At 32.7% G+C, this 140,092-nt stretch overlaps 18 protein-coding genes and 1 long non-coding RNA gene across 33 annotated transcripts; 10 read left to right on the forward strand and 9 right to left on the reverse strand.

Annotated features, from left to right (window-relative positions):
• The first annotated feature begins 3,055 nt into the window (after window positions 1–3,055).
• LOC114184855 (topless-related protein 1) lies at window positions 3,056–11,455 on the forward strand. 2 transcript variants are annotated; one of them, XM_028072202.2, is made up of 26 exons: window positions 3,056–3,314; window positions 3,760–3,896; window positions 4,028–4,207; window positions 4,295–4,408; window positions 4,477–4,635; window positions 5,101–5,278; window positions 5,374–5,497; window positions 5,610–5,719; window positions 5,826–5,991; window positions 6,104–6,213; window positions 6,291–6,360; window positions 6,460–6,533; window positions 6,633–6,728; window positions 6,804–6,899; window positions 7,048–7,175; window positions 7,298–7,532; window positions 7,616–7,777; window positions 7,851–7,949; window positions 8,096–8,242; window positions 8,852–8,962; window positions 9,058–9,237; window positions 9,319–9,447; window positions 9,532–9,627; window positions 9,808–9,996; window positions 10,078–10,244; window positions 10,867–11,455. In XM_028072202.2, exons 2-26 carry the CDS (start codon window positions 3,817–3,819, stop codon window positions 11,069–11,071), a joined length of 3,405 nt encoding a protein of 1,134 aa, XP_027928003.2. In that variant the 5' UTR covers window positions 3,056–3,314; window positions 3,760–3,816; the 3' UTR covers window positions 11,072–11,455. The 2 variants fall into 2 exon arrangements, with proteins under 2 accessions (XP_027928003.2, XP_027928004.2); XM_028072203.2 differs by having other exon boundaries at window positions 5,676–5,719.
• A 266-nt stretch (window positions 11,456–11,721) lies between these two features.
• LOC146886576 (uncharacterized) lies at window positions 11,722–14,236 on the reverse strand. Its single transcript, XR_014995233.1, has 2 exons — window positions 13,658–14,236; window positions 11,722–13,299 (listed from the first exon to the last, which is right to left on the reverse strand). It is a non-coding gene; the product is annotated as an uncharacterized LOC146886576 (long non-coding RNA).
• Window positions 14,237–14,553: 317 nt separating this feature from the next.
• NRB4 (mediator of RNA polymerase II transcription subunit 15a-like protein) lies at window positions 14,554–26,290 on the reverse strand. 2 transcript variants are annotated; one of them, XM_028074038.2, is made up of 12 exons: window positions 26,142–26,290; window positions 25,502–25,625; window positions 23,469–23,580; window positions 23,256–23,370; window positions 20,780–22,048; window positions 18,833–18,903; window positions 18,347–18,421; window positions 16,778–18,130; window positions 16,304–16,648; window positions 15,564–15,764; window positions 15,375–15,463; window positions 14,554–15,107 (listed from the first exon to the last, which is right to left on the reverse strand). In XM_028074038.2, the coding sequence occupies exons 2-12, from the start codon at window positions 25,609–25,611 to the stop codon at window positions 14,903–14,905; spliced, it is 3,945 nt and encodes a 1,314-aa protein (XP_027929839.2). In that variant the 5' UTR covers window positions 25,612–25,625; window positions 26,142–26,290; the 3' UTR covers window positions 14,554–14,902. The 2 variants fall into 2 exon arrangements, with proteins under 2 accessions (XP_027929839.2, XP_027929840.2); XM_028074039.2 differs by having other exon boundaries at window positions 25,502–25,581; window positions 26,142–26,263.
• A 9,684-nt stretch (window positions 26,291–35,974) lies between these two features.
• ATVPS33 (Sec1/munc18-like (SM) proteins superfamily) lies at window positions 35,975–50,327 on the forward strand. 3 transcript variants are annotated; one of them, XM_085673709.1, is made up of 23 exons: window positions 35,975–36,190; window positions 36,294–36,333; window positions 36,524–36,604; window positions 37,001–37,195; window positions 37,302–37,412; window positions 37,547–37,612; window positions 37,805–37,912; window positions 38,041–38,085; window positions 38,453–38,509; window positions 38,822–38,916; window positions 39,826–39,877; window positions 40,058–40,114; window positions 40,481–40,543; window positions 40,631–40,737; window positions 41,639–41,761; window positions 41,947–42,028; window positions 42,121–42,191; window positions 42,723–42,803; window positions 48,379–48,436; window positions 48,565–48,629; window positions 49,014–49,107; window positions 49,219–49,286; window positions 49,915–50,327. In XM_085673709.1, exons 1-22 carry the CDS (start codon window positions 36,138–36,140, stop codon window positions 49,237–49,239), a joined length of 1,725 nt encoding a protein of 574 aa, XP_085529835.1. In that variant the 5' UTR covers window positions 35,975–36,137; the 3' UTR covers window positions 49,240–49,286; window positions 49,915–50,327. The 3 variants fall into 3 exon arrangements, 2 of the variants coding, with proteins under 2 accessions (XP_085529835.1, XP_027928896.1); XR_003604791.2 differs by lacking the exon at window positions 49,219–49,286 and having other exon boundaries at window positions 42,718–42,803; XM_028073095.2 differs by lacking the exon at window positions 49,219–49,286.
• Window positions 50,328–54,148: 3,821 nt separating this feature from the next.
• Window positions 54,149–58,161, forward strand: LOC114183421 (uncharacterized). 3 transcript variants are annotated; one of them, XR_014995205.1, is made up of 5 exons: window positions 54,149–54,551; window positions 54,715–54,783; window positions 56,349–56,761; window positions 57,488–57,598; window positions 57,722–58,161. XR_014995205.1 is itself a non-coding variant. In XM_028070438.2 (3 exons), exons 1-3 carry the CDS (start codon window positions 54,334–54,336, stop codon window positions 56,845–56,847), a joined length of 786 nt encoding a protein of 261 aa, XP_027926239.2. In that variant the 5' UTR covers window positions 54,149–54,333; the 3' UTR covers window positions 56,848–57,177. The 3 variants fall into 3 exon arrangements, 1 of the variants encoding a protein (XP_027926239.2); XR_014995204.1 differs by having other exon boundaries at window positions 57,488–57,588; XM_028070438.2 differs by lacking the exons at window positions 57,488–57,598; window positions 57,722–58,161 and having other exon boundaries at window positions 56,349–57,177.
• A 241-nt stretch (window positions 58,162–58,402) lies between these two features.
• Window positions 58,403–63,861, forward strand: LOC114183420 (pentatricopeptide repeat-containing protein At3g53360, mitochondrial-like). Of its 7 annotated transcripts, none has more exons than XM_028070436.2 (6): window positions 58,403–58,714; window positions 59,575–60,276; window positions 60,442–63,092; window positions 63,219–63,340; window positions 63,427–63,555; window positions 63,721–63,861. In XM_028070436.2, coding segments are annotated over exons 3-4 (2,289 nt in total). In that variant the 5' UTR covers window positions 58,403–58,714; window positions 59,575–60,276; window positions 60,442–60,804; the 3' UTR covers window positions 63,220–63,340; window positions 63,427–63,555; window positions 63,721–63,861. The 7 variants fall into 7 exon arrangements, with proteins under 7 accessions (XP_027926237.1, XP_027926238.1, XP_085529749.1 ...); XM_028070437.2 differs by having other exon boundaries at window positions 60,442–63,074; XM_085673623.1 differs by having other exon boundaries at window positions 60,442–63,074; window positions 63,257–63,340.
• Window positions 63,862–66,384: 2,523 nt separating this feature from the next.
• On the reverse strand, window positions 66,385–68,962 carry LOC114183935 (uncharacterized). 2 transcript variants are annotated; one of them, XM_028071133.2, is made up of 6 exons: window positions 68,806–68,962; window positions 68,331–68,431; window positions 67,487–67,589; window positions 67,205–67,389; window positions 66,826–66,937; window positions 66,385–66,724 (listed from the first exon to the last, which is right to left on the reverse strand). In XM_028071133.2, the coding sequence occupies exons 2-6, from the start codon at window positions 68,429–68,431 to the stop codon at window positions 66,656–66,658; spliced, it is 570 nt and encodes a 189-aa protein (XP_027926934.1). In that variant the 5' UTR covers window positions 68,806–68,962; the 3' UTR covers window positions 66,385–66,655. The 2 variants fall into 2 exon arrangements, with proteins under 2 accessions (XP_027926934.1, XP_027926935.1); XM_028071134.2 differs by having other exon boundaries at window positions 68,331–68,464; window positions 68,806–68,924.
• A 4,007-nt stretch (window positions 68,963–72,969) lies between these two features.
• On the forward strand, window positions 72,970–74,157 carry LOC114185863 (zinc finger protein 1-like). Its single transcript, XM_085673573.1, has one exon. The coding sequence runs from the start codon at window positions 73,207–73,209 to the stop codon at window positions 73,951–73,953; it is 747 nt and encodes a 248-aa protein (XP_085529699.1). The 5' UTR covers window positions 72,970–73,206; the 3' UTR covers window positions 73,954–74,157.
• An 8,583-nt stretch (window positions 74,158–82,740) lies between these two features.
• Window positions 82,741–83,785, forward strand: LOC114185688 (ethylene-responsive transcription factor ERF003-like). Its single transcript, XM_028073560.2, has 2 exons — window positions 82,741–82,923; window positions 83,044–83,785. Exons 1-2 carry the CDS (start codon window positions 82,841–82,843, stop codon window positions 83,531–83,533), a joined length of 573 nt encoding a protein of 190 aa, XP_027929361.1. The 5' UTR covers window positions 82,741–82,840; the 3' UTR covers window positions 83,534–83,785.
• Window positions 83,786–87,366: 3,581 nt separating this feature from the next.
• On the forward strand, window positions 87,367–91,305 carry LOC114184133 (ATPase 9, plasma membrane-type). Its single transcript, XM_028071386.2, has 9 exons — window positions 87,367–87,465; window positions 87,564–87,683; window positions 87,789–88,340; window positions 88,448–88,894; window positions 88,989–89,111; window positions 89,207–90,136; window positions 90,227–90,400; window positions 90,487–90,669; window positions 90,778–91,305. The coding sequence occupies exons 1-9, from the start codon at window positions 87,424–87,426 to the stop codon at window positions 91,054–91,056; spliced, it is 2,850 nt and encodes a 949-aa protein (XP_027927187.1). The 5' UTR covers window positions 87,367–87,423; the 3' UTR covers window positions 91,057–91,305.
• A 1,631-nt stretch (window positions 91,306–92,936) lies between these two features.
• RTL1 (RNAse THREE-like protein 1) lies at window positions 92,937–95,438 on the forward strand. 2 transcript variants are annotated; one of them, XR_003604291.2, is made up of 5 exons: window positions 92,940–93,218; window positions 93,328–93,547; window positions 93,784–93,895; window positions 94,242–94,522; window positions 94,765–95,438. XR_003604291.2 is itself a non-coding variant. In XM_028069962.2 (4 exons), the coding sequence occupies exons 1-4, from the start codon at window positions 93,117–93,119 to the stop codon at window positions 94,378–94,380; spliced, it is 573 nt and encodes a 190-aa protein (XP_027925763.1). In that variant the 5' UTR covers window positions 92,937–93,116; the 3' UTR covers window positions 94,381–95,438. The 2 variants fall into 2 exon arrangements, 1 of the variants encoding a protein (XP_027925763.1); XM_028069962.2 differs by having other exon boundaries at window positions 92,937–93,218; window positions 94,242–95,438.
• LOC146886577 (uncharacterized) lies at window positions 94,430–95,242 on the reverse strand. Its single transcript, XM_085673119.1, has one exon. It carries the CDS (start codon window positions 95,240–95,242, stop codon window positions 94,430–94,432), a length of 813 nt encoding a protein of 270 aa, XP_085529245.1.
• Window positions 95,439–96,466: 1,028 nt separating the features above from the next.
• LOC114184174 (putative receptor-like protein kinase At1g80640) lies at window positions 96,467–100,410 on the reverse strand. Its single transcript, XM_028071441.2, has 10 exons — window positions 99,971–100,410; window positions 99,133–99,303; window positions 98,771–99,012; window positions 98,542–98,674; window positions 98,381–98,444; window positions 98,198–98,294; window positions 98,011–98,110; window positions 97,032–97,150; window positions 96,852–96,941; window positions 96,467–96,766 (listed from the first exon to the last, which is right to left on the reverse strand). Exons 1-10 carry the CDS (start codon window positions 100,086–100,088, stop codon window positions 96,614–96,616), a joined length of 1,287 nt encoding a protein of 428 aa, XP_027927242.1. The 5' UTR covers window positions 100,089–100,410; the 3' UTR covers window positions 96,467–96,613.
• Window positions 100,411–104,760: 4,350 nt separating this feature from the next.
• On the forward strand, window positions 104,761–109,627 carry LOC114186311 (uncharacterized). Its single transcript, XM_028074367.2, has 5 exons — window positions 104,761–105,352; window positions 107,468–107,518; window positions 108,618–108,680; window positions 108,802–108,870; window positions 108,998–109,627. Exons 1-5 carry the CDS (start codon window positions 105,032–105,034, stop codon window positions 109,238–109,240), a joined length of 747 nt encoding a protein of 248 aa, XP_027930168.1. The 5' UTR covers window positions 104,761–105,031; the 3' UTR covers window positions 109,241–109,627.
• Window positions 109,628–111,913: 2,286 nt separating this feature from the next.
• LOC114185588 (RNI-like superfamily protein) lies at window positions 111,914–114,066 on the reverse strand. The gene is made up of 2 exons (XM_028073411.2): window positions 113,898–114,066; window positions 111,914–113,530 (listed from the first exon to the last, which is right to left on the reverse strand). Exon 2 carries the CDS (start codon window positions 113,525–113,527, stop codon window positions 112,124–112,126), a length of 1,404 nt encoding a protein of 467 aa, XP_027929212.1. The 5' UTR covers window positions 113,528–113,530; window positions 113,898–114,066; the 3' UTR covers window positions 111,914–112,123.
• A 3,307-nt stretch (window positions 114,067–117,373) lies between these two features.
• Window positions 117,374–119,549, reverse strand: LOC114183793 (transcription factor bHLH19-like). Its single transcript, XM_028070933.2, has 4 exons — window positions 119,393–119,549; window positions 118,892–119,317; window positions 117,783–118,133; window positions 117,374–117,697 (listed from the first exon to the last, which is right to left on the reverse strand). Exons 1-4 carry the CDS (start codon window positions 119,519–119,521, stop codon window positions 117,602–117,604), a joined length of 1,002 nt encoding a protein of 333 aa, XP_027926734.1. The 5' UTR covers window positions 119,522–119,549; the 3' UTR covers window positions 117,374–117,601.
• An 8,698-nt stretch (window positions 119,550–128,247) lies between these two features.
• On the forward strand, window positions 128,248–130,138 carry LOC114186076 (transcription factor bHLH18-like). Its single transcript, XM_028074090.2, has 4 exons — window positions 128,248–128,423; window positions 128,616–129,047; window positions 129,469–129,828; window positions 129,914–130,138. The coding sequence occupies exons 1-4, from the start codon at window positions 128,382–128,384 to the stop codon at window positions 129,998–130,000; spliced, it is 921 nt and encodes a 306-aa protein (XP_027929891.1). The 5' UTR covers window positions 128,248–128,381; the 3' UTR covers window positions 130,001–130,138.
• Window positions 130,139–130,202: 64 nt separating this feature from the next.
• BRIZ2 (zinc finger (C3HC4-type RING finger) family protein) lies at window positions 130,203–133,474 on the reverse strand. Its single transcript, XM_028074089.2, has 12 exons — window positions 133,210–133,474; window positions 133,021–133,136; window positions 132,833–132,941; window positions 132,614–132,728; window positions 132,366–132,463; window positions 132,105–132,211; window positions 131,746–131,992; window positions 131,593–131,646; window positions 131,353–131,496; window positions 131,053–131,117; window positions 130,679–130,733; window positions 130,203–130,576 (listed from the first exon to the last, which is right to left on the reverse strand). Exons 1-12 carry the CDS (start codon window positions 133,387–133,389, stop codon window positions 130,421–130,423), a joined length of 1,446 nt encoding a protein of 481 aa, XP_027929890.1. The 5' UTR covers window positions 133,390–133,474; the 3' UTR covers window positions 130,203–130,420.
• Window positions 133,475–134,621: 1,147 nt separating this feature from the next.
• On the reverse strand, window positions 134,622–138,559 carry LOC114183154 (3-isopropylmalate dehydrogenase 2, chloroplastic-like). The gene is made up of 11 exons (XM_028070064.2): window positions 138,252–138,559; window positions 138,045–138,174; window positions 137,852–137,963; window positions 137,498–137,573; window positions 137,281–137,369; window positions 136,507–136,593; window positions 135,772–135,888; window positions 135,533–135,640; window positions 135,336–135,389; window positions 135,102–135,254; window positions 134,622–134,943 (listed from the first exon to the last, which is right to left on the reverse strand). The coding sequence occupies exons 1-11, from the start codon at window positions 138,463–138,465 to the stop codon at window positions 134,863–134,865; spliced, it is 1,221 nt and encodes a 406-aa protein (XP_027925865.1). The 5' UTR covers window positions 138,466–138,559; the 3' UTR covers window positions 134,622–134,862.
• Between the last annotated feature and the right edge of the window lie 1,533 nt (window positions 138,560–140,092).

Raw genomic sequence — 140,092 nt, forward strand, 5'->3', positions numbered from 1 at the left:
AACTTAAATCGTACTAATAATCATTAAATGTCAAAAAATCAATTAGTGTATTATAATTAAGAAAAATAGTTAAATTTTATTGGCAGTTCTGTATTAAATGCGTTCGGTATTTTAAAAAATAATTATTAATATGAGTCAAATGTATTTTTTTCCTTTTAAAAATAGTATTATTGTTAAGTATTTGTCTGAGCGAGTCTAATAATTTTACATTACTACATCAAAATTATAGATGATTTAAATATATTTTTAAAAAATAAAATGTCTTTTAAAATTAAAATGGCAATGGAATTCTAAATCTTAAAATGATTAATACTTTAAATATGATAATTAATTCTAATGATTTTATGTCAATATAAATATCAATAACCTTGAGATAAAAATAAAAAATTCAAATACGAATTCTCATAATTATTTAAAAATGTGTGTTCTCTTCATTTTTATATTTATAGTTTGATCATGTTATTTGATATTTTCTATTTATAGCTAGTACTTAGTTTTAATTTTTATTAAAAAAACAGAAAGGTAACTATAAAATGAAGAGTAATGGTATAATTACTTATCTAGTTCCTATTTTTTTTTGTTTGATTTAATTTGGTTCCCTGTTATTAGTTGGTTCAATTTAGCTTCTTGATTATTTAAAAATGTTCAATATAGTATTTTATGTTAAATTAGAATTAACACCTTGTTTGTATAGGACACACGTAAGTCCTAAAATTTTTATTTTTATTTGTATTTATTTTTTTAATTTTTTTTTCCTAAAAATTATAAACTGTCACGTGTCAGGTTATTGTCGTGCCACATGACCATTTACAATCTTAACATGTTACGGTGGTAATTTGTGTTCAATTTAGTCTTCTATCTAAATTTATGGTTAAATTTAGTATTCCTATTTTTTTAAATGATTCGATAACGTCTTTGTCAATTTGAGATCAAATTATTAAATAAACTTAATTACAAATTATATATACATGTTACAATAACTTTTTTTAATATATACATCAAATCACTCCACATACATACTTAAATTATTTTATTTTTTAGGTTAAAATACTCCCTTGGTCCATGTTTTTGTTGAAAAATCTCAAATAGGTCCTAAGATTTTTTTTAGTCTCAATTAGGTCCATATTTTTAAAAATGTGTAACAATTAGGCCCATTCCGTTAGTATGGTGTTAACGGTGTTAAGGATATGCCACGTGTCAGCTTCTCATTTTTTTTGAATTTTTTATTTTCATTTTTATTTTTTTTAAATTTTTAATTTTTTTTGAAAACTATTCATGCCACGTGTCACATTAATATTGTGTCACGTGTCAAGTCAATAAGGTGACACGTGTCAAGTCATTGTTTGAATCTCAATTTGGTCTATATATTTGTTATTTTAATTATATTTCAGTCCATTTTTTTTTAATTTTTAATTTCATCCTCTCCAAATTGAGATCAAATTTAACTTTTATATAAATTTTATAATGATATTTTTATTAAACATTTTAATAATATTAAGTTTATTTTATATTTTGTTTTAAAATAGAGTTAACGGTGTTAAAAAGGTGCCACGTGTCAACTTCACATTTTTTTGATTTTGATTTTGATTTTTAATTTATTTTTAATTTTATTTTTAATTTTTTTTAATTTTTTTTTTTGAAAATCATTCATGCTCAGTATTGTGTCACATGTCAAGTTAGTAAGGTGACACGTGTCAAATCATTGTCTGAATCTCAATTTGGTCCATATATTTGTTATTTTTATTACATTTCAGTCCATTTTTTACACATTTTAAAAAATATGGACCTAATTGAGACTAAAAGAAATCTTAGGACCTATTTGAGATTTTTCAACAAAAACATGGACAAATGGAGTATTTTAACATATTTTTTACATTTTTTATCTTTGTAATTTTTCACACTTGTAAAAAATAAAATAATTTGAATATTTAGGTGTATAAATTCAAAACAAATAATTTTAAAATGTATATATAAGTTATAATTAAACTTATTTACTAATTTAGCATCAAATTGGATAGAATAAAATTTGATAATTTTAAAAAAGCATGAATACTAAATCGAACAAAAAATCAAAATAGAAGACTAAATTGAAAACAAATATTATCACTGTAATATATCACGATAAAAAACTGTCGTGACACGACACAAACGTGACATGTGATAATTTATAAATATTTAGAAAAAAATTAAAAGTTAAAAAAATAAAAAGTTTGACCGCTTAACACGTATTTTGTACATACACAGTATTATCTCCGGTGAAAATAAACAAATTGAACTCTTCTTAACAATTAAAAGACTAGATTGAACTATCTAATAATAAAAAAATAAATTGAACCAAAATAAAAAATTTAAAACATTAAATCAATAATTATACCACGAGTAATTAACCTATCTTATGGTTGGTTCGGTGAAAGAGGTGAACGTACACATCTGACAGGGACAATAACCTACACACGCTCTCACCACACATTTAATTCACTTCACTTACTTTATTAACTCTCATATTGCGAATCTTTACTCCATCTCATAATATCGTATCATCTCATAATATCGTATCGCAATCATGAACTGTATCGCCGTATCACGTGATACAATAAGTGCCATCCCTCCATGGCAGAAACCGTAATATTCTCCAAACACTGAGCCCAAACACTTCTGAGACTCGTCCGAGAAACTTTGTCGTTACTTGGGGGATCTGAACCCAGTAAAACTGGCTTTCTTGAATTTATTCCCTCCTTCGCCCAAGCATTTTTGCTCTGTTCTCACCCCCACGATCTCTCAAATGACCTTCTCTGTCCAGTGGAAATTTGATGAACGGTTCATATTCGACATAAAACTCTAGGTGTAGATGTGGGAAACTATTACCCCTCTCCAACTTTTACTACAAGCCGAAACGACAGCTGTCAGCTCCAGATTCTAGCCGATTATTTAGACAAAACTAAGCCGGCTTAGTGGGGCCCACATCCAACTGAACTTGAAATATAAGTCAGTGTCGCTCTCTTATAGCTTATCGAGAATTATGATAACTTGTTACAATAAGCACGATGACTTATCATCTCCCTTCCCTGTCGCGTCCTATATAAAATAACCTATTTCAGCAAGTTCATGTGTCCTATATATATATAGAGAGAGATTGGTAATTAGAGATAGAGAGTGAGTGAGAGTATATTTGGACATTTCTTGCAAGAGAGAGAAAGTGGAGAAGAAGAGAAGAGAGAGAAAGTTCTGGTCTTTTGGGTTTCTCTCTTGGTGTGGTGTGGTGGTGCGTTATATATTCGGAGACCTTGCCTCCCATGTGACTCGGAGTTTTGAAGGTGAGAGCTTCTCGAAACCCTTTCTCTCTCTTTCAAGTTTCGGAATCTGCTGTTTTAAAGTCTGTAGCTTTTATGTGTATTTTAATTTCGACTTTTCCTTCTTTTTCTTTCCTTTTATAAAACACTTTATGATGTTTTCTCTTGCATCTTGGATTCCCTTATGGGATTAAAGCCGCTTTCGTTCTCTAGCTTTGATCTTATGGAATACACTCAATTTCTTGTGCCCTTTTGTTTTTTCCCCTAAAACCTTCTTTCTCCGCTCTGTTTTGGTTGATTTTTTGGACATAGAAGCTCTTCTTTCCTAAATGTTTTCTTGGGGCTAGTCAAATGAAACACTACCGGTCTTGATTTTCTTGTCTGCATTTTTTGTTTGGTTTTCTCGTGACTGGTCGGCGTGCAATTTCTCTAACCGCCCATTTTTTTTAAATAATTTTTTTGTCCGCAGATCTAGTTTATAGTTGCTCACTTTGGTACTTATCTGATCGAAGGCGAGGCAGTTACGATGTCATCTCTCAGTCGGGAGTTGGTGTTCTTAATCCTGCAGTTTCTGGATGAGGAAAAGTTCAAAGAAACTGTTCACAAGTGGGGCTTGTTCCATTTAAATTCTGTGGCGTTATTATTATTATTATTATTTTGGTCATCTCTACTTGTGTTGATTAGTTTTTATCACAATAATTATCTGACCAATTATTATTATTATTTTTAAATATTAGACTGGAGCAGGAGTCTGGATTTTTCTTTAACATGAAATATTTTGAAGATGAAGTGCACAATGGTAATTGGGATGAGGTTGAGAGGTATCTCTCTGGTTTCACCAAAGTAGACGACAATAGGTATTCTATGAAGATATTTTTTGAGATAAGGAAGCAGAAGTACCTGGAGGCACTAGATAAGTAAGTTCTCAACCAGTTTACAGATGCATTCTGTTGAGACTCAATATTAAGTATTGAACTTCAGCTGTTTTAATTTATATTTTGTAGGCATGATCGGTCCAAGGCTGTGGAAATATTAGTGAAGGATTTGAAAGTCTTTGCCACATTTAATGAAGAACTTTTTAAGGAAATCACACAGCTTTTGACATTGGAGAATTTTAGGTATGGATATAATTGGTAGATTGGTTTAAAACATATGTAAAAGACAGAAAGTGATTTCCTTGTTATAGGGAGAACGAGCAATTGTCCAAGTATGGTGATACGAAGTCTGCAAGGGCAATCATGTTGGTTGAGCTCAAAAAGTTGATTGAGGCTAATCCCTTGTTTCGAGATAAATTGCAATTTCCCAACCTTAAAAACTCAAGGTTACGGACTCTCATCAATCAGAGGTAATTAATTTGAAGGTCTAAAATCATTTCAATAAACATACAACTGTACTCTATGCTCTGCATGTAATAACTTATTGGTATATACTGTATATCTGATATTGCTTTTGGTATGTCTGCATAAAAGTTACAATTGAAGGAGGTGTCATCTGCCGTTTTCCATATTTACATCTCTATTTTGTTTAGCGTACACATGTTCATGCTATGCTTATCCAATATTCTGACCGTTGAAACCTATTGCACTTTTTACGTGGAAGCATTGTAATTTTGTTCACAGAATGTTTTTATTATATCCTCTAATACTTGACTGTTTAGTTCCTTCTTTAAAGCTTCTGGCATGTAGATGGGTTACTGCATATGCTTTTGCAATGTAAATACTATTTAAAGTTGACAAGATAATCTTTTATGATGGGATAACTGAGATTTTTTCTTTTCTTTTTATTTTCCTGTTTCAAAATTAAATTTCAGCTTGAATTGGCAGCATCAACTTTGTAAGAATCCCCGGCCAAATCCAGATATAAAAACACTTTTCGTGGATCACTCGTGTGGACAACCTAATGGTGCACGGGCTCCATCCCCTGCTAGCAATCCACTACTGGGATCATTACCGAAGGCTGGAGGATTTCCTCCTCTTGGTGCACATGGGGTGGGCTACTGAACTGATTTGGTTTCATAGGAGTTGTATGATATGTTATTTTGTTTTGGTTCTTTTTATGATGCTGGACTCTGTCACATGTATAGCCTTTTCAACCTACTCCAACACCGGTGCCAACACCCCTGGCTGGTTGGATGTCAAATCCAACAACTGTAGCACATCCTGCAGTCTCTGGTGGAGCTATAGGTCTTGGTGCACCATCAATCCCGGGTATTATATTCTTTTGCTTTCTTTTGTTCTCTAACTCTTGATGACTAGTTGTACTTAGGATGCTATGCTTGGTTTGTAATCTTTGACCTCTGATGTTTCATTGCCTTTTAAGCTGCTTTGAAGCACCCTAGGACCCCTCCAACTAATCCTTCTGTTGATTATCCGTCTGGTGATTCAGATCATGTTTCTAAGAGAACAAGACCAATGGGAATATCAGATGAGGTAATCTGGTTTCATTTATTGAAACATCCTATAGAATCTTGGAACTCAGGAATGCAAGTTATTAACTTTCACATTTCTGCTATGAATCTGTGTTTATTTTGTGCAGGTCAATCTGCCAGTCAATGTTCTGTCAGCTACATTTCCTGGTCATAGTCATGCTCAGGCTTTTAATGCACCTGACGACTTGCCGAAGACTGTCATGCGAACTCTGAATCAAGGCTCATCTCCTATGAGCATGGATTTTCATCCAGTTCAACAGACACTGCTTCTTGGTCTGTTACACTTTTAAGGCCTTTTATTAGTGTTTACGTGATTATAGTTACACGTATTAACTATTCATGCTTGAAATTGACTGAATTTTGTTTTCTTGATGCAATGTGTTAGTTGGCACGAATGTGGGGGACATTGCTTTGTGGGAAGTGGGCTCCAGGGAGCGGTTGCTGATGAGGAATTTTAAAGTGTGGGATCTTAGTGCTTGTTCAATGCCCTTTCAGGTTGCCCTTTCTCGCCTTATTTATTGAATTGTTGAGTTTGCAATGATTGAAAACATAACTAATCATAAACAATCCAGGCTGCTCTTGTCAAAGATCCGGGTGTTTCTGTCAACCGTGTGATTTGGAGTCCTGATGGGGCTTTATTTGGTAAAAGCTTTTCAAGTCTTCAAGTTTTGTGTAAATGTGAATAATGTATACTGTCAGACTAAAGGATTCTCTCATTTATCGATTTTTTCTGTTGAGCAGGAGTTGCTTACTCAAGGCACATTGTTCAGATATACTCTTACCACGGTGGGGATGAAGTTCGACAGCATTTGGAGGTATATGCACATGCAAACACTTGTATAATGAAGAGTTCTTTTTGCTTAATTTAGGTTTTATTGACCCTTTTGTGTAATTGTTTACTTGAACTTTACCAGATTGATGCTCATGTTGGTGGAGTTAATGATTTAGCATTTTCCCACCCTAATAAGCAGCTATGTGTCATTACCTGTGGTGACGATAAGACCATTAAGGTAGGTCTATCAAATCTTGAGCTTAGTTTTCTGATGTGAATATAACATGTGTCTAATTAAGTTATTCAATATAAGGTTTGGGATGCTGCTTCGGGTACAAAACAATATACTTTTGAAGGTCATGAGGCTCCAGTTTATTCTGTCTGTCCACATTATAAAGAAAACATTCAGGTACAGGTTGACTTTGATACCCAATGGGATAATGCTGGTTGAGTTTGTTGCCATATGATTCCTTTAGCTGTATAGGTAGAGTGCCCCATAGAAAATCCTTTGACAATGGTACTAATTTGTTTTCTTGTTGAAACTTTATCTGCTATAGTTCATCTTTTCCACGGCATTAGATGGAAAGATAAAAGCATGGTTGTATGATAATTTGGGATCTCGTGTTGATTATGAAGCTCCTGGTCGTTGGTGTACAACCATGGCCTACAGTGCTGATGGTACAAGGTTTGTATACTAACCATGGCTACTTGCACTCTAAATCTGAATCCTATTTTATTGTTGGATTATACTATCTGTTTTGATCTAATTTTGCTAAAACATTTCCTTGGCTTAAATGTATTTTATAGACTTTTTTCATGTGGGACGAGTAAGGAGGGGGAATCCTCTATCGTTGAGTGGAATGAAAGTGAAGGAGCTGTGAAAAGGACTTATCAAGGATTTCGGAAACGATCTTTGGGTGTTGTACAATTTGATACAACCAAAAATCGATATTTGGCTGCAGGTGATGATTTCTCCATTAAATTCTGGGACATGGACAATATTCAGCTTTTGACAACTGTTGATGCTGATGGTGGTCTCCCTGTAAGTTCATTATTTTATTACAATTTGGATAGCCATTATCTAGAGATAATAGTTGCTAATTGTTAGGGTTATCTTAATTCTAGGCAAGTCCGCGTATCCGTTTTAATAAGGATGGAGCTCTTTTAGCTGTTTCTGCAAATGAGAATGGAATCAAAATCTTAGCCAATGGAGATGGTATTCGTGTGTTACGTACATTAGAGAATTCTTTATACGATACATCTAGAACGTCAGAAGCCATGACAAAGGTAGAATTATATAGATGTTATACTTTCCTTTCTCTTGTTAATTAAACCTAGTCTGACATGATATTTGTGGCAGCCTGCAATAAATCCAATTTCAGCTGCTGCAGCAGCTGCTGCAGCAACCAGTGCTGCACTTGCAGAGAGGGCCTCATCTGTTGTAGCTATTACTGCAATGGTCTGGTTATCTTGTCTTTGTATCAGTAGGATCTTATTTACTTCAATGCCGCTGATTAAGGATCTCACTGCAATTGTTGCAATGCATATTTATTTTCATTACTATTGGTTTTTTTATCATTAACACTGTAAATTTCAACTTATCAGAATGGGGATGCTCGAAACTTGGGTGATGTTAAACCTAGAATTAGTGAAGAATCCAATGATAAATCAAAGATATGGAAGCTCACTGAAATCAGTGAACCATCTCAATGTAGATCCTTGAAGCTACCTGAGAATGTTAGAGTGAACAAGGTATGTATTTACTTGCTGTATTTGTCCTTAAAAGATCTTCATGTGGTAGATCATATCAAATATCCTTATTAATTTTCATAGCATTTTAATTACATTGGAATTTGTCTTTTTCAATGAACATGGTTTTAATGATTCCTGCATTCCCCTCCCTTTCTTGCATCCCCAATCAAAATGAAAGAACAACTGGGCAATTGTGACTATTGAACACCACCTCTGAATAATGAAATTTTATTGAATTCTAGCAGCACACTATTTACAAAATAAACACAGATCCAGAGGCAGCACTTCTTTACACTACAGCACACAAACCAGACTGAAACAGGGCTAACTCCCCCATTTCACAATAAATATTCTATGCCGCATTTACTAAATTCTCTCCTCTCAGTAACAGTCCTATGCTGGTCTTCTGGTCCTTTCTGTAGTCAAACTTTATTTCTGCTATTGGACCTCCTCCAACCCATCAAAGTCATGGGTTCTATCATGTGTCCTTCATTTCATTTAACTTATGAATACTATGTTAAGACCACCTTCAAATTTCCTGCTTGTAAGCTGATACTCCCTCCAAAACTGACGTTGTTTCTGATTTAATCTTCATCTTTGTTCTTTCAGATATCTAGGTTGATATATACTAATTCAGGTAATGCTATTCTAGCATTAGCTTCAAATGCCATTCATCTGCTCTGGAAATGGCAGCGAAGTGATCGTAATTCAACCGGCAAGGTGTGGGAATCTGCAAATTACTCTTCAGACATCACTCTTCTCTAGTCATACAATTCGGCATAGAAATTTTATTCTGATAATATTTATTTTTGCAGGCCACTGCCAATGTGCAGCCACAGTTGTGGCAACCTTCCAGTGGCATTCTGATGACTAATGACATTACTGATAGCAATACTGAGGATGCCGTTCCCTGCTTTGCTCTGTCAAAAAATGATTCTTATGTAATGTCAGCATCAGGAGGGAAGATTTCTCTGTTCAATATGATGACTTTTAAGGTGAGCTATTATCCATAGTCATTATTCAAGACTTTATTTGGTTTACAACTAACCAATTTCAATGTTCTTGGCCAAGTACAGACAATGACAACATTCATGCCCCCACCACCTGCAGCTACATTTCTTGCTTTCCATCCTCAGGATAATAATATTATTGCTATAGGCATGGATGATTCTTCCATTCAAATATATAATGTCCGTGTGGATGAGGTATCATTGCTGCCCATAAACATTTCCCGCTTAGTCTTTTGTCTGAGTAATAAGGTGTTACTGTGTTTTCTTTTTTCTTTGCAGGTTAAAAGTAAACTCAAAGGTCATACTAAAAGAATAACTGGTCTTGCTTTTTCTCATGTACTGAATGTGCTAGTTTCATCTGGGGCAGATGCTCAGGTAATAGTTGTCCCCTGTAGGTCTTTCTCTGAATTCTATGTTTTCTATGATTAAATTGTGTTGGAATCCCATATCGACTACAGATAAGGCAATTTCATAATATATAATTGGATAGGGTGCAAACCTCACCTTATAAAGCTGGTTTTGTGTTGAATTAAAAGTCTTATGTCTGTTGTGCAGCTTTGTGTGTGGAATACTGATGGATGGGAAAAGCAGAAATCTAGATTCTTGCAACTTCCTGCTGGGAGGACTCCACCAGCTCAGGCAGATACCCGTGTACAGTTTCATCAGGATCAGATCCGCTTCTTGGTTGTACATGAAACTCAGCTTGCCATTTATGAAGCAACAAAACTAGAATGTTTAAAGCAGGTTAGTTCATTAAATTCAGTTTTCAGTTAACTATAAATAATCAATTTTATTCTAGTCTAATGTCTGAAACGTGAACTGTAGTGGTTCCCACGAGAATCAGCAGCCCCAGTATCACATGCAACTTTCTCATGTGATAGCCAGCTCATATATGCCAGCTTCTTAGATGCAACAGTCTGTGTATTTAGTGCTTCAAACCTTAGATTACGTTGTCGAATCAATCCTTCTGCTTATCTTTCAGCCAGTGTCAGGTAATGCTTTGTTTGATAGACTTCTATAATACTTAGTATGATACTTGTCACAACTTATTAATGGCTTTCATTTTCCTCAATCTTAACTTTTGTGGTAAATTTTGTTTTGAAACTGTGAATTTGGGATATTTTTCGTTTTCTTTTGAAGCAACTGGGTTTGAAGTCATGGAAAATTCCAAGCAGTTCAATTTTTATTCTTGTTTCGTCTAGTTAATCTGTTTTTAAAGTCAAAACCTCATTGAAGTTGTGAACATTTTACATTTTCTTGCTATCAACATCCTTTGGAAATACAAGTTCTTCAAACTTCCAGACCAAACGAACTTTCATTTGAACTATACACTGGAATTACAGACCCATATGCAAATATCATTTCATGCTTATTATATAAATGATCTCAAAGGAAAATACATGAATGTTTTACCTTCTTTATTGTTTACTCTATAAAGATGGGAAAAGGAAGTCACTCTAAAGTGAATCTGATCTAATTAACATTACATATGATTCATTGATTCTTTATGAAGATTATTCTGTATTTGAAATTTGCTTGTTTTATATTATCTGACAATCGTTTCTGCAGTACTAGTTGAATACTAAGTGCATTGTTGGTTTCTATGCTGTGCAGTTCTAATGTACAACCACTTGTTATTGCTGCACATCCTCAAGAACCAAATCAGTTTGCTGTAGGATTATCAGATGGTGGAGTTCATGTGTTTGAGCCTCTTGAGTCTGAAGGCAAATGGGGTGTGCCTCCACCCAATGAGAACGGATCAACGAGCAATATAGCAGCTACTTCAGTTGGAGCTTCTTCGGATGAAGCTCAGAGATGATCCATGTCAGCCAAAGACAAGTTTCTTTTACATACTTGGCTTGCTGGCCATTTCAAGAACTAGGTATGTACTTATGTTAATGCAGGACACTCTCTGAATTAGGTCTATCCATTGTTGAACACATGCCAGAACAATGGACCAACCTTGAACCAAAACCTAAACCTTGTAATTGCCAAAATATGTGAAAATTTTCTTTAAGTCTAATGATGCTGCAGAGCAGAAGTTCTTGAGTTTAAACTTTTTCTGGTTATTTATTTAGATTGGTTTATTATCCTAACTTCTCTGTTGTAATCCCATGCACTCTTCATGTAACTTACTAGGATATCTTGTCTTCGGCTGCTCAAATTTTACTCATATAAATATATAAATTTTTTAAACGGTTTAGTTTGTGGTTCATGACATAGTGATGAATCTTTTTTTTCTCCACTTGACTCGGGATCATCGTAAAGTTTCCCCTCTCTGTGGTGGCTTTGGAAGTTGAGCAAATGGCAAACAATCAAAATAGAATTTCTTTTATTAATGAGTATTATTTGGATTTTTCTTTAAAGGTTTAGGGTTTAGGTAATTATTTTAGTCGTGAAATAATTATTATTCAAAGTTCAATCTATTACAATTACAGATGTAAAATAAGAAAATCAATTTCATCTCAATTTTCAAAATCTTTAAAGAATGAAAATTCTATATCCTAAATCTAACTTTAACATCATACAAAACTTCCACGTTTAATAATACTTTCAAATTCAATATTCAAATCGATAGATTACAAATAAGAACATCAACAGGGGACAATAATGAAAGTTGGATGATAATTAATAAAACCGAAATGGCAAATTGGGTACTTTAAAAAATTTGGGGGTGCATAAAGAAAATGTGGTGTTGTGAGAAGAAAATTTTCTGAGTTATGATTTTTAGTCTTTTAATGCAGAATCCAAGTGTGGAGCATTTCTTTCTGCACCCCCTTATTTCTTACTGAAGTCCCTAAGTCATAAAATCCTGCATATGTCCTTCTTAAATGTAATTGTAATAAAAAAAAATTAAATTCTTCTTTTGCTTTTGGTTTGCTTCCGGCGTTGTCATCTTCTCCACTACATCTCGTCCCAACAGTTGATCTTGTTGGTCTTAGTTTGTTTTCGTGTTCCCTTCTTTCCATGCAGCAGCTCCTAATCAACCAATCTCCCTTTCATCTTAACAACAAAGAGGTATGCATGTTTTAATAGGTTTAGTAGCTTCTCTGGTAGGGTTATGTAGGGTTCTGTTAGGGGTGCCATGCAGTGGTGCTACCTGAGGTTTTTAAATTTTTCCGGATTAGGCATCCTAGTATTAATTACCGGATGAACGTGAATCGGATTATAAAAGTTAGAAGTGTGAAGTTGGTAGAATAATGAATTAGACAATGTAGTATGCATAATCGGATTCAGAAGATCATAACAAATTACCTAATTCGATATATAAAAATGTGTATCAAATTACATAAATTGGTATATTTTCGGATCTGATTACACATACTGGATTACATAATTTAGTATATATTTCTACAAATCGAATTAAGTAATTTGGTATGATCTTTCGGATATGGCGTTGTATACCAGATTACCCAATCCGTTATTGTTTGATGTTTTCTACATAATTATGTAATATGCTTAAGAACAATGCAATTTTTTTTTATCTAATTTGTCTGTTCTTTTTTAAAGTGTTTAACATGTTCGACATGAATAGTTTTTTAATAAAGTATCAAAAGAAGTTGACCGAAATTTGTACACGGAAGAATTTGAAATGTTAATTAGTGAAGATGATGTTTGAGGAGGAGATTATAGTGAACATTTTATGACATTGATATATTTGCTACGCGTGATGATCTATTTGAGTAGGTGCGAGGAATTGTTTTTGGTCCCGATCCTACACATTTATTATTGTTATACATTATATAAATCGTCAATTCATCATCAAATTAAGAACAACCTAAATTTTTTGTTTACTTACCTCACCCTCCTAGAGTTTAAAAACCATGTGGTCAACATATTTTACCAATAGAGAGGTGTTTAATGGCCTCAAGAAAGCCTTCTTCATGCTTGTTACCATTACCAACCATTTGAGTTGTAGCAACAGGGTTAATATCTAGAGGTTCACCACTATTCCTCCTATAAACAAATGTCGTGGGTCTTTATCTTGTACCATTTGTGTGGGTTCCAACACAGGTAGAGCCAACACCTCTTATCCTTGCCATTTCACTGTATGGAAATAGTCATATCAAAAACATCACATGAAAAACCATTGTAACAACAACACACAAAAATTATTATAACATAAAGAAAACTAACTTTCCCCTAAACCTAAAACAATGGACAACTAAAACATCGAACCCTAAACTATAAAATCAACAAACAGAGAAAAGAAATATGTGCAAACTGAACTTATCCAATATTTACTATCAGACCCAAGAACCCATACCGGATTGGTTAATCCGGTAGTGAATACCAAATTAGCTAATCCGGTTTGCATTGCCTTTTCTTCTCTCATTCTCGCCATTGACAACCACTTCCACCTAAAAACTATAAAACCATAACCTCAGACCATTGTTCGATGTACCTATTCTTCTTTACCGAACGAAACAACGAATAAGGAGTGGATGGAGAAGTGGCGCGTTGTCCTTCTCTTTTGCACTCGATTTTCCAGTGTCCTCCTACGTCCGCCTCCTCCTTTGATATGATCTTTTTCAGCACTCCACACCAGCAAGAAATAGATAGACCGAAAGGCTGCAAAAATAGATGCAAGGTGATGGGTAAAGGACGTGCAAGGCATCACTAGAAGATGGGATGCAAGGTGTCAATGGGGTGTGCGGCGACTGCAGAAAGGGAAAGCTGAGGAGAGAATATAAGATTGAAAAATTTTAGGATTTTTAGTGGGTTGAGGGCAAAATTGGAATTTCAAAAATTAGGGGGTGCAGGAAGAAAAAGGGGGGTACAGAAAGAAATGCTCCGAATTGTGAGGTCTTCTTGTTTTGAAACATTTAGATTTGGGAATTCTGGTTTGGGTTTGAGGGATCACTTCTTTCAGCTATTGGATGACCCTCGTAAATTGAGGATATGTTTTTTTGTGCTATTTCTCAATTTTCAGATTAGTCTTGTAGAAGAAGTGTGGTTAAGAAAAAGAGAAATAATAGGTGAAAGAATATATATTAAGGCACAAAAATGTAGAAAATAAGTTAGTTATTAAGAAATGATAAATTAATATAATTAATGTAATAATAAAACTTAATGTCACTGAAAAAGTTAAAAAATGCTCTACATGTTATTTAATAAATAGAACTAAAATTCTTAAAGTACATTCATGATGTCACGTGCTAACGTTCTCAAAAAAGAAAAAGAAAACATGTTTGAGTTAACAAATATAGATACGAAGTTTGGTAACTTAACCTATTTATTTGGTAACTTAACAAATATAGATACAGTTTGTTTAAAATACACAAAAAAATGTACATGTAATTTGACAGATCCATATAGTTACTCATTAAAATTACCATATTTTCAAACATAACTCACAAATTAGCATGCAACTCGGGAAGAGTTATTTTCAGCAACTATACTAGTAAGAACTAAGCCAAGGTGAAGGCTTTTTGGTTCAATACACACAAATTCACTACATTGAGATGTAAATAAACAAGGAAATGGATGCACTTGATACACAACAACTATGCACTAAATAATTTCACTACAACAACACGAGTTCGATATAATTGCTGTTACCTCAACCCAAAAACTTATCCAACGATAAGAACAAGTTTTGAAAATAGTTTGAGATAAAGAAGATGTTTGCACGGAATGGCAAGGATCATCATGTGGTCAAACAATTCTCCCAAGTCCCATACTTGGAACTGAAACTCCCCCCACCGCTCTGCTGTGCATGCTCAGAAATAACAGTGCGAGCACAAACATCCCAAGTCCTTGCTATCTCCCCAAGGGACATAGGTTGTGATAGACTTCGTAAGGATATGCTAAACCTTGACTTTGCTTTCACAGAAAGATCTTCATTCTCCTTACTGAAAGAAATATTAAAAACAATTTCTATTAAACACAAGAATTCTCAGTACATATAACAGAAGCTACTCAGTCTGATACAATAAATCAAACCCGTGCTTCATGAATGAGAAAAAAGTCATAATCAACGAAAGATGTTTTGTATATGAACAATACATTTCTTCTTTTTGTTGATAAATGCAAATATAGAACATATTGTCGTGGGAAGTAAAGAATTTGTTTAAAGGAAAATAAGACTCATAAGAGATGCAAAATGCTCATTCTCTCACCCAGATTCAACGGGAAACTTGTCGAGGAGTATGGGGGAACAATTAGGATAATTCGTGGGAACAAGCAAGCGCAAGGGTTGAATTGGTGACTGCAAGGCAGTAAAACACAAATAAGGACAAAGTTGAAATTTTTCTAACAAAGACAAGAATTACTTAATATGCACGTGGTTTAAATGTTTTAAAGCCCACCATTTGTACTGAAGCGTACTGGGATTTTAAGCTCGGACTGAGAGCCACAGCATTGTAAGAACACTTGACAATGGTTCCTTCTGTCCCTTCAGCAGCAGCTGCTGCTGCTGTTGGATCAACTTCTTCATTGCTTATGTCTACTACTGTGTCAATAAGTCGCTGATTAACCTCCCTAATTTCTTCCAAAAGGGAATGATTAGCCTGCAATAAAAGTCAATAAATTACTTATCAACAATCAAAGGCTGCATGTTTAAAGTAAATCCATAAATTATATAGTGATTTCCTAATTTCACAACGTTAACTTCAGAATAATTTTAAAACATAATAACCTAAAAATCATCTAATTCTCTAATGAAGCAAATGTAAAAATCTAAACCAGATCAGCAAAATTTAAGTCATTATACGATGAATCCAGAACTGTCCAACTCAACAATAGCCCAAAATATAAAACCAGAGTAAAAGACATCAATTTTAAATGTTAGTATGTATACTATAGTCAACTTATGGTCAACTTGTATTATTAGTCAAACTTGTACAGCTGTAGGTTTCTTTCATTGTTACAACTGTCGGTTTATAACAGCTTCTTAGACATCTGTGTCTATATATACCTCTTGTACATAAGATTCAAGTAAAAGAGCAGTTAATAAAAATATCCTGTTCAGTTTAAGTTTGTTCCCGCTGTTTTATCTGTTCATGTTTTTCAACATTAAATAAAACGAAACAACTAAAAATAATGGTACCTCAACCCTCGGCATCTTGAATCTAGATGTTGCCGTTGAATCCAAATCAGAGACCTCAGAAGCAGTTAACTGCTTGATACTGTCATTCATGCTACCAGCAGAAGATACAACATTCAAGGGTGTTGCATAAGTGTAGCGCTTCATCCTCCTAGTTCCATTGGCACCATCTTGTGCGATAAAATTTCTTGCCTGAAGGCGACAATTAGTCATAGCAACCAAATCTTCACCCACAGCAGCTCTGGATCCATTACCTGGTGCTGATCCTGCTATCCTATCGTTCATGCTTACAACTGAACCAATGTCACTAACAGCAGAACATAATGTTTTTGATGACATTGATTTCACCTGGAATCAAATGATTGGACAGAAATTTTTAAGTTGAAAAATTATGGAAACTTTAATGTATTGTCAAATTCGTAAATAATTAAAGACCACAGTCACAGATCAGGCCAGCTTAAGATTAACTAGACTAACCGCTTTAATTAGACGCTCAATAGGCTGTTCAGTAACAGTCGACTTTCCAGATGTAGATACAAAAGCATTACCAAGAGCACCATCAGGACCAGTGAACTCTGCAAGTAAAGGAGAGGCTGATATTCCAGGTGTTCCAATGGCAAGGGATTGAGCAGGTGCTGTTGCACCTCCTGATTGCTGATATCCAATATTTGCAGCATTTGATATCAATGCAACACCAGAAATGGGCTTTTCAGCATCCCCTGGCATAGGAGATGGAGCCAAGGGAGGTGAGGGAGTGGGTACTACAAAAGGTGAGTTAGCTGATTGCAGAGGAGTAGCAACCTTTGTGAGAGATGGAAGGTGGTTTTGTTGGTCAACCTGAGGAGATGAGTGTTGTGGAATCTGAGGAGATGTGGCCTGCAGGAGTTGAGGAGAAGAAACAGGAAAAGGACTCCCTTTCATCTGTTGGTGGGGATAAGCTGAGCGTTGACTAGATGTAAGATGTGGCTGAAAGACCCCTGGCTTAACTCCAATTCCTTGCCTCATCTTAATGTCATTTGCATCATTCATTTGGTGGAGTTGTTGTATTTGATGAGTCGGCAATTGTGCAGGCAGTTGTTGCTTTGCTGTCTGGTGTAATTGCTGTTGTTGTTGTTGGTGTTGCATGATCTGTTGTTGCTTCCTCTGCATCAACTGTCGCTGATATTGTTGCTTAATTTGTTGATTATGTAACATCTGTTGCTCCTGTTGTTTTAGTTGCTGGTGTTGAAGCATACTGGAACCTTGCTGAAGGGGGTTAAGATTTGACTGGATTACATTAACCCCGGATTGTGAGGATAAGGAGTTAACATTAGTTTGTTGAGGAGCACTAACAGGGTTTTGTTGGAGTGAGCTCACAGGAACCTGTTGTAGGGAGTTTACAGCATTTCCTGGTCCTGAATCTAAATTGGTATTTGGTTGCATTGAATTCATCTTACTCTGCTGTGCTGTAGATACACCAGACAGAGAGTTATGCTGCATGTTTGGCATGTTATTCTGCTGCATTGTTGTTACAGAGCCTTGCATATTTGATGTTTGCAACTGAGAATTAATTTGATTTTCATGAGACTGCACTTGTGTAACTTGGGGTTGTGACTGTGACATGGAATGCATATGTGGTGGGGGAAGCTGTCCAGGTATGTTTTTCTTAGGCCTATTTGTATTTATAAAATTAATAATCTGCTTCTCATATGAACCCAGTTTCTCCTTGATACTAGGTGAGACATTACTCTTGGAAACCTGAAGGAATGTTATAATTCGTTCCAGCATCATTTTAAACACCTTCAGCTTATCAAGCTGCTCTGCCTTTGGTTGTTGTGGAAGAGAATCATGCTGATAAACAAAGAAAAGATACAAGGTTAAACAGTAACACTAATTTGAGTAAAAATAAAAACAATAAAGGACTTCTCCTTTTAGAGTTTGCCAGAATAAAATAATAATAATAATATAATAATAATAATAATAATAGTAATAACAATAATAATAATAATAATGAAAAAGGCTTCCTTGTCCATAGCTGATATTAAAAGTTTGCCTGACTAAACATACCTGTTGAAGTTTAGAAGCAATCTTTTGGTACATTTCATTCAACTCTGGCAAGTAACTTTCTTTCATTGATTTAATCTGCCGTTTAAAATCAACAGAAGCAAATCATCAATTATAAACCTTGAATCTCCGGTGCAAGAAGATTTGTAACACTATTGCCTTAAGGAAGGGTAAAAAATACTAAGATTGATTGTGATTTCATTCAAGAAAATATTATATTTGGAGAAATTTGAGTTTGTTAATTCTAGTGATCAACTAGCATGTGGTTTTACTAAATCATTACACGGACCTATAATTGATTATATTTGTAACAAGCATTATACATATGATTTATATGTACCACCTTGAGGGAGAGTGTTAGATATTATCCATTCAGTTTATTATATTTTCCTATTTATAAATGCACCAATACACATTAGAGATTCATCCTATGCTTCTTTCTCTTTTATTTCAACGGTCTTAAGAAATGATTAGAAAATAGGATATTACCTTTTGATAAACTTCTTCTTGCCAATCACCCCCACTTGGCTGGCCAGTCTGTGCTGTTGAATCCAGAGAAGCTTCAAAAGATATTTCACACACATGTGAGCTAGGGCTGAAAAAATGCAGAAACTTGTTGTTTTCGAAAATTAATGAGGTAATTGCAAAATATGTTAGTGAACATTATTCTATCATAAATAGATGATAGATTATATGTGATATCCTATGTTGTTGCTTTTCAGAAAGTTTGTTGCTTATGAACGAGTTATTCATAACACAAACATCACAACGGAATTTCTGAGTCATGCCACAAGCATTAGACAAGGCAAATAAGTCATGGAGGAAAGACAAACAAACCAGAAATGGTAAATTTGAAGCAATAGATGCTTCTTTTACAGAAATAAGATGATAATCATAATTTAGGGCAGAGAACGCACAAAAATACATTGAATTCTTGTATTTCTTTTACAATTTTCATTTTCTTTGCAATCTTTTGACAAAAAATGCAAGAGTTATCCAAGGCAGTCCAAATAGAACTCCTACATGTAGATTCCGTAAATGATTCTACTTCTACATGCTTGTAAGATGGAGTATCCTGATTCAGAAGAAAACTCGTCCTACTGAGATCATGCAGGGACTGTATTCCAGCATGTCAAATTATTAGGATCAAGCAATCACACTAATCCTGCCCTTGGTTTTGCATCTTACCTGCTGATAAAATCAAACCCAAACCCAGAGAATACCCAAAATGTAAATGACATATTGCAGAGCTCTCATACCTGCAAAACACAATGTCTACGAACAATATCTGCTAAAAATATCATATTCATCAAAACTGAAGTTGAGTTATCAACGTGTAACTAGAGACTGGGTGTAATTTATGTACTGGTGGCACAGAGCATATAAGGTCTAGCCGTCTAGGGCAAGGACAGAACAGTGCTACCACCTTAAAACTAAATCACAGGCAGGCGTGTTCTCATAGCTATCAATTTTGAATAGTGGCAAATAACAAACACTTCTGAAAAGGATATAGCAGGAACTGGATGAGTGCTATTTTTAATATTATAATACAAACTAAATAATTTATAATACAATACTAAAAGATGTTAAATATATTCGTGACAAATAATAAGTCACATTTACACACCCAATTACTATCAATCTAGGAGCAATAAGAACACAGTAATGAAGTAAAAAGAAAGAAAAATGATGGTGAAATTAACAGAAAAAAAGAAAAACAAAACATAGCAACTTAAGTAAAGCTAAATGTGGACTGGAAAGATGAAAGAACAAACGCAAGGGGGGAAACTCTTGAAAAGTGAAGAAACAAATGTCACACAACAGAGGTAACCCTCCGTACAATGGTCAAGGAAGGAGGTTTTCAAGTCCTATTATGTGTTGAAAGCAAAATAAAAGAAATATAGACTAGCTTACTGTCATCAGTTAAGTCTGCACTTTGCTAGAGTATGTTTTAGATTACTATATCTGTTCTATCATATTTTAATGTACAGTCCTTTCTCTGCTTTTGCAATATTACATTTTGTGGGGCAACTCTCACAGTTCACTGAAAAATAAATCTTTTTAGTGTTTTAAAGTTGCGATTTGCATCATTTAACTAGTGACCTTGGCTCTATTAGAGGGCTTAGGCCATTCTTTTGCAGGGCAGACAAGGCTTAGACCTTGCAGAATTACATCTGTATTGTATTTAGAATAAGAGTTTATTCCAATGTCAGTAGAGATTTCAAAGTTATCTAACCTATTTATGTTATATGGATGTTTGAAATAATATTTAATATAAGATGGGTATCTATTATTCCATGATGTGATTGCACAATTTGTCTACCTCCTAAATGACCCAAGGTAGTAGGTAACCTCACGAGTTTGACCACCAAGAAACCATCAATTGACAGAAGGTAAAGCACACAAAGAAAAATGCATAGTTGCAATTTCACATACTTGATGAAGTTTCTGGAAGGGGTCTTTGTGATTGATATAACTGCTTCTGCTGATCAAGAACAGTTGATTGTTGAAGTAAGGGACCTGAGGCCTGAAGCCTTTGTTGCATATCCCGTTGCAAGGAATTTGGTTGCTGTTGCAAACCCAACTGTTGTTGCAATTGCGCAGGCTGAGATTGAATCTGTGGCATTAATTGCTGTTGTGGAGCCTGAGACTGTGACTGCTGCGCTTGAGATGGTAACAAATTTGATGCATTTTGCTGAGATTGTGGTTGAATTTGAACCTGTGATTGTTGTAGCACGTGTGCAGAGTGCTGGCTTGTTTGCATACCTGAGTTGCCAGATTGAGGTCCTAAGACCTGCTGTGGCTGTAATCCAGGGACATTATTACCCAACTGTTGATGCATATTTGATAGGCTGTTTTGCTGATTTATTAATTGCTGCTGTTGCAGGTTGGAGAGATTGTTCTGTTGTGCAAGTAACCTCTGTGGTTGCTGCAAATCACTAACATTATTTTGTGTCCCAAGTATTTGGGAATGCTGCATGTTTGAGGCATTTCCCTGTGCACCCATAAGTTGTTGCTGTTGCTGTTGTTGTTGCTGTTGTGGAGGTAATATTGACTGTTGAGTCATTGGTGTTTGTTGCTGATGAATGATTGAAGTTTGTTGTGGTTGCTGTTGCCTGATAACTTGGGAGTGTTGTTGAAGCACAGACTGTGTTGATTGTTGAACATTATTAGATTGTTGATTGTGCTGAATGCTGGGTAGAGATGTCTGCATCATGGGAGCCTGCTGCATAACAGATGATGTTTGAATGACAGGTTGCTGAGAAGATTGCAGCTGATTTGGTTGTAAAAGATTCTGCTGCTGCTGCTGCTGTTGCTGCTGCTGCTGCTGCTGCTGGTGGTGGAACTTCTGCCTCATAAGCTGATGTTGAATTTGTTGCTGATACAGATATTGCTGTGGATTTTGTGATTGTTGCTGTTGTTGGGAAACAACCTGCTGCCTCCCTTGAATTTGTCTCTGGGAACCAGCAAACATATTTTGCATGTTGGAATTCTGGCTAATGGTGTTCCCCACTGAATTCTGTCCAGGTATATTCTGCATGTTAGGATTATTCTGGCCAACATTTTGGATTGGAGTCTGGGTTAAACCCGATGATTGAGATGCAATATTATTTTGCATAAGCTGTTGGCGTGCCTGGGATTGATTGGACATAGGAATAGAATGTTGCTGCCCAGGATTGTGAACTTGAGATGGAATTACAAGCCCTATTAAATAAACAGTGATTGGTTAAGACAGAGAAACCCACTAAAAATTTAAGATATAGCATCAGGATCCAAATGAAATGTTAACAACACGCAATTGGAATTTTGCAACCTAACAAGGAGATGAAGTTACCAAACAGCTATCAAGCAACCAAGAAAGGTCCAAATAAAAGAAAGCAACTGTACGAACAAGCAAAACTACCTGTAATAATGGATACAAGCTGGCCTTCAGAGGGAATAAAGAGTTAACAATGTGGTTCAAGCTTTTTGAACTTCCAAAAATTAAGCATTTCATCACATTTTTCCTTTTTTTGTAATTTGTATTTTCCATTCACAATTAGATTGATTTTTGTTAGGGGTCCAACAACAAAATGGATGGAATAAAGCCGATATTATTATTCTAAAATGTATCAGAAATACAGTAGGGTTAACAATCCTACTGCCACAGAGCAAGCTCCTTCAAGGAAACAACATTCCCACTCCTAACCGGATTTTTTTCTCTCCCCACTACCTCCTCTTATTTTACTTCCTTATATTCTCCCTATCCCTCACATTCCTTAATTGATTTGGTTACGTCTTTCAACACCACAACACTACTCCTTTCATTGTGAGTGTCTAGGCCCACAATCCTTGCCCTATCAATTTTGGTCGGAACGGTTACTTAGCCAAAACCTAGATTTGTAATATCAATGTGCTCTTTTTTGTCGAAGGCTTAAACTCAAGATTAACAAAAGATTCCTAATGTAGGATACAACACTCGCATCCTTTATCTTTTGGCAATCAATCACTTAGCTCAAATCCACATACAATCCAAACCAAAAAAAGAAAATACATATATTTGGTGTTCAATTTCAAACCAAACAATTAAAAACAAATTTTCTTTAGATACGAAAATCAACATGGAAAAAAGCAGGAATGGCAAAGGAAATCAAAATTGCAAGTCAATAACGGATTAGACACTGACATTGCAACGTTTTTACAAATAGATTTTAAAAAGTTGATATCAATGGAAAAGTTTGAAAGGAAGTGATTCAAAAACAACTACCAGGATCATATGTAACACCAGCAGACAAAAATCAAATGTTAATGATACTTCACACCAATAGGACACAAGACAGTCCCAACAACTTAAGCTGAACTTGAAACAACTCCAAGTCAAATCGCGTTAGAATGTGAATATAGCCACTATGCCAAAGCATAAAAAGCTAACCTGGATCAGGAGGTTTATTACTTGGACCACCTTGATTTGGAGCATTGGCCATGCTGCCCTGGGATTTAGTCTCCATTGTAAGCATCTTCAATGATATTTTCCGTAGATAATCAGACTGAAATAAGGGAATATCCCAGTAAACCATCAATCTTTCATATTGAATGTAATTTTAAACATAATCACAAATTGATAAATCTATAATCAAATACGTACCTGGCTTGTTGCAGCAGTAAAAATCTTCTCTTCAAACCTTTGAGCAATCTTCTGAAGTTCATGCAGTCCCTCTTGACCAGAAACAGGAAGATGTCTTTTTAACGTGTCCATTCTATAGAAGATGAAGAAAAGTGATTTAATTAACTAAATAATACAATTATAGAAAACTTATGGTCAATAGACAATCTTAAAATGTTATAAGCTCGTTAAAATGTAAAAAAAAATACCCTTATTGAAATCATACACATATTCAAAACAAAAAACAAACATAGTAGAATGGATATCAGAAATGGAGTGCAAGCAGCAAATTTAAATGTAAATTTTCGAATTTCCCTCTCTTATTTCTGTAATATTCTCGGCCAAGGCTAGCATGAGTGGTTAAGTATAGCAATGCCTTTCCTTCAAAAATAACTTCTGAAATATATGAAAAATTGAGAGTTTGAAGCACTTGTGAGAATAGTTCTCATTTATGAATTTTATCTTGATTTCTAGTAGTCCAAGTGATTACTCTTCCTTGTTGCTTATCACGAAGATGAAGATGGAACTTCAAATTCAAGTAACATACCAGTTTCTTCCACCATCTAAGTATTCTCCTCCTCCACCTTTTCTCCATTAATTTGTGTTCATGTCCTTATGCTCTATAATTTTTAGTTCAACTCTATTCTAATCCATTTCTATCCATAGTTATCTTCTTGTTAATGATTTTATTTGGCTAGCTTGAATTCAAAATTGTTCTAGTATATAATTCTAGATCCTACACTTGTTCCTATTCTTATATTGATCTTGTGATTAGAGTCATTGATTCAAGCCTCTCAAGAAATGATTTCAAGTTTTAACGCAAGGATAAGATTCAACTTCAGTTGTTGTCTTGTTTCGTATCCATTTAAGTTTCCTTTGCATATATGAAAAGTCTATCAAAAACATAAGAGAAAAAAATTCTACTAATAGTACTATAGTTTTCCGCTAAATATCCCTCAGCCACACATTCTCTATGAAGAGAAAATATGTATAAGCTATTTAAGAGCAAAATACACAATCCTAAATCTAGTATGCAAAGAAAAACATGTTCCTCTACGAAAATAATGGCAGTAACCTCCAACCAAACACACTAAATGACAGCAATGATAGTGCATGAAAAATAATAACAGCAAATAGAAAAATAAACTCAGCTCTCCTCCTTTGAGACATCTAAATATGCACCCACAATAGCAAAACTTCATTCTAACACATTGTGCGATAACACCAAATAATTGAAAAAACTTTGAAGTTGTATTTTTCGGTGATATAGTGGTCAACACCAAAGTTATTAAACTCTAGTTACAACCTAGAATCAAGAGGGAGTGGAAAGCTAGAAACTCGAATCATAAGATCTTAATTTCAACCTAATAATAATCATAAATAATACATATGCATAAAAAGAACATAGATAACGAAGAAAAAGAAACTCACATCATTAAAAAAACTTAAATTGAAAATTCATAATCATAAATGTATAGACAACTAGAGAGAAAAATAAAATTTGTAACATGATAGAAATAATTCATAAAAATTAACAATTTCAACCTGGTAAATCATATTTCCAGAGTGATCCTACCCTCAATTAGTTCAGCTTGCGCAGGACCTTTGACATGTAAAATGATACGATCATACAAGGCACAAATGATTTTAACAAAATTGTCCCACTAACACATCAATGAGCATGTGCAATGCTGACAAGCTAAACCTCATCCCAACACTTTAATTCTGACATTAAAAACAGTAAAAGAAATATCTTATTAAATATTGGTTTGGAGGAAAAATGAACCCATTTAATTATTTTGTTAACCTAACCGCCAGACATTTGAGCACATGTTTCACAAATTTTTGCATCAGAGGATTACAATTACACAATATGACGCTGCTGTCGATGCTCTTTCACATATATTCATTTATCACTTGGAAAGAAGACCACAGTCCTCACGGAAATGTTGGCAATCTATGGAATTATGAGCAAAAGTAAAAAACAATGAGACAATATCAAGACTGAATCTTACATTTTGTTGACAATTCTTTGGCGTGACTCTTGCTGCAGTCCACCTCTCCAATCACTAGTATCCATATTGGCTTCAGTACCCTGATTAGGTCTCCAATTATTGTTATCCATCTAATTTTGATAAACTGAAAAACGAAAAACGAAAAACGAAAAACGGACTATTCTTGTCAAACCGAATTCCCGAATGAAAGAAGGTGCAAAAGATGAATATAAATGTATGAAATATTACAAAGATAATCCAAGATAACCCATATAAATAAATTCAACAGTCCATCAATAAATTGTACAGTCAAGAAAACCGTTATACAACAAAGAAAAATGTTATAAAAACCTAGGTTTTCAAGATGAACGCAAAAACATTAATTTTCTAATTGTCTGGTAATTAATTGTAAAAGCGAATAACAAAATCCAGTTTTACATAAAGTATTTCCTCAATTTTGTCCATATCTAGACTTATGCCCCATCTTAATTAATTGTCATGTTCTCATATCTCAAAGATCGATTCAAACGAAACGCCCCTCTTTTCTACTTGCTCTTTGGATTAAAGATTTCTCCATGATTGTGGAGCCAATAATCATCTTTCAACGACGAGAGAGAAAGAAAGAACAAAAAGAAAAATAATCCATTATTAGAAAACGGACCTGATGGTGGTGGCGATTTTCATGCGATTCGGCGATGTGTGGGCAGTGTTACAGATGGCGTGTCTGACTCGTGAGCTTCTACTGTATTGTAGGTGACTTGGGCGAAGAAACAATTTCGAAGTATTTATTATTGTTTACAAAGCCTTCTAACTTCTCTGTATTTATTACAGGTAAAATATAATACGGACAATAAATTCGTATTTAAACAGTTAAGACTAAGAAAAAATTAAGATTATACATTGCTCTTTTAAGTGGTTGATTAATTATTATTAATGTATATGACTATATTATATTAAGTATTATTGAGTATGTCTATTTATATTGTATGAGCTTTTAGTTTTTCATATTTATTTTAATTTGTGAATGCTGGCTGGGTAGTAATTAAAAAATTACATTATTTTATTATATTCTTTTGAAATGAGATATTATATTTCTATTAATATAAAGCTTAACTATTTTGCACGTGTATTATGATATTCTTGTATTTTATTACACCAAAATACATAAATTCGTTAAAATTTGTAAATATTGCATTTTACAACTGGAAGTCAAGGAAATTTCATTTTTTTTCAATGATATTTAAAATAGTCAAAAAAATTGTCTCATGTGTATTTTTATTAAATCATTAGAAAAATCATTAAAATTGTGTTTGTTTTCAATGATTTTATTGTTGATAATGATTGTGAGTGATGGATTTTCGGGTGATATCGGTGTGGTGTATATACGAGGATGAGAAAAATGATGGATTAGCAAGATGGTGATTTTTCCGAGTCTCGTTCTAGTTGAGATTATTTGAGAGTTATACATGAGTTTTTACAATAATATCCTTGTTCAAATCACGTGATTTTCATGTATATACAATTTTGGAAGGTATTGTGAATTTTAATATTGGTCAAAGAAGGTGATTCTGAAATGCATGGTTCAAGTTTGATGATGTGAAAATCGATTCTGGTGTAGTTGAACCGATTAGAAGACAAAACAAATAACAGAAGAATAATTCCGTCATGTTTGGGAATCAAATATTATGTTGTTGGAACCAATTATGGTGTATGAAATGGTTTTTAAACTCATATTTGTGTTGCCATACTTAGTTATGAAGCATCTATACTTCAATTTGAATTATGTATCTATGTTTAACATATATTTGTACTTGGTATTTTATAATATTTTATTGACATTTACTAATGAATAATCTAATATATAAAGTAACAATACTTTCACGATGAAAATAATTTATAATTTGTTATGTTGATAATTTTAATATTTATAATTTTAATTTAGATACACACGTAACATTAATATATTTATCATATTTTTAAAAATAATTACATATTTTTTAATATACATATATAATGTATTGTATCATATTATTTTTAAAATAAATATATATTAGATGTCGTATCCTATACTCTTATCAAATCCACTATAATAGTTTCACAAAAAACACATTTCTAATCGAAATTTCAAGAGATTCGTGGAGACAATATTTAGTTCTTCCATGCACACGTGTTTTAAAACCATAACATAATCATATTTACTCAAGAGTGAGAATTTCATGTACTTCTTTTTCTATTAAGATTATTATAAATTTAACATAAAAAAATAGAACAAAAATAAATATCAAAAGTAACAAAAAAATAAATAATATTAATAATAAATATCGATAACAATAAATAATAATAATAAATAAATAAATAAAGATAAAAGAATAATCTTACATTTTAAAATAACTTTGTTTATTTTACCATATTCCTCGGATCTTTTATAAACTTCGTCCGTTTTTTTTTTTCAAATTCTAAAATTTAGGATATTAAATATCAATTTTTTCTATTTTAGAATTATAATAATTACAAATTTGTATGAATTGTATTTTAAATTATACATCCTTAAATACAAAATAAATAATATATTTGGAATTACATAATTTAAAATAACAATCTATATTTCAGAGTACAAATTTTGATTACATATTGTTTATTATGAACTGTATAATAATATACATTTATATTCTAAAATATATAATTCAAGATATAAATTTATAAATTATTTTTTAAATTATATATTTTCAGCCTTAAGGAACATGCAGAGTGGAATTATCTATAACTATATATAAAGGGATTCTCTCTTTTGTATCCACATCTCATAATTCCAACTTTATTCTTTACAATTTAATTATTTATTAAATTTTTAAAAATTAACGGTTACTTTTTACAAGTTTTTATAAAACTATTTATTTATCTCTTTCTTCTTTTTTCTCCTACTATTCATCAACAATTATTTTTCTCATATTTTCTCCATACATTTCACTTTAATTTTTATAAATATACTTTAATTTTTTTCATTAACTTAATAACATTATAATATCATCAATTATTAATATAATTCAAAAAATGCGTACACACATACGCGATAGCGTCTGTTTTACGCTAGTGGGATGTAAAAAGAAATGCTTGCCGATTACAAATTTTGACTTTTCCAGACTAAGGGTTATCCAACAAATTTTATTTTCTTATGATTTTTTTAAAATTATCTTTTAAATTTATATTTAATAATGCAAATATTTTATTAACTTTTAATAAATTAATTGGTGTTTTTAATTAAACAGATTAAAATAATTATGAAATATTTTTAATTTTTCATGTTAAATTATTTTGACTGGATCGTATAATCGTTTGAAAAAACAATCAAAGAAATAATCTTTTAAAATATTTTTTATTTTGATTTTTAATTAAAAAAAAAAAGAAGTTATCTAACTCATCAAGTTAACTATAAAAAATAAAGTTCGATGGACTAAAAATACTGAATTATCAATTCATCTTATCAAATCATGAGGAGTTGGTGAGACTTTATCATTGTTTCAATAATAAATAATGATGTTCAAAACTATGAATTAATCTCTGAATTAAAAACCTACTTTAGGTTTCAATAATAATTAATGATGTTCAAAACTATGAATTAATCTCTCAATTAAAAATATACTTTAAGTTTCAATAATAATAATTAAAAATGATGTTCAAAACTATGAATTATCTCTCAACTAAAAATATTACTAATGAAATAACTATTATAAATTAATAAAGGTCACAGTAGGATTGGTAAAACAAGTTACACACATGGCAATAAGGGTAAATATATATGTTTTTTACATGATAAAGTTTCAGGGATTAACTTGACTGATATTAATTCGAAAATTTCAAACATATATTTCAGTATCTTAAATCATTTTTAAACCTCTCCTTCACATATTTTTGTTTTAACCAACCATGGTAAACATATTTTGGTCATTCAGTAAAAAAACAATCATGTACTCAACAACTAAATAATTTTTGTAAAACTATTTTTTTTCTACCCAAACCTATTTACCAAAATAAACCAATACAACAACATAAAATTATTCAAAAACATTTAGTCGTGACCAAAGTGTTTAACCTCTTTAGGAATGATGAAAATGATATTCACACTTTAAAGACACATGAATGTGAGAACAACATTCACAATGATAATGATTTTCAATAAAAAAAAAAAACACAAAGCCAATATCTTCCATCAAAACAACATTTTCTCAATTTTTATAATTAATAAAATGCACGTTACTCGAAATTGAATTTTGACACGGCTAGTAAATTTTTGGAAAGAGAATTTATACTAATGAAAAGAGAATTTATACTAATGACACATGAGTTTAATCTACTTAAAGAATTAACATTACCTGTAATCTAAAACATGAATATAATGATTTTGTAGGTCTTGTGTCTTATGCCTTACGCTGTATTAAAATTTTTCATCGTAAATTTTAAGAAGCTTATACTTAAATTTGGATCTCCAACAATTTCTCCTCAATTCTTAAGATGAGTCAATTCATAATGACACATTTCCCTTGAGCATACATTTTTCAAACAATGAGTATCTCATATTTATTTCGTTGTTTGTTGTTCATCATATCCAAACACACTTATTTAATTTTATATTAGAAATACTTTTGACACATAGACTCGTTTAAACCAATCACCAAGATAAATTTATGGCTTTAGTAGTATCAATAGATCTTTCAACCTATAAAAGTAAAAAGGATAATGATACAATGCCCCGTTTTTTTGACCCCCAAAGTTACCCGCCTACGTGGCAGTTAATATTTTAATATTTTTAAAGCAGACGGAAAATGGAGGCAGCGGTTTGGGAAAGTTAGCGTGAAGTGCACGCGCTTTGATTGGACAAACTTTTTAAAAAAACACATTGGGCATTCTATTTTCCCTCGTTTCTTCCCCTCAACTTTCTTCTTCCCGTCAACTTTCTTCTTCTCCTCAACTTTCTTCTTCGAGCAGAGACGCAGAAAGACATTTCAATCGCAAGGCTTTGTCTTCCCAAAAAAGCTATCGTTCCATAAAAGTTGGTGTTGTGGGTCACAGTGGAAGCATATAGCGGAGGTGTGGAGAGTGGTTTGGGTTGTTGGAGGCGGCGGCTTCCGCGAAAAGTGGTGGGTACCGTTCGATTCATTGGTTGGGCGCTCTCTTGTTGGCGTATTTGTTGGTTGATTAAGGTCATTGACGAAACGAAGATTTCTCCGGTAGGTTATCGTGGAAAACCCCTTTTCGAAGATTTAATGTGTTTTTTTTTTACTTAGCATGCTGTGCCATTTTGCCATTAGAATTGATAACTGCAGTGAAACCCCAAAATGTGCGTATAGGGTTCTTTTGGTTTATCTACTCGTCCATTGTTAATATTGATGGTTTTGTCAGGGTTGGGATGATCCATATGTCCCTCGCACACATGAAGGTGTTCTGAAGTGGAAATACCCTATAATGCACTCTGTTCATTTCGTCTGTGAGGTTGTCCAAGTATTTGTTCTGAAGTTCAAAATTTAAATTAGTTGATTTGGTGTTATATTCTTTTGTAATATGACAATTTGTTGATGATGCCTTTGTTGGATTGTTGATTCCCGTCATATGAAGTAATTAGCCATATGAAGTAATTTCTCCAATTGGACATGTGAAGTTTATTTTTGATTCCCGTCATAACAGGTTGTTGTATTTGTGAAGTAATTTATGATTCCTTGATTTGTGAAGTGTATTTTTTGTTGAATTTGTTTTGTTGTGATTCCTTATTGTATTATTATTAAATTTTTATAGGTTGTTGATGAATCATGGCTGGAAAGAGTATGAAAGATAAAGTTTTAGAACAGGAACAAGTAAGTGTTTTGGGTATGTTATTAAATTGTGAATCGGACAAGAATCCATCTTTTGAAGTGCAGTGTGTGGACACTCCAATTCAACCTAATGGGTAACTTCTAACATTTTGTGTGTTCAATGAGTGTAATTTAGCACTGCTTAATGATGTCTGAATATTGTGTTGTATTTCATTTCGCAGTCATGACTGTGGGGTCCTAGTATTGAAATTCATAGAGATGTGGGATGGTGTTAGTCAATTTAATGGCAAAGCCCTGCCTGACTACACTACTGTAAGTTGACCGTTATAATATGTTTTATTATTTATTGTTTTTCTTTGAAGATTACAGTTGGTAACATTGTGTTGATGTTTTTAGGAGGAGCTGCAATTAATTAGGCAGAAATTCGTTTGTGATTGAGTTTTAAATGAAGATAATGTCCTTCGTGATGAAGTTATTCAGCACTACGATCTGCTGTTGAAGAAATAGCTACTGTGAATGTAGAAATTATAATTCCATCACAAGATTTTTGAGATAATTTTACATAGGGATAGTTAGATTGAGGTAGACAAAGTCAATTATGTTGCCACAATTGTATATATTGTTTAATCATTTGTTGGAGTTAATATGTAGTTTGTACATTGACAGATACATTCATGATGACATGGTAATATAAACATCAATATACTTTAATTTGGGAAGGCAATTGTGCTATTTTCGACTGTATTAGTAAACTTCCAGTACAGCCTGTACAAAAACACAAATTATGTAATGATAGACTAGAAAAACAGTTGCAGTAGTTCCTGTACAAAAACTACAACGTAAAAAGGCACTTATGGAGTCAGAAAAGGACACTTAAATCTCCAACCAGAAAACTTTATTTTTAATTCAATCTTCAATTTGAAATACTTAAAGAAGTTTTATGGTGATGGTTGATGGTGATGGAGATATTTATATGGCCTTTGGATTGTGTCCAAAACACAAATTATGTAATGATAGATTAGAAAAACAGTTGCAGTACTTCCTGTACAAAAACTACAACGTAAAAAGGCACTTATGGAGTCAGGAAATGACACTTAAATCTTTAACAAGAAAACTTTATTTTTAATTCAATGTTAAATTTCAAATACTTAAAGAAGTTTTATGGTGATGGTTGATGGTGATGGAGATATTTATATGGCCTTTGGATTGTGTCCAAAACACAAATTATGTAATGATAGACTAGAAAAACAGTTGCAGTAGTTCCTGTACAAAAACTACAACGTAAAAAGGTACTTATGGAGTCAGAAAAGGACACTTAAATCTCCAACCAGAAAACTTTATTTTTAATTCAATCTTCAATTTGAAATACTTAAAGAAGTTTTATGGTGATGGTTGATGGTGATGGAGATATTTATATGGCTTTTGGATTGTGTCCAAAACACAAATTATGTAATGATAGACTAGAAAAACAGTTGCAGTACTTCCTGTACATAAACTACAACGTAAAAAGGCACTTATGAAGTCAGGAAATGACACTTAAATCTCTAACAAGAAAACTTTATTTTTAATTCAATGTTAAATTTCAAATACTTAAAGAAGTTTTATGGTGATGGTTGATGGTGATGGAGATATTTGTATGGCCTTTGGATTGTGTCTAAAACACAAATTATGTAATGATAGACTAGAAAAACAGTTGCAGTACTTCCTGTACAGAAACTACAACGTAAAAAGGCACTTATGGAGTCAGAAAAGGACACTTAAATCTCCAACTAGAAAACTTTATTTTTAATTCAATGTTAAATTTCAAATACTTAAAGAAGTTTTATGGTGATGGTTGATGGTGATGGAGATATTTGTATGGCCTTTGGATTGTGTCCAAAACACAAATTATGTAATGATAGACTAGAAAAATAGTTGCAGTACTTCCTGTACAAAAACTACAACGTAAAAAGACACTTATGGAGTCAAGAAAGGACACCTAAATCTTCAACTAGTAAACTTTATTTTTAATTCAATGTTAAATTTCAAATACTTAAAGAAGTTTTATGGTGATGGTTGATGGTGATGGAGATATTTATATGGCCTTTGGATTGTGTCCAAAACACAAATTATGTAATGATAGACTAGAAAAACAGTTGCAGTACTTCCTGTACAGAAACTAGAACGTAAAAAGGCACTTATGAAGTCAGAAAAGGACACTTAAATCTCCAACCAGAAAACTTTATTTTTAATTCAATGTTAAATTTCAAATACTTAAAGAAGTTTTATGGTGATGGTTGATGGTGATGGAGATATTTGTATGGCCTTTGGATTGTGTCCAAAACACAAATTATGTAATGATAGACTAGAAAAACAGTTGCAGTACTTCCTGTACAAAAACTACAACGTAAAAAGGCACTTATGGAGTCAAGAAAGGACACCTAAATCTCCAACCAGAAAACTTTATTTTTAATTCAATGTTAAATTTCAAATACTTATTGAAGTTGTTTGTTGATGATTGATGGTGATGGAATTATTTTGACGGCCTTTGGATTATGTCCAAATCATATTTCACGATATTATACAGTTTTAAACCAGTTGCAGTGCTTGGTGTACAAAAACGGAAACGTAAAAAGGCACTTATGGAGTCAGACAAGGACACTTAAATCTCCAACCAGAAAACTTTATTTTTAATTCAATGTTCAATTTGAAATACTTAATGAAGTTTTATGATGATTGATGGTGATGGAAATACTTGAATGGCCTTTGGATTGTGTACAAATTTATCATTATGTAATGATAGACTAGAAAAACAGTTGCAGTACTTCCTGTACAAAAATTACAACGTAAAATGACACTTATGGAGTCACAAGAGAACACTTAAATCTCGAACCAGAAAACTTTATTTTTAATTCAATCTTCAATTTCAAATACTTATTGAAGTTTTTTGCTGATGATTGATGGTGATGGAATTATTTGGACGACCTTTGGATTATGTCCAAACCATATTTCACGTAATTATACAGTTTAAAAGCAGTTGCAGTACTGCGTGTACAAAACGTAAAACGTAAAAAGGCACTTATGGACTAACAAAAGGACACTTGATTATCGAACTCGAAAAGTTAGTTTTTAAAAAAATGTTGATGAACAACAAACATATTGAATCCAATATAGGCAAATCCTGCACGAATTACACAATTCTGGTTTTGTTGCTCATTGCAAAAAACATCAAATGTCATTCACAAACAACAACCACAAAGCTGAGAATGTGTTTGTCAATGTCATCGGAGTTGAATGTGGAGTGTCATATCCACCAAAAAATGTGATATTCATTAAACTTACAACCTGCAAAAAAATAGATTTTGTTAAGTTGAGGAACAATTTGGGGAACAACTCATCAAAATGCCATTTCATTCATCGAACAAGAAAATACGATAATGGGGTTTCATTTCCGGAAAAACATCACAAAAATAGTGGTTTCATTTGGGGAAGAACATCATAAAAATAGGGGTTTGTAATCGGATAGTAAAACATACCAGAGCACCCTTTGATTTGCAGAACAAGAACACTTCAAAGTAGGGCTTCCAATTCGACGCACGAAGCTATGGCAGCAATCCGCACTCTCGCCGCACTCTCGCCACACTCAAGCCGCACTCTCGCCTTTAGTTTAAACCGCAAGTGAAAGTTCTGTTTTTCTAACTTTTCCTTTTTCCTCTCTTGCGCGTGTATCACAACCTCACAATTCACTCCAACTTCTCTCACGCGTTTCTGGTTCCATTTCCTTAAAAATTATTAAAATATTAAGTGCCACGTAGGCGGGTAACTTTGGGGTCAAAAAAAGGAGGCATTCTATCATTATCCAAGTAAAAATGATTGTCATAACTCTAACTAAAAATATCAAAACAATAAAAAAGTTTACAATTTTCAACATAAACTTCAATACAAAAATCAAAGTGCAAAATATCATATTTAATACGTTATCGTTTTGACTATACAAGGAAAGATCGTGAACACAATATTAACAAAAAGAGACCTATGCATGCACAACAATATTTCAAAATACAGTAAATCTGGTTATAATTTTTCTTTTTTCTTTCTCACACAATTATTCCATAATTTGGAAGTACTTTCTAAGATTGTATAGTAATTTAGATGAAAGAAATAAACTATTAACAAATTTGGATTTTCTATGTATTAGTTTTTTATTGTGCCTTTAAAAATATCTTAATGATTATTGATTTTAAAGTTTTAAAATATATTAAAAAATTCATAGAATATAACATAAAGTATTTTGAATTATGAGTACGGAACAACGTCAAAAGACTAGACGGAAATTTAGATTCTTATTTTATCCATATGTTTGATTTTTTTTATTATATCAATGAGTAAATTTAATATTATGTTTATTTTTTAAAATTTTTTAAAATTATTTAAATTAAAACATGTATTATTATTCTTTATATTTGCTACGTGATTCATAATTTGAATGAAAGTAATGTTAGAAAAAAATAATATGAAGACATATTCACATCAAATGGAAGAAAAAAAATCGAGTATATATTTGATGTAATGATATGTTAAGTTATTTAAGTAAATGAGTTGTTTATTTCCATTTTTTTAAATATTTAAAAAAAAACAATATATATATATATATATATATATATATATATATATATATATATATGTATATGTATGTATGTATTCTCTTAACATGTTGCGCTCTTGTTTTTTTAATCGAACACATTTATATTCTTGTTTTCTTCAATCCTATTTCTTTCTTCTTCAGCCAAGAACCTGTTAGTTGCAACTATGATTCGCCTCTGATCGAACTTTCTGCGAAGACGAAAACTGTGTAGTGGTGTTACCTCTTTTCGATGGCTCAGATTCCGAACCTAGATAATGCTCCCGTCAATCTCACATCCATTAGGTCAAATCTCACTCATTCATCATCCCATTCATTTTTCACGCTCACAGTATTCACAAATTCAACTTCAAGTTATTTTAACCATAATTTTTCTCGTTGCGTTCAGGGAACAGTCCCAAAAAGAACTCCTCAACATCCTCAAGAATGTAATTCTTGCCCTTGAATTTTTCCTCTTCTTTTGTTCGTATGAAATTCAACTTCGGTTACGTGATTTGGAATTAAGATTTGATGTTGGACAATTGACTGTTTTGTTTATTTTGATTTTGATCACTTTTACTGTAACGGCACTGAATATCGAGTTCGCAAGTGTGTGATCTTTTTGTCGTGTTCTTGTAGGTTCGAGGAAAGAAGTGTTTGGTCATTGATCCGAAGCTCGGAGACTCTCTCTCACTTATTATACAGACATCCATTCTCAAGGCACTTATCTTGCCCTTAGTAACTTGTTGGGTTTTATGTAATGGGATATCAATCCATGAATAATCTGTTATATATATATAAATTTATATATATATATATATATATATATATTTCGAACATTTTAAAATATGCTAGTTAGTTTTTAATTGACTGTTAATAAAAAATAATAATAATCTTTCTGTGTACCTACACACCGAAATTATCAATGGTGGAAGGCTAAATTTCCGTCATATAAACATGCCATTGTGACCTATGGCTCCACCATAACGGGCTTCCCTTCAATGGTGGTTATTTAACAACATTTACCCACAAAAATTCGTAGTTCTTTTGTGAATAGACTGTTTGCTTGTTTTAATATTTTGTTGATATTGAGAGTTCACACTGAATTACAAACAGGAGCATGGAGTTGAATTGCGACATCTTTCTAGTGATCCAATTCAGACTGATTGCAGCAAAGTAGTTTACCTTGTGCATGCTCAGCCCAAGTTGATGAAATTCATATGTTCTAATATTCATAATGATCTATCAAAAGGACTGCAAAGAGAATATCATGTTTATTTTGTCCCCCGCCGCACTGTTGTTTGTGAGAAGGTAAAGCTTTCATTGGAAACAAATAATTTTCGTAGTTGGGCAGGATGCCTCTCTATTTTAAACATGAAATCTCTGCCAGGCATAAATGAATATTTTTCGTGCTCAGGTTCTTGAGGAAGAGAAATTACATCATATGGTTTCAATTGGGGAATATCCCTTGTATATTGTACCGATGGATGAAGATGTGTTATCATTTGAACTTGATCTTTCTTACAAAGTAAGCTGGATATTAATACTTCTTCTGGTTGTGACTTATTTATAGAATTTCTTTTAGTGTTGTAATTTATCAAATTTACTTCTGTATTTGGTTTGACTAATTATTTATTCTTGTTTGCCTTCTCTCGGTGGTAGGAATGCCAAGTTGATGGTGATACAGGATCGCTTTGGCACATTGCTAAAGCTATTCACAAACTTGAGGTTGTACTTTTGAACTCACACACTTGAAATTTTCCTTAGACATGAACAATTAGCATCAAACAAGTAGGGAGTAGTCGCATACAGTTGTCCTTTTATGAAATACCATCATCATCATTAACATCAAATCTAACATGATCTCAATCATTGTGTGTATGTACTTATAACTATTTCATTTCATTTAATTTTTCGTAGTTTTCTTTTGGAGTGATACCAAATGTGAGGGCAAAAGGAAAAGCATCTGTGTGTGTTGCAGACATCCTAAACCGAATGCAAGCTGAGGAACCAGTTAACTCATCTGATGTAATTTATCTCTGCGCTGTCTTTCTCTTCAAGTTAGAGTAGCAGAATAACAAACAAAAGCTATGTTGATATTGTATTCAATTCAAAAATTAAAATACACCATATAATCCTCTGTTTCGTTTACACAGATTGTTGTGCCAGAGATAAATACACTAATCCTTCTAGATAGAGAGGTACCACCTGTTTCCCATCTCATCTCCGTTGTTCTGATTGGTAGTGTCTTTGGGGGACGTTATACTTGGTGCCCTTGTACTATGTTGTCTATGAATGTTTTTGTTAATGCTTAAAGAGTGCATTTCACGTCCAATACATTTATCCTTCATTACTTCATAAAATAAATGTTAATGAAAGACTTTTTTTACATAAATGAGATTGAATTTTTTTGAAATTAAACAATTTATTACTAGTTCTTCATCCATGCTTAATTTTGTATATTCACATTAACTTACATTCTTTTTTAGGTCCTACCATTTCAGTTGTTTGAATGAGTAGGGTCCACATGAATGGTGGTCATTGAATTTGGGTATGCTTTGAGTGCAGGTGGACATGGTTACCCCTTTGTGTTCCCAATTAACATACGAGGGACTGCTTGATGAGGCAAGTTAATACATAATCAATATACACTTTTAAGAATGAATATTTATTGCATAAAAGATTTAGCTGTGTTATTTGATCGGGCTTTTCTTTTGAGAATATCCCCAAACAAATTTTGTGATGTTGCAAATTACAATGTGGAAGTTTTTCCATTGTATGTTTTGGTGATTTTGTCAAGGAGCTTTAGAATTAAACATCATGGATTATTGTAGGGGCATGAATTGATCTTCAGAAAAATATTTTGTATAAATTTACTCATACTATAAATATGTTTGAAGCGACGATGACTATTTTGCTGAATTTGTATAATTGTAGTTTCTGCACATCAACAATGGCTCTGTAGAGCTTGATGCATCTATTATGGGTCTTCAACAAGAAGGAAAAAAAACCAAAGTTCCCCTGAATTCAAGGTAAGTTACATTTCTCACTTGCTCTATCTGGTTTGCAAACATGAGACCCCTTTTCTATCACATGGATGATTTGTATCATGTTTTTGTTACTTTTCCAATCTTTTATTTTGCTTGAAACTTTTTCAATCTGTTAATGAGTAGGTTGCTCCGTCAAATCGATTCTCCTTCTAGATATTTTTTGATACCCATATCCTGACACGATTCATACTGCTCTGCATCATTAATTGAAGCCGATCATACATGTTTATATTGTGGAGGAATGAGAAACAATTTTTTTCTTCATATGCATAAGTGTGCTTTCCTCCTGGCAGAATGATCTTATTTAGATTAAAGAGTATTACAAAGATAATTAATGACAAAACAATTGATCCATTCCAACTTCACTTAATGAGATAATGTTTGGAATTTGGGTTATTATTATTGTTGTTATAAACATGATCTCAGCTTCAAGACGTTTTCCCTTTAATTCTTTCCTTTGTAAATTTAATTGAAGGAATCCCTATTTATTTATATCACATCCTTTAATTTGTTTCTTTTTTAATTTGATTGAAGAAATCCTATTTTATTTATATCACATTATGTTCAGTGAATATGTTGTACTAAAGGCTTGATTGGTTTTCTATTAAGCAATATCTGAGTTTTTTTGCTACCTTGAATATCAGTTTGTATGTAATTAAAGTTGTAAGAGGACGTGAACCTTGAATGATGCCTATATTACAATAATTTTTGTTGTTGTGGTGTAGCAAAAAGAAATATATGTTTCTGGATGACCTTTTTCTCCAAATCCTCTTTTAAGCCATAATTCAGACATCCATATTCTGTTTCTTTGCAATTATTATTTTATTGTTCATTTTCCATTTGCTCGAAGTAATTTATTGAAATAATGTTTACTTTCATGGATTTTGTTAGTGACAAGCTTTTTAAGGAGATTCGGGATCTAAACTTTGAAGTTGTTGTCCAGGTTGATTCATTTTTACCACTTGTAGCATAGTTATAACTAAATAATCTCTCTCTCTCTCTCTCTCTCTCTCTCACACACACACACACACACACACAGAAGAGCAAGGAGAGAAACATTAATCAAAAAATCTTTGGCTCTCTTGTAGTTCTATTTTCTTAGTTGCTGTCTGCAGTATTGCAGATTTTGCGTCAAAAAGCTACTTCCATGAAGCAAGACTACACAGAAATGACAACTACTGTAAGTATATGGCCTTATACTTGGACATTGATTTTGCTGTCAATTTTACAAAAGTAATTGAAACCTTGTTTTATGTGAGTAATATCAGTGAATCGACTGAAATTGTGCTGTTTCCAAAATATAATAAATTGAAGTTTTCAAATAGTTTTTCTGCCATACTTTATCTTCAGAGGTACTACAGTTTGATGTTTGTTTGAAGGATGCAATATTTAAAAATAGAAAAAAATATCTATTGCTTGAATAAATTGTGTTTACTCAAACAATTCCAGATGCGCTTAAATTAAGTTTTTATTACTTTTGGAAAATTAAAATGGATTTGTAAAAGCTTTCTAATTTCTAATATATATTACTTTCCATGATGACCAGACACAAACAGTTTCTGAGTTGAAGGACTTCGTGAAAAAGCTGAACTCATTGCCGGAGATGACTGTAAGAACATTTTTGTTGTAATTTTGATATTTCATTAATACATCACAGTGTCTATCAACTCAGAATATTCCTTAAATAACTTCCCAGAGGCACATAAATCTTGCCCAGCATCTATCAACGTTCACGTCAAAGCCTTCATTTCTTGGGCAACTTGATATGGAACATACAATCGTGGAGTCCCAGAGTTATGACATGTGAGTTAATTTTGCATACAGAGAGTTTTATATACTTGATGTTGTTGTATTTTAAATTAATATAATTTCCCTCTTTATATGAATTAAGTAGGATGTGATATCATGTATTTTGGAGGGAGTAGATGATAATGTGTAAGATGGGCAAATGAATACGTTTTATTAACCATATTTAATTGTCTAAGGTAGGAACTGGTACTTTAGTACCATTGTTTGGAGCATATTACTTTGTAGCTTCTTCTATTTGAAAGCTTCATGTTTTGGTTTGGGGTATATATTTTATGCTTTTTCTTGTTCGCCATGAAAATTTGAGGATTTTTCATCTAAGGCCAACAATTTATGCCTAAAATTTAATTTGATATCAACTTTCTTTGTCAAAACTTAAAACCAAGCTTTTAGTATACGTTGTGGATCGGCATTAAACATGAGAATAAAAACTGAGATGCAATTTGGGAAGTCTACCATCGAAGACATGGCCTTGGGGTGCTTTGTTTTCCTTGTAAACAAGAATTTAGTGCATCAAGTATCTTTGACTAATAACTGCCTGCTAATAGAAATTTGCATATTAAGACTTAAAATTGGCTATATGTGCATAAAGCCATATTATAGTTTAGGTTGTAATAGGCAATTCAGCTTTATTTGCTGGTCATAATGCCATATTATAGTTTAGGTTGTTTAATTTACAGCACCTGAGATAAATGAAGTAGCGCTTATAGTTGCTGTTCATGGATGAATTTTAAATTACATGGAATAAACTATAGACTTGATTTGCCAAAACTAATTTTATGGTATTGTTAGCCGGGTCAGTGCTGCAATTGATTGCTATTGAGGCATTACAGTTCACAGATGCATGCACATAACTGAATGTGTTTATAATATGAAACTTTTGTCATCACCTATGCAGATGCTTTGATTATATTGAAGAACTGATCCATAAGCAGGAGCCTTTGACAACAGTCTTACGCCTTCTAATACTATTTTCTATTACTAATTCTGGGTTGCCAAAGAAGCACTTTGACTACTTCAGGCAAGCTTGCATGCTTCATTGATACCTTGTCCTATTTTTTTTTTCTTCATTTTGTTACGTTTGTAGATTAATGGGAATCCCTAGCCTATAATGTTATTCCCATTTGCTTTTTGTACAATATACTAGCAGATTTTATTTTTTGAAGTACTTAGTTTTAATGTATATTTGTAACTTCCAATTCATAGGAGAGAACTACTTCATAGCTATGGATTTGAGCACGTAGCAATGCTAAACAATTTAGAGAAAGCTGGACTATTTAAAAAGCAGGTACAATACTCTAGGTGTTTAGTTTCAAATTCAAATGGGTTATGTATTTGTCATTTAATAATTAACTCTTATTGTGCCTGTGATTCTTTTAGGAGTCAAAAAGCAATTGGGTCACTATAAAACGTGCTTTGCAGCTTGTGGTTGAAGACACCGATACAGCCAAGTAATTTCTTCTAAATGATGTGATCATTAGACATTTGATATATTTTAAATTTTATATTAATTTCATGGTCACGATTTGGATAATCTGTGTAAACATGGTGATGGGTGAGTGCGAGAGAAATAAAATACGGCATACATATTTCCATTTTGAAGTGATAACAAATGTTGAACTAAGCATCCCAAATCTTTAATATTTGCCCAATCGCATTTAAGATTAATTTATTGTTGCAGTCTTGAAGCAATATTTTTCCCAGCTATTTTTAACCATGAGCTCTTCTATTGTTCTTTTGTTTATTTACTTAGTGTCTATAGCCAGAATTCTCTGTTCAAAAATCAATTCATTTTGCAGTGGCAGTTAATGACACTTCTAGCGTATTGTATTCTTTTAATTTGTCTTCATGTATGCATTTTAAATCTCATTGGGCTCTATTAAGTTGTTGTTATTATTGCTATTTGATAAGCAAATGTTGTACAATTATCTACTTTGTCCTGTTTCCCTGCTTACTCTTAAAATGATTTCCTACTAGGACAGCCCCAATGATATTGCTTACGTCTTCTCTGGATATGCACCTCTCAGCATTCGACTGGTCCAGCATGCCATTCGTTCTGGATGGTAAATCTGAATCTCTAATAATGACTGTCTCTCTTGTTCTTGTTTATTATGAAAATAAACTTTCTCGTTTCATTATTACCTACAAACGCAATTGTATAAATTTATAACGAAGTTCAACTCATTGAACTTTAAATTTCATCTCATGCATCTTTAGATCCTAGTTGGCTTTTGTAAAATGTTATGCCGTTAGAAATGAGTTTGTGCCGACCTTAAAAACTCTAGTTTAAAATGTTAAACACCATGTTTAATTGAGATGTTAGTTTCATTGTATAATTTTGTCAACAATCATTTTTCAATCCATGCTACGGAAAGCAGGATATTTTATTGTCTGTCTTATTGTTAACTTGAGCACATCCAGTGTGAGTAATCCTCTCCCAACATGGTTTAAAGAAAGAGAATTCTGATTGAAAAGAAATGGACAGTATAAAGATAGAGAACGACATTCTCACAATAAAATACAAAAGAAACCCCTGGAAACAAAGATCGAGTCATGTGACAAGGCATGCCAATGTCCCCACATACCTAGCAGTTTTTTTATTTTCTTTTTTATCAGCAAGGCCCAACATATCTAGCCGTGAAACGCCTCTCTAGACTGTCCATATGCTATGATAAAATTGAATATATTGAGTAGATGATACTTGATATTTACAATAGGGTAACAACACGTATTTATACACAATACAACAGATTGACAGCTGTATACTAACTAAGCATAACAGAATGACAGCGGTTGACAGCTGGCTCTACACTAATAGCCCCCCACAAACTCAATGGGGTTGAGAATTACAAAATGAATCAACAACATTGAGTTTGGAATGTAAAAACAGAAAACGGCTAGGAGATAGAGGCTTAGTTAAGGCATCAGCCCACTGATCTGTTGCAGGTATATGAAAAACCTGAAGCTTCTAAGTTAAGACTTTTTTCCTGACAAAGAAAACATCTATTTCCATGTGTTTAATGCGAGAGTGTAAAACTGGATTGTGAGTGACAGCAACCGCACTCTGATTATCACAATATAAAGCTGGCACAGCGGAGGAAACAACTAATTCAACAAGAAGAGTTTGGATCTAGGTAATTTCAGCTGCAGTGCTTGCTAAAGAGCGATATTCTGCTTCAGTGGAGGACCTAGCAACAACAGTTTGTTTCTTCGACCACCAAGAGACAAGATTGGGGCCAAAATAGATTGCAGTCCTTGACGTAGAACGTCGATCATCAAGATCAGAGGCCCAATCCGAATCACATAGAGCTTTGATGAGAAACGGTTTGGAGGAAGGAGCTGCTTGAATATGTAAGCCATGACTGACAGAGCCTTTTAAGTAGCGCAAAATACGCTTGACAGCAACCCAATGTGAATCCAATGGAGTAGCCATAAACTGGCACACTTTATTAACAACATAGCTTAACTCGGGACGAGTGACAGTAACATACTGAAGGGCACCAACAACTGACCTGTACAGAGAAGGGTCATGAAAAGAATTTGTCCCATGTTTACTGAGTTTGCAGTGCGTTGTCATAGGTGATGAAATAGATTGGGCTTCAACCATTTTAGTCTTTTGTAAGAGATCTCTAATATACTTACTTTGAGTCAGAACAAGAGAGCCATCAAGAAAAGACTTAACCTCTATACCAAGAAAGTAATCCAATTTACCCAATTGTTTAAGAGAAAAGTTAGAATGAAGCTGAGATATAAAGCGTGGAACCAGAGAAACACAGCTGCCAGTAATTATGATGTCGTCCACATATATTAAAACATACACGGTACTGTTGTTATCTCTGTAAATGAACAAAGAAGGATCATACTTGCTATCAACAAAACCAAGTTGTAGCAGAATCTGTTTTAGACGCTGAAACCACTGCCTCGGGGCTTGCTTAAGACCATATATGGCTTTATTAAGTCTGCAAACCAGAGATTTATCACCACTGTCAAACCCTGGTGGCTGTTGCATATATATAGTTTCTTGAAGAGAACCATTTAGGAATGCATTATTAACATCGAGCTGAAACAAATCCCACTTGTTAGTAACAACAAGAGTAAGAATCAATCGAATGGTAACAGGTTTTATGACAGGAGAGAATGTCTCAGTAAAATCACAACCTGCAACTTGATGGAATCCTTTAGCCACTAAGCGGGCGGCTTTGTACCTATTCACAGAACCATAAGCATTTTCTTTTATTCGAAAAACCCACTTACAACCCACTGGTTGTCTATCATTCGGAAGAGTAACTAAGTCCCAAGTATTATTATCAATAAGAGCTTGAAACTCTTGTTTCATAGCAGCAAACCACTCAGGATCAGCAAGGGCCTGTTTCACACTGTTGGGTTCACAGGTTGTTAACAGAAGAGAAGAGTGAATTTTGGGTTTAAAAACACCAGCTTTAGACCTGGTCTGCATAGGATGTATATTTTGTGGAGAGGAATGAGGAGGAGAAGAATGACTCACAGAACCTGGAGACTGACCAGAAATAGGAGCAATAACAGCAGAAGAAGTATTGGTGGGTGGAGAAAACTGACTGGTTACACCTGGAGTAGAAGGAGAAGACGAAACAATTGGAATAGTGGTACTGGGCAAAGTATCCACAATGGGAGAAACAACATATTTATTACTAGTGGTGAGAAATAAGTCAAGAAAAGGATACTTCAACTCATTAAAGGCAACATCCTTGGAAACATATAAACGACCACTAGAAGACAAACACTTATAACCCTTATGAGAAGGAGAATAGCCTAAAAATATACATTCATGAGACCTGAATTCCAACTTGTCTTTGTTATAGGGACGTAGAAAGGGATAACAAGAGCAACCAAAGTTTCTCAAGAAGGCATAATCAGGAGACTTGTGAAACAAGACAGTGTATGGAACTTGAAACTGTAAGGAGGATGTGGGCAACCTGTTGATTAAGTAAACAGAGGTTTGAAGGCAAAGTCCCAAAACTTGATTGGAAGAGAGGCTTGCTTAAGAAGAGTCATTCCCAACTCAACAATATGTCTATGTTTCCTCTCAACAACACCATTTTGATGATGTGTATGAGGACAAATAAGCCTATGAACAATACCATGATTTTTACAGTATGAAGACATAGGTCTGAATTCACCCCCCCAATCTGTTTGAATGCTCTTTAATTTGGTATTAAACTGCAGTTCAACCATGGCCTTAAATTGCTGAAAAACAGTGAAGGTTTCAGACTTATTTTTCAGAAAATAAATCCAAGTGAACTTAGAGAAAGCATCAACAAAGCTTATGTAATAAGAGAAACCATTTGTTGACACAACATTGGAAGGACCCCATAGATCACTATAGACAAGTTCAAGCGGAACAGAATAAACAGTTTGGGATGAGGAAGAGGGTAGACGATGTGATTTTCCAACACAACAAGCTGCACAAAACTCAAACAAATTTTCATTTGATATGGGAATATTACAATGATTCAGAACAATTTTAAGTACATTTGAATTGGGATGACCTAATCTAAGGTGCCACAAAGTTTGAGAACTAGGAGCAACATGCTCAGATGGCTTGGAATCTTGAATAGAAAACCTTGGATCAACACTTTTATTAGTAGTAGTACTCGGAGACATAGAAAAGACAGAGAAGGATGGTTGAGCAGCAGATTGAGAAGTCTGTAACTGTGGAAATACATAGAGACCATCAGGACCCAAGGAGCCATGAAGCAAGATCTCATTTGTGGCCTGTGATTTAACAAAACAACGATTAGGATGAAACTCAAAGAAGACATGCTTGTCTTTGCAAAACTGACTGACACTAATTAAATTCTTGGTAACAGACGGAACAAGCAACAGTTTATTAAGAGCTAAAGGAAAGTTGGGATTCAAAGGTGAACAATTTTTTGTGAAACCTGACGACTGAACAGGGAGCCCTTGGCCATTGCCTATGTAGATCTGGTCTGGACCTTCAAAGGACTGAAGTTGTTGAATATTTTGAGACTCTCCAGTAACATGAAACGAAGCACCAGAGTCAGGGATCCATGTAGTAAGGTTCGGATCCTGATTTTCAGAGTTAAGGATCATGGCACTTGGAACAACATTTTTGGTCTGTGACGCATTCTGTCGAACATCTGACGTGCTGGAAGAATTACAAAACACATGCTCTTGAAGGCTTAATGTTGAGTTAGGTTGATAATCAGAATCAAACCGATAATGACACACAGTTGTAGTATGACCAAATTTCAAGCAAACTTGGCACTGGAAGTTTGCATAACGACCTCTTCCTCTGCCGTTGCCTCCACAACCACGAGTGTCGCGAGTAAAACCACCACCTCCGCGGTTATAGGCAGTGGTTATTCGATCAAAATTACCAGTCCGATTAGAATTGCCAGTATAGCCAGGAGTGCCTCTATTAACAGAGTATGTGTTATTGAAATGTTGGACCTGAGAACGGAAGTTGTTTGGAGAATTGTAACTGGATCCGTCTTGAGCAACGTTAATCGAAGGAGATTCGAGTAACTTCTTTCGAAACTTTTGCTTTCGATAACATATAATCGGTCCATAATCTTTTGGTAAACCTTCAAGAATAGCATCTAGATGTTCACGAGGCAAAACAGGATCACCGCAAGTGCTGAGAGCATCAACCAGACACTTAATGCGAAGAAGAAACTCAGACATTGATTTTTGCTCAAGCGTCGTGGTGCGAAGCTCTGTTCGTAATTGTCTGGCTTTCGCACACGTCTGTTTTTGAAAATAGTCATGAAGTTGGTCCCAAACTTCATACGAATGTACACAACCGATCAATTGAGACAAGATCGAAGAAGAAAGCGTCGATTGAAGCCACGATAGAAGGATTTGGTCTTGCTATTACCAAGTAGAGTACGCTGGATTCTCACTGCCTGCTGCACGATCATCTTCAGTAAGAAACCGTACGGGAATAACAGGATTCACAACAAATCTCTGCAGTTTGTGTGCTTTGATCACTGGTTCAACTTGCTGCTGCCATAAAAGAAAGTTGGACTCACTCAGCTTCTCAGAGATAGGATGAAAAGAAGGAATGGAAGAGGTTGAGAAAGTAGGATGCGACGACTCCATTAATGGAGATTTCTGGCTCTTGATACCATAACAGAAAAGAGTAAGAACAGAAAAAGGAGAAATGCTCTTAGCAGAGGAAACTGAATATATTGAGTAGATGATACTTGATATTTACAATAGGGTTACAACACGTATTTATACACAACAATACAACAGATTGATAGTTGTATACTAACTAAGCATAACAGAATGACAGCTGTTGACAGCTGGCTCTACACTAATACATGCCGATGTCCCCACATACCTAGCAGTTTTTTTATTTTTTATTTTATCAGCAAGGCCCAACATATCTAGCAGTGAAACGCCTCTCTAGACTGTCCATATGCTATGATAAAATTGAAGGCTGTTTGATATTAAACAACTACCTAATTACAGTTTTTTAAAACTTCACATTTTCCCTTTTGCTATTTATGCATGCAATACCTTTTCTTTAGCTTGAATTTATCTTGCTTGCTTTAATTTTTTCTATGTTTGGGTTGTGAACTAAGCTTAATAGTCGATCAACTGAAACATTACTGACTGTTACTGATCTTTTAGGCGTCCTGTTGAAGAAATTTTGAAGCTACTACCTGGACCACATTTAGAAACAAAGAGGGTTAGTACCTGTGAACTCTGACTGAATGTTTTTTCTCATGTAATGTTTCTATGCTATTTATAACTGTTTGAATCAAAGTCACATATTATCCCATTCACCTTTCTTAGTCTTTATATTTTACTGTGCAGGGCGGATTTTCAAATAGTCCATCATTTGACACTTTATCAGGGGTTTCAACCACCAGCTTGGCCAAGTATGTTTTACCTAGTGTCAGCTTTAAAAATTCTGCATCTCTTTATCTCTAGTAAAATGGTATCAGAAAAATGTAATAAATGCCAGGAAATTCAATGCTTATCTTTTCGTGTAAGGGTTAAATCACTACAATAAAATTATGCCTGTTAATAAGGTTTATACCGATTCAGCTATATTTTATCCAAAATCTTTTACTTGTTGGTGTGGATTTACCTCCTAAGGTGTGGTTTAATGTCTTGTGTAATCTATTAACTAAGGTTCTTAATAGATAAACCTTTTAGAACTTGATGGTTTTCATTTGACATGGTGTATCAACATTTACTAAAATTTGGAGTCTTTGAGGAAGAGATCTTGTAATTCTTTTCTGGAACTTCGTATCTTTCAGGGTACCAGATGGAAGGCGTGCCCTGGTGCTTGTTGTCTTTGTTGGGGGTGTTACCTTTGCAGAGATTTCCGCACTCCGCTTTTTCAGCACTCAGGTGTGTCATAACTGTTGCCTATTTCTCAATGTCGCGTAGACACTAGGTTAACCAATAACTTATAATTTATTATTTTTTTAATATGGTTATGGTACATAATGTTTCGGGTAGGTGGATTTCGTTGCTTCATAAATTTGTGTTGTGTGGCTGAGCTTGGTGGATGAGCAATTATTTTTTAGGTGAGTGGGTGGGTGGGCTTGCCCCAGCGGGGTTCTTTAATTATGGAAATCTCTGTCTGGTGCTCTCTTATATTCTATCTTCAGTGAGCACTGGGGAATTGTGGAGAAATATGGATAACTTTCTTCTGGACCATACCTGTGATAACATGACCTAGAGAACGCACAAAGGGTAATCAAATAAGGATCAAATTGGGAAGCTGGAGTAATTAAAAAAGAAATATCAAAATCCACCCAAAGTTGAGTGGATTTCTTCTAAATACCCACCACAACTTAAGAATTTCAAAATCGTTTCCTATTTTATAACTTACCCAACACAGAATAACCAAATTAATTCCTAAACTTTGTTTTCCAAACACATTTGCAGACTTCATGGTCATGCCAAAAAGTCTCAGATGTCTGAAACACTACAGGAGGGACTTGGAACATCAGAGTTCTTAATTGAAAAGACTAGGGATATAATGAACTGGGATACAATGAGCAGAACCAGAGAAAAGATAAATATAATGGCTGAAAGAACAAATAGGCTTATGAATAAATCTTTTTGATTGCTTTATCCAATTGACTGGGCATTATGAGTAAATCTTTTTGACTGCTTATCTTCGAATTCTCATAGTGGTTTATTTTGTAGGAGGGCATGGCATATGATTTGATTATTGCAACAACAAAAATAGTCAATGGCCAAAGCTTGATTGAACCGTTTATGGAAAAGCTAGGTTGATTAATGAGTGTAGTTTTGTCAGTTTATCATGCCGATTATATTTGTTTGCGATGTTGAGTTTATATCGAGGATGTCACACCCATTCTATGACTAGGCTAGTTCGTTTTTGGACGATGCCTTTGCTATGTAATCCTCTGTGTTGGTTTTCTAAGAGGGACTGTCTGGAATTAATAGTATGAGCTTTATTTTTCTCTGCTCTTTTTCATTGTATGCAACAGATTCACCTACTTGTATTAGCAATGTGTTATTCTTGATTTTAGTTGAATATATTAACTCACAGGGGAGTTCATGAATTATAATAGCCAGGATTATATGGATTTTAACAGTCTTGCTGACATGAGTCGTTTCCTCTCTTGAATACTTAATTAATTTTAGTCCTTGCCGCATTTGGATTTTATATGATCTATTGTATTATTGGCATGAGAGCTTAAAATTGTATACATTGGAGGCAAAATTATTGAAGTTTTCTCATCCTCCTTCATAGAATTAATCTTTCCTTGGGTGTTGTTGTCTTCACCCTGGCTACAACATCTTCACTCTAGTTACAAGATGATATTATTTGCATTTGTTTGTTCCCCTTTCGGTCAATTGTTTCATTTACTATATATGTACAAATATACATTTAAATATACGTAGCCCGATGATGTTGTTTATTTCACCGTTTATCATAAAATATTGTTGGTGAAAACAGAGAATGGTCTAAGATGGTTGTGAATTATTTTGGCTCAATTCATTATTAAATGTTACATCAGATTTGTGTTTTGCTAAACATGACTTTGGATTAGATTATACAAGTAAACGGAGCCCCTTGACGATTGAAGGTTTGTGCACAGATCATATGTAAGTGTTCTCCTTGCCAAAGATTATGGTTTTAGATGTGAAAGATATATTTAGTAAATGGAGAATGATCATATTGATTACAACAATTAGTTTTAGATGTGAAAGATATGTTTTGTAAATTGTTCTCCTAGCCAAAGACACTGTTCATGATTTTTCATATTTAAACAACATTAATTTTAATTTCTTTCTTCTATCATGTAAAAATTCTGTATCATTAAAATACCCGTCTAATTGAAATGTTGCAGAAAAACTTAAAATTATTAGTGACATGCGACTTCTGTGGTTATTTTGTCTATCGCCCCCTCTGAATTTTATATTTGAAAATTAAAAATACTTTTAGATTATATAATCAAGATAAACTTTTGATTAAAAAAAAATCCAGGCTATTCAAGATGACAGGTTAGGTCAAAATAAACTGAAAAATGACTTCTGGTAATTCTATATAAATCCTCACTTTCCGCCTCTGAAACTAGTGCATCATCAGCATCCTTTACATGTCTCTGGTATAACAAATAATGACAAAAAATAATTATAGTTTTTTTTTATTAAATTATACATCAATAGACCAATATTTAAATTATTAAATATGTCTCATTAGCGAAATAAGATAAAATCCATCGGTAGACCAATAAATTATTTGACTGCAAACACAATCCTTTATAATTTCCAAAATAAAAATATCTATCTAGAAAACAATGAATTACAAGAAAAGTAATAAAAATTAAGACTAAAATATTTTATTAAAAATAAAAATAGCATTATTTCCACAACAAAAGTTATTAAAAAAATAACATTTTTTAAAAGGTACCTAAATATTGCTTATAAAAGTACAAAACAAAAACTAGTTACTTGTACTATCACTCAAAAGTAAAGTATATTTGATAAAATTAATAAGCCAACTAGTAGCTTAGAAGGTAATTTAGCCAAAATATGATTTAAAAAAAAATTTTAAAGTAGCTTACTTTAACCTAATAAGTTACAATCTACTTGAGCTTACTTGTAATTTATTACCTTAAAAAAGTAATACAGTTCAGAATTCAACTATTCGAAAACTGAATCAAAAGAAAATATCAAATGTGTAACCATTTGGAACAGTAAAATATCATGTTCTCATGCTCTCCAAGTCTCCATCGCAAGCATCTTCATAGATATTTTCAATTGATAATCAGGCTGAAATAAGTGAATATCACATTAAACCACCTTTTATATTGTATGCGTTCGTAAACATAATCACGATAAATCTAAAATTCTAAAATTCTAAAATCAAATACATATCCAGCTTGTTGCAGCGGTAAAAACCTTCTCTTCAAGTCTTTGGGCAATCCTCTGAAGTTCATGCAATCCCTCTGGAACAGAAAGAGGAAGATATCTCTTTAACGTGCCCTCTCTATAGAAAATGAAGAAAAACGATGTAATAACTGAATAATACAAATTATAGAAAACTTAAGGTCAATAAACAATCCTAAAATGTTATAAGCTCGTTAAACTGTGAGAAGACCTTTTTGAAATCATACACATATCCAGAACAAAAACAAATATATTATAATGGATATCAGAAATGGAGCGCAAGCAGCAAGGGTTGTTTTGATAATTTGGATAGTCTCCCCTCTACGTACAAATCTGATGATTGAATGACTGAGAATGAAGAAAAAGGACAATAATACATAATTTCAAGCAGAGTTACTAGGAGTATAACCAGAGAAAATACTTTTGCTCATAAAAATAGTTCTTCATTTTTTATTTTATTTTATACTTCTCAGACTTAGAAACTGAGACCATACACAAGGTTAAAATTCTAGCTATTCGAGATAAATGATAGACAATATTAAAACTGAAACTTACATATTGATGACATTTATTTGGCGTCTTTGGATGCAGTCTATCTCTCCAATCACAAGTATCCATATTGGCTTTAGTACGTAGTTTATTTTTTTATTAACTTAATTAATAATATTACTGTATCATCATCTATTAACATAATATTATATATATTTAAAAATAATAAAATATAAAATATTATTATTACTATTAAAATAATAATAATGATAATAATAATATTTATAAAATTAACAAAAGTATGAATTTGAAAATATAAAGAATTTTAAATTGTTATCTTTTTGGTAGAATTTGAATTTTTTTAATTTTAAACAATCCAATAACTCTAATAAATTCCTATAATGTCAATTTATTTCAAAAATTCTTATGTAATATATATTTTGTTATGAAGCATCGCAGATTCTCTTAAAAGATAATTATCTTCTTAAAATGTGTTATTTAAACCCTTTATATAAATTTTGTATGTTTTTCTTTTCTATATCCCAAAATTGTTTGATTGGAGGTTAAAGAAGGAAGAAATATAAAGTAAAAATTAGTAAAATCAAGTAAAATAAATAAGTTAGTTATAGAAAGGAGATTTTATGTTAAAAATTGATAGTTAACACGGAATACAAAGAAACAAATGGAACTTCAAGTATACATATAAAAAAAGGAATATAATTGAAGATGCTTGTATTTTTCACAAGCTTAATGTTTAATTTTATGTGCATGTTTGATTTTATACATCATATATATTAATTAATACAGTAAGTTATTCCATTGAAATTAATAGCTTGAAGAAAGTTAGCATTTTTCATACCTTCTATTACTTTTGAAAAAACAAAATTCACGTACTAATTTTCAATATTTCACAAATTAACATATATATGAATATCTTACTATGATAATATCATTAATTTGAAACTAATAAAGTTAATGTAATGTTTTTTAAAGGCTAAATATATAAAATACTAAAAAAAAAAGATATACTAATTTTAACAAAAACTAATTTTATAGCGACTGAAAACTTAAGTTACCTTTGTAATAGTAGACCATACAGTTCGTGTGACTACTTAAAAGAATATATAATAATATGTTTATATATAATTTGAAATTAAAAACGTAAGAAGTAAGAAAATTTAATAAATATGATGAATGGAATTTGTACAGGTTATTATTTCTTGAACTCACTCCACACTAAATAAAAGAACTAAAATACTCTTCACTACTGTATCACGCTACACGTTACCATTGTGTTGTTTCTATTATCGTTGTTGCTCCAAAGGATGAAGAAGAGAACAAGAACACGGTAGAAGAAGAGTAGCAGTAATTTTGAAATCTGGAGGTGCGTGAAGAAATTGTGGGGTGCAGAGAGTAAAAAGCTTTTGTATTTGGATTGATTACTCCAGCCCTGGCCCAGTAGCCCACACAAATGAAAATGGAGACATATCTGAGTATATATGTCATGCTCCTCAGCTGTAATAATAAATAAAAAATCCTTCTGCTCACTGCAACTTAGAGAAGGAACTACACAACAAAAACCCCTCTTCGTCTTCGGAAGAGAACGGAATCCCTTGCCAGCGTTTTGTTGTCGCTTCGTTTCATTCTCAGCTTCCTCGTTTGTTCTGTTTCGTCGTTCGTTCCCTTGATTATTCGATCGCACTTTCGATTCCAATGGCAACAGTTACCGACAGCAATGACAACAATCCTGCACCGGAAAACCCTAACAAAACCCTAGACCCCACCTTACCAGATCCAGTCATTGTCGCCACTGAGCCTGTCGACGATACCAACGCCACGGAGGCTGCCGAAGTCAAGACTTCTCCGCGGCCCGAATCCGGAAACGATGTTCCTCTCTCCGAGAAAGAGAAGTGCAATTCCCGAGCCGAAAGGTTAATTTCCAACCTCTTCCACTCCTCTGTTTTTCAAATATACATTCAATCGTCTGTATTGTTATCCTCTTTTGTCTGTCGGTCTTCATGTATTGATTTATATACCTATTTTTGTGTATCAAATTTTAGGTTTATCTGAAATGAGCATTTTCTTAACGTGTAGGTGTGGCACTGGGCCCGCTTCGCATGAATCGGAGCCCTCAAAATCCGAGGAGTTAAAGAGGAAGGCCGTGTAAGTTGATTTATATGCACTTATTTCTTATATAAAATATAATGTTTTTTTTTTATGTGTTTGCTTTTCTTATTATAAAAAACTGCGAAGAAATCTCTCTAAAATATCGGATGACATAATTTTAAGTGAATATTATAGGTTTAGTTTTACTTACTAGTTCAAATATAGATAGTTTATTTGTCACATACTTTATTAATTACTTAAAAGAAAAACTTACATCCTAAATCCTAATTTCTTGGAACTAGCCAATCGACTTTTTATAGTTTTTTTTTCATATATAACATCCTTATAAAATAATAATAATAGTAACAATTGAATTAATCATATTTAATAAGGAATTCAATAAACAATTTTGAAGTGATTGTATGCTATTACTATTATTTTTACGGATGGTAATAGAAAATTAAATATTTAGTTATTTGGTAAAGTATAAAAGTGTGATTTTTTTTTAAATTATATTGATTGATGAATTTGATAAGAAAAAAAATGAATTGGATAATAAAAGTGAGTACACATTCCACTAGACAACTATAAAATTGTTTAGAGCTATCTCTCATGTACTTGACCGAATTTGAATTTAAATAGTTCATCAGCCTACAGTTGTTTAAATTATTTTTTCATGAAAAGTAACTTAAACAGTTATTTTTAAACAATTAACTTGTATAAATGACATCATTTATTTCATATCTCCCTAAACTCATTTAATTGCTTAATGCTTAGATGAAGAAAAATAGGGTAACAACTCATAAAGAAGGGATCTTGATAATATTAACATAAATTTAGGAATTAAATGACGGTGAGTCCTTAAATTTGAGGACTTATTTTATAACTCTTTCTTTGTTTCATGTACTAATGTAGCAATATATATTACAGTGAGGGATTAAAGTGACTGTTTGCCCATGAGATTTTCAAAATGTATTGGAATACTCTGTGAATTAGTTGAGTAAAACAACTTATGGCAATATTGCTTCTAAGAAACATATACACTTCTAAACACTAGTTGTGTTGTCAGATATTTATCCATGTTGGTGCATAGATGCTTCAAAAACTTTTAATTTAATTTTGTTATTTTTACTTTTTAATACCTTGATTTATACCTTAATATAAACTTTAATGCCATAATAATTACACAGAAAATGACTCTCGTGATTCATGTTTTTAGTTTGTTACTTTTAGCTTAAATTTGTATTTGTATTTGTATTATGATGTGGAGTCTTATGTTCATAATTATTAATTTTGCCATATTCCTCTCTGTGTTGTATTGTCTCTATATCCTATGTCCCACTTGGGCTTTGTTTTTTTTGCAATAGCTGAATGTTTTTTATGATCTGTTTGATTCTTTGATTAGTTTTTAATAACATTTACTTTCGTTAAATTGCGTTTTGAGCCACAGTCTCCGCAAAGCTTTGGAGTGTAGACCCAAAATTATCATTTCATTTATAATTATTTTGCCAAACAATACTTTTTGTGAAATCGTGTTCTGAGGTACAATCTCCATGGACCCTTGGAGTGCAGATACAAGATTATCATTTCCTGTATAATTAATTGGTTACTATTTTGTGTAGATTTTCCGAACGAAATTTTGAAATGGAGGACAAAGGAATTAAGCAAGAGTCAAATACTTCAGCAGCTGGGGTTTATGAGGTACCTGGAGAACCTGCTATTGTAATTGATGGGGTGCCTGACATAATCCCCAGTGACTGCTCTATTGTTCTCCGTGATGCTCCGAGCAAAGTTGAAACAAATGTGGCTTCAGGTTTGGGTGAATGGTTTGAAGGGAGGGAAGTGAGAAAGTGGTTTATGGGAAGATATTACTCAGGTAGAGTAACTGATTACGACAAAGATTCTCGGTGGTACAGGGTCCACTATGAAGATGGCGACTCGGAAGATCTTGATTGGCAGGAGTTGGAAGAGGTGCTTCTTCCTTTGGATGTTACAGTGCCTCTCAACTCATTGGCAGAGGAGGTTGTGAGGAGAGGCAAGATATCTGGTCCTAAGTCTCTTAAGAATGTAGATCATTCACAAAATCCCCATATCAAAAGAAAGACGTCAAAAGGACAGTAGACCAGTTTCTGAAAATTTAGTTCAAAATTTAGTCATTTGTATTGTAGATATCAATTACATAGCTTGCACCACCCACACTGAGAATTGACCAGTTTCTGAAAATATTTAGTTGAAAATCTAGTGATTTGTATTGTATATATCAATTACATAGCTTGCACCACCCACAATGGCATTGAGAATTGACCAGTTTCTGAAAATTAGTGACCATGGAAATTAAAAACATTTGTCGTAGCAGTGGGGATTGTTTGTTTTGTAGTTAGGAAATCGGTCCGTTGTGAAATTCAAAAGTTAGTTATATTAGTGATTGATGATTATATCATACTTGGTGAAGTAACATTACGTTCATAAAGGAGCTGCATTTGATAACATTAGAGTTGATGTCATTCATTCTAATTTGTCTCAACAAGAGGTCGTTCGAACAACATCAGATATTTCTTTGAAAATGCATGGATAATCTGCAACATTCTCCTCTGCAAAAAAACATAAAAATGAAAAGAAAACTGATAAGTGCGCGACCAATTTCTTTGTTTGTTAATATTTTTTTCATCGGTAGCCTACATACTCCAATTTTAAAGCAATTTTTTTCATTAGCATTTTTTTTTTTCATTTATGAATTCTGACCCCATACATTTTTGTGTAGCGAGAAAATGGTGTTGATAACTTCAGAGCTCCCGGGGCATGGATTTGAAAGGAGAGAACTGTGTTAAGATTTCCCTGCCTCCGCATATGTCCACAGAATTGGTATGTGCAGGTATATTAATGTTATGAAAAGATATTTATAGAGACTATAGTTTCTCATGGAGACTCTTGTTTCCTACATCCATGAATTATTACTGTTGGCTAACATAGTGTTTTGATGACGTCGTTCTGGCAGAGAAAGAATCTTCCCTTCCTGCGGAATGTTGCTAATGTTAAGGCAGCATCGACCTGTGTGTAGCAGAATAAGAAGTGGAAGAAGAGCATCGCCCCAAAACAGATTCAATCTCAACAAAATCAAACCTATAACGCCATACAATGTGAACATGAGTTTAACCCTGAAATTTCCGGTAGTATTCTAATTTCTCCCCTCACTGTGTAAAAAAGAAAGTTGGGTCCTTTCTATGTATTGGACAACACTGCTTGTTGCTTTCGGAGGTGATGTGGACCTTCAAGGTATAGTAACCAATCAGCAAAGTTTAGCAGACCAGGGTGGGAAAAAAAATATTTTGATAGTGGGTTGAGTTATTATTTTTTTAAAATGTTGTCCAAATCTTATTCCAACTATGTAATTAACTTACATTGAACATTACTTTTAAAAATGGCATGAAAACCTAATCGAGAAATTCTAAAAATTTCATGCTCACCTGTTACGAAGCACTACCAGCGACCAATAGAAACCAACTCTCCGATAAATGGGTTGGGAAAAAGCCAACAACAGCAACAATCACCATAGAAGACGCACACTACGAAGAAATACGAAGGAAAAATGCATAAAAAATGTCATTTATCCGAAGAAGCCACTATTGATGGTGTCGATACTCGAGGATGACCGAGGCTCTGATAAATGGTGTTGAGGCGACGACTGATTCGTGGCGAAGGAGCTAGGGGCTAGATCCGCTTCTGCGCTTGTGTGTGTGTATGGGAGGTAAAAGCTCTTGTTTTGCCTTTGCGTTTGTGTGTTCATGGAGATAGAAGATGATGGTGAGAGGAAGGAAGAAGCGGTTTCCCTTCGACAAGCGAGCAAAAGTGAAAGTGAAACCTAGTTTTCACTGCTTGCTTGTCGCCACAGGCACCTCATGACCCTTTGACTCCGACACTAATTCCAATTGCCAAGGTCAATGAAAATTGTCAAGTCATGTATCATTGATTGACCTTGACACATAGGCGGGTAAGAAAATGACCACTTTTTGAAGGTATCATTATCCTTATGCATATCATATTTTTATTTTCAAATTTTCGAAATCTCTAAGTCTTTCACTTCACATTGAGTATAATTGAGAAAATTGAGCACCACCATAATGAAGACTCATAAATTTATTGTCAAGATTTCGGGTTAAGATTGGTGTCAATCCCTTATGTGTGAGTTGGGCTCACGTAGAGTTGTCAATTTGGTCCTTAGCCCACGGGCCAGCCTTGATCCACTCTTCATAAAGCCCCTTTTTAGGGGCTCCCCAAATGAGGGGGCCAAAAAAAAGCGCCAGCCAGCAAAACCCCCTCTCTATTGGGTTAGGACTAGGTGGGTTAGTACCTCCCCAAATAATACTACATTAAGCAAGAGTCAAAGATCAAACTGTTAATCAATGTAGCTGTTAATACGACCGTATCAATGTAGCTATTAATATGACCGTTATCAATGTAGCCGCTAATATTACCGTTTTATACCGTTATTATATTATACCTATAAAAACTATTGCTTTTTCATTATTTTGAGTAACACTAGAAAGAAAGAAAAAAGACGAGCAGGTGCTTCATGCAATCTAGCCACTCTACCACCTCTAATACAATGCCACAAGCAATTGTTACAACATCAAATTGATGATCCTGTAATTGCAGTAGAAAAACAAACACTTAAGGATTAATTATGATTAAACAAGTTTAAACGATCAATTAACTAAGCTTCATCCGCAAGTCCAAATAAGCTTATGTGATTGTTAATACGTAAAACTTCTTTCATTTAGTTTCTTCTAAAACTGTTTTTAACTTACATATAATATAATTTTGAGCTTATTTTCTTTTTCTTTATTACAGACAGACATATAAATTGACAATAAAGGGATGCAGCATGATCATTAGTCACATACAAAGAAACTCATATTTGTGGTTTGGAAAGAACATATGAGAACAAAAGTATGGTACTCTACTTTGTTGTTGGGCCTGGTGTAAAAGGATAAATTAGAGTAGGTGTAAAGCTTTTTTTCTGATATTTTTTCTTCCTACACCACCATAACTTCTATCTGAACACTAATAATTTTTAAAATGACCACATTAGCCTTCTATCCAAACAAAATATATTATTAGAAAAATATCTAAATTCTTAAAAAAAAATAAAATTACTTCGTTAAAATACTGCGTTCAAACTCACCATATGCAATCGAGTAACAGACATATGAAAACAGTTGTACTTACTTAGAATGAAAAACAGAAATTATGCCATTAATCATAGATTTCAAAAATTAGTTCTTACTCAGTTTATTTTAATATAAGCACATAAAATAAAAACCCTGCACCGGAAAACCCTGCACCGGAAAACCCTGACAAAACCCTAGACCCCACAATACCAGATCCAGTCCTTGTCGCCACTGAGGCTGCCGAAGCCAAGACTTCTCCGCCACCCGAATCCGGAAACGATGCTCCGCTCTCCGATATTCAGAAGAAGATTCGCCGAGCCGAGCAATTCGGCATTTCCGTCCAGCTGTCCGAGAAAGAGAAGCGCAATTCCCGAGCCGAAAGGTCAATTTCCATGCTCTTCCCAATTTCACTTTTTGGTTTTTTGAATATACATTCAATCGTCCGTATCCTCTTTTGTCTGTCGCTGTTCATATATTGATTTATGTACCCTATTTTTTTGTATCAAATATTAGTTTTATATCAGTTGAGTGTTTCATTCACGTGTAGGTTTGGCACTGCTCCCGCTTCGCAGGTATCAGAGCCATCAAAATCTGAGGAGTTGAAGAGGAAGATAAAAGGAAAGCTAGAGCACTTAGGTGGGTGCTTGTCATAAATTGATGGTTGATGACTTTTGACTCCTTAACTCCCGTAGATAGGGATGGGTAAATCAAAATGGCTTTACCCAGGTGCTAGTTTATAATCATGCTGGCTTTACATAAGTATTCTCAGTGGGTTCATCTAATTATGGATTTTTTATTTCATTAATCACAAACACCCATTTGTGACCATTTCATTATCTTGACATCATATCACCCAGTAAGATTCTCAACATTAAGAACTTCACTTGCTTTTTCGATATCCCTTGTCCATATGATCATCCAAAGCCAAATTCGATGTATATACAATTATACAAGACCTATTGTATCAACAAGAGTAGTTTCCAGTCTCAGTGCAGAGTTATCAACCAACAGTTACATCAACCTGATGTGCAAGAAACAGCAATACAAAGAAGCACTTGATGCATTTAATTTCAATCTAGAGAAATCGAGTATCCAGCTAGAACCAAGCACGTATGCGAATCTAATACTGGCCTGTACCAACTTTAGATATCTAAATTATGGCAAGAAAATCCATGATCACATTTCAAAATCCAAGTTTCAGTCAGACCTTGTTCTCCAAAATCATATTCTTAATATGTATGGAAAATGTGGTTCTTTGAAGGATGCTAGAAAAGTTTTTGATGCAATGCAGCTGCGTAATGTGGTCTCTTGGACTATAATGATCTCCAGATACATGCAGAATGATCAAGAGAATGATGCCATCATCATGTATATTGAAATGCTGCGATCAGGTTATCTCCCGGACCAGTTTACATTTGGAAGCATTATCAAGGCTTGCTGCATTGTGGGAGATATAGACTTGGGCAGACAACTGCATGGTCATGTCATTAAATCAGGGTATGATCGTCACTTAATTGCACAAAACGCTCTTATCTCAATGTATACAAAGTTTGGACAAATTGCACTGGCCTCAGGTGTGTTTGCCATGATTTCCACGAAGGATTTAATTTCCTGGGCTTCTATGATTACAGGGTTTACTCAACTTGGTAATGACATAGATGCTTTATATCTTTTCAGAGATATGCTCAGGCAATCTGTTTACCAACCAAATGAGTTTATATTTGGCAGTGTATTCAGTGCTTGTGGAAGCCTTCTAGAACCGGAATTTGGAAGGCAAATTCATGGAGTCTGCGCTAAATTTGGTTTAGGGAGGAACATTTTTTCTGGGTGCTCCCTCTGTGACATGTATTCAAAATTTGGATTCTTACCTTTGGCAGAAAAGGCATTTTATCAAATTGAAAGCCCGGATTTAGTGTCATGGAATGCAATTATTGCAGCATTTTCTGATAGTGGTCATGTTAATGAAGCGGTATCATTTTTTCGCCAGATGATGCAGACAGGACTGATGCCAGATAACATTACTTTCCTCTCCTTACTATGTCCTTGTGGGAGCTTTTTGACATGTAACCAAGGAATGCAAATGCATTCTTACATTATTAAAATAGGTTTAGATAAGGAAACAGCTGTATGCAACTCTTTGCTAACGATGTACACAAAGTGTTCAAATCTACATGATGCATTCAATGTTTTCGCATATTTGGGTAAAAGAGCCAATTTAGTTTCTTGGAATGCAATCCTATCAGCATGCTTGCAGCACAAACATGCAAAAGAAGCTTTTAGATTATTTAAGCTAATGCTATTTTCTGAAAATAAGCCTGACAGTATCACCATAACTACCATATTAGGAACTTGTGCAGAATTGGCGTCTCTTGAAGTTGGGAATCAAGTCCATTGCTTTACTATTAAAAGTGGGCTAGTGGTTGATGTTTCCGTCCGCAATAGATTAATTGACATGTATGCGAAGTGTGGATCACTTATACATGCTCGTGATGTTTTTGATTCAACCCAGAACCCAGATATTGTCTCGTGGAGTAGTTTAATTGTTGGCTATGCTCAGTTTGGACTTGGACATGAAGCTCTTAATCTCTTTCGAATAATGAGGAATCTTGGTGTCCAGCCTAATGAGGTCACATATCTGGGGGTTCTCAGTGCATGCAGTCACATTGGATTGGTGGAGGAAGGTTGGCATTTGTATAAAACCATGGAAGTGGAACTAGGTATTGCACCAACAAGAGAGCATGTTTCTTGCATGGTTGATTTGCTCGCTCGTGCTGGATGCTTGCTTGAAGCAGAGAATTTTATTAAGGAAACGGGATTTGACCCTGACATTAATACATGGAAAACCCTACTTGCTTCTTGTAAAACTCATGGTAATGCTGACATTGCAGAACGAGTTGCAGAAAATATACTAAAACTTGATCCTTGCAATTCAGCTGCTCTAGTGCTACTTTCTAATATAAATGCTTCTGCCGGTAACTGGAAAGAAGTTGCGAGACTGAGGCATTTGATGAAACAAATGGGTGTACAGAAGGTTCCTGGTCAAAGTTGGATAGAATTTAAGGATCAGATCCACGTGTTCTTCTCAGAAGACAGTTCTCATCCACAGAGCGGCAAAATCTACAGTATGCTGGAAGATTTATGGTTGCAGATGCTGGATCATGCTTATGATCCTTGTCAGAGGTTAGACATTAACATTTGGTAGGCACTCACCAATTGTTATAATCCTTCCAAAATCTATGATGATCCTTAGTGATCCAATGAGTCGATGACACTTAATTAAGAGTGAAATCTGATCATTATTCCCATTTTATATTATTGTAATAGAAATTAAAGGGAAACTGCTAAGCCGTCAATCATTACAGAAACCCCTAAATCATTCGTTTTCTTCCACTCGCCAATGGCCAACAACTCGTAGTTTTTGTTTTCTGACATTCGTTTCAACCTAGGTACTCCAATTCTAAAACATACTTTTTGGTTTAGCAGTTTTTTATTTCGTGATTTATGAATCCTAATCTCTTACATTTTTTTGTAGAGCGAGAAAATTCTGGAAAAACATGGGTTTTGGTTGCTACTGATGTGGTTGCCCAGGGCATGGATTTCAAAGGTGTGAACTGGGTGATTAGTTATGATTTCCCTGCTGCCGCATATGTCCACAGAATTGGTATGTGCAGCTATATTGATGTTGGTTTTCATTTGAGAAAAGATATTTATTGGTGCTATAGTTTGTATCATTCTCATGGCCGCCTTCTAAAGCAATCTTTTTCATTTAGCAGATTTTTTTTTATTATTGTTTATGAATTCTCCCTACATTTTCTTTTTTTTGTAGAGAAATTGTTGTTGGTAACTTCAGAGCTGGAAAAACCTTGGTTTTGATTGTTACTAACGTGGGTGTCCTGGGCATGGCTTTCAAAGGAGTAAACTGTGTTATGATTTCCCTGATTCTGCTTCCGCATATGTCCACAGAATTGGTATGTGCATTTATATTAATGTTGAGAAAAGATATTTATAGGGCTATAGGGCTATAGTTTCTCATGGAGACTCTTATTTCCTATATCCATTAATTATTACTGTTGGCTAACATAGTGTTTTGATGAGGTCGTTCTGGCAGAGAAAGACCTTCCCTTCCTGCGGAATGTTGCTAATCTTATGGCAGCATCGGCTTGTGAGTTGCAGAATAAGTGGAAGATGCACCGCCCCAAAACAGATTCAATCTCAACAAAACCAGACCTATAACACCCACCATACAATGGGAACATGAGTTTAACCTGAAATTTCCGGTAGTATTTCTGGGAATACTACTACGGCTTGTGTGTGAAATTGCTTTTCTTGGATCCTATCCTAGTGTCCTTTAACTTGTTAATGTGTGTTTTTGCGTCATTAGCCATTTTTAGATTCTCATCGTGATTAGATCTTATGAGAGTTGCTATTAATGCACATCACATGGATTAGAAGCATGTTTCTTGAGAATGGGTCAATGGATTATGTTAATTTGTTTGGTCTAGCGCTAGTGCACAACTTTAATGGATCAGCAGAATGTTAAAGCTCAAGTTCCTGGTATTATCTTCTGCCATTTAAAAAATGAAGGTGAATAATGCTAAGCTGAACATTTGAAGTGAAACCTTGAAGGCGAGGCTGGATTATGTTAGTGTTTTAAAGGATGTTTTAAGACTGGATTTATTTTGAAGGCTAATTTCTCGGAGTATCATAATTATCAAATAATCTATGTTCACGAGCCACATTGTCTACGTGTTTCTCTTCAAATTGAATGTTAGCACTTAGGTCTGCATATTTTTCTTGGGGTTAGAGCAACAAATTTACAATATATTTGTTGACAGTTATTATTTGTTTTCTTGGGGTTTGAGCAACAAATTTACTATATGTTTGTTGACAATTATTATTCGTCTATTTTTTTTTTTATTAATTTGTTTTTATACAACGTAAAGTAATTTGAATAAAAAATATTATAGTTATTAATTTGTTTTTGATAATGTTTTCTGAAGAAAACTACAATATATAATAATCTGAAAATTAGAAATCATTACAAATATTTGTAATAATTATTTAATAAAAAACACACTATATAATATATAATATGTGATAAATTAAAATTAATAATAAAAATTGTGTACCTATCTTCAAAATAAAGACTAATACATCGTTTGACAGTTAAAACTTTAATTAAATTGAATTAATTAAAAAATAATTAATAACAATAAATAAATAATGTAACCAACCACTAACATTAAAAATAAAAATAAAATTAAAATGATTAAAAAGGTTTATAACAATAATTTAATATAGAAATTCAATTCAATAAATAAAAATTCAATACATAATATATAGTAAATACATGATACGCAATACCTAATACATAATACGCAATACCTAATACATAATAATACATAATATATTATATAATATATAATACATAGGCTATTCATGTAAAAGCACTGAAATGTTTGTTAATTGTTCAAATAAAATTCATTTTGCTTCAAACATCATAAATCAAAATCAAAATTCGTAAATAAAAAAAATAATTCATTCAAAGCTTTATTAAAATTTTAATTAAATTGAATTAGTTAAAGAAATAAATAATCTTAATAATATATTATTTCTGTAAATATAATTATATATATATATAATATTTAAACCTTAATATTAGGTTATTAAGAACATTTCCTTAATTTTTCAATTAAAATTCATTTTGCTTCAAACATTATAAATAGAAATCAAGATTTGTAAATAAAAAATAAAAATCAGTCAAAGCTTTATCTTTCCAATATAACATTAACTGTTAAAATTTAAACTTTTTGGATAAATATAAATCTAAAGATTCAATAATTCAAAAATTAACCCTAATATTTACGCCGACTCTACAAAGTTCATGATAAAATGTAAATGTAAAAAAGAACATTGAAAATATATATAACTGAAAAGATTTAAATCAGCTAATATTATGAAATTGTAATTAAATAATTGAATAATAAATTGTAATTTAAATTCAATATATAAAATCAGCTAACATTAAAGTAGTTTATTTCTACCTTGTAAGCTACAATAAACTTGAGTTGCCTTCTAGATTACTTAATTTTCTTTCACTACTATTTCTTATATTTTAATATATATTTTATTACTTTTAGCTTTCTTTTTATTACTGCTAATTTTACTTTTATAGAGACGATAAATTATCACACTACTTTACATATTTTTTAACTTACTGTTTAATTTTTTATTCAATTGAAATTAAAAAAGTTAACATTATAATTTAAAATAATTAGTATTTTATCATACGGTGCTATATAAAAATTACACAAAGTGAAAAATATAAAAATCAAATTCTATATAACTATAGTTTAAATTGAAAAATTGAAAAAAAAATCTATTTCCAAAGACAAATAAACATTGAATTTGATTAATAGTCTTATATCAATAAACTCCTTTAAATAAAATAACTTACCCAAATAAACAAATAAACTACCAGGAACACATGTAACACCAAACAAAAATAAAATGATACTGATATTTTACATCACTGTGAGACGACAGAATACAACTTTTTTTACTCAAATCAAATGGTACACATGAATCCAAAAACTATCTAAATAACATATTGTGCCAAATATTTATATAAATAATGCAAGTTATTTTTTTTCATGTTAGAATTCAGTTCCTTGGAAACTGAATTCTGAGGTGTGATTATTTGGGTGAAAAAATCACACAATACAGTTCCAATAACTCAGGCTGATAGAAACAACTCCGAGTTAGTTACTCCCAGAACTTCCAGTCTCCATCAGAAGCATCTTCGAAGATATTTTCCGTAGATAATCCGGCTAAAATAAGAGAATATCAGATTAAACCATCAACCTTTCACATGTGTTTATAAACATAATCACAAATTGATAAATCTAAAATTCCAAAATCAAATAGGTACCCGGCTTGTTGCAGCAGTAAAAATCTTCTCTTCAAACCTTTGAGCAATCTTCTGAATTTCATGCAATCCCTCATGACCAGAAACAGGAAGATGTCTTTTTAACGAGGCCATTCTATAGAAAATGGAGAAAACTTATGGTCAAACAATCCTATAATGTTACAAGCTCGTTAAAATGCAAGAAGACTTCATTGAAATCATACACATATCCAGAACAAAAGACAGATATCAATGTTCTTTCATATACATTCATTCATCATTTGAAAAGAAGAACAGAGTCCTCACAGAAATGTTGGCAGTATATGGAATCATTGATTTACCTATATTGAGGAACAAAAGTAAAAACTTACAAATGATAGACAATATTAAAACTGAATCTTACATCATGTTGATAATTATTTGGCGTGACTCTGCCCGCAGTCCATATCTGCAAGCACTAGTTTCCATATTGGCTTCAGTACCTTGAATAGGTCTCCAATTATCATCGTTATCCATATTGGCCCTGGTGCCCTGGGATCTAGTCTCCATCGAAAGCATCTCTAAAGATATTTTCTGTAGATAATCATTCTGAAATAAGGAAATATCAGATTAAACATCAGCCTTTCATATTGTATGTGTTTGTAAACATAATTATAAATTGATAATTCTAAAATCAAATGCATACCAGGCTCGTTGAAGCAGTAAAAAACCTCTCTTCAAACCATTGAGCAATCATTTGAAGTTCCTCTTGACCAGAAACAGGAAGAAGTTTTTCAAACGTGCCCATTCTGTAGAAAATAAAGAAAAGCGGTTTAATAACTAAATTAATATCTTCAAAATCATGTAGCGGGCCTTGCTTCTTCCACCATCAACGTATTCTCCACTTTTTATCTTTTAATTTCTGTTCATATTCTTATGCTCTATAATTTTCGGTTCAATTATAATCTAATCCATTTCCATTCATAGTTATGTTCTTGTTAGTGATTTTATTATGCTAGATTGAATTTTAAATTGTTTTTGGATTGACTTCTAGATCCTACGCTACACTTGTTCCAATTCTTATGATTAGAATCATTGATTCAAGCCTCTCAAGAATTGATTTCAAGTTTTAAGTCAAAGATAGATTCAACTCCAATAGTTATCTTGCTTCATATGAATTTAAGCTTCCTTTTCATATATGAACTCTATCAGAAACATGAGAGAAAAATTCTACTAACAGTAGTACTATATCCATCTGCCAAACATTCTCTATGAAGAGAAAATATGTATAAGCTATTTAAGAGAAAAATACACAATCCTAATCAGTATGCAAAGACAAACATTTTTTCTTAAATATTAGTTTGGAGAAAAAATGAACAGATTTAATTATGTTTCTGTACTATGAACCAGAAATTTGAGCACATGTTTTCACAATATGACTCTGCCTATCAATGTTCTTTCATATACATTCATTTATCATTTCAGATGTTGGCAATCATCTATTGTGGAACAAAAGTAAAAAATTACGAATGATAAAAACTGAATCTTACATCTTCTTGACAATTCTTTTCCGTGACTCTGGCTGCAGCTCATCTCTCCAATCACGATTGGCTTCAGTACCTTGATTAGGTCTCCCATTATCGTTATCCATCTAATTTTTATCAACAGAAACACCAACACCACACTATTCTTGTCAAATCCGATTCCGGAAGAAGGTGCAAAACATGAATACAAAGACGAATATAAATATAAGAAATATTAGGAAAACCTATAATGCATGCAAAAACATTAATTTTATAAGGAATACAGATATGGATGGTATGGTAATCAATTGTAAAAGTCAATAACAACAAAATTCCAATTTTACATAAAATATTTCCTCATTTGACGATGGTGTTCGTTCTGATTCCCTTCAAAGATGTCGATTAATGATTCAAACGAGAAGCGTCCCCTTTTACTCGCTCTTTCGATTAAACCGTTATAATGAGAAAAGAGAGACGATAAATCCGACATTAGAAAACGGACCTGACGGTGGTGGCGGTTTCGGCAATTTTCCGGCGATGGCGTGGGCACTGTTACAGATTGCGTGTGTGAATTGTAAGCTTCAACTGTACTGTAGGTAACTTCAAATGGGTGCAAAAGCTTTATTTATTAATGGTTGTTTCTGACTTGTCTAAATTTCTAAATTTATTAATTTATTACATATAAAATATAATAAAATATAATACAAACAAAAATATTTGAATCATTGAAATCTAACAATCCTAACACTACTACTCACTCAGCTGAAATTCATGTGAAAATTAAAAGATTATTTCAAATTCAAAATTTTAAGATAATGATGTATCCATGTTTTGTTTTTTGTGTTGTTCTTATGTTTATTCTTATTCAACTTGAGATCAAACTTATACTTGAAATTCTTAAAGTAGAGTTACTACTGCAATTAAGCATAAGCCATTAGTAAAAATCTATGCAGAAACAAAAGATAGAGAGAAAAAAGACAAAAACAAATAACGTTTAGCAAATGTATATGAAACACACATTACAATTGCAAACTTCAAAAACTGTGTGATATGTTTCTCCATCGCAAGCTAAGTTAAGGCTCTGTTTAGATAAAAGTTGAAAGTGTTTTAGAAATTCTAATTTACATTCCCAAATTTCAAGGCACGAAATGATAAATAAAGAAAGAATTTGTTGCTTTAAAAGTAAGAGCACTGGAATCACAAGGTGCTTTGAATTGTTCAGTCATGAAAAGTGAATGCTAATGCTCTTTCTGGAGTAATTGGATAAAAGTCCATCTATATATCTTGTGCTGAAATTCAACTATTTATTAATAAATTAGGGCAACTTGGTCATGGATTTTCTGATATTTAGGCGAATTTAGGCTTAATTAGCAATTCAAATTTTATATTTAGAACTTTAATTTGATTTTGTCTCTATATTATTTTTTACTCAATTGAGTTCGTATATTTTAGAAAGAGTTCATTGAGTTTTTATTTTTATAAAAATACTCATTATGTGAAATTGATGTTAGTTTCATTTAGAAATGATACATATCAAAATCTGAGTCTATAAAGTGTCAAATTCTGAATCATTTTCTAGGAAGGTGACACATATCAAAACCACAAGAGTTTCAAAGATGATTTATTGACAAATGACAAATATAGATTTTAATACATTACATTTTTAAATGGTGTCAATGCCAATTTAACTCAAGAAGCACGTTAAGTCTTCTTTCAGAAGTAGACATTCAATTGAGTAAAAAAATAAAATATAAGGACTAAAATGAGTCAAAAAGCCATATATAAAGATCAAATTACTAATTAAGCTAACATATATAGAGAAATCATTAAATAAGCTAAAATTTAAGATGTTAGGTGGAATATGTGAATGGTTTTGATCTATTGCACCTCAATTCTCTAAAGGGAAAAGTGGAATGAATCTAAATGAAGATAAAATTGTGGCTTAATGAGCGGTGGGAATTGGGTGGAGAACTTTTATTCGATACGTTGCAATCAGTTGGCCTGGAACAAATATATATACAAGATTTAAATTAAATTAGGTGGCTAGAGTCAATGTTAAGTTTGAAAAAACTGAAGTCTTCACCCACCAACTTGTCAAGTTAATTTGAAGTTGTCAGTATCCTTATGTTCAGGAGCAACACTCATAAAGTTTGACTTATTAAATATCATGGTGAAGATAAAAAAGCTCTTCATTCGTAACTCTTAAGTCTGTTTAAAGAAGATAAAAAAGCTCTGCATATATTTCAACCCCATGTGAAAACTATTAATCTCTTACACACTCAATGTATCTTTATGTTTTATGATGTTAAATAGGACTCAAATCTAAATATGATGCAGAAGTAAAGTAGCTTTTAGTACTTGTTGGAAGTTCCACATTGACTAAAGATAAAACCAATTCACAATATATAAATGGGTGCAATCCTTATCTTACAAACTGGTTTTGTGAGATTAAATTAGATTTAAATTCCACTTCTAACATGGTATCATGTCCCACGCACAAACACAATATATATAAGTGGGTGCAATCCTCACCTGTCCCAGATCAGTACTCAATTTATCTTCCCAGCAGATTCTATATGCAAGAAAAGTTTGTATAGTGGAATATCCATTCTGTTTTCCCTGTGTGAGGAAGGCATAAAAGAAGCCCTTTTCTTGTCACTATCCCTTTATTGTCAAGGATTTGATCCCAAGCCAACATGAACACAAGCAAATTCACAGAAGTTATTACTTATCCATCAAAACTCAGAATTCCTTGCTATGTGTATGTACTGATATTCAATGGTTTCAGTCGCTTGTGTCCAAAACTTTGTATTGGTTGTTGTGACAATAAATAAAATGAGGCTAATGTTGAGAGAAAGAGGTCCAACCCTAAGAAAAGGGAAAGGTTTGAGGAAAGAAAAGAAGAGGGGACCTCACATTTTGCTCTTAGTATTATTAGATCATTAGCCCTTTTGAGAGGTAGATGCTGATTTATGGCTTGTCTAAAGAAGCAAAAAATTATAATAGTTTTAGCTTTAATTATTATGGAAACTTACCTAACATTTTCCATACAGATCCAACTCTGTCACGTAATCCAGCAAACACAGTCTTTATGCATGAACTAATAACAATTCCATTTGAAAAGAGAAACAATAATTCTACTTTACTGAGAGAAAGAATGTCGAATTTGGATTCTCTGATTTTTTATGTTATTTCTATACTATGACATTGACACTGAAAGGAATCATAATATACGAACATCAGTATTTCTAATGTTCAGTACAAGACACCACAAAAGAATTTAGTAGAAAATCTGGACTCTGCGAATTTTCTTTTATGAAGGGTGTTTTGGAAATTATATTCCTCTGTGGAATCATGCATGATGCTACATGTGAAGTGGGACAGAAGAAACATTTGATAGGTGGAGCCCTTTAAGAAGAAAGTTGGAATTGGCTGTCTCTCTATAAAGGACTTTTTCATTTTATATTTATGCTTTTCTAGTCTATGAAAGTACATCAAACTGCCTTCTGAAATTCCTAGAATAGGCTTCAATTATATATCTGTTCAAGAAAAAAAAAAAACAGTGTGTATCATATCATGTTCAGAAAAATATTATTTGGGGAAGGTGAATTAAAGGGAAAAGAAAGAACCTGTACTTCGACTGTGTGACAAGGAAGAGTTTTTCATGTTCCTGATTATACTAATAACTTTCATTCGTCTATGATGTTAACATAACAATGATGTCTAGAAGGAAAGCACTGCAATATGGGACTTTTTAAATTTCAACAGGAACTTGTATCATGATTCATGGAGGTTCTGAAACATGGTTTTATTCTGAAAGGTTGAGAAATATGAAGTGTCTTAATGTAGTTGGTGATATTGCTTCGTGTGTACACTAGTCTTTTGCAGCAACTATACATCTCCAGTGTTAGTATAACATCGAAAGTTATTGATCGACAGAAATGACATTTTCTTTAACAGTTCATAGAAAATGATTTTAAAGTAATGTTTATACTATTTTAATGTCAAAGTTATTAAGGAATCGAGTGTTTCTTTTAGGATCAAATTCACATTTCAAGTCTTTTTATCATTAAAATGACTTATAAATCAAATAAACATGATGTGTTTTTTTTTCCCTTCTATATAATAAGTATGATGTATAAAGCTGACAAAGATACCATCATGCAGCAAAGCAATAAATAAAGTTCCACACCATACACCAATTTTAATGACAGTAATCTTTTTATAACAGTTAATCATTATGCATTAAAATTGATATATGAAAAAATGAAAGTATTCTTTGGGACAACGTAGGGGGACAAATCAATTTTCGATCACGACTTAAACATTATTAAAAAGGACAAAGATGGAAGAGTTTCTGTATAGACACAACAAATCCACCAACTCATGGATTAAGAAATTTAGAAAAACGCACTTTTAGTAAGTCATGCATTATTATTCTGAATTTCAAAAGCATGTCACTGATCTTACCTTGGATTTTACTCAGCTAGCTATAAACCATGGACATGAAAAAACCGGAAAAAAAAAAGCAGACCCCAGGACAAGAAACGTAAAAAGACAAGTGGAAGACAAAGAAAGGTAAGAAAAAAAACAGCAATGGGTTATGAGGAAGCAAAAGTTGTACATGGGTGTTCCTCATATGTTGCTATCAAAAGACATAACTCATTCTCTGTAAGCACAAACGGATGTCTTGCTTTTTAGGTCTTGCTATATTAAGACATTGTAACTGTAAAATAGTGATGCCTAGCTACTAACTGGTGGCTACTACTTCCATACATAACACACACACACACGCACCAGCATTTATTGTTCTTACATCACTTATATATAAATTTCATCTTTCTTTTTGTCAAACCAAATTTTGATCAAACCCTTTTGCAAGTTTCTTCCTAGGTAGAAGTAGATGGAGCTTGTGTGGTCAGAGCCACATCCATCATCTGAAAATGATCTGAACGTTCCATTTTCAGAGAATCCTCCACCTTGCTCAAAGCCAGTGCTACCTTCCATGGATATCCAAAAGGAGAAGAAGGAGGACCAAGAACATCACTATGAGTCAAAGCCTGAACTCAACCTCATCAACTGCATAGATACAAATTTGTGCATGAACTCTTCTTCAGAATCATGTCATGGAGGAGGACACGGTGATGAATTGGAGCCAAGGATATTCTCATGCAACTACTGCCAAAGGAAGTTTTATAGTTCGCAGGCACTTGGGGGACACCAGAATGCGCATAAGCGTGAAAGAACTTTGGCAAAAAGAGGACACAAAGCTGGTGCTGCAGTTCCAATAGATTTTGCACACAGGTATTCTAGCATGGCTTCTCTGCCTCTGCATGGCTCCTATAATAGGTCACTGGGAATTCAGGCACATTCTATGATCAACAAACGCTCTTTTCAAACACAAACACCAGGTTTTGGTTTGTCACATTCTCATGCTCAAAACTGCTCTCAGAAGCGGCCTTTGTACTACTCACAACAAGCAACTGGGACAGAATCTGAATCACCCTTGGATGGTACCATCCAACGGCTAGGGAAGTTTTGTCCAAGGCTGATGCCAGAGGGATTTGGAAGCTACTGGTTGGATAGTGTTCACCATTTGAAGACTAAACAAGAGGAGTTGCACAAGCTTGACTTGTCCCTTAAACTCTAAGTGCAACCAAACCTTCATATGAATTGTGTCTTTTCTCTTTCCAACAAGAGATTTCTATCTTTTCTTTTTCTGTTTCTGCTCTTGTATCACACTAGTTGCAGCAGCTGTAAATGCATTTTAGCCGCATAAAAACGAAAGTTCGTGTCTTGATATCATTTGCTTTGATTTGAATTAATGGATTCTTCTGGGATTTCAATAGCATTAGTCAATTGATGCTCTCTCGTGACATAATAGACTTAGCAGGGTAGGAAAGTTAGGTGAACTAAATCTTAAACTAAATGCAGCCAAATCAATGTTCTCTCTCTACACTCATTTGAGCCGTTTAAAGTTTGATTCCACAGATATCCGTTTAAGGGTCTGCATGTGTCAGAAACATAAGCAAGGTTCTTAGTATATTAATTGGTGGAGTTGATTCACTTGGGCAATCATATTTTAAACGTATTCTGTTCAAGATTGTATCTTGTTATGTGTTAGTGCTATCTTACTTTTGGACAGTGCTGTATGCACTGTACTCCCATATCATCACTCATGTGTGGGCTATTTCAGTTTCCTTTCTTAGTCCCATTAAGAAAAAAAAAGACAGAGATAAACAATGTCTGAAGATCATTGTTATATAAATGTGACATCAATGTAATTCATACAAAAAAATTAACACCACTTCTAACTAAAAATCTCAATGTATTCATAGGTTATTTATTAACCTTGTTTCGGTCAGCTCTCCAACAAATATGACATCACTATCTCGACATTATGTTTATAGATATCTTTCTTCGGATATCCTGTTTAACTTTGTCGTTTTTACTCGAAACTTAGATTTAAAGAATATTCGATCGCAATTAATTTTGAAGGTAGGGACTGTTGGGATGAAGGTATATCTGTCTGACATTTTGGGTGACAAAGGGCCAAAGTAGAGACGTGGATACTGGTGAGTGTGATTGTTATAAATTCTTATGCAAGATTGGTCCACCAAATGTACATAAAATTGAATGGTTGTGATTATGCAAGCGACTACCACTTTGACCCACCTGCAGTTGGAGAAATGGACCTTCTGTATTGTTTTGAAAGAAGTAGGTGAGGCAAAGACATGTGAAAGTAAGCTTTCACATCATTTCAAAAGAAATCTTTAATTATTCATAAGCTTCTATTAATTTCGATGCCCTTGATTTCTAGGGGACCCCACAATGTTGCTCCATATCTGCTGATGTTTACAACCTAATCTGGTGTTAATGATGAAATAAGTTGTGTGATGATGGGCTAAGTAACTGAAACATGTAGTGATTAAAACAGTTAACAATCATAGTAATCTCAAACTAACATAACAGGACATGGTGGTGAAGAGACAGAGGGAATATGTTTGATGTTTGTAGCCATGAATGAGAATCTGGTATCTTGGTTGGTTGGGCTGTCTATTTTGGTTGTGGTGGCATGCCTCAGTCTTCACCGCACCATTTTTTCATTAAAATATTGAGAGAACCTTCACTTTTGCCTCTCCTCCAAGAAAGAGTGAAACACTTTAATTTCATTAAAACATGGACCACTGGGTGCTATCTTTTTTTTTTTTTTTTCTGGGATTAGGTTCAGTTTTGAAGCAAAAACTGCGTCTTGTTTGTTCATAAGATCTTATATGATAATCAAAGTCGAGATAGTCGGTCGCATTCGGTGAATGTAGGCTAAGGAATTTGATTTGACATCAACATCTCAGTTAGGCTCCTCAGACTGTATCATAGTATGCTACGTTTTTTGTTTTATTCTTCCTCCACTATCCTACGTACTATGCTTTTTATCACCCAAAAATTTTTTATTTACTATTTTCATGTTTGTTGCTTCTTCTTGTTCTTTTCGGTGTGTCTAAGATTTTCCACTTCAGATTTTTTATTGATTTTTCTTAAAGATATAAGAGAAAAACATTAAAGAAAAATTTAGCAGAAGTTAAATTCTAAATTATTATCCGACCTATTTGATAAAAGAAAATTAGTTACTCTTATCAGTTTAGATATTAACTTATTAATTAAATTTGTTTGATAATTAAAACAGTTTTAAACACTACATCTAATTTCTAGATTAATAACTAAAATAATTTCTATTATAAATTGGTCACTGGTATTAATTACTAAAATTTTGACTATTAAAATCATTTATATCAAATTAAAAAATTAGTTACTAAATTAGTCTTTAGGTAATAAAATTAGTAACTTGATAATTTTTATGAAATGAGTTTAAAATATTATATACTTCATTGGAAAATTTTACTCCAGATCTAAACACTTTAACAGCAAATGGGTATATTGGAAATTTTAACTAAGGCTTTTATATATTGTAAATGTGGATGAGATATTTAAAAAACTGTATCAAATCAATAAATCCAAATTGAATCCGTATGGGCTACAAAGGTTTTCTTTTAAACGGAGAAATAGATTTTGGGCCTTCAACTTTGCTAGCAACCCACAAAGGTGCATTGGGCTGGACCATGCCATGTTTCGTATCTTAAGCTCTCTATGGATGTTTTATTATGCAACCCATAAATGTGCCGTTAGATTGTGAAATACTACAAATCTAAATAATTGATTATAAATGAAATTTGACATTCACCCATGGTATAAAATATATGGTTAAATATGTTTTTGTCCCTCAATTTTCAGTAAATACTGGAATTAGTTCATCCTCGAAACTTTGGTCCAATTTAGTCTCCTAACTTCTGGGTGAATTGAATCCTTCCAAGAAAATTTTGTTAAGTTTATTTAACGTTTTAAACACATTCCATGATAGCATTTGAGATGTTCACAACGTTTGACATATTTTTGCTTCAATATTAGTTAAGAAACTATAATGAAACGCATATGAAACGTCAAGTAAACTTAACAAAATTTGGTTAAAAGGATTAAATCCACGCAATTTTAAAGTTTGGAGACTATATTGGACCAAAGTTTCGAAGATTGACTAATTTCAATTTTCACTAAAAGTAGAGGTACCAAAAACATATTTAACCCTAAAATATATCAATGGTTTCTTTCTCTTTTGCATGGTTAGGCAAGAAATTAACTAACAAGCATATTTACAGTATACGTCATATCAAAAGGGAATTAAAACTGAAATATTTAATATGGGTTTATTTCATAATATATAATATATAAGTCTATTTATAAATTTCAAAAGTTTAACTTTTTATTTTTTAAATGAGATTTTTGTATGGCACAATATTTAAGATCATGAAACTTGATCTTCAGGTGACTGAGTTTTTTATTTTAAAGTACACAATACTTATTCATTTAAATCTTGATTAATGGATTTTTTTTTCGGCAGAGTCTTTTATTTTATATATATATATATATATATATATATTAATTCATGTGATATTTTATTCTGTTTTTTCTCTCACCATTCCTTGTTGCATACGTGACACATTGCTGCATGCACCAAGATAAAAATGACGTTTATGCTTACCAATTTGGTTTTTTACTCCTTGTCGTTAGTTTTATTAACAATACTTAATTTGAGTAATGTTGATGCCAGCAAATGTAAATTTTTACGACATCATGTGAACCTACACACTATGTTCTCTTTCTCTGTCTCTTCTACTGTTTTGTTTCCCCCATATTTTTCTGCTTTTCCCATGTTTTTTTTTTCATAGTACATATTTATTATTTTTTTTAAAGAAAAATAAAAATAATTGCCATTGGTTTCTAACTATCCATGCTTCAACGAAAACATGAAGCATGGATTGAGTTTTGTAATTCACACATCTTGGCGTTGTGAATTGTATATTTGAGTTAAAATGTCAAACTCATATGACAGAAGTTGGAAATGGGTGATGCCAGTTAAGCAAGAAATTTGCGAATTTGGTTCCCCATGATCGTGAACTTACTTCAAGTAACACTTACGTGTAAGACAAAAGAATTTACCTAATTAAGATTTGTTGGGACATCTTGATGTGACTTTTTCATTCAATTATTATAAGGATTTCTACTAATGCCAGATTAAGGTATATGTTTTAGTTAACCTTCAAAAATCTTCAAACACATTTTTCAAGCCAAAGATATTTCACCATCCCTTTTCGGGTATCATACACACTCTTATCTTTAGTCGATATCAGAGATATATTCATTTTGTACATAAAACAAGAAATTAGTGGATGGTCTGTTAACGATCTGATTTTGGATGGAATAAAATGTCCAAGAAAGTTCGCTAGGATAGATTCTAACTTGAGTTTTAAGTCTAACTCAACCTCACAAAACCGGTTTGTAAGGTGAGGATTGCACCCATTTATATATATTGTGAATTGATCTTATCTCTAATCGATGTAAGACTTCCAACAATTATAAAAAAAATATTAATTCTTTTATTTTCATTATTAAAAGCATGTTCGAATATAATTTATAAGAACTTTTTGGATTTTAGTTACTGAGTATATTTTAATCAAATGAAAGACTTTTCTAATTTCACTTTTAAATGGGTTAAAAAATATAAGAGTATTTTTTTTCTTTTTTCTTTGGAACTCGGTGTAAGAAAATAAATATTTATAATTTTGACTTCTAAACATAAAAACTTTTGGAGTTACCGGATCAATACTAATATTCATGAGTTTAAGTAATCAGTATTATGAACATGGAGAAATTATGGGTGTGAGAGAAAAATTAAGTACAATGCAATTATTGTCAATGATAAGTTATTATCTTTGATATATAAAAGTAAAATGAAAAGATAAATCTTTTTGAAATTGAGGAGATAACTATATTTGGTTACTTTCTCTACTTTGATAGTATATGGGTACGTTCATTCATCTCACACGTACATGTTCATATGATGGTGATGTTATTTTGCTACATATATATATCATTGATGATTTTTTGTATAATTATTGTTGCTATATATCTTGAGCACTGCGTGTGTTATCATTATCTCTCAATGATAAAGTGAGATGTTAATATTTTTGGCTCTATATACTTATTTCCAAATTAAACTACTACCACAATTGAATTAGTAGTGTTAATTTCTATGAGTGATTAAGAGAGTGAATTTAATTCATATAAGTTAGCTTACCACATAATTAGAAAAAAAATAATCAACTTAACTTTTTTTGTTTTTAAGTTAAAAATTTTGTAATTCAGTTCAATTTATTAATTATATGTTTATGATTTAATGAATATTTTTTACAATTTATTTTATAATTTATTGAAGTATAATAAAAGTAAACTCAAATTCATTTTTTTATAACATCATAATAGAAGTTTTCACATTTTTTACCAAACATTATTATTATTATAAAGACACTAGGTAAAAAACTAAAGTGTCAACAATAAAAAAAATTATAAAAAATGGTAAAAAACTAATAAACAATTTTTGTCAGTATGTTACGAGTCAATCTACTTTTAATTTGATTTCAAACTTTGTAACTAGTGAGTTGAGCCGAGTCCAATTTAACATACATTTTAAAAAATTAAATTTTTTTCATCTTAACCCAACCCAAAAATTCATAATAAATTAAGTTGGTTTACAAGTTAAAACTCATTTTAAGTTCTCTACATATATGTTCGTCTAAATTAAAAGAAAAAATATTAACATATTGTATATAATTTTGTATTAACAATATTACTTTTCATTATTGTTGTGTATCCAATGGTCTCACTTCAAGAATCAAAGTCAAAAATAATTTAAATTTACATTTTTCTTTTAATTTTTGAAATAGCTTTTATAAATAAGACTATAGCAAAATTTTCAGAAACACTATCTTGAAATATTATTATTTCAACGGATGAGAATACCTACTATAGCTCCTAAAATCTTGCAATTAATTGCTTTTTTTAAGGATTCGTATCATGACATTTTAAGATGGATTCACAAGGTTGAGAAAGTGGAAAGTGAAATCCACTAATTCAAAAGCTTCTTCTTTCTAATGCATGCATGGGGAAATGATAATCGAGACGCACTTGCATTTTAAATAGATGAAACGTCAATTTAATTATTTTTTGTAAGGTATAAAATTAATTTATATATAAATTAGGGAAAATTATATGAAAGATTTTCTATAAATCAACTTATCCATAGATTAATTTTAATTTATGAAAAAAAAAGGTTTTGATTTTTTTGAGAAGAAAAGTTAGTTTCCATGGAAAAGTCTTTTCTCATTGAAAATCATCACTCAATGGTTGTTTATGATTTCTATACATAATTATAAAAGCACGCGTAATGTTTGCTTTTTGGGTCGTTTGGTTGCTGATATGCTGGCACTCAAAATCACTTTTTTGGCTTATAGATTCCAGAAGTAGAACTCAAGTATAGATTAATGATAACAAGTCAAAAACCACTACGTAAGAGCTTTCTTAATTTCCAAAAATATTTTTTTGGTTATGTTTTACTATTTTTACTAAATAACAAAAGAAAGTATTGAAAGTCCTGTATCGTCTATAGTTAAGGTCAATTTACAGTATATAAATTGGTGCAATTCTTATTTTACACGTTGGTTTTGTGAGATTGAATTAGATTTAAAGTCTACCTCTAACATGATATCAGAATCAGGTTAGAGTTTATTCTAGTGAACTTTCTTAAACATTATGTCTCATCTCATATCGGACTGCTAATGGGTGTGTTGGAAGTCTCATATCAACTAAAGCTAATTCATAATATATAAGTAGGTGCAATCCTCACCTTACACACTTATTTTTGTGGAGTTAAATTAGATTTAAAGCTCTAAAATTTTAACAATTTAATTACTCATTCACACGCTGAAGGTATATGTGGGAACTATTTACATTCTGAATTATTATTATTGTTTTTATCCATGAATGATTATAGGTATAGTAAATCTTTCTGGGGGAATGGTGGGTGTCTTGTTTGGAACATGGGACCCAAGAGTTGTTTCAATTGATAAACAATTAAACATAGTGAACCCTTAAAACGCAGTGTTTCATTGTTAAACCTCGTTTAAGTTAAGTAGTTAATTTCCATGTGTCAGAAAAAAATAGTTGTGCGCTTTTACAGCTAAGTGTTCATTACTTTTTTCATACCCGGACAAGTTCATAGTCAAATTCTCTTAAAAACTTTTACATTAAATTCAACTCAAAATCTCGAAATAATAAAATCTGTAAATATTTTACAGAATTCAATTTATTTATTTCTATTCGATATAAAATTTAGAATATAAATTGAAATCCCAACAGTGTGACATTGATGTCAGAAAATGAACAAGGTTTTTGCTAACTTGGACATGGCAAATGAAAAAAAGTGAGGTCAAATATAGCAGCTACAGCCCTACACACGCGCGAGCAAAGAATGGGCTTCAATTTTCCATCAAACATGCATTCACTCTTTCATCATCTTGCATTGTTGCGTTAAGAAAACCCTGATGTGAGCCACGTATCCATGTCGCCCACAAATATCTTCAATCATATACCATATATATATATATATATATATATATATATATATATATATATATATTATGGTATATTCGATAGTTGAATACCATTTAAAATTTAAACGTAACTTAAATACTTCTTATATCTTTTGAAACAATTTCACGTTTTTAAAAGTGATTGATTTAAAAATATTATTGTTTGTAAGGATCAAAACTTTTGTTTTTTATTTAGGAATTTACTTTGGTACATTTAATAATCTCACATCATCTAAAAATTGATGTCAAACATAATTTAAAAAGGGTTATATATGTTTTTGGTCCTAGTCCCTCAAATTTTAGTAAATTTTGGAATAGTCCCTCTTTGAAATTAAATACTAATTTAATTCTTTATCTTTAGAAATGTGTGGATTTAGTTTTTTCTACTAAATTTTTTAAGTTTATTTGACATTTTAAACTCATTTTATGATAATATTTGAGTTAACATTGAAGCGGACGTGTGTTAAACGGTGTAAACAATTCAAATACTATTATGAAATACGTTTGAAACGTTAGATAAACTTAACAAAATTTGGTTAAAATAATTAAATTCATACATTTTTAAAGATGAATGATTAAATTGGTCAAAAGTTTTGAAATGGTGTAAACAATTCAAATACTATTATGAAATACGCTTCAAAAGTTAGATAAACTTAACAAAATTTGGTTAAAATGATATGTCAAAATTATGAAATACATTTTTAAAGATAAATAACTAAATTTGTCAAAAATTATAAAGAGAAACTAATTCTAAATTTCACTAAAATTTGAAAGAAAAAAAACATATTTAACTCATTTTAAAAGCTCATTTCACCCTGTAAAATATATGTAATAAAACACTGCCATCCAAAACGAACAATACTTAAAAAAATATGGTGATTGATTATAATAATACCGATGGACCTTTTATATATATATATATATATATATATATATTTTGTCACTTCCTTTCTCACATGCCCTTTCTCGATCTGGTTATTATTGCTAGTAAAGAAATACACTCACACCACTTGTGAAGGTTATTATTAAAGTACATATCTACCTATATACTTCATAATTTAGACATCATCATTGTCTGTCTTATTCATACCTATCTATTTGCATATTGAACATAACACGTTTATTAATTAAGTCTCTGAGATCAAGTCAAAGCAGAGAAGAAAGTTGAGTTAGTACCCTACCCTTGTATTCATTTTCTTCAAAATCATACCAAACAGTGTTATTCTTTGTAGAATCAATGTTTCTCTTGCTCTTTGTAGAATCATGTATGTATTAGGAATGAACTCTTGACTGTGAGTTGCAGAGAAAGAAAAAGGTGAAACAAAAAAATTACCAGGCTTGGAAAAGGAGGGAACTTGGTGGGGCCATGGTTTGATAGAGGAGAAAGCCGCAAAAGAGTATTATATAAATGAGTGTTACCACCTTCTCCACTCCATTAACACTTCACTTTCACATTCTCAAACACGCTTCACCAACAAGTTTCAACCACCAATCACCATCATGGCTAGACCCCAACAACGCTATCGTGGTGTCCGCCAGAGGCACTGGGGCTCCTGGGTCTCCGAAATTCGCCACCCTCTTTTGTAATACTCACTCTTTCTTCTTAAATACCAACTTTTTCTTCTTCCGTGTTACCCTGTAGTTTTTTTAATAAAACCGCATTATGTAACACACTGATTAACGTTGTTTGCTGGTTTTTCTAGGAAGACCAGAATATGGCTGGGAACGTTTGAAACAGCGGAAGATGCTGCCAGAGCGTACGATGAAGCGGCGAGGTTAATGTGCGGGCCAAAAGCGCGCACCAATTTCGCTTACAATCCGAACGACCCACAATTATCTTCGTCGAAGCTTCTTTCTGCTACTCTGACAGCGAAGCTACACAAGTGTCACATGGCGTCTCTTTCGCTCCAAATGAACAAGCAGAAGGGATCTCAGAAAGAGGGTGAAGAAGGGTCGTCAAATTCAGGCAATGCCGTTGCGGGAACGAGCGTGGACACAAAAAGTTTCCGATGGGCAGAGAAGAGACACGAGGAAGTGCAGTGGGTAGAAGAGTACCATGTTGAAGTGGGAGAAGGAGAAGCAGAACAGCAGCAACAGTTTCAGCCAGTTCTTGAAGATGATCACATTGAACAGATGATTCAGGAGCTTCTTGATTATGGGTCAATGGAGTTTAGTTGTGTTGACTCGGTCTAAAAACGAAGCAAATTTACAAGCATTCTCCTCCGTATGGTACTATTTACTAATGCCCCCATGTAATAAAAAAATAGCGAGCTTTAGACTTTAGTACCATAGTTTTCACCATGAGTTTCAATCACTCCTCATTTTAATGGTCAAGCATGTGGAACTAGAATGTAATCAATCATACAAAAACCAACGCATGCATATATGATGTGGACTATATTCTAGATAGCATAAGTAAAACATCAAAAGACTACAAATTTCCGACTTCTGTTTTTTGTTTGTTTGATACTGAAAGCTGCCCAAAATTCTTCAAAAGTGCTACACAGATGTGGGACCTATGCTGTCCCAGACATTTATATGTTTAACAACCAATATTAAGAACTCTCACGTCCCATCCAATAAATAAAATCAATTTATCCTGTATAAATGGAATGAGATCTCATTTTATAAGTTGATATTGTAACATCAGATAAGTTTTGAAATCCAATTTTTATCATCAATTAGAGTCTATTCCATCCAAATTTATTGTTTGTTGGTGTTGCGGGTTGTACAATTGTTCCGTGGCGAAGGCCAAATGGGTCAAGTCACAATCCAAGTGAAGTTTCTAGTAGGACAATTGCTAAGGATGAGATTGTTGCAAGTGACATCAATTGTCTCGTGACAGAGACCAAGTGAGTCGGATCACAATCGAATAAATCGTAACGTTTGGACTTGTGTTACACTCTTAAGTAAAAAGAGTTGCGCCCTAACTACTAATTATAGCTTTTGACATAGTGGTAAGCGTTCGATCTTAACAGTTGGATACATTGTTTCACCCCGTAATCGAATCGGTGTCAGATCACCTATCAATATTTAGTCTCATCCATTATATATATGTTTCGGAGTGAAGAGTTTGAATTAAAGTTCAGTTACTAACAAACTATGGATTATGAAAATAACCTAAAGAAAAGAAGGGCAATGATTAACTAGTAGCAAAATTGATCTTTGGTAACAAACTTGAAGCATTGCATTATGAAGGTAAAGAGGAATTATTGAAAGAGGGTTAGTGCAACGGTTTTGGCAGTAGCAGGCGTTGGAGTGGATAGTAACAAGCACCTGGAGGCATGATTAGGAGAGAGCGATCACAGAGCAAGAAACGTTTTAGTTTGGGTGGTGGATCATCAAAAACTGCCCAAACATATAAAGTCAATACTTTGATTTGGTGTGTATCCAAGAAATCCAAGAGATGTGAACATTACAAATAATGCCAAATATGAATGACAAAGTGTGGCAATGTGAAGTGAGCTAAATGGGCATTACTTGTTAAACAATGAACATTCTTATTGTTTTCCCACTTGCTTTTTCTAGCTGATAACACAACAGAGACCCTTTTTTCTATTCTCTTTTGAACTATCCTTCCATCCCTTATCCTTTGTTCCTGCAAAAAGCACAACTTTTGACCCACATAATCCTCTTTTTTACCGATCGCAAAACATCTCCGTTCACAACTTTTATTTTTGTCCGGATTTCATGAAGCCCCTTACTATATTAAAATCTAAACACTCAGATCTTATATACATTCAATAGCATCACATTTACACTTCTTCTTTTTATTACATGTCGTGGATAAAAAAGAGAGAGACACAAAATTTAATGTTTTATGAATCAATGTACCCAAAAGTTGTCTGTGTACCACTTTTTTCTTTGCTTCACATGCATCTTTTGGTCTAGATAATCTTATTGAGCATTAAATATAATTAAACACGATACAAGGTCTATTACGATGCAATTGAATTAACAAGCGATGTCTTTCAAATTTTCCTTTACGACTTAGTTTTTTTTTTTTTCAGAAGAAAAATAGAGATTTGGTAGCATTATCTGTCACTTTTGTAATGCAATTAATTCTTCAGCCGGCAACTTTAAGCATGTGCATGGAGAATGTCTTCCATGCTTACAATGAAGACAATGTTTGTTTCCAACAACACGGACCAGCATGTCCCTTCAAATTGCAATCATGCCAAAGTCATACTATGATTGTTCTCATAGCAGAGCAATAGTGCACAAGACATGGAAAATAGTGTCAAACATTGCAGTTAGTGATCGATCATATGTTGAGGTAAAATGCAAATTATACCATTTCTATCGTAAAGTTCAAATCAAGCTACAAAACCAAAACAACCAAACACAATGAAAATATTGAATTGTAAAACTTTGGAGATTCTGAATGTTTTGGTATCTAATGCAATTATGCAAACAAAAATACTCACCGTTTCTCAAAAGGTTAACCCATTCGTACAAGATCTCAAAACTTTTCTATCATTAAATTTAAGTTTCCCTTTCGTTAGAGTAAGAACCTCGTTAAAACAACGAGGTTCCAATTTGAGACATTGAGTTCGTTGCAAGATTTTGATACCATTGTTATAAAAAGTTTTACTGATTTAGAGAAGGTTCTAAAATTTCTTAACAAAATAATGGCTGGTATGGTCTTAATTTTTGATGATTCATCAATTTTTTTGCTACTATGTTGATCTAACTTTGGTGAATTTAAATCTTTGTAAAGGTGGGTGGGACAAAAAACGGCACTATTTTAACCTCATGCCTAATGATTATTCATCCATCTGGTAATTGATTTTGTCTTCCACAACCGTTTAAAAGCACAAATTTGATAATCTTAATGACATGACTATAAAAACTATAATTCGGTGTAGCTGAATCATGGTCTCTTTGATTAGATTTTTAACCTTAACAAGTCTCTCTTCTCTTCCCTCAAATAGAAGGATACCATAAATCATGGTCATGTCACAGTCTAACCTAGTTAAGATGCTAAGCAATAGCCCTTCAATCGATTTGGCAAGAATCATAGAAAAAGAACAACTCTTCTTTGAATAGCCTAATGATAGTGACAAATTGAAACTATTCTAGTTAAATCTGTGAAACAAAATAGCTATAAAAAAACAAACTTTTGTATTTAAAAATAAATAAATAAATAAAGAATAGTATAGAAAATTTTATGTGTGTCAAAGTATTGGTATTCTTCCTTTACATGGGACAGACACTATTTTAATGTTATTAGTGCAATATTGTCTGAAAGCGTGCCCTTAATATATATAAAAAAAAATGAATTTGAACTCCATCATTGTCTTTGAAAAATTACCATTCTACAGGAGTCTAATTTTTTTTATTGTTCTCTGCTAAACATTAAAAACACACTATTTTAATACTTTAAAGATAATTTTAATATATTTTTAAATTTTTAAATTAATGGTCATCAATGTATTTTGAAAACATAACAGAAGAACAATAACAAAAAATCAATAGAAAATCCAAACTCCATTCTATACTCAGTAGATGTATAGCAGAAACAAGGAGAGAAAAATGAAGTTGGAGGATTATTATCCAAGAGAAAAAAAAGGCTTCACATTGAAACGATCCAGTGAGTGCAATCTTATGTTAAGTGAAAAGAAAATTTCTTGAAATAAAAAAAAAATGTTACTTGGGCCGTAGAAGTTAGTCCAAGTGTTTTGGGCCGTGTTTGTATAAATCGGATTGGGCCTATGTCCTACGTGTATTACCATGGTATGATTTGACCACGATGTGTAGTAATAACGATGAGATTGGGTGGCACGTGGGAGCGCACGAGTGGGGTCAAAGGTAACGCCACGAGGCTCGGTGCTTGGCTCGTTTTTTAGTGTAGTTAGTTATGAAAAAGAAAGAACGGAAAGAGAGAGCAAAAGTTTGTTAGTGAACGAGTGGGAAGGAGAGATTTCAGAACAACGCTACAGAGAGAAACTCTCACTCACACACTGCCATGAACCAAAATAGTACCAAAATAGTTAGCATTTTTTTGTGTATATATACCCATCTCTCACACTTTCTTTCTCAAGCAACCATCTTCTTTCTCTCTTTAACTTAACAACAACAACATGGGAGGTCTCGAAGACATCAAGAACGAGGCAGTGGATCTCGTGAGTGTCTTGTCTTGTCTCCTTTTTTCTTCTCTTTCTTTCTCGTTGTATTCTCAGATTCATGTTACTATAATGTAACGTGGCTTTGTGTTTTGAAGGAGAGGATTCCTGTCGATGAAGTGTTCCGCGAACTGAATTGTACAAAGGAAGGTCTCACCAATGAGGAAGGCCAAAAGAGGTTGCAAGTTTTTGGACCCAACAAGTTGGAAGAAAAGGAGGCAATCATCATTCTTTCATTCTTTGATTCTTTGATTCTTTGATTCTTTCTTTCTTTGTTTCTTTCATTTCGCTCTGACAAACATTATGTTTGTTTGATCTATCAGGATAGCAAACTCCTTAAATTCTTGGGTTTTATGTGGAACCCTCTCTCATGGGTGATGGAAGCCGCTGCCATCATGGCCATTGCATTGGCAAATGGAGGGGGTGAACCACCAGATTGGCAAGACTTTGTTGGAATCGTGGTGTTGCTGTTTATCAACTCAACCATCAGTTTCATCGAAGAAAACAACGCCGGCAATGCTGCAGCAGCACTCATGGCAGGTCTTGCTCCCAAAGCGAAGGTTGTGAGAGATGGAAAGTGGTCTGAAGTGGATGCCAGCATTCTCGTACCAGGAGATATAATCAGCGTCAAACTGGGAGACATCATCCCTGCTGATGCCCGTCTCTTGGAAGGAGATTCCCTCAAGATTGATCAATCTGCACTCACCGGTGAGTCATTACCTGTTACTAGGAACCCTGGTGACGAAGTCTTCTCCGGCTCCACAGTGAAGCAAGGAGAGATTGAAGCAGTTGTAATCGCTACTGGGGTTCATACCTTCTTCGGTAAGGCTGCTCATTTAGTCGACAGCACTAACCAAGTTGGTCATTTCCAAAAGGTACAACCTTTTCTACTGTCTGTGTTCATGTCTGTGTTGTTCGTGTTCGTGTTAATTAATGTTCATGTCCGTTGTAAACTCTCAATTATGCAACTTCTAATGATCAGGTTTTGACGGCCATTGGAAATTTCTGCATTTGCTCAATCGCTGTGGGGATGATCATTGAGATTGTGGTTATGTATCCAATTCAGCACCGCAAGTACAGGAGTGGAATCAACAACCTCTTGGTCCTTCTCATTGGAGGGATTCCCATTGCCATGCCTACAGTCTTGTCAGTAACAATGGCAATTGGATCCCACAGACTCTCTGAGCAAGGTGCCATCACCAAGAGGATGACAGCCATTGAGGAAATGGCTGGGATGGATGTTCTGTGCAGTGACAAGACTGGCACCCTAACACTCAACAAGCTCACAGTGGACAAGTCTTTGATTGAGGTTTTCTCACGAGATGCCGACAAGGATACAGTGATTTTGCTTGGAGCCAGGGCCTCCAGAATTGAAAACCAGGATGCTATTGATACTTGCATAGTTGGAATGTTGGGTGATCCAAAAGAGGTCTGTAACAAACAATCCTCATTCTACATGAACAAACCAAAAGAGATATGGAATAGTTAATGATAACAAAACAAATTTGTTCTGTTTGGTGCAGGCTAGAGATGGCATTACAGAGGTGCACTTTCTTCCATTTAACCCGGTGGAAAAGCGCACTGCCATAACATACATAGACAGTGAAGGTAACTGGTACAGAGTAAGCAAAGGTGCACCAGAACAGGTAATCAGTGAACAACAACACTGAACCAAGTTTGTATGTTTCATAGTTACTTACCTGTGAAGTAAAATTAACCCGACATTTGCTTGCATTGTCAGATTATCGAGCTCTGCAACCTCCGGGAAGACGTGAAGAAGAAGGCTTTATCCATCATTGGAAAATTTGCTGATCGCGGTCTTCGTTCGCTCGCTGTCTCAAAACAAGAAGTGCCAGAAAAGACAAAAGAGAGTCCTGGAGGACCATGGCAGTTCGTGGGTCTGTTGCCACTTTTTGACCCACCAAGGCACGACAGTGCCGAGACTATAAGGCGCGCTCTCCATCTCGGAGTTAACGTTAAGATGATCACCGGCGATCAGCTAGCTATCGGCAAGGAAACCGGTCGCAGACTTGGCATGGGAAGCAACATGTATCCTTCTTCATCCCTCCTCGGTCAGAACAAGGATGAGTCCGTTGCTACACTTCCCGTTGATGAACTCATCGAGAAAGCTGATGGCTTTGCCGGTGTCTTCCCCGAGCACAAGTACGAGATTGTGAAGAGACTCCAGGAAAGGAAGCACATCTGTGGTATGACAGGAGATGGTGTGAACGATGCTCCTGCACTGAAAAGAGCAGATATTGGAATCGCTGTTGCTGATGCAACTGACGCAGCTAGAAGTGCATCTGACATAGTTCTGACGGAGCCTGGCTTGAGTGTGATCGTGAGTGCTGTGTTGACAAGCAGAGCAATCTTCCAAAGGATGAAGAATTACACCATATATGCTGTTTCTATCACCATCCGAGTTGTGTTGGGCTTTATGCTGCTCGCTCTCATCTGGAAGTTTGACTTCTCACCCTTCATGGTTCTCATCATTGCCATTCTCAACGACGGCACCATCATGACCATTTCCAAAGACAGGGTGAAGCCATCTCCAATGCCAGATTCCTGGAAGTTGAGAGAGATTTTCATCACCGGCGTTGTTCTCGGTACCTACCTTGCTGTCATGACCGTTGTCTTCTTCTGGGCTGCTCATGCATCCAACTTTTTCTCGGTAACTTTTTTAAATTATTCCAAAATCATTTCTTTAATATTTCTCAACCTCTAAAAAAAAAAAAAAAAAAAAAAAAAACACCAATGGCAGGACAAATTCGGAGTGAGATCCATCAGGGATAACCACGGCGAGCTCACGGCGGCTGTTTATCTCCAAGTGAGCATTGTAAGTCAAGCACTCATCTTTGTGACACGCTCGAGGAGCTGGTCTTACGTTGAACGCCCTGGTCTGCTTCTTGTCGTTGCTTTTCTTATAGCACAGTTGGTGAGTATCGATCAAATGCACGTGTTCTTGTGGCTCGGTCACTGCTTTTCTTTCATTATATGTATATAAAGTTGGTGTCTTTGTAGATTGCCACAGTGATAGCTGTGTATGCAAACTGGGGTTTCGCAAAGATGCAAGGCATTGGATGGGGTTGGGCTGGTGTGATTTGGCTCTACAGCATCGTTTTCTACATTCCCATGGATATTCTGAAGTTCATCATCCGATATGGATTAACCGGAAAGGCCTGGAACAATATCACTGACAATAGGGTACGTAACATAACATAACACAACATCTCAGTGTATATCCTTGTGAATCACGAATGTTTAAGTGGGTACCTGTGACATTGTTTTTGTGTGATGACGATGATGATGCAGGTTGCTTTCACCTCAAAGAACGATTACGGAAAGGGAGAAAGAGAAGCGCAGTGGGCTGCCGCTCAGCGCACATTGCATGGGTTGAATCCACCGGAAACCGACGAGATGTTGAATGAGAGAAACAACTACAGGGAGCTGTCGGAACTTGCAGAACAGGCCAAGAAACGTGCTGAGGTGGCAAGGCTAAGGGAGCTTCACACTCTGAAGGGTCACGTTGAGTCTGTTGTGAAGCTGAAAGGACTTGACATTGAGACAATCCAGCAGCACTACACAGTGTGATCAGGGGTTGTCGGAACAATCACGACAACATAGATTTAGACAATAAAATAGAAGAGAAATAGATAATTTATTATATTGTCCCTGTCGTCTCGAATCTTGTTTGGATTCTGAAGAACGCAGGGACTGATAGAATAATCCAATGCTTTGAGATTGTGCATCACAATCCATGATTGGAAGACAGTGTTTTGCTTAAGTTATCGTTCTAATTTTGCCTTAGCTCTAGCTTTGTTTTCTTATTTCATAATCAATGAAAGAAGATTTTGTGTCTTCACTCTCTGTCTTCACCATTACTAGATTCGCAGTATTTTTTTTCATTTACAGAGGAACTCGCAGTAGAAAACTTCCAATAAATAAATTAAAAAATAAAACAAATACATTGAAGAGGTCCTATAAATAAATGAATAAATAAATTTATCTACAAGTTAATTTAAATTAACAGAGGAATAATTTTCTTTTCTTTTTATTTCTTTAATCTCATCTAAACAAACCATGATAAATTTTGCAACTTTTATTTATTTATTTTTTTTAAACCCAAAGAAGCTCAACTTTTATTTGCAACTTCCTAACTTGTCATAACACTTATAATACCTATATATTTTTTGTTGCTGATCTTATTGAGTCACAATAACTTAGTATAATATTTTATTATTAAAGTAAAGTTGTAATGTATTAAATATATATATATATATATATATATATATAGTCGCTTGATAATTTTTATAAAGTTATTGAAGTCATTTTTGTTTTTAAGCAAGCGTTAATATAAATAAGATATAAATATTCAAAAAAAAATCGTTTTGTAATTTTAAAAAAATATTTTTGTCACAAAAAAATGGAACAATTCAAACCTTAAAAATATTAATCTAGAAATAAAATTTGATGAATTAAAACGATATAACTCATGACGTTTGTTGTGAAATTCAACCAAAGCTATATGCCTCCTTTGGACATTTTTTAACAACAAAACTACAATTATTTAAATACTTTATCCCGTAAGCATGTTTCTATTTCATTTCCTTTAAAAGTGAATATTCCGATGGAATATTTTCTTTTGTCTGATTAACGTCATTTTGAATGTATTATTGTTTTAGTATATATTAAGCAAATCAATGTTTGAACATTTTTTTTAATTGCCTTGTGTTTGGAGCAAAGAATTGGCCAAACAAGTTATTAAAATCTATTTATTATTATTATTATTATGAAATTATTAAAAGCATTTACTTATTTGTTTTAAACTTTTTTATACAGCATCCCACAATGATAAATGGCCTCCATTGTTGAGAGATTCGTTATTTTAACTGAATTTATAAGATATTATATTTTTTATATCAATTAAATAATCCTAATAATAAATATTATCAATTATGAAAGAAAATTTTTATTTAGTTGGTAATCCAAGTAGAGTGTCCTATTTTGGCTCCAATTTGTAAGAAATGAATTCGAGTGTCCAGATAAGACTTTTACACTTCTTTTTATTCATAAAAAAAAAAAAAAGTAAAGTTTGAAATTTGACAAAACATACTACTCACAATTTTGGATAATGTGGATTCATTTTCTTTTTTCAATATTTTAACACGTGGATTACATGAGTTTTGCTTATGAATTTTGTGAATTATTTGTATTTCTAAGTTTAATTTAACCTAAAATTTAATACTTTTTTATATGTAGAATTTATATGACAGGGTTTTATAAATATTAAAGTTCATTATCTTTAAATTTACACAGTTTTTGATTTTTTTTTCATGAATAGAATTTCACAGAGATAATTGTATCTCTTCTATTTTCTATGATATGATTGTACTTTACAGAAAATATTCTATTAAAATGTACTTAACTGAATGTCTTTATTCCAGGAATAACTAACCTAATGTTCAGAGAGTTTATAAAAGTAAACCTAACTCATTCATTGGATTGCATTTGGGAGAAGAAAGATACAGTGAGGAACAACTAGATTTGTGTGCTGTTTCCTTCAGAACTTTCATTCTCGGTCCCTTCAATCTTCTTCATTTTATCTTCTCAAATACTGCAAAAGATTATTGAACAGGAGAAGACAAATAAGCATGGAAAACAATTGCTCTCACACCCCAAAACTTGCTGTTAATCTCAAACACCTTCCTCCAATTGATCCCTTTCCAGTCACAAATCCTTCCTCTAATTCAAAGGTTGTTAATTTTTCTATTTTCCTTTCTTTTCTTTTCTTTTTTTATAATTGGGTTCGCGCAAAATTTGTCTTTTCTTTTGAAAGAAATTTTTTCTTGTCCTCTTTTGCAGAGTAAGTTGAACAACAGTTTTTGTAGCAGACCTGCTGCTAAAGCTGGAAATCGAAAACACAGTCTGGGAAAGATGATGCATGCTTCTGATAAAGACATTGTCAAAGAACCCTCCTCGGGAATGACGAAAATTGTAGCTGAAGAAGCATTTTCAACTTCATCTAACCAAAAGAGTAAGTCTTGTGGTAGTACCCCAACAATTCCATCTCAGAGAGAACAAGGTTGGTATACGTGCTTTCTCGAAATTGTTCTTATTGTCTCTAATCATTATAATGTATCAGGTCTTCAAGTTGTTGGTGGAGAACCATTGGGTTCTTGATTTAGTCCATTAAATTGTTTTCCTGTCTTTTACTTTGGTTTGCCACTTTTGCATGATGTCTTATCTTTCTCTTTTAATTCCTACTTGTTTTCTTTCAAGATCTCTCTTTTATCATTATTATGATCCCTTTGAATTTAGGTATGAAGAAAGGAACTGCAAGGTCTACTTTGTATGAAATCTGTGCTGCAAATCATTGGAAACCTCCATTCTTTGAATGTTGCAAAGAGGAAGGCCCAAGTCATGAGAAAATGTATGTGTACGAGCTACATCTTATTTGGTTATGTTTTTGCCTCGCTGAATAATTCTTTGATTTTCTCTTCTCAACTGTACAATTTAAGTTGCAATATCTTATATAAAAAAAAAAAAAAAACTCATTCTTGCTCACAAGATTGCAATGATTGCCACTAAAGTTGTTCAATTACTTGACCAAGTGTCATCCAGAATTTGAATAAACTTGAAACAATTGGCCTTTATGATAGTAAATTTCTTTTGCTGCTTTGCTTCTGTTGGTCACTCATGATGAAATGAAACTAAAGGAAACATCATTATACATTTTCTTTCTGTTATCCTCTGTGACTAGTTGATGCTTATCTCAGGTTCACCTTCAAGGTTATCATTACGGTAGAAGCATCAGGAAACACATTAGAGTGCTATGGTGCGCCTCATCGGAAAAAGAAAGAAGCAGCAGATCACGCAGCTGAGGGAGCATTATTTTACCTAAAGTATTGCCAATAAATAGAAAGTAGGTTACTGGATATCATCAACAGCCAAGACTTCTACTATTTCATTCTTCGGTGATACTCTCTAGACTCGGCAGCCAATGGTCAGAAGAAGACCATACATTCTTAGGAGAGCTTCTTAACCCTTTTCCCCTCAGGTCTTGTGTCCTCTTCCTGGCTAATGTGTTATCATTGCGACTTTGAGCTCTGTTTGATGATGTTCTTGTTTCTTTTGTCATATCACCAACAATTGTTTTAGTCCTGCCTCCATTAAGCAGACTCACAAAGCAATTATCACGTGATAAACCACCATTATTATTATTATTAACATTTGTACTCAAATTCCTAACATGGTTCTTATTTTTGGAATGTCGTTTGTTGTTATTTGTTTGCTTTGCAGTGCTTTTATTCATGAAGACACAACAAGTGGAAAGCATACCATCATCTTTTTCCTCTCTGCTGGATTGTGTGTTTCTAATCTCATAAGAAGAACTGGTTGCAATTTCACGAGCAGGAGAAGGAGAGCTCCTTGGAGAAAGCCCTTGAAGCTTTCTTATTGTGCTCATTGGTACTACATAGTACTTCTGTCCAAGCACTAGCTCTGCATCTGGTTCAACAACTGCCCATGGTTGCTGGAACACATGTGGATATGTTACACAACATCTTGGATAGCGGCACATAATCTCAGCTGCAGTTACTGGTCTGTCATGAAGCTCAACATGACCACCACGATGGACAATCTGTAGAAGCTTTGTCTTTGGATTCTTTGCCAAAATCCTGCGTGACAATGCCATGGTTTCCCTGTGTTTTGGGAGTGCAAGGACGGGTGGGGGAGAAGCTGTTCTAAACTCATTAGGAAGAGTATTTAAGTAGTTCATTCATCAAGGTGAAGTGGTAAAAGGAAAATTACAAGACATGTTGCCTTGGCTGTTAGTGATTTCCTTCATTGGTAGTATCGTTAAAATTGTCTCCTATCGAGGCATAGTAGATTGAATCTTCTGTATCATTCATGTTTCTCTTGTTTTCTTTTCCAAGATTGCATTTACGCCTACTAAGATGACATTTTATAATGCATTTTTTTTTTCACCATGAAATGGAACTATACAATATGCTCCCTTATAACAGAAGAAAATTAAGTGATTAAAATAAAACTTTTATGGTAATGTAATTCAATCTTTGAAAATATTAGTTCAAATAACTTTAGAATTGTAGAAAAGTACTCAAGTTCTTATTAAGAAGTTTATTGGAATCCAGGAGTTATTTATGTTATGGTCACGGAATCATGATGAATGATCTGTACGTTATGTATTTGTTGTGGATTCTGCAAGGAATAACTTGAGTACTTCATATGAAAATTAGATGTACTACTGCAAGTTTTCTTAATGTTTCAACGATTGCATGGACCGTTTGTCGAGAACAATGCAGATTCTCTGTCAAATAAAAGTTATAGCCAAATTAGTATCACGAATTTTTTAATCGTATCCATTTAGAAATTATAAGGCATATCCTTAAGCCGACTAAGCAAATTTTTGTTTGTAACTGCACTCCTTCAAATTGATGATTACGAAGAAACATGAGATTCTTACGAAGATGATTGGAGGAATTTTACATTTTCTGTATGTTCATACCTGCTTTGGAAACCAAACCAATGACACAAAATCGTGAATTTCAAGAAGTTTAGTATACATTAAAACAAAGTGAACGAAATCTTGGACTCTCGTTCTAGTTGTTTTCCATGAGTTTGACTTGAAAACAAACTTCATTGCTGTGTTCTTATTAGATTGTTTCTAGTTATAAAAAATGCCAACTTGACCCTGCTTCAATTACCGCAGATGGGTGAACGTGTTTCCATTCACTAGTTTGATTCTCTCAAGGATTCGCACCTCATGTCTTTTTCTCAATTATCAAGTGAGATAATACAACCAAAGAAATAACAAGCAGCATGTGTTAGTTTAAGCGGTGAAGAGCTTGGTTTTGTTAAGGTACCAAGTTTATGCTTTTGGACAGTCACCAAATTAATCTTAGAGTGTTTTCAGAACTTGTAAAGATGGTAATATCACCGTTATATGATAGGCATGCCAGTCTCATATAGTACGAGTGAATGAAGAATCAAATCGCAATCATAAATAATTACACTTGGACATTCCTCTTTGGCTCTTTGTAATATCAATAACAATAATTATAATAGCAAAATGTTTAAAAAGTGCACAAGTACCATAGTTGAAAAATGAAAACACGATTATACAATATCAATGAGAGTTCTCTGAGCTGATTGGTTCTGTAAGTCTTAATGACCCTCCAAGCTCAACGGGTACCAAAGGGATGAGAGAGTGCAGCACGTCTGTTATGAGTGGCCTATAACTTGGTTCTGCTTGCACGCAGAGTACAGCCACTGCAGCAACCTGTAGAATGATAACATGAACTTAAGATGTTGCATTTATCATTAAGCAGAAAAACTTGTGATAACAGTGCTTCTATTCAACGGACCTGATATAAGTGCTTCAAATCCATTGTGTCTCTGATAACAGGATCAAGAATATTTGGAAGCTTCGATCTGTCAGTTAGCTGAGGCATGGCCTGCAAGGTGAAACTTTTAACCATCAAGTACTGCAGAACTGGAGTTTTCATTCAGATTTCTCCACTGTCAAGGCATGAAAGAAAACATACCCATGATACAAGGGATTGATACTGGTTTGAGGTCATGTTCTCCATGGGTTTTCTTCCGGTTAGGAGTTCTAGAAGGACAACCCCAAAAGCATAGACATCGCTCTTGTCAGTTAGTTTACCTGAAAAGCTGGTTGTTGTTACATTCATTTTGAAGGAAAATGGAAAAATAGAAAGATCAAGCTTCATAGTTTCAGTCAGCTTAAAGCTATTACAAGGGGAAACGGTTCAATTCACTAATATCTCTTCTACCCTCGCAAAAGAATCTAGTACTTGCAAATTACACAATAAGCACAATCATTACCATCTATCAAGATTTTTTAATGGGTTCTACTGAAGTTGTTTAAGGCTAGGCTTCAATATCTAATGATGAATATGAAATAATGAAATGCATGAGAGAAGGGAGTGGAATAGAACGAAACGGCGGGACAAAGGTACCATTTTTAGAAATTTATCATGGAATAATAGATAATCCCATTCCCATGCCTTCCAAATTCAAAGGAAAGAAAGAGAAGGGTCCATTCCATTCCATCCAACTACACCTCATTTCACTTCATTCCATCCCTTTCAGACAGTCCAAACATAGCCTTTTAGGTTTCCTGTCTTCTTCTATCCCTCTTAATTGGATTATCTTCCTTTACAATACTACATATAGTAAGTTACTAAACTTCAACAAAAGAAAAAGTGGAATATATCCTTTTCCTTTCTCAACTTGCACAAGGATAAAAGAAACTCTACCCAAATAAGAAAATTCCATTCACTGATTGTCATTCAGGATAATCACAATTGTAGAACTTATTTATTATAGTACTTAACAATGGCAGCAGTCACTAGAGAAATAGAAGAAAAGAATGACATAATAACTTAGAAAGAAATGATTTTCAAATGAAAAGTGAAGAGATCAAACAGGAAGAGCATGAAACAACAGTGTAGCAAGGTTTATGTTATGTCTTTTTTCATGATAATAGATATTCCTGCATACCATGTGATATGTACTCGGGGGCCACGTATCCTAAAGTTCCTGACATCTTCATGTTCTTATGTTGCATTCCGGAAACCATAGCAAATCCAAAATCTGATAACTGAATTACAAAACTCAGTAAAGGAAAATGAACAATATAATAACTAATTGAGAACATGTAAGATTATTAAGTGAATAACAATCTAACCTTCGCATTAAAATTAGAATCCAGAAGAACATTGGAAGATTGTAAGTCTCGATGAACCACAGGAGGATTGGAGTGCTCATGTAGATATTCTAATGCTCTAATAGACGAAATATGCATTAGACAATACAGATAAGGCAATTAATACTTAATTAATTTTAAGTAGAACAGGCATCCAAAATTCACCTGGCAATATCAACAGCAATTCTTAACCTGACATACCAGGTTAAAGATGACCCTCGATTAGGCCCTACAATTGTTGATATCAATGAGCAACATGTGATCATTAAGTTCCCAATACATGAACTTTTTCCTTTTTTCTTGATCAACATTAATGAAAAATGTACCATGCAATTGAGTTTCCAGAGACCCGTTCTCCATAAATTCATAAACAAGGAACCTCGATTGACCATGAACACAATAACCCATAAGTTTTATGATATTCTGATGGCGCATCTTGCTCAACCAACTCACTTCATTCTGCAATTTAGCGCAACAACTAAAGGCGAATTCAATAAAGAGAAATATCATATCCTAGGAAATACATGTTCAAGTCTAATTCTAAAGGACCATCACCTCAAATTCTCTATCAGCATCACTATCTGCTTTCTTCACAGCTGCCTGGAAATGCTCATCAAAGTTAGCTCTGTAAATGATTCTAGAACCACTCTCTCTCATAATACTGCTTGTGCTAAAGCTGTTCGTGGCAGCCTCTAACAGCTGATACTCAAAAATAGCAATTGAACTCTTCTTATCTGCCATCCTTGAGTAGTTAAGTTTTGCATTAACCGAGCTTAAAGTTTCCCCTTTTGCAGCCTCTACAAGTTCAATAGATAAATGAATGAGGAGCGGAAAAGGAATTTGCTATGCTTGCATTACCTCTGCACAAAAACAAAAAGAAGACCCAAATAAAGTTTCACCGGAGAAAATAGACATACCGGTGGTTTCTTGGCTTTTACTTCTGGAGCGTTTTAAGGTTTTATGTCGACGGAACCAGACATAAACTATGATTAGGAAGACTCCACCAAGAAGACCAGAAGAAGCAACTGATGCAATTAGAATTCTCTTAGTCAAATTCTGGTGGTGCACTGCTCTAACCTCATGAATACCTGTTCCAACATATGAACAGTACAATAATTCATTAAACACCAATTACAAGGTTTTAAATTCAGTTTCTGTCATCTTTCTTGATATTGCAGAAAAATACGGACAAATGCAGACACAATTGCAATTGCTGACACTTGAAAAACCCTGTCCCAGAGCTTTTATAAAACCGATATACCGAACTTGTAAAAATTCAAATCAAAGAAAACGTTGATGGGAATTACAATTCAAAAAGTTAAATATAATATGAAAAAGTTGGTAGGGAGATCTTTAAAGTCAGAAAATGTCTACTTAAAGAGCAGAAATGAGGAAACAGTTTTGCTTGATCAGAATTTATGACTGCCAGTGAAAGGATTATGGTTTTCTAAGGACTTCAGCACCAAAATATGAAATTTTTACCATTTTTTACTTTCAAAATTGCATTTTTCAGAAACCACACTTATACATATCAATAAAATGATCACACCCGACCACGATTCAAGGAAAATTCATGATAACAGGAAATAGGAAGCAGAAACAGTACAGTAGGGCTGTGTAGTTTGGGGTTTCAAGTTCAGAATTTTGTAGAGTTTAGAACCAATGCTAACTCATAAAAGGCACTACCAAGCACGGAGCGAGCAGAAACTAAAAAAGGAATGTTAAAAATAAGCGTAGAAGTTGTTGGTGTGGTACCTGGAGACTCAGCTTGTGCATTTTGAGAAACAGAAATGAAAGATGCAGCATGAAGAATTGGCGAGGAAAGAGAAATGCTAAGCACCCAAATAGGTAGGAAGAGAACAAGGAGATTCATCTGGGGTGTCCTTGTCGAAGGAGAGAGAGTGGAATGGAATAACTTGTTGTCAAGAGAAGCTTCTTTCTTTTCTTGTTCAATTTTGAAACGAGTTTTGGCTGTGCAGAAATGGACAAAGCCACAAAGGTTCTTCTTTCAGGAAAACCGAGAAAGCACTTTTTAAACCATTTTTAATTTGCTGATTGAAGAACCATGATGAGAGATTTCACAGCAGAGAGAAGGTGGGGGGCAACATGGAACCTGAAATCACGTGGCAGTTATCTAAAGGTGAGTGAGGAGAGTTCAAAAGTTATTGGGACACCCAGGGTTTGTGAGATGCACAACCTGCATGTGGGTCATCACCATTTATGCTACACCAACAAAAATTAATGCAAGGATTTTCCTAAGGTGCTGGCTTTGCCAACTTTTGGAACATAAAGTTCTAAGCTTTCTCTTTACCTCTTCTTTCTTCAAATTATAGACTTGTTCTCTAACTCCTTCAGGGTCCCCCTGTTTGGCAATTTGTCATAAAAGTAGAGTGCCTATTCAAAGACACATTATACCTTGTCATTTCTGAACAGATTGAAATTAAATCTTATCATTTCTGTGTTTACTTAATCAGTAGTGGAGTATGCATCTTTCAATTCCCAATGCACATTTATATACACACTAGATTACTGAATTTGGAAGTGAAATTAAACTCTTAGTTAAACTGCTATTTCCACTGTTTTTACTTTGAAGTTGAAATCATACTCACAGAATAATTGGGAACAGGATGTGACCATATCAGAGGGATGGCATGTAATTTTCACCAAACAATACAGCTTAACCATTGCCGAAGGAAAGGGGGAAAACAACAAAGAAATACAGTTAAACTAAAGAAGAATAGAATATAAAGTTAGCCATAATTATATTCATGTAATGCATAATGTATAATTACTTTTTGGAGGAAAATGCATGTTGCGATAACGTCACATATGTCACGTGAACTTTTTATCATAAAAAAAACCATCCAATCGAAAGGGGAAAACATAGGCAAAATAACTACCATCATTTCTTAACATGCAAGTGCTTTATCCATATATTTAGGATATTAAACAACTATTAATAACATATATACAATGTTGTATTTGAGTTTTTCTATGATGTTATATTCTCGTGTTTAAGTTTATGACAGAGATTAAAAAATGATTTGCATTTTTTTATGATAAATTTATTTAAATTTTTAATGCACTTCTGATCTCTTTATTATTATGTACTGTAAATTTCTCTCTTGTTTCAAAAGGATATAGTTGAAAAATTACCTCGATATTATCATGAAGTTTTGAAACAATAGAATAAATAGAAAGAGAGAAACAAATTTAGAATTACATAATCTAAAGTAATAAAACAAAATGTTAATGAATTATACTGGTTAAGAAAATAAATTAAATAAAAAAAATTACGTATTAAAAATAAAGCATTTGAGACGTGTAGTGTTTGATAAAATATTTAACAACATTGAACACTAAATGAATTCTCATAGTTTGATGGGTCTCTAAATTGTGGGTTGGGACTGTACTGGGTTTTATTTGGGCTATATATCCATGGTTTGGGTTATTTCTTTCTCCACCTCCACATTTTCTTCTTCTTCTTCTACATTCATAACATAATTTAAAAAATGACTAATATAATTTTGTTACTATATATCCAAAATATATTATAAATTACACAAGTTATTATATAATTTAAAACATAGTTTTAATAATAAGATAAAAAGTGGCAGGAACAAGAGTAAACATATATATTATAATAAAAGAGAGAGAAATAGGTTTTCAAATGAAATTTGCATTAAGATTCTTATCTTGGGAAGGGAAGCATTCCAAAGGACCAACACTTTTTTTTTCAAATTCAAACTCAAATTTTTTCCTTTACTTATCTTTTGTTCTCACTTTAGATGTAATCACTTGTTAATTAGATGCAATCTATCATATCAAAAACACGATTACATTCGAGTTTAGATTTTCTACTATTTTTCTTTTGTGTTGTCTTCTGCTGAGTATTAAAAATACATTGTATTAATATTTTAAATATCTTTTTAATATATTTTAAAACGTCAAAAATAGTGATAATCTATATGTTATAAATGTACAGTAGAAAAATAACATAAAAAAATCCAACAGAAAATTCAAATTCATTACGTTTTAAACTATATACTTAACTTTAAATACAGTTTTATTCGATGTATAGCCAAATATTTATAATTTAAATACAGTTTTATTCGATGTATAACCAAATATTTATAAAAGTAACATTAATATAATAATCGCATAATTGGACTAATAAAACACTATAATTTTATATTTCCGACGTTAACTTTTTAATGAGATTTGAAAAAAAAAAACTAATTATGAACCCAACACAAAGATCATCTTTAAGGAGAGTTTTGATCAATATAGAGTTAAATATAAATTTGAATATATTTTGTTTAGTATATCGTTACATATCAATTGTTTAGTTAAATCCTAAACTCTTTGATGTTCGAGGTATATTTAATTATATTAAAATATACACATTGCATCTAGTTGTTTTTTTTTTTTAAATCTCTCACTATGTAGCATTGAGTTTATAATCACACACTAATTTTTATCCATTAAATTTCTGTTTTAATATAGTTCACCCAAATTGCTTAAATTACGCGTAAGTGGAAAAAAAAAAAAAAACTCTCAACTCAACCAAATTTGTAATTTGAATTTTTTTTTCTTCATGGATGGTTATTTTACTTCTCTGGTGTATATAACTTACTTTTGAATACAAATAAGCGTACCCGTAAAATTATTTGGGAGTCTTTTTCTCGTGCATAAACAAAAAAAGGTATATTAAATATAAATTTGAAATAATTCGTGACGATTGTTTTGTTTATTTAAAAAATAATAATGCAAGTAATTCATTTTAAGGATGAAAATAAATATATGATTTGAATAGTTTCGTTTTCCTAATCAAATAAAAATGCTTGATAAAAAACCTTAGGAATTCAAAACAACAAAATTTAATGAAGAGGCTTGAACGAGTTTTGGATTTCCGTTAAAATATATTTGAGAATATTTACCGCAAAAAAAATCTTTCAATGATCAATTTTATTGTTAAAAATTAATTAATTATTGATTATTTTAGATAACAATTTATAAATTAAAAATAATTGATAATTAAATTAGTTTCACACAATTATAATTGGTTTTATAAATCGGTAATTAAAGTAATTTTTACTATGGACTAATCTTTATATTAATCATCATCTCTAAATATATTTGTCCTCACTAAACTTGATAATTAATTAAGATTTTTTATGTTTTCAGTAATTGATTAAGTAAATTTAAGATTTAAAATCACGGTTTTAATTGAAGAAACTTATTGATGTTCTATTAATAATTTTTCTTTAATGAATACTCTCGTTCATATAAAGAAAGAGAAAAATTAAAAATTTATTAAATTTATTATATATATATATATATATATTTTGTGTTAAGAGAAGAAAAATAAAAATAAACAAAATTTATATAAAATATTTCTACAAAACATAGATAGATATAAGTATATGTTTCAGTATTAAAAATAGTTTCATATTCCTCAGGAACAATTTAAATATATCTCTTTTCTTTAATTATTCTATACACTTTTAAAATATAAAGTTCTAATAGAACTTTTAAAAAATAATTTCAAAAGAAATAAGTCTTAAAGAGTTTGTTATATAATGATTAATGTCTTCCCAATGTACTTTTAATCATCATTAAAGACAAGACATATTCTCATTGATATTTTCAAAGTGAGTATATATTTTCTTCAATTAAAACATAAGATTTTTAAAACCAAATTTAAGATATTGTTTGTGAACATAATTTTTTTCAAGACATTGTTATTCAATATTAGTTTTGCAAAAATAATTTTATCAAAATTAAAAGTGATTAACTCGATGGTTCTCTAATTTTGATGGTTTGATTTTCCATAACTATTTCACCACTATCGTGGTAATTTCTTTATATATAATTTTTATCAACGGAAAACATATATAAATAGAAAGAGTACAATAGATACCTATTTCCATCGATTAATGGAAACTTTTTATCTATGGTGTACATAATTCTTTTACATTTTTTATGTTTTATATGAAAATAAATAAAAGATTGCACTGTTATAAATTGAATAAACGAGACATTAAAGTTCATAATTACGTGTAATGTGACTATATTTGGAAATTGAATAAAAATCTCACTATAAGTAAAAGAATTTTAATGTGCTCTTTGAATAATAATTAAGTAAACTATTTATACCATAATATATTATAAGGCTCTTAAATGATAAGTAACAAAGTTATTGGGCTATAATATGTGTTTATTTGTGAGTGAATTATGAAGTTTGTTATATAATGATTGTGTATAGATGTAAATAAAAGTAAAGTTAGTGCATTAAGTTACAGTGAAAAAGAGTTATAGAATAGGTTTAGATGTGGAAATATGAAAACAAAATGGGGTCCATGCATATGCTCATACAAGAATCCATCCATGCTTTTTATATTTTTCTTTGAAATCGAAAAATTGGTTTTTGTTGCGATAATTGGCAGTGTCTTGCCCACCAAAAATGGGAATAAAAGAGTAGAGAAGATAAAAAAGAACACTTGAGGTTTGTTTGACACGTGAAACCGATGTGGGACCCCTAGGAATGATCCACACAGCAACTTCTTCGATTACAATTTTCAATTGCAATCACAACACAAGCCTTTCCCTTTCTTCATTTTTGTTTTTCTTTTTCATTTCTGATTATATTATTATATCTATGGAGTGGTGATATGAAGCATACATAGCAGAAGCAGGAACATCATATAAGTCTCCCACACCTTCTTTCTTTCTTTCTTCTTTCTTTCTTATTATTGCCTATTTAACATTCCAACCACACCCACTTGTTTTCTTTCTTCCAATCCGTCTCACCAGATGTGCCACGACGACGACTGGGTCAACCTCGCCGTCGCCGACGATTCCCTCGTCGTCAACCTTCTCCTCCGCCTCCGCCGCACTCCTCCTCTTCCGCCGCCGCCGCCGTCTCTTCACCTCCACTGGACCGTGCGTCAGCGCCGCTCAAGATCCGCCCGCAGACACGCCGCCGCCGCGTCGCACAAAAAACAGGACTCCACCAGAGCCAGCCCCACCACGCCGCTCTCCTGGAGCGGCGCCACGTCAGCGAGCGGCGGCAACCTGGACGGTTACGAGGAGTCCAGCCGCCTAACCACTCTACCCCAAACCTCAAGATCTAAGGTTCATTCTCTTCTCCTTCTCCTTCTCCTTCTGTTTTGTGTTTCACTTTTCCGTCACGCTCGTGGCCCTCACGTGTCGGAGTTAAACGGTTTCTTTTGTTTTTGTGTGTGTCTCTCTGTAACTGTAGCTATATGTGTGTATGTGTATGCATGTTGGTGTGGCGGTTTTTCTTGGATTCTCGAATGGACGAAAATGCCATTGACGAGGATTTCGCCTACGCCAGATTTAGAATTTTACATCTGTTACTTTTATTTTCATTTTGTTACTATTGAGTTTTTGTGAATTTGAAACAAGAGTAGTTACTATGGCCTTGCTTCGATGACTCTTCTTCTTCTTCTCCACACCTTTCTTCCTCCACACTTTTCCTTCTCAAATGACGGAAACGCCCTTCCTTCAGAACCCAATTTCGTCTCTCCAGCGTGTTTCGCCCGTATAAGATGGAAGTTGCAACTGATTTTATTTTTATTTTATTGATATCGGTATTTGCGAGGGGTATTTGCGTAATATTACGGGAATAGCATGTTTTTTTGGGTGGCGTGTTTTCGTGGCAAATTGCTTCTTCTTGTTCTTCTTCGTCTTCTTCATTGCATAATGTTTGGTGTGGTGTTTAGTAGTGGTTGACTGGTTGTGCGCTTTTTTTGGTGTTTTTATAATTACGATGCTATCAAAGGGTAGGGTTCGGTGGGAAACTTGTATTTGTGTCGTCGCTCCATTCATGCTTTTCCTGCACCCGCACTCTCTCTCTCTCTTCTCTCTCGCTTTCGTGCTTTAATAATACTAGTAATAATTATTAATTAATAGTAGTAATTATTTTTAACTAATCCCACTCCATCTCGGTGTGCGTCATCGTTTCATTCACATGCCAGTTAAATAAAAGATGACAAATGTCAGTTACGATATCCGCGTCAGAGTTTGAACACAAGGCGAGCCTCTGTGTTGATGTCAAATAATAAGATAGTGAATGGCAAAAGTCAAAATCAGGAATGCGATTTTTTTTTTTCAGAGAAAGAAAAGGTAAAGAGCAAAGGGAATAGGAGTTTTTGATTGGGAAGTGTTATCCCATAGAATAATAAGAGGGTGTTTAATTGTTTTGTTGTTATGGTAGTAGCAGTGGTCTTTTTCGCGTTTGGTGGGACAGGGTCCGAATTCTGAGAATCTGTGGTTATTTTTTATTTTGGGGAGGGAGTGGTGTAGTGTGTGAGGAAAATAAATGAAATGGGGTATCTATCTCGTGTTGTTTTTTATTTGGGTTCAAAATAAATATACTTGGAAAGTAAAAAGACGAAGGAAGAGTGGCACTGTGGTGCGTTAAATGCCATCAACGATTATAGCGATTTTGGTAGCTCCTATACGAAATCGATGGGGACCACATGGTTACCAAATCGGTGGGTTGGGTTGGGTCAATGGCTTATGGACCAATCTCTACCGGTCTACCACTCTGTCTTCATTTTGAAACACAGTTAAATTATTTGGCGTAGGCTTGTTCGTTTTTGGATGGACAGGTTCTGAAGAGAGCGATTTGTTTCTCACCACCATCCTAGCTAAGCTCTCTTCTTCACCCTAAACCCAAAACAACGTCGTTCTTTCTGTATCGCTGTGATGGTACGGAGCCACTGCACTATGAGCGTAAGGTATAAATAGCAAGTTCTCATATTAGAATATGGTACACTTCAATTAATGCTACCTTGAGTGCTTCAGACTCATACTTATACGATGCATTTTTTATTTTTTCAGTTTTTCTTTCTCGCTTCACATTATTATTACTTACTCACATTAAAAGTTTCAGATCCCAAAAAAGGTCTATGTGAGTGGGCTTTGCTTGATTTATTGCTTATTTATCTCTACTCTAATATGCGGTGTAACTTAGTTTTCTTTCAAACAAATTATTCCTCTAAAACGGAGAAATTGGGCCAAATATAATATTTAAAAAACTCTCAAATTTAAAATTAGTTTTTTCTCTCTCAAATAAAGATCGTAACAGCTAACTTCCGAGATTGTGTTTTTTAGGATTAAAACAATCCCTAAAATAAGATCTAGTTGTACTAATTTAATAATCTGTTCTATAAATCCATATTTTTCTGGATCCTGAATTCTCTTACATTTGGTATTTTGCAGGTTACTAATCCCAGTGAAACAGCCACTACCAGAAAGTCAAGAAGAAAAAAGGTAAATATGAGCCTTTTACTGATGTCCATATTCGAATATTCTAGTAATTAGAGTGTTTCATAAATTTAACTTTTGAGGAACACTTGATTATAGGAACCGTGATGCGCGTGTATCAGGATATTTTAGGAGATAAGAGAGAATATATATATATATCTGTATGCTATTTAAGAATTGTAAGAATATGAATCAAGGCTAGATAGAAGAAGCGCTGGATGGTTGCCAATCTATGACGGGATAAATATACTTTTGTAGACCATGTTTGAGAAAGTTGGGCAGACCAAATCATCAACACTATACTTTATGGTACATAATCATATAGACCTAGACTACCCAACTTGTCTATTATTGATTGGTCTACACCACCAACTTGTGTAGACATGATCTATGCAGCGAATTTTCCTATAACAATGTGTTCTCATTGTGTCCTTACAAACATTCTTTTGACTTCTTACTGGTCACTCCCAATCTTTCTCTACATTTCTACTATATCTTGTATCCCATCTATTGCTTTCTCTCTTCATCCTTTTTCCCCGCACCCTGTTTTTCCCTTCCCTCCCCACCCTCCACTTTTGGATGGAGCATGTTTATAATTTGTCTTTCTCATATGACCTAAGAAACTAGAGAGAGGACCAATTAGTGGAGGTGATAAACGGTGCTTAACCTCATACGACCTTAGTAGTTGTGATTTGCTGTTAATTGAATAGAATAACAAATTAGTTTACATGTTCTCATGGAGTATTGAAAACACACTAAAGCAAAGTTTGATTGATCCAACAACTAACTTACAATTCAATTTTGTCTGTTTTTTCAGCTTCTCCTTTATTAAAGACCGTGACTGAATGGGTTGTTGGCGTTTTAGATCTTTTAAAAAAATATGTATTTTAGTGATTTTATCTTTTGTTTTTTAGCTCGTGGTACAGTTATAATTTTAACCAGTTCTTACAGCTAACACAATTGGAAATAGCGCCATGGCCCCATGTTTTACTTCTTTTCTTGCGATTACACTTATGGATAAAATTAAATTTGTCTGTTCTCCCTTTGTGTTTCTTCCCTTCTGTTTCAGTTGCCTGCTTAAACTTAATTTTTGTCGTGTCTGCAGACCTTAGCTGAACTAAAAGATGAGGAGGATTTGTTGTTGAAGGAAAGAAGAAGTTTGAAAAAAGTGAGTTTTTGCCTTTATTTTCATAAATAGGTTAATTTCGCTTCACTGAGTCTCATTCCGTACCTTTGGAGATACAATTTGTTATGGTTTATTCACCAACATCCTATGGATTTGGGAACAGGAACTGGCGTCCTTGCGTCTGACTGTTGAGAAACATAGAACAACAAATGAAAGCTTAAAGAGAATTAAGGTAAAGCTCCCTCATCTTCTTCCTTTGTAAAACCTGTAAAACTAAAATCTGTAAAACTTGTTGAATGACGAATAAACTATCTGAGATATGGTGCATTAGAATCTAATGTGTTGAACTTTTTTAACAGCTTGATTTTGTGTCACGGCAAAACTCTAGTGCAGCTGTGAGTGGCCCATCTCAGTTTGCAACGTCAGAGTGTCATTCATCTAATTCAGCCTCCCCAGACACTGTCACACATGACGTTTCACCTGTTTCTGCAGCAAATGCTTCTCCCAAAGCACAAGACAATGGTAACCAAGAATCTACATTCGTGCTTCCTGATCTAAATTTGCCCGTTGATGATGATTTCAGCGCCAATGCCATGCATTGAATTAGCTTACCTAATAAAAAGATAAAATCACCAGTGACATTCATTCAGCTTGCAACTGTGCCTAATAGTGATAGTACAAGGAATAGCACGTCAGTTCTAACAAAGTAAGTTTTGCTAATGTAATTGTAGATGTTAAACCATTCACATTTCCCACTTGGTCAAAACTGATGTGGAAATTGTTTTTTTCTTTTCATTCATGAAACTGAGGGTAGTGTAGAAATCCTAACAGATCAGGTGTAGTTCCATTTTTTTTCCCTTCACAGGTTTCTACATTGTCCAAAATTCTTTCTGGCAACCCTCGATCGTCCTTTATTATAGATATATTTCCTCATTAATGTAATTACCTGTTCTACATAGATAATTCAAGAATTTTGGTTCTTGTGGTCATTTGCTTTCTTTTTAATTCTCTTCAAAAGCTTCTTATGCATCGTTGAAGAAGGTAACGTTTTCAAATTCTCGGTACTCACTGAACCTCTTGTTTAGCTTGCGTTTTATAAGTGTGAAATTATGTTATATTGTACAATCATAATGTTTCTGTAGGAGGGGGTGTTCGTTTGAATGCTTTTTTGGACCATGGATTGATAGAGTCATTAAACACTAAAACATAGAATTAACTAAGTTTTATTATATATTTCGTTTTTAATTAAAGTGTCATTAAAAGTAGAATACTATATTATTAAAATGTTAATTGAATTATAGTTTTATTATAAGTATTATTTAATCAATTATTAAAACCACTTTAACAAGGCTTCTTTATATAGTAACATTTAATTTAGTATTATTTTAGTGAATATATTTAAACAAAAAAACTAAATTGTCGTTATTTTAGTAGAATAGATTCTACATCCTTTAATACAGTATTTTGTTTTTTAAATGTTTGTGTATAATTTAATAATAGGAATAAAATTTTGACTAAATTATTCTTGTAGTTTGATTTAATTATTAAAGTAGTGCCATTAGTGAGTAAAGTTCGGTGATTAAAATTAATTAAGTTTATGATTAGTGCCATTACTTATTCAATCAAAGTTCAAAACTTAAACAAAAGAAAAAATATTTATAAAATAATGAAAAGATTTAGACATATCAATAAACAAATAATCAACTCACTCTCTCTTCTGTTTCATCAACTGACATATCTTTTCATTTTTAATCGTTTATCTATATTCAATTATACATTCGTCTTCAATCCAATTAAAATTTTCACAATTTTAAAAAATTAATAATGAGCAATGGCAACTTTTGGAACACTGTTATTTATAGAACCGGATAAAAAAAATGAAAAATCAAGTGTTTATTAGTTTGCTGCATTAGATGACAAGATTTGAATATTCCTGAAAATATTGTAAATTTTGGTATTTGTACTGCGCTGCTCTATCCAGAAATTTTAGAATTTTTAACCATTGAATCAACAATTTCGTGTGGTTTCTAATAATTTTCCAAAAAAAAAAATACCGAATTCTATTGCATTGGACCACAGAGAGTTATATTCTCATGCAAAAGTTGCTTGTACAAATAAAATTTTCTTAACAATTAAAAATCAATTTCATGAAATGGTGAAAAAGCATAAAGCTTGAGATGAGAGAAACATTCATTCAGTTTGTTCAACTACTCAACTTTGAAATAAACACTCAAGAGCAGTGTTTGTGAACAATAATATTTTTATTTACTTATTATAACACATTTACCAATTTTACTTAAAATAGTATAGTTGGAGTACGAAAATTATTGATACAAATAAATAAATTTATGTAAAATTATTAAAAAGTGAAACTAGGTATAAGGCTGTAAAAGTAAATTAAGAAAAAGGTGTAATATCAGAATAAAATTCCTAAATATAAGATTCATAAGTTAATAACTCATAACAATCTTATCATAGATAATCCTCTCAAACTGTGAGTGCAAGTTATAATCTATCACATTTTTTCACAAATTCCAAATGTCTCAATCTATTTTTCTTTAATTAACTTAGAAACAGTTTGGTTGGGTTTCTCATCATATTCATTTCAAGAACAAGAAATTAGAATTTTTTTTTTAAAATTTAAAACTAACTTAAGTAAAAAGGAAAGTTGGTAAAATTTAAGTTGAACAATAGGTTAATAAAGTATGCTATATCTTTATCAACTTCCTATTCTAGTGCCGTTAAACCGGAACAGAACTTGGGAACTGTGAAACCTGTCTAAATAATGACCTTCTTTTCAATATTCTTTGTATCATGTTTTTCTTGAGTTTCTACTCAGTTCCATTCTCTTTTTTTTTTGTTGCATACAAAGATTGGATTCATATATAAATATATCAGAAATATAATTACTATAAATGGCATAAGAAACTCAATTTTAAAATCAAATCTTTAACCGTCATAAACCCAAAACTTAAACCATCATTAACAATAATATGAATTAATGCTTTGTGATATTTTTATTGTTTTGATTCAAAGAATGAAAACTTGAACACCATTGAAAGAGTGAGGGGCCCAACACATCATAGTTATTCCAGAAAAGAGAATGGAAAGACACATTTATAGCTAATTGCCTCAGTTGGGTTTGGCTACAGGGTGCATCAGCCACAAGACAGACCTGGTTCAGAAAGAATCAAATTGTAACATAGTTAAGTAAAAACTACTTTTATGATGAACTTTTCTGCATTCACTTGAGAACATTGAAGCAACACTTTCCGTTTACAAAAAAAATCCAATTTCATAAATGTAGGAAGTATTGCTTACATGATATAAACCATATACTGCAGGAAATACTATTTGATCAATTCCTGTACAAAATAAATACAACAGAATAATCTTATATATGTGTGACACTATGATTTTGATACACGACACATAGGTATAGAGTAGCATTGAAGATAGCTAAGATTCCTTAAACCTCAACAGCTTCAGTACATCCATGATAAGTCTTGTCTGAAAGACACAGACTTTGCAGCACCTTGAACACCCCTTTCAGAAATTTGAGGACAATCTTCGATGGCCAAGAAATCCAACTTCAAAGATCCAATAAGTGGCTTTAATCCATCATCAGAGATCCCCAAACATTTGCTTAACCGCAAAATGCACAATCTGGGAAACTGGCTCACAAGCTGTAGTCCTTCATCACTGATTTCTTGGCACCTTACAAGTTCAAGAGTTTCAAGATATTCTGCAGCGCAAAGGGCTTCCATTCCAACATCATTGAAGGAATAAACATGATCTAGTGCAAGCTGTCGAACAGGACATTTATTAATCAAACATAGTATTCCACTCAATGTGAACGAGGATGATGAAGGAAACTCCCCATCAGAAAAAGATATCCTCACTGATTCAAGCTTGGAGCAGTTTTGAGCCAAGGCTTTCAGACTCTCATCTGTCAATCTCAATGGATTGTTCACCAATGAGGGAAGCGAAAAATCCGATGGAACTCTAAATGAAACCGATTTAAGGTCACTTGATCTTTCGGACAAACAAATGATGTCAAAGTCTCTCACACCAACACACATGTCCAGATGAATTTTCTGCAAGTTCTTGCACTTTGTCAACACGCAAGCCAGTCCTCTCCCAGGGCTGATGATGCAATTCACCAAGCTAAGTTCAAGCATATTCTCACAAGGCACATGCTGTTTTTGCCACCTATCCACAGACAACCGATCATAGACCTTCATGTATCGGTAATTAGCATCCACTTCAAACTGCAACCTTCTGAGTTTCTGCCAACCATGTCCAAGCTTAATCAAGTCCCCTTCACCAATGGCCCGGCAATTCTTGATGGAGAGATCCTCCAATGTTCCAAGCTTGCCAAGGTATTCAAGCCACTCCACACTACTCACATTGAGACATCTTATAAGGTGAAGCCTTGAGAGGTTCTTGCAACCCACAACAAGAGAGAGAATGCCACAGCCAGTGATCCTTGGAGTGAAATTCAACCTCAGAGATGAGAGCTTGGAAGATGAAGCCAAGTAACGGAGACCAACATCAGTGATGAATGTGCAGTAGCTGAGGGAGAGATCACTGAGCAGAGGACAGTGTTTTGCAAGAATCAGAAGACCCTTATCATCTAATTGTTTTCCCAGTTTGGACATCCATCCAGAGTATGTAATCTCCACCTTGGACAAGTTCTGAAACCTTATGCACAGACACGTTAAAGCTTCATCTGCAGGATCCATACCACACCCAACCTTTATGCATTGCCTCTGTGCATTGTCCAAGTAAAAAAGACGCTTACAAACAAGAGAAACAGCGTTTCTGTCATTTGTTTTCTTCATTCTACTCAATATCTCCCATACTATGTGCTCTGGTATGATATCCATCCACTGCAAAAATAAACAATTTATCGCAACAAGGTCAAATTTTCATCCCATACTCATTTATACCAATGCCCAACAATTAAAATTCGAAAATTCCAACATAGGATACACATCACGCGTGTATGTTGCTCTGTCGACTATCCCTTTGACACGAGAAGAAACACGATTACAAAAATGGTTAGATCTGGGCGAAATTTAAAAGGGGTCAAGGATTGATTCGTTCTGTAATGAATTGAACTGGGAATTGGAGAAAGAATTGGAAATTATGCATAACCCAAAACCCAATAGGGTGATTGATTGAATGGTAGGAGAATGAAGTGAAAAATAAAGTTTGAGATAACATGAAAAAGGAAGTAATGGATCCTTTGCCTACCTGTTCTTCACGACGTGAATGTCCCAGACCAGATCAGACCAAATAACCGACCAAACAAGATTTGTTTGCATATGAATCTAAATATCAATCATCATTTGAAACAGGATTTGCATTAGATATTTTTCTTACAACCTCTTCTCTTGATATTTCCTTTCTCAGGCCCCAAAACAAATACTTCCTCCATTGGGCTTTTTCTTTTAAGCCCAACTCAAACCATTAAAAGCCCAATGATGTTTCAACTTATCTAAACATTAACTTAACAATTTTAATTTCCACAGAATTATTAAATCCGCCTTCTTACGTAATATTTGATTATAAGTAAAAGTGTATATTTTATACGTACTAATTAATAAAATGTATCATTATGTAATATATATTTCTTTTTCAAAATATTTATGTGTGAATTGACATGGAAAATTCAATGGAGTGCATGAAGAATGACACGGAGAATTGAATACAAGATGATTTTTGGAGGAGTGATAAATTGAATGTATTATGCACAATACATCACTAAATGAAACAAAGCATGATAAATAATCGAATATTCGACAATGTGTTTAAATGTGTTAGTTGAAAATATCTACCTTGTCTAAGAGACGTTAATAAATAGTAGTTGAGTTTCATATCTACTATCCCATAATAAATAGGGTAGGGAACAAATATGACTTAACAAAGAAATCACCATAATAAATATGTGTAGAAAAAAAAATCAATTACTTAAAAGAAGAAATAAGATGAGTGGGTTCACCTTTGGTTTGACCTCTTAAATGCGTTCAAATTTAGATCGTAGTATAGATTTTTTTTTCGTTTTTTTAAGTTTCTACTTAAATGTGTTCGAATTCGGATACTACTCAATATGTTTTCATACTGATTTTATAACTTTAAGTTTTTTTTGTTTATTTTCTTCTCTTTTATTAGGATTATGACAAATTAATATCTTAAACGTTTAAATATATTTTCTCCTCTTAAATGTATTAATTAAAGATATCAGTACAAATTAGGAGTGAAAAACTTATTTTAAAGTATTTTTTTAATTCTACTCTTTATATTTTAATTTAATAGTTAATGATGAATTATATTTCAGAGTCATAATATTAGAAAATTTAAAAAATTGATGATAATTTGTGTAATAATAGAAGTAAAATATTTCCAAATAAAGCTTGAATCACTTTTACCACATTTATTTAACAATTATTAGTTAGTAATCATAGAACTTGTTCTGCTGCGACACGCGCATTCGGCGTTTGGATTTTAGCAAGTTAATGTGAATCACGTTTGTTTTCATGTTTTTGTGTGACGTGGGACATGTCAAATTACTCCAAGTGTTATAATTATCTAGGTACTATAATATGTTAAAAAAATATTATATTTTTATTTTTATTTAAATTTATTAAGTTTGATTTGAATGTACTAATGTATTTTATTTTCAGTTTGCATAAGTATTATATGAAATAGTATAACAAATGAACGATTGATATTTTCGGATAATCATGTTAACAAGTTTAATATCTACTGAATTATTCAATACCGTAATTTTATTTTTAATTAAAAAAATTCTAATACTCTTTTAAGACTCCACTTTAATTCTTGCATAAAAACCAAACTTGATTCAAACTAAAATTGTTATTATACTCATCACATAATATCTACCTTTAGTGTTCAAACAAACACGTAGTTTTAAGTACAAGACCTTATGATTTTACATTAATGTATAGTGAACTTTATATTTATATATATATATATATATATATATATATATATAAATAAATAATAATAATAATAATAATAATAATAATAATAATAACCTACACCCATGCAGTTAATCATGCCAAACAAGTTCCATTATATCAAAATCAAATAGAAAGTATAAAGCCAAACCTTAGGACAAATGTGTATGCGTTAGGTGTGGATATGAATTATTTTAATTAAAAAAGTTGCTCCACTTGAATATTAAAATAGAATATTGACAAATAATTATACATAATTTTTTACCTAATTATTTAAGATAATATTTATGGAAAAAATTAGTCCAAATTTGTATTCGGAGATTTCATGCTATTTTTCAAATAGATTTTGTTATACAACGTAAAATATAAATTTTTATATGTTAAAGTAAATTTTTGTAGGTCTAGTAAAAACAAATTTGAAATGTAATATTTTTTTATCATTTGAAAATATTTATAATCTTATCATTATTTAAAATAGAAATGTTATGTTCTACTTTAGTGTAAAATTTTGTAAAATAATAAAATTTATACGTAGGACTTTCATCGAAGATTTATCATTAAATTTTTTCTTATCTTGCAGCTTATTATTACATCTTTTAATTGTTACTTTTAATAATTTTAAAAAATTCCCATATAACATGACATCGCACTACATATTTAATGATTTAAGTATTACATTATTTAATTTAAATAAAAAGTTCGGACTTAATACTTAATATTCAATGACCTAAAATTATGATTTTGTTATCAATATATATATATATATATATATATATATATATATATATATATAATATAAAATATTTATTTCATACTCTATCAAAATGGTAGTTATGCATAATAATCCTGCTAAAATAATTTCATCAATTTACGAATATGGTTATCAATTTCGAGACGTCTATGAGTTGAAATTTGAGAAAAAGTAAAGTTAACAATCTTGTCTCACTCTTTTCTTCTTCATTATTATCATCAGAATCAATGTTCCAATGATTAGAGTTTATTTGTCTCATAACATAAATATTGTGAATTATTTGAGAACTCTAATATTACATTTCTGAATAATACGATAAATTTTCTTATGCTTTAAGAAAGTATGATAATGGAATCCTTTGTTTTTTATTAGTTCCTTTGTCTTCTTTTTCATTATTATATATTATATATTATTTATATTTTTTTTCATTTTTTACTATAAAATTTTATTTATTCATCTCTTTAATTGTTTTTTCGAAAGTTAGTTAGATAGTTATCTATTTCTGAATATGACTTTCTATGAACTGTTACAATCAACTCAAAATGGAGAGTTCACTATGAAAGAAACAATTTAAATCATAACATTTGTTTTTAGTAAATTTTAATTAAATTCAGATTTTATCATTTTATTCAAGAAGATAAACAAGTGATGCAACATATTACTTTAAAAATTACAATCCACACAATTTCACAGTTTATTTTATTTAACTATCCACACAATTTTAATTTGTAATGATCATGTATGGAATTTAAATTAAAAATAGTATACAAAATGATTTTGCTACTAAAATTATGATATTTACTTTTAGTATACACGTTTTCTATTCTCATTTATTTCGTCATACATAAGCACTCCACGTATATATTCAAAAGGTTTCGAAAAGGTGATTATACTTTTAGTAAATTATTTTAAATAAAAGCAAAACTTTATATATATATATATATATATATATATATATATATATATATATATATATATATATATATATATATAAAGCATTGGTTAATTAAATCATTTAATGGATCTACCACTCAAATACAATTATTAAAAGAAAAGAAGCACATGTGTTTATCAGAAACACTTTCCAGTGAAGCTTTCGTTTTTTTGTTATAAACAAGAACACGAAATGGAATCTCTGAAATTTAAAATTTCAAAGTTGATACAAGATCGAACCATGGAAAATAAAAAGACCAAGTGAGTAATTCCCAAACAAACTGTTTGATACACTAGTACGGATCGCCATGGATGTTCATGTGATTCATCAGCACTTTCCTCAGATTTTTCACTACATCTTTCACTGTCATCTTGTATGCGTCACCCATCTGCAACCATGAACGCAAACACTGATCACGCAGTAGAATAGTTATTCAAAGATTTACTTGAACGTGAACTGTTCGATGAAAGTACCTGAGCGATAATGGTAATGCCAAGAGTTGAATTCCCAAAGGGCAACACGCTGGTGGCGGTGACACAGAGATGAAGATTTTCAAGGTGGTCCAATAATTTGAGTTCAACCCCTTCTTCCTTCTCGCAATGAATCTCAATCAGCACCTCATTCTCCATCACTCTCGCTTCGATATCAGGGAGCATTCTACACCAATCCTTCGAATCTGTTTCACTCGAGTCACACACATCACTCTTCTTCTGGATCATCACCGATTCTTTCCCTCTCTTGTTTCTCTCTTCAAGCTCCGTCACACGTTCTTTAAGTTCTTTCACGTAATTAATCGCTTCGCCCAGAATCGAACTCTTGTCCGTCTGTGAAATATCATGTTGCTTAGATAGTTATGCACTGAAAGAAAAGTTTTCAAATGAAAAAGATGACATTTTGCTGTGTAAATCAGGGTCTTTTAGTGGCCAAAAACCAATGGGCAAGTTGGTTTTTCATAAAAATTTAACCTGAAATCGTCTCCGATCATCTCAACCAAACACATTCTAAAATGAAGGTTTGTTCGATACAGAGTGCATTGATGCGCTGTGTTCCAGGTATCTACCATGTGTCACAATGTGATGCTCTCATTACTACTGTACTTTTTAAGATTATAATACAATACAAAAAAAAAAAAACTTGTTTTTGTCTCGAAAATGTGAAGACCGGTCTTCATGCTACAGGCTACAGCACAGCACGGAGATCGTCGACGCTAGTGAAGATCAAGATTAAGTTTTAATAAAAAAACGATATATCAAGTACGGAACGAATAATGGTGTCTCTGAAAACCTAATCCAGGAAGAAAAAAAGAATTATAAAGGGAGTATAGGAATATACTCTGATCTGTACATAGGATTCCAGTATTCTTTGATTACCGAGACGCGAAAGTTGACAAATTTTCTCCATTGAGTACCAAGTTGAAATATAAATTAAAAAAGTTGAACAGGCACTGATATGATAGATAGATACCCAGAGAGAGGAGTAATAATAATATAATATATATATTTAAAAATGGAAAGAAAAAGTTAGAACAGTGCATAGAGTAAATTGGGAGAGAAATGTGGGGTTAGAGAAAGAGACAAGGTACCTTCTTGAGACCAGGGATGGTGGCTGAAAGTGCGATGAACCTTTCTGTGAGTTCCTGTCTCCTTTTTCTTTCGGCCATGATGTGGTCCACGGAACCGTTTCTTCCCCTCTTTTGGGTTGTGGACTTGGGTTTTGGTTGTTCTGAGTTGAGATTTTGGCGGCGTTTTTTGCCGGAGAGAGGGGAAGAAGACGGTGGTTGAGGGGTGGTAGCAGGTATAATGGTAGAGCTATCGAAAGACAAAATATATGTTCTGGGAGAAGAAGAAGACCTTTTGGAAGGTGCCATTGTTGTGGAGTTGTGGTGATGAGTTTCACTTTCAGAACAAAAACTTGGTTCACCAAGAATCTCTCTCAGGAACTCCTCCTCTTCTGTGTGGCACTCTTCTAACATCAGATCCTCGTGCCTATCATCATCATCGTCCATTTCCTACGACAAAACAATCATTTCAAACATGTTACGACAACGATAACATAACATGGTACCTTGTGTTTCTGATGTTACCATTTGATGAGACCAATTCTGCCATGCTTGCTCCATCGGAGAGTAAAGTGCGTTCTCTGATGATTTTCCGCAAGAGTTGAGTCCAGGTGCCTCAGTGACTTTCAAACTAATACCCCATTTAAATAACATTCATTACTTTTCAGCTTCTATATACTACACACACCTATGCTCAATTAATGCTATGCATTTAATATTTAATAATCGTAAGTTCTTAAGTTCATGATTTTACAATATTTTTTGTCAAAAAAACGTTTCACTAAAGTGATGTAGATAGTGGACGGTGGGGTGTGAAAAGAAAGGCCTGGGATTGGATCGGAGGAGTGAACGCAATAAATAATATAATTTATGGGTGTTGCGCTTCCCCTTGACACGTATAAATACATTGAACTTCACTATTAAAAAAACTTCTGACAATTTTGTTTTAAAATTTATTTTTAGAAAATATTTATAAATTTTATTATAAAAAATCAATTACGGAAAATTACTAATAGTTTTTTTATAAAATATTTTGTATAAAACATTTTTCGTAACAAATTTTGTAAAAAATATTTTTAAATTTTATAATTTTGTAAAAAATAATTACTCACGAAAAATTATTTGTCAATTAAAATTCATAGAAAAAACGGTAGAGAAAAGTTTTTTTTTTGTAAATCTTTTAATAAATTTACAAAAAAAATCTCCTATAATATAAAATTTTTTAGTAATATATGCATATTTAATTTAATTTTTATAATTTGTTTGTAAAGCGAGATTACTCTATATTTTATAAGAATAGTTTGTAAAATGAGGTTATCGTATCAAAATGTATTTTAATTATATTTTTAGCTGGTATAAGGTTTTTACTATTTAAAATTATATATATAAGGATATGTTCACTTTTTGAATTGCATTATCTGCTTTTCATATTGATTAGAGCCCTAATTATTTCCTCGGTTTTGGTGAAATCTGTTTTTTTCTTAATTATTCCATTAATCAAGCATGTGGAACAACTAAAAAGTGAGAAATCCATAACAACCACACATACACCATATTTAATATATCAAAATATGGCATTAATAAAATATTTGTAAATAGTATATTAAGCTTTCTTGAACCGTGACTTTCTATACGAGGTAAGATGGGTGATTGTATTAGAATTATATATTTTTCTGTATTTGTATTACTATTAGAATTATAGTACATATATTATAACTTATATTTACTAAAATTATATAAACAGCATACAATCATTTAACTTTAAAGAGGTTAATTGCAATTTGAAGCTATTTTTAAGATAACTTAAACAATTCCAAAACATTAAAAATTGATAAACTCTGCCATTATGATTCCCCAAAAAAATTCAATCTTATATCATAAGTTATTCATATTAAGAGTGAAATTTACAAACATAGTTACAATAGTCTGTTTAAGCAATTATTTTTAGTTCTATACTTAAATATAGTTTTTTAATAACATCTACTTATAGTTCTAAAAATATAATAAAGTGAATATAGAGAAAGTTAGAAATCTTACGTGGTTCGATTCATAAGTGTAATAAATTTATAAATTTTAGTGAGATAAAGGGTGGAACAATAGTTGAATTGGAGGTACAGAAAGTAAAAATGAATCGACGTGGATACCAAAGTATTGTTGAGAGGGCGTGACATAGCCCAACCAGAAAGAGGAATAGATTGGTTAATGAGAATAGAAAACGATGTTTTTGTTGGGCCAAGAAATCATCTAACAACACATGTGAGGCTAAAGCTTCCCGCACCATATCAGAACGCAGTCATAGTCTTCAAGTGACGAGATGATCATGGGGTCGCCAGAGTTATGGAAGGATAGTGCTCTCGTGTTGAATTTCGCTCAAACAAAAATAAATATTCTTCTGATTCCAAGTCTGTCAATATGTCCACTTTTAAGTATGAAGTTTTTTTACGGTTTTTTTTCTTAAAAGATGTATCGGATGATGATGTTGAAAGAGAAAGTGGTATTTAAACCAATCTTGACTCCTAAACAATGTGAGACTATTGGATATATTAGAACAAATACCTAATCGACTGTTATCCATTTTGAAGCTTGAAACTTTGTCATGTTTTGTCCTTAAAAGAGTTAATAACTTTTGTCATCGCTAGAGTCAATAATTACATTCGAGGCATTGTCCATTATGGAGCCTAAAACTTTGTCATGTTTTGTCTTTAAAAGAGGTCTTAGGGAGTTTAAGGAGTATTTAACCTGCTCGCCTCAATTCTTAAGCGATGTGAGACTATTGGATATACCAGAACAAACTCTCAATCGGAAGCTAGGAGAGTTTTCGTCCCCATAGATGACGTCGGTGTTCTGAGTCAAGTGAAACAAATGACATGTTGTAAATATAAATGAAGTTGCTCAATCAAGAGGAACTCACCCAACTAATGTAATATTAAGATGATGAATGATGTTATACAACAATTGATGTGTCTATTTTTTAAAGTTTTATACATATAAATGGTGGATTAATGAGCTGATTCACTTATAAATGTTTTGTTTTTATAATTTATTTTATATTTTGATTGTATTACAACAAAAGTGAATTGACTCGATCAACGTTGTTTATAGTAGTGGAACCAAAGTGTTTATCTAGTTATTCAAATATTATTATAAAAATTGTAGTTAAAAATTAAAGCATTAACATATATAACTTAACAGACAAATAAATTAAATATCTAAACTATTCAAATATTATTGATCAATTCCAATACTTAAAAAGATCAAATAATAAACCTACATAATTAGAAGTAGTGAAAACTTTTAATAAAAAATTGTAAAAATACCAATAAAGTATTGTTGTTAGTGAATTTAGGATCAATCCACCTTCAACTCGACTCAAATTTGTTTAATCCATTGGTTAAGTCAATCAAACTCATTTCAACCAACATTCCAAAAAATTGAAAATTTTTCAATCCAACCCACCTCATGATAAATCAAGTTGACTCAGTTTAAATCCAATTTTAATATCTCTATTTCAAATAATTAATAAATTAGTGTAATATAAAAAAAAATTTGGTATAACATTTGTATATAACTAAATAAAAAATTTATCAAATGCATGTTGTGTACTGTTTGATTCCTCATTTTATGGTACAGTTTTCTGCTCTGTTGTGTTCTCATCAGAAGCTACAACCACAACGACCACTCATTTATCCATTCATGTGTCCTACTCTTCACTTCACCAACAACCACCCATAAGCACAATTTCTTTACACATCTTTCATATATTTTACACACACAATCTATGTTCAATGTATTTATGTTTCTCTTCTAAAACCTTATTCTATTTTTTCTTTTGAATATCACACTATAATACAACTTTGAATATTGCTATTTTATTTTAAAATTGTATTTATATTTATTATTTTGATCTTAATATAGTATTTATTTTTAAAAGATAGTTATCAATATATGTTTGTAAGTAAAAATTGTCAAAAGATATTGCCATTGAAAAAATTTATCAAATTTTTTTACACTTTCTCATATAAGATCAACATATAGTTTACTGTTTTTTATGTGTACATATTGTTGACGTACTTTCCCTATATATTGACTGAGTTTATTTTTATTTTTTATTTTTTTGGCTAAGATTTGTTTGAGACCGAAGTTCTATAATAGTTTATCAATATGTGATATTGTATTATTCGCTTAAGGTACGACAATCGTAGTCAAAATTTAAGAAACAAAAAAAAACATATAATAAATTATAAACTTATTGGAAAATTTATGAGATTAAGATGGTGATGGAGGAATTGTAATTGGCATAATCTAAGAAATTATACAAGGGAATTAATTGGGAAAAAAACGAATCTCTCAATTTCTCCTTTTAAAACCTCTTCTTTAAACTTCATGTCTCCAACTCATATCCTCAATTATTCTAATTTAATTTTTTTTAGTGAAAAATATTTTTAAAATAATACTTCATTTACTTGAAAAAAAACTTGAATAATATTTTATATTTGGCCATTTAGAAGAATATTAGAAAACAGGGATGAGAATTAGATAGGAAAACAAATTCATTTTTACTTATGTTAGAGCACTACAAAAAAATTACATATTAGTTACAGAAAATTTCGTAGCTATTTCGTAGCTAATCCCTCGCTAATCAGTTTTGCTACAGATTAACTACAAAATTGCTAGAGAATATTTCGTAGCTAAATCCAGGTAGCTAATTAGAGAGAGATATATTTCATCGCTATTCTGTAGCAAATTCTCTCGCTAATCCGTAGCTAATCTCTCGCAACTTTGTTCTAATCCGTAGCTAATTTTTCGCAACTTTGTTTTCGTTAATCCGTAGCTAATTTTTCGCAACTTTGTTCTTGTTAATCCGTAGCTAATCTCTCGCAACTTTGTTCTCGCCCGTAGCTAATTCTTCGCAACTTTGTTCTCGCTAATCCGTAGCTAATCTCTCGCAACTTTGTTCTCGCTAATCTGTAGCTAATCTCTCGCAACTTTGTTCTCACTAAACCGTAGCTAATCTCTCGCAACTTTGTTCTCGCTAATTCGTAGCTAATCTCTCGCAACTTTATTCTTACTAATCCGTAGCTAATTCCTCACAATTTTGTTTTCGCTAGTCTAATTTATCACAATTATATACACCTATCTATATTCATATTCTTATTTTATTAAAGAATAAGTTATTTTGTTATTTTATGAGTAATTAATTAAAAATAATACAATAATGTTATCTAAAATGTATATAATTTTAAAAATTGTATATATGTTATTTTAAAAGTAGTTATTTAATTTCAATAGTGATAAGATATTCAATAATTTATTTAATTAAATAAATTAATACGTTATTTTTTATTTATTAAAAAGTTGTCTAAAAAGAGTTGTCAAGTAATATATATAAGTTTTAATCATCTATTTTTAGTTTAATAAATTTTAAGTGGGTCACACTGTCATGTTACCAACGAGTTCCTTAAATATTTAATCATACCATTTAAATATTTCCATAATGATGACAATTAATTACGAATTTACAGGATAACAAGTCCAAAATCAATCCATTATCATTTATGAATAATGATTAAAAACGTGATCTTACATTCCATTAACAAATAATAAAAAAATAGCAAGAATAATGTAATAAATGAATAAAGCATTAGAAAAACCAGATTCAACAGTGCTTGTATTTTTGGCTGAGAGGCATGCGTGCATTGCAGCAACAAAAGCAGTTTCAATACTATGAAACTCTGGCTGTCAAGTAAACAATGCAAAAGTTCAAATCTGAAGCAGCCAACATGAGCAGGACATAAAGTAAAAATTATTAGCATGAAAATACACATTAAAAAGAAGTATACATGCAAATTAATTAATACCAAGCATCCATTTCTATATATAATGATAAAAAAAATTCAATGACATATTAATTTGCTCTACCAAATTGAATGATACCTGAATCACAGTAAGGACTTGACATAACATTTCTGCTATCATTTTCTCAAACGAAGATTAAAAAGATGAGCACGATATATAATTAGAAGTCATAACTTTCTAACCAATAAGAGTTCAATATTCTAATTCATTATCAGTCACAAATCATGTTAGTTAACCAGCAAGATGAACTGAAATGACTCTTTCGTTGAAGATAAGCTCAAATATCCCAATTATAAAAAGACTTCATCGTTGATAGTTAAGTTGAGTTGAGAGAATTCATTAATGAAAAAACATGTAACAATTCATAAACTAAACATGTGAGCTTAGTGCACAAAAACGCCTTACCAGAATATGCACATCCCTTCATAAATATGTAAAAGATCAGAGCTATATACAAATAGAAGAACAAAAGATAATTGATGAGCACCTTTTGCCTAGATATTGGATAACCAGGTTGATAATTGATGAGCACCTATCCATTTTATTCCCTTCCACCAACCCCATGATTTGTGAAGCTTTGCAACCTCCAACTAAATATTTTTTAAAATTGTAAAGCTAAAACACTAATGAGCCACCTAAAATGTCATTAAAGAAATAATGATTAAACAGAATTGTGGTGCTAAATTATTTGCATCTGATGCTAAACTTACAAACCAAAGCCAGGATAGTGATATTCATCCCATCAATCATCAAATAAATTAAAGTTACAAAAATACAAGTTTACATCCTATAACAACAAAGTAAACCTTTTAAGAGAAGAAGAAAAGCATGAAGAAGTTCTGTTGAGGAGCTATTTCTGTTTAGGGTTAGTTTTGGTAATAATGAAATGAAAGTAAAGCACTACAACATGCAAACATTAAAGAAGAAATAGGGAAAAAGCAAACGGAGAAATCAACATGACGAAAGAAACTAATGTAATGGAAACTGACCTAAGGATGAGGATTGGTTTGAAATCGCGGAAATTGGGAAAAGGAAGAAAAAGAAAACAGATAGAAATTGGAGTGTGAAGCCTTCGTGCGCTGCCAAGTTGGGGAAATACCGGTGGACGAGGAATCGATGGTTACGTTGGGGCGGCACCTCCTCCGCACAGCAGCGGCGTGTGGTGTGGAGGCTTCTCAATGGTGAACGACTGTGACAGGAAGAGAAGAAAACCAACGCCGACGAATGTAGCATTTCAAAAGCAACACAACGTGAGAGGTTAAGATTCCAAAAGCACAATAAAGGATGGAGAATGAAAGAGACTATTAAATTTAGAGCAAAGCTTAACAATGGAGAAAGAGGAAACCGTTGATAAAGAGGAAGACTAGAAGAAGACTGAATAGTAACGAAATAAATGTTGAGATCGTGTACAAAGACGAAAGGAAACATATTTTTTCCCTCGCAAAGTGTTTAATGATCCAGCATAATTTTTTTTCTAGGATTTTTTAGTGAACTAATTAATATATTTTTCCTAAATAGCCAAATCTAAATAAAAAAATAGCAAAATTTTAATAATTTTATAAAATTATTTTTCTTAAACTTATAATTCTTTTATTAAAATTAATGTTTATATATATTATTGCTTATTTTTAATTAAAACCTTTGTTATATTGCTGTATATTTATTGATATTTTATATTTCAATATATACAATTATATTTTAAAATAATAATTTTAAATATTTAAATTAAAATTAATTTTAGAATATTTAAATTAACAATAATTTTAGAATATTTAAATTAACAATAATTTTAACATGTTTAAATTTTAAAAAGTTGATGTTTAAATTAAAAATTATTAAAAATAATAATTATTTCTTTTAAATTTATAATATTTCAGTGTTTAAAAGATAGTTACAAAGGTAACTAATAATATTTTACTTTACTGATTAAAAAATAAAAATAAAATTCCTAAATTGCCAAATTTAAATAAAAAATATATTATAATTTATTTATTGATATTGATATTTTATATTTTAATATATACAATTATATTTAAAAATAATAATTTAAATATTTAAATTAATAGTAATTTTAAAATATTTAAATTTTAAAAAAATATATATTTAAATTAAAAATTGTTTTTATTTTTGAATTTAATATAATTTTAATTGAGAAGGAATAGCTCAAATATATATTATGGTAAATTTGTAGCTATTTTGCTACGAACAAGTTACAAATTTTTTTCTTCGTTATTTTCTCGCAAATTAGCTAGGTATTAGTTACAAATATATGTTATGATAAATTTGTAGCTATTTTGCTATGAATTAGCTACAATTTTATTCCTTCGTTATTTTCTCGCAAATTAGTAAAAAATTAACTACAAATATATGTTTTGGTAAATCTGTAGCTAATTTGCTACGAATCAGCTATAATTTTATTTTTTCGCTATTTCCTCGCAAATTAGTGAGGAATTAGCTATAAAAAATTTTCCTAGTTAATTTCTCTAGCAAAATACAAAATTTCTTGTAGTGGAGTTGCACAGTAAAATAACTGGTGATGGAATTATTCAGAAAGATAATAAAAAAGAGAATTTTCGTGTAAAAATGAGTTTCGTACAATTTCGCAGTGTGATTTTATCGGAATTGTAAGTGAAACCAATTCAAAGAAGAGAAGCCACCCTCAATCATGGGATGGGTCCTGGGAACTGTCATTGTCTGCACCCATTTCAATCTTTGTCATTTAACCAAAGGACTAATATATAAATACATTTTTTTTAATATTTTTCTCTTTAATAAATCATATAAAAAATACTACAAATTACGTATCACAGTTTTAAGAACCAGGTGAACCAAATTTTAAAAATGTAAAAAAACTTGATTGCAATTTTTTTTCTCTTTAAAGAAGAGAATGTTAAGGGTTGCAATCGAAACAGCTGTTACAAGACAGGGCCACACTCCACAAACTTATGTTGAAATCGGCAGTGACTTTATTCCTGACAACCAAATACGATAGATTTCTTACTATTCATTAACGACGACAACAACAACATCACGCGTTGCCTCAATCATTTCAGTTTCAACATGTTTTAAGATACACCAAACTTTTTTTTTTTTCTAATTATGTTGTTCATGCAGTAATCTCATGAGGGATATAAGGTTTATTGTAACTAATTCATTAATCAGACACTACTCATATAGTTGCGTGCATGTTGTTCTTCTTGTAACCTTGATAACTATGTATAATGTACACATCTTTCTTTCAATATAAGTTCAAGTTTTAAGAACTGTTTATCGTAAGTTACACACCACAGAGTCATCATCCCTCAAAAACCTAACATAATGCAGACAGAAGAAAAAAAAAGCCTCTATCTAGTAGATACAGTAAATATCTGTCTTGTCTTGTCTTGTCATATAAATAAACAATACGATTTACTGATTAGACAAAAGAGAAGGGAGAGATCGTAAATTCAATTTTTTCTGTTAATAAAAATTATCGAGTAACGTGTCATAAATGATAGAAGGAGTAATTTCTTTTCTCATACATTATTTTGCTTCTTTCATGGATGCACTTGGTTATTATTTATTGATGAGGAGAGCCCCTTTTTTCCTCATGCATCTTCTTCTTGGACCAGAAAAGTCACACGTATAGGTCCCCATCACCTTCTTCCGTATCCAAATAATGGAGGAAAACCAGTGGGGGAAGTGCTCTTCTTCCCATATGGTAATAACTAATTGCAATATAGTAATTGCATGATATGACATATACACATGTAAATATATATATATATATATATATATATATATATATATATATATATATATATGCACAAATCAATGGTATTAATGCATATATATAAGTCGTAGTGTAACTTGATCAATTATTGTTTCTGAAAATTGTTGGATCGATTCGTAGGAAATGGAGGATGAGGTGTTGAATGAATGTTTGTGCCAGACGAACCCCATTGATGAAGAGTTTTTAAGAGATATTCTGCAGCAGCCGCAAGAGGGTCCAGATCTTAATACTTTTGGTGGTGCTGATAAGTTGATGATGAAGAACACCAATTCATCCATGATGAATCTTTGTGGTGAAAATAAGAACAAGCCAACCACATCTCCGACCACCTATGTTCTGTCTTTTGACAAATCCGCTGATCCTCATCCTCTGTCTGCTTGGAAAGATGTCTCCCACAACTTGCCTTTGTCCTCAGCAAGGACCAACCAGGGAACCAAGAAAACTCGAAGCGCTTCTGAATCAATGGATCACATCATGTCAGAGAGAAAGAGGAGACAGGAACTCACCAGAAAATTCATAGCACTTGCTTCCACTATCCCTGGCTTGAAGAAGGTACCTTTATCTTTCATAAACGAATACTCATATTATTAATTGGCAGAAAAACTAAGAATTATTATGCAGAAATTATTTGATCTTTATAGAACTTATAGCCATCATATTGATAATAATTAAAGAAGTAATAATACGACAATCTATATACTTTAAGTATTAAACAGTTTTGCAAAGAAATAGTGGTGAAGGATTATTGGTGAGGAAAAGGCAAGAATAGTAACCTGTTCGTGTAGTCGTGTCACAAGACAACAATGTCTGGTGTGAAACCATGGACACAGAAGAGTGGCTAGTGGATCACAGTAACCACTTCAAACGAAGAACTATTCACCTGATCAACCTAAACAACTTTAAAAGTTAAGAGCAAGTTACTGAGTAAAGATGGTGTAGAAAACTTGCTAAAAACTGCTAAAAATGTGTGTAGATGGACAAGGCACATGTACTAAGAGAAGCAATAAATTACGTGAAGCAACTGCAAGAACGTGTGGAAGTGCTAGAAGAAGATATCCAGAAGAACGGTGCAGAATCAGCGATCACCATAACAAGATCTCATCTCTGCATTGATGACACAAAGAGTGATGAATGGTATGGGTCCAATGAAGCAGTTCCTGCTGAAGTTGAAGCCAGAGTCCTAGGGAAGCAAGTGTTGATCAAAATTCACTGTGGAAAACAAAAGGGTATTCTGCTCAAAATATTGTCTCAGCTTGAGCGTCTTCATCTCTTCATATCCACTAGCAATGTCTTGCCACTTGGAAGTACCATTGACATCACCATCATTGCTCAGGTAATTAATTAATACCAACATATTTGTAATTAGTTTGTTGTTCAAATTTGTGTATTTTGATTTCTGCAACATATTTGTATTGCAGATGGGTGATGAATACAAGATGGTAGTGAAGGATCTAGTGAAAGAACTGAGACAAGTGGCTATGATGAAGTCATGTGCGTCACAGTGACGAGTCCACTCATTTTAGTTTAAGGACTTCAGAATCACAACTTATGAAGCCGTTTTACTTTAATTCAATGGCTTCTTTTGTTTTATGTTGAGCCAATAAAATTTTATTTATGTTTGGTCCTGTTAACTATTAATTATATATCTCACGCCTGCTTTATTATGGTATGTTAGTCTTGGAAGATCCAAGATCACCAATATGAGGATACACGTTTAATCTGTAATTTATAACTAATAAAAAGTAAAGGTGGAAATCTCAATATTTACAAGTCTAAACAGATACATACACGTTTTCCATACAGGAAAAAAAACGGAGTGAAAACATGTTAACCGAGGATCGACGCACAACTGTAATTTCTATAATTTTGTGAAAATATAAACAAGAAATGGGTCACTCGGAACAATGAAATAACTCATTCTCCTGTTATGCATGCGTGTACTCTCCTTCCTGCTGAGAAGCACTAATTGAGGATGATTCCTTTGATTTTTGAAATACAGTCCCTTCTTTAATCTCATCATCTGAAACGGGTAACTCTTCTACCATCTTCCCCCCCTCAAGACAAACCATGAGATCTCCAAGCTACACAGATTACAATTGTATCAAACTCTAGTTCCATCAGTTTTTAATGCACACTAGAATTCAGTAAGAAAAAAGAGAAATTAGGAAAACGGTATCTCTCACCTGCTTTTCCAGATCCGCTACTCTATCCTCCATCATTCTGGTACTTTTTCTCTCCCTGAATAAAGGTACTTCACACGTCAGTTTACAAACCGTTGGACCAAATTTGCAATTACTCGAGTTCAAGAATTAGAAATCCATAGCAATTGCAACTTCTTGAGTTAAGGAAATGGAAATCCATATCAATTGCTACTACTTAGTACAACAAATGAAAGTCCATGGAATTACAAAACTGAGAATACGAACATCACTTAAAATGACAAACGCACATTAAAGCAGCAACTGCAGACCTTTGATTTAATCGGATACAAGACACCTTCATACCATACTCAATAGAAAACACCATCATGAATGAGAAATAATGAATAAAAGTATACCTCTCTTCAACCTCAAGTATCTTTGCTTTCCAAATGTCCTCATTTTTCACAAGATTCTCATTAAGCTGCAGATACACAGACAATATGAACATTTGTAAATATGTATATATATGAAACATTATATCCTGAAAAAAGGGCAGCACTTGACATTCAGTGAAAGACAAGAATAATTTTTTTCAATTAAAAAAACACCACTGTAAAATGGTTTTGGATGTCAATATATTAGTATGCTACACACACATATAACTAATGCTGCGAATTCTGCAAAAATAGAATTTCTAAGATTGGATTACAACTTACATCATCCAGAAATTTCTTCTCTTTCTTACATCTGTCAATCTTGGACTGAATCTTCTGTTGTTTAAGATTGATAGCCTTCTGAACAGCTTTGGAAATTTTTCTTTCAGATTCTTCTTTTACTTCTTGTAATAAGGATTCAAAATACTACATTTAATTTAGTTTAAGACGGAAAAAGATTAATCCATACAAGTTTAGAGATATTAGCAGATTCACAGCAAATGACAAATAGAGTCTACTTACAATTTTTTGGTTTTCAAGTTGTGTAGCAAGCAATTCATTGTACTCATTGACAATCTGTAAAAGAAAAGATATTTATTTAATGTATGAAAAATTAAAACTCCTTGTAAAAGAACATAAATCTAAAAAATTAATAAATTAGTCTTAAAACATTACAGCTTCGACTTTACTATTAAGTATAGCCTCACTCATGGCATTGTCTTCACAGCTGCAACTTCCGCATCCATTGTCAGCGTGTGCACAGTGAGCGTTCAGCTCAACCAATTTCCCATCAGTTTTGGACTGAATAAGTCTGTGAACATAGTTGTCTCCGACATAATCCCACACACGTTTGGTTTCCACTTCTAGGGAATAGCAATGCTGCGTCTCTTTCCAGTGTATTATAGCATGCCCTCCCTTGTATCTGAAACAAGATTTTCCTAGGAGTTTCAGAAGATATTGTTGTAATCAAATACAAATTAAAAAGAAAGAAATATCATAAAATAAGGACTGGTCGAGAAAACTGTCAGTCTCACCTTCCGCAGCCAACATACCCACATATAACGCATATCCACAGGTTCTCAGTGGTTTGACAGACAAAACAAAACGATTTTTCAGCTTGCTGCTGGCAATAGCGGCATACCTGAAATAAAAAGTGGGAGACCAGTAAACACGCAACTAACTAATCGGCTGATAAAAAAATTAACAGTTAAGAAATTATTACTATAAATTATAAAGCATACAATTCATTTTGAATTGTTCGATCTTGCATATAAAGACTGAATGAAACCACTTACAGGACAAGAAGAATCTGCCCATTTTGAAATACAAGAACAATGGAAAGAATGGTTGCATATGGTTGTAAGAATTCCACTGGTGTCCTGATCCAATCGCTCTGCAAGAAATCATAAATAATTAGAACACTTAGTCCATGCATCATTGGTGACGAGCAATATATAAATGAAAGGGAAGGGAAAGACTAAAAAAGATAAAATTGAATAGCAGTAGACAAGGCAAGGCAAGGAAAAAGGGATGTAATATGTACCAAGACAAACAGGACAAGTTGGCTGTTCAGTTGAACTGGCATTTGAGGGCTGCGCATGTTCAATGGAACCAGTGTACTGCACGTCTAACGTAAAAAGAACTCGGCAAAACTCAACCTACGATTAATTAATAAATAGCAAGGGAAATTCAATTCAGTCATAAAACGAGCAAAAAGTTGAAAAAAATGGATAATAATTAAAATAAGAAACAAGGAAGGAACCTCGAGAGAGGAGAATCGGCGGCCATTGTAGTGCTTGTAGAAGCTGTCGGTGGAGTCTTGGTGGTCAAAGCGAATCAAGACACTGTACTGATCCTCCATACCGTCCATCCTGAAAAAAGAAACAAAGAAAACGTGAACATGAGGTTATTCCTGTGATGTGATCGCGAGCATAGCATGTAGTTGCATACCTAACAATGCGCATCTCTAGCATGTGCTGAATGAAGGAACCACAGAACTGACAGAAATCCGCATATGTCATGTGATTGGGGACGCCGACAACGCAAACAAGAGGTTTGCGTCCAACCTAACAGGAAATTGAAATTGATTGGTCGATTGAAGATGTGATGATACGGAATAGAAGACGAATAAAAGGATACCGGAAGAGTGGCAGGAACGTCGTCGGGGAAGAGATGCATGAGGCCGCGTGTCTCTTCGATTGTAGGGTTTCCAGAAGAGAAATTGAAGAGAGAAGTGGAGAATGAAGACGAAGAGGATTGGGTGGGATCCTCGTCGGAGGAGGGTGCTGCAATCGCTGTGCTTGAAGTTGAACTCCACATCGCTTTACAACACCAGCACCGTGGCACACCCACCTACACATAATACTCACTTTCAAGCTAAACTTACCTTTCTATTTTAACCTAAACTTCTCAATTTCTTCTCTAATTCCAAATCTTCCTTGTTAATATTGTAACGTTTCCATTACTTTACTTTACTCATCTATAGAAAATAAAATAAATCTGTTTTCGTAAATTTAAGAATTAATAATATAATGCTAAAATTTTTGTCTGAGCAAAGCAGGGATTAAGATTGTCTAAAGGAATTTGGATGATTTCTTCAAACCAAGTTTCAAGGATATTTTTACAATCTATGATAATGAATTATTTATATTAACATTTTAATTCTATTTTTAATTTTTAAATTAAATGATTAATACATTTTATATATTATTAAAATAGAACTATTAAGTGGGTGTTCATTTGATAAAGGTGACAAAATATATTTTTCTTTTGTATCCATCGATGATATTTTTTAATTCATTAAAATAGATAATTATTTTAAGAAAATATAAAGAATAATAAAACGTGTTGGAGAGTGGACTTCATAATAAAAAAAATGTACTCTCTTGAATAATTTTTATTTTTTTAGTTATATAAAAGAATCGCGTCACTGTAATTTTATGAAAGATAGACTAAAACTTACTTTTATGATCTAAATTTAAATATTATTTTTAAACTATAATGTATTTTATAAGTTATTTTGAAGATTATATTTTTTTTTTAAATTATTCTTCAGACACTTGAATCTGTGAGGTTGTGACTATTAAAATTCGAAATAAGTAATTCCATTTTATTAGTTTAAAATCAATGAAAATTATCTGAAAAGAATTTTTTTCTATAATTAAATTAATATAATTATTTAAATACTTCATTACATATATTTAGCACCTCAGAGTACGTTAATTATTAACTTTTATTCCTTTATCTACGGAGTAATTAATAAACAGGACAACATATGTGAGTGACATCAAGATCTTAAAAATTTTAAATTTATAAACTCTATCTATAATTTTAATAAGCAATTGCAATCAAAATATCGTAAAAGTATTTTAAAATAGTATATTTTAAAAGTATTTAAAAATATTACAGTTTAAATTTATACAATGAATACAATAAAGATTTGTTAAAAAAAAAAGGCAAAAGATGTCCCAGTTTCAAAAGCTTTATATCACCATACACTGGAAGCAAACCAATGCTTCAAACGTTGTAAGTAGTAGAAATAGCTTTCCAAATTAGAGAATGGATGAAATTTAAATCTGCATTAAATTAAGCAGTACAATGCCGGGAACAAGAAAACAACCATGACACTTTCGAAGTACAATCATTCATAGGCTGGTTGGAAACCGAAACACATGCATAATGCAGAAGGAAGCCTCAACTCTCCCAACTAGGGAGATTTTTCCACCTTTGGTAGTGATCTCCAAGATACATCAGATGCCAAGATTCTACGCCAATTTCGTCTAAATTCAAGAATCACACTGTAGCACCAGAAGGAACATTGGATTCCACTGACTTCATTATCTCTTCACCTAGCTCTTTGCACCCTACCAGTTTCTGCATCAACACATGATCCAAACATCAACCTAATTTAGCAAGATGTTTCTCTATCCTCCAATGCTAATTAATCAAATGCAAAAATTATCTGATGTGTGATTAAAACGGGACCGATGTTTTTTCAACATCCATGTTATTTTAATGAAAGGGATGCTTACTGTTCCAGGAGAATATATGTCCCCAGTTCGCAGTCCCTTGTTTAAAGTGTCCAGCACTGCATTTTCTATTCTTTGAGCTGCCTTTCCTTCATCTAGGCCATATTTCAAAAGCATAGCAGCACTAAGAACAGTAGCAAATGGATTTGCCTTGTCCTGTATACAAATAATTATGCTGTTGTTAGTCATGTCATCTTAAGCAAATGAAAAAAAAAAATGTAACTACAAGAAACCAACCTGTCCAGCAATATCAGGTGCTGAACCATGTATGGGTTCAAAAAGTCCAGGACCCTGATCCAATAAATATCCAATAGTCAAAAGGAAATCGATAATGTTACTTGCGTCATAACATGGCACGAAGCATTGCTAGATAAACTTGAGAAACATGCTCGAGATCCAAATTACAATTGATTATGGATTTTTTTTTTTCGTACCGAAGCCCCAAGGCTAGCAGAAGGAAGCATCCCAATGCTTCCAGTGATCATTGAAGCCTCATCGGATAATATATCGCCAAAAATATTGTTTGTCACAATGGTGTCAAACTGCAAAAACACAGGGTTAGATATTGCAGCACTCGCATTTTATCATCAAACAATTTTTCGTTTGAGTAGAAATTTTAATAGCCATAAATAAAGTGAAAGACGAAATACAGTAATTTATTCCATAAGCAAACCTGTTTTGGATTGCGAATTAGTTGCATTGCGGCATTATCAACATACATGTGAGAGAGTTCAACATCAGGATATTCTTGTGCTATTGCCGACACTCTCCTCCTCCATAATATTGAAGCCTGGAAAATCCAAATATAGTTAGTATGCAGGAACTGGACCTAAATCTGTCACTATTATCTTCTTGTTCATTTCCCCAAGATACAAAAAATGCACAAATTTATATCTTTCTGTGAATGTGTAAATCTATATATAACATTAGATGCATCTGCAAAAAACCTCCATAGTTTCCATTGTTCAATTCTTGATTTCCTTGTTCAGGTTTCTCGGGACACAGTTAAACCTATCACTGCATATCTCAACCTAATCAACAACAATATTTCTGAGGTATAAGCAAGAAATATACAGATACAACCGTGCTTCTAAACTATTCACAAACATAGATCAACAGAAATTTGCATCTATTTGAAAAAATATAAAAAATACTAACAGAAAGAGTGTAGCCATGTTTTAAACCCAAGTTGTCTCAAAAGTTATCTGTAACACCTAATCTAAACTGAATCTTAAACAAGATAAAACAACTAAGAGAATTTTCTTTGCAGCATGTCTGAATATTTCAATTTCAAGTTTAAGCAATTTGAGGCATCTGCCATGAACTCTCTTTTCTGTCTGTATACACATCATAGTAAGGCAAAAGCTTCACAGTAGTAAGTTTCATGGCATAATCCAGTAATACACACCTCTAGTACATTGGCTTTGTCAACAGAGCAAAGTTTCCCATTACGCTTCCGAGCTATCTTAAATGCAGCATGAGCTATGCGATCAATCTGGTACAGAAATTATTGTCGATCACAGAATCAGGATCCAGAGGTAATACGTAAATAGTTAAAGAAACAGATCCGGAAGAAAACTAAAAGTCCCCTCAGGGTCCTCAGTGAAAGAAAAAGGTGAAATCCACATCTGCATGTAAAAGCCCCTTGAGAGGTAAAAGACCCTTATCCCTCCCCAAGACTAGAAATGTGTTAAAGAAAAAGATTTAATTGAATTGACATAACAAAAGAAAAAGATCCCTCCACAAAGATTTTCTTTCAGAGATTCTCTTCTTTCATAATGTGCAAAGCTCAATTCTCAAAGGATACATACAAGACTGAATGAATCCCCTTCTTCTACACTCCTCTATTTTTTTACCCCGTCCCCTAACTAACTAACTAGTATCCTACCTATCTGAGCTAACTTCCCCTTCATCTTCCCTAACTCCTAACGCGATGTTTACATGTTTTAACTATAGATCTTGATGAAACCCAAGCTCCAGCTACTAATATTTTTAGTCAAATTTTGGTTTTCAACTTTCTTGAAATGATTGCACAAGAAACTCCACTAAAATTCTCTTTCGCAGAAATATCCAACAAAGGTCAGTAACCTTTATTAATCTGTTGTAATACATGTATTTTTATAGCTCAAAATCGTAAGCATGCATTATATATCTATAGAATCGTTTTATAATAGTATGATACCTCATGTTGAGCATAAATCTCAGTATTAAAACCACACTCTTCACCATCTTCATTGGTGCCAAAGCCCCTGGGTTTTCCAAAATAGATACCTAAATAACAACAGAGCAAAAAAAAGATTTAGCCCAGCGAATTAGCTCCACATATCCACATTTTAAGAAAATGGGTGAAAAAGTGACTCTCCAAATTTTAAATATTATAGAATCATAACACCACATACCTCCAGTGAGTTCCCTTACAACCATGAGATCGACCCCTTCAGCAACCTCTCTCTTCAAAGTCGAAGCATCTACTAACTACAGAAGAATTAACACAGATTAAAAACCACACTAGAGATGGGTTGAAAACTATTAGTAGACAGCAAGGAAACAAAAAAATAAATAAATAAAATCTCTATTCACGCATTTATCACATCATATAGCATGCCCCAGATGTCCTTCCTTTGTCATCCATTTCAGAACACAAGCAGTTCAATTCCAGAGACAAAAAGCAAATAACTTTGCCCCCTATACTCATCTCAGTTTCACAGTTTCACCATCAAGAATGAGAAAATGATGTATGAAGAAGTTATTACCTGAGGAAATACAGACGCAGGCCTGAGATTTGCAAAGACTTTAAGCTCTTGACGAAGCCCAAGCAAGGCAGTTTCTGGCTTGAGATGTTTGTCGTTGTTATCCCATTTATAACTTCAAGTAAATTCATTTTAATTTCAAAACAATAACAAAAATTTAAAAAAAAAAAAAAAGCTAAAGAAAAAAGTGAAGTACCCTCCAACAGCACCAAGCAGAACAGCATCAGATTGCTTGGCCGAAGAAAGTGTTTCATCGGGTAATGGGACTCCTGTGGCATCCAACGCAGCTCCACCTATAAGCCTCTCTCGGAACTCGTATTTGATCCCTGCTTTCACAACACACCAATTAGTTACCCAATCCAAATTGAAAATGCTGCGATTCCGAAGAGAGATGGCGCCGTACCTTCGAGAGAACCGGCGAGAATAAGAACGTCTTTGGCGACGGAGATGACTTCGGGGCCGATACCGTCGCCGGGAAGGAGAGTGATAGTGTAGGAACGCTGCGATTTGGAAGGAGTGGGCGCGGCAGAACAAATAATAGGCGCTGACCTTCGTGAGAAGAATGAGAAAGAGGGTTTCACTGGTTTGAATTGGAGGAGTTGCAGAGAAGCCGCCATCTTCGTTTTCTTCTCGATGTTCAACAAGCTTGCCTCACTCAACTGAACCTTTGGGACTCTTTTTTTCTTCCCCTTTCTTCTGTTCTTATGAGTGAATTTTGGAATGAAAAAGGAAAAAGGAGTTTGGCTTTTTTTTTTAGTCACTTTAAAAAAATTAATTTTATGGAAAATTTAAAAAGGTTTTTTATTTTTATTTAGTTACATTGATCTTAATGAAATGGTGTGAATATTATTTTCACTTTTCAATTTCTAATTTGTCTATACGTTCACTTATTTTGTTCTTTAAAAAAATATTTGAAAGAATTAAAATTGTAATAAAAAACTTTAATTAAAATATTTAAATTTATCATTTACTAAAAGAGAAACGCCACTGAAAAGAACCTATGAGTTTTTAGAAAGTTAGTGGATCATTTGGCTGGTCCAAATTTAATGGGCTGGGTTGAAAGTTTAAATTCAGCAACCCCTTGTTTAACTTCTCTTACTTAATCCATCAATTTCGTAGATTAGAACGTATTGACTTGTAAGTTCTTATTCTAAAATTAGAATCTAAATAATTTTTTTTTAATATTATGCTCCTTTAAATATGTAAATATATAATAATATTATAATTTAAGTTAATAATATTTATAAATTAAGTATCGATTATTAATTATAATAGAGCACGTAAACGTTTATAGTTATTTCGATCTAATTGATCGGATATATTAATTAATTAATTAAAAATATAAGAAAAATTTACATAATTCAATATGTTTTTAATATATATATATATATATATATTAAATTTTTAAACTTAGAAAAGTTAAAGAAAACATTGACAAAATAACCCAACATAAATAGGTATGTCAAGATTTTTTGGAGTTTGGCCAAAGCATACCATTTTCAAATAATACACTATCTCCCATAAAAGTTGTCAACAAATTGTTTAAAAACATCTATCATATTTTAATAAAAAATAATAAACAAATAAACAAAAATTGTATTTAAAAAAGTAGAACCAATATACATTATAATAAAATTAATAAACTATGATATAAAAATTTTAGTAGGAGAGAAAGATTCAGGACTTATAATATTTGATCCAAGTCAAGAAAGAAATTCCATGTAGTTTGATTTCAAACTTTGGGTACAATAAGAGAGACATAACTATTAACTTAATCTATAATTCATTATAGAAATTTACTTTGACACGAAAAAATTTTTAAAAGTATCACACATCTTCTTTAGGTTTTGCCATAAAAATAAAATAAATAAAAAATTCATACAAAATATTAAAATTTGTATAATTTTTATTTTAATTTCAACTCTACGAAAATAATGTTATTAAATTAGTTATCATATTTTGCGTAACACTTCTGTTGACGTCAATGAAAAAGTCAAATTAACTTTATTTAATGAAATTAAAACTAAATTGAGTATATATATATATATATATATATATATATATGTAAACATCAAAACGAATGATAAAGAACAATTAAATTAAAGTAAATAAAATTTAATATGAAAATTAAAATAGAAAAAAAGACAAGAAATGAAATTAAAAATTTTAAATTTTTAAATCTTTCGTGAATTCATCTGACACTGGATCTTAAGACTCGTGATGGAACATTTGGTACTGAAGATC

The sequence above is a fragment of the Vigna unguiculata genome, chromosome 5 (genome assembly GCF_037176805.1).
Source record: "Vigna unguiculata cultivar grain cowpea cultivar isolate G323 ecotype 2 chromosome 5, ASM3717680v1, whole genome shotgun sequence".
NCBI lineage: Eukaryota > Viridiplantae > Streptophyta > Magnoliopsida > Fabales > Fabaceae > Vigna > Vigna unguiculata.

Coding starts and splice junctions, on each gene's coding strand:
- LOC114186076 (XM_028074090.2), top strand. CDS start 128,382: ATGGAGGAAAACCAGTGGGGGAAGTGCTCTTCTTCCCATATG. Junction 128,424..128,615: donor AGTGCTCTTCTTCCCATATG/GTAATAACTAAT, acceptor ATCGATTCGTAG/GAAATGGAGGATGAGGTGTT. Junction 129,048..129,468: donor CTATCCCTGGCTTGAAGAAG/GTACCTTTATCT, acceptor AAATGTGTGTAG/ATGGACAAGGCACATGTACT.
- LOC146886577 (XM_085673119.1), bottom strand. CDS start 95,242: ATGAACTACTTAAATACTCTTCCTAATGAGTTTAGAACAGCTTCTCCC.
- NRB4 (XM_028074038.2), bottom strand. CDS start 25,611: ATGGATAACAATAATTGGAGACCTAATCAGGGTACTGAAGCCAATATG. Junction 18,422..18,832: donor AAGAAGAAGTTTATCAAAAG/GTAATATCCTAT, acceptor TTTAAACGGCAG/ATTAAATCAATGAAAGAAAG. Junction 18,131..18,346: donor TTGCTTCTAAACTTCAACAG/GTATGTTTAGTC, acceptor TTTGTTTATCAG/CATGATTCTCTTCCACAACA.
- LOC114184133 (XM_028071386.2), top strand. CDS start 87,424: ATGGGAGGTCTCGAAGACATCAAGAACGAGGCAGTGGATCTC. Junction 87,684..87,788: donor ACAAGTTGGAAGAAAAGGAG/GCAATCATCATT, acceptor TTGATCTATCAG/GATAGCAAACTCCTTAAATT. Junction 90,401..90,486: donor CTTTTCTTATAGCACAGTTG/GTGAGTATCGAT, acceptor GTGTCTTTGTAG/ATTGCCACAGTGATAGCTGT.
- ATVPS33 (XM_028073095.2), top strand. CDS start 36,138: ATGGCTCAGATTCCGAACCTAGATAATGCTCCCGTCAATCTCACATCC. Junction 36,605..37,000: donor TACAGACATCCATTCTCAAG/GCACTTATCTTG, acceptor AATTACAAACAG/GAGCATGGAGTTGAATTGCG. Junction 48,630..49,013: donor TCAACCACCAGCTTGGCCAA/GTATGTTTTACC, acceptor CGTATCTTTCAG/GGTACCAGATGGAAGGCGTG.
- LOC114183793 (XM_028070933.2), bottom strand. CDS start 119,521: ATGTTATTTAAATGGGGTATTAGTTTGAAAGTCACTGAGGCACCTGGA. Junction 119,318..119,392: donor AGAATTGGTCTCATCAAATG/GTAACATCAGAA, acceptor GTTTTGTCGTAG/GAAATGGACGATGATGATGA. Junction 117,698..117,782: donor GCATTACCATTATCGCTCAG/GTACTTTCATCG, acceptor TCATGGTTGCAG/ATGGGTGACGCATACAAGAT.
- LOC114183154 (XM_028070064.2), bottom strand. CDS start 138,465: ATGGCGGCTTCTCTGCAACTCCTCCAATTCAAACCAGTGAAACCCTCT. Junction 137,964..138,044: donor CTGCTTGGTGCTGTTGGAGG/GTACTTCACTTT, acceptor ATTTACTTGAAG/TTATAAATGGGATAACAACG. Junction 135,889..136,506: donor ACAAAGCCAATGTACTAGAG/GTGTGTATTACT, acceptor TGGATTTTCCAG/GCTTCAATATTATGGAGGAG.
- LOC114183420 (XM_028070434.2), top strand. CDS start 60,805: ATGATCATCCAAAGCCAAATTCGATGTATATACAATTATACAAGACCT. Junction 63,075..63,426: donor GCTTATGATCCTTGTCAGAG/GTTAGACATTAA, acceptor ATTTTTTTGTAG/AGCGAGAAAATTCTGGAAAA.
- BRIZ2 (XM_028074089.2), bottom strand. CDS start 133,389: ATGTGGAGTTCAACTTCAAGCACAGCGATTGCAGCACCCTCCTCCGAC. Junction 132,212..132,365: donor GGGCAGATTCTTCTTGTCCT/GTAAGTGGTTTC, acceptor TTTTTATTTCAG/GTATGCCGCTATTGCCAGCA. Junction 131,647..131,745: donor TTAATAGTAAAGTCGAAGCT/GTAATGTTTTAA, acceptor TTTCTTTTACAG/ATTGTCAATGAGTACAATGA.
- LOC114183935 (XM_028071133.2), bottom strand. CDS start 68,431: ATGGATAACGATAATGGGAGACCTAATCAAGGTACTGAAGCCAATCGT. Junction 66,938..67,204: donor CAAATAATTATCAACATGAT/GTAAGATTCAGT, acceptor CATTTTCTATAG/AATGGCCTCGTTAAAAAGAC. Junction 66,725..66,825: donor TTACTGCTGCAACAAGCCGG/GTACCTATTTGA, acceptor CTCTTATTTTAG/CCGGATTATCTACGGAAAAT.
- LOC114184855 (XM_028072202.2), top strand. CDS start 3,817: ATGTCATCTCTCAGTCGGGAGTTGGTGTTCTTAATCCTGCAGTTTCTG. Junction 6,729..6,803: donor GTGACGATAAGACCATTAAG/GTAGGTCTATCA, acceptor ATTCAATATAAG/GTTTGGGATGCTGCTTCGGG. Junction 9,238..9,318: donor TCAATATGATGACTTTTAAG/GTGAGCTATTAT, acceptor GGCCAAGTACAG/ACAATGACAACATTCATGCC.
- LOC114184174 (XM_028071441.2), bottom strand. CDS start 100,088: ATGAATCTCCTTGTTCTCTTCCTACCTATTTGGGTGCTTAGCATTTCT. Junction 98,445..98,541: donor TCTGGAAACTCAATTGCATG/GTACATTTTTCA, acceptor CAACAATTGTAG/GGCCTAATCGAGGGTCATCT. Junction 96,942..97,031: donor ATCAATCCCTTGTATCATGG/GTATGTTTTCTT, acceptor TTCACCTTGCAG/GCCATGCCTCAGCTAACTGA.
- LOC114185588 (XM_028073411.2), bottom strand. CDS start 113,527: ATGGATATCATACCAGAGCACATAGTATGGGAGATATTGAGTAGAATG.
- LOC114185688 (XM_028073560.2), top strand. CDS start 82,841: ATGGCTAGACCCCAACAACGCTATCGTGGTGTCCGCCAGAGGCACTGG. Junction 82,924..83,043: donor GAAATTCGCCACCCTCTTTT/GTAATACTCACT, acceptor TGGTTTTTCTAG/GAAGACCAGAATATGGCTGG.
- LOC114185863 (XM_085673573.1), top strand. CDS start 73,207: ATGGAGCTTGTGTGGTCAGAGCCACATCCATCATCTGAAAATGATCTG.
- RTL1 (XM_028069962.2), top strand. CDS start 93,117: ATGGAAAACAATTGCTCTCACACCCCAAAACTTGCTGTTAATCTCAAA. Junction 93,219..93,327: donor ATCCTTCCTCTAATTCAAAG/GTTGTTAATTTT, acceptor CCTCTTTTGCAG/AGTAAGTTGAACAACAGTTT. Junction 93,896..94,241: donor GGCCCAAGTCATGAGAAAAT/GTATGTGTACGA, acceptor TGCTTATCTCAG/GTTCACCTTCAAGGTTATCA.
- LOC114186311 (XM_028074367.2), top strand. CDS start 105,032: ATGTGCCACGACGACGACTGGGTCAACCTCGCCGTCGCCGACGATTCC. Junction 105,353..107,467: donor CCCAAACCTCAAGATCTAAG/GTTCATTCTCTT, acceptor GGTATTTTGCAG/GTTACTAATCCCAGTGAAAC. Junction 108,681..108,801: donor AAAGAAGAAGTTTGAAAAAA/GTGAGTTTTTGC, acceptor ATTTGGGAACAG/GAACTGGCGTCCTTGCGTCT.
- LOC114183421 (XM_028070438.2), top strand. CDS start 54,334: ATGGCAACAGTTACCGACAGCAATGACAACAATCCTGCACCGGAAAAC. Junction 54,552..54,714: donor TGCAATTCCCGAGCCGAAAG/GTTAATTTCCAA, acceptor CTTAACGTGTAG/GTGTGGCACTGGGCCCGCTT. Junction 54,784..56,348: donor GAGTTAAAGAGGAAGGCCGT/GTAAGTTGATTT, acceptor TATTTTGTGTAG/ATTTTCCGAACGAAATTTTG.